Here is a 114611-nt window from a genome sequence, read left to right on the forward strand (position 1 = left end):
AGATATTTTTTTTATAATTTACAAGAATATTTACCATTCGGTCCTTTAACACTCCTGCTCATACGTTGATTGACCAACGATATTGAAAGGCGCCCTCGCGAATGGATTTTCGAATTGCCAGACCAAATGATTTCTTGAGTTGAACACACCATTTGGCCTCGTCCGTCCATAAAATATAATCGGGAAATGAGGCATTTCGCCGACATTGTGCAAGAAGCCCTGCGCATATTTTATTGATGTTTAATCTTTGCAAAAAAGCGTTGTGATTATCAAGTAAAAAGAATAATTAAATATCTTCACAAAAATGAACGCGTGGTACTTCATCTCGCTCCAGCAATTGCACGCGTTGGTAATGACAACCCGTCGCGATCTGCCAAGTCGCATCACGTCAAGAAACACACCGAGTCTTCTCAATGCGTCCTATGCAAGGGTAAGCACCACGTGATGGTGTGTGAAGAATTCAAGAAAAAATCCGCGGTCGACCGCAAGGCCGTCGCCGAAACTCACAAGCTGTGCTTCAACTGCCTCGGCTCTCATACATTCGCGAAGTGCCAGTCGACGAGGACGTGTTCCACGTGCAAGTCTCGTCACCACTCAATGTTACACGACGCGTACGTTTCACCGATATCTCACGAGGTCAGCTTACTGACGACAGTGCGCCGCGACAACGACCACAAGGCTATCTTGCTCGCAACTGCGCGAGTTTCCATCGCGGATCGTCACGGCAATCGGCATACCGCACGCGGGCTCATCGATCAAGGTTCGGAAATTTCTCTGATCTCCGAGGCTCTGGTCCAGCGCCTACGCTTGCCACGCTCTCGATCCGCAATCGAAGTCCTCGGCATCAGCGGCAAAAGCTCCGGGCCCAGCAGGGGAAAGGTGACGCTCAAGCTCGTTAACCACAGGGACCGACTTCAAAGTCGGAGCCTTTATTCTGCCACGTCTTTCGCTTTACCAAGGCTCTCACGCAAGGATCAGAATGGAGTGGCCACAGCTAAAGGAGTTCCAATTGGCTGATCCGGATTACGCAGCGAACGACTCGATTGAGCTACCTTTTGGAGCGGAGGTATGCTCAATCATTCTCCAGGATGGTCTCCGCAAGGGAGGCCCCCAAGCGCCTATCGCTCAAAAGACACTGCTCGGCTGGATCTTATCGGGAGGTTGCGACCAAGTAACCAACTCAGCACAGCGCCACTCGCTTCAGTGCACCGCAGATCATGAGCCAGCCGACCTTATGCACCGCTCAACCGTTACGACACGACTGCTACGTCGACGATGTCGTAACCGGAGCGCATGAAAAGGACGACGCTATCGCTCTCCAAGTAGAGCTCCGCAACCTCTGCATGGCGGGCGGGTTCTCTCTCCGAAAGTGGGCCGCCAACTGCCAAGAGCTTCTTCGCGACATTCCGTCTGAGTACAGTCTCACCAGAGACTCGCGATCGTGGGAATTAGAGAACCACTCAACGCTGGGGTTGCGTTGGTATCCAACCAGGGACGAATTCGCCTTCTCTGTTCCTCCTCGCACCGTCGTCGCGTTCACCAAGAGAAGTCTGCTGTCGGAGACCGCTCGACTCTTCGATCCGCTCGGATGGCTGGCTCCAGTAACCATTCAAGCTAAAATTCTTATACAGTCGGCCTGGCTGCAGCAGTTAGAGTGGAACACACCATTGCCGTCAACCATCGCTGGAAAGTGGAAGCGGCTCTGGGAAGAACTTCCACTGCTTGAGAAGCTCAGAGTCGGCCGCTGGCTCGGCACCGGCGACACGAGCTCTCAACTCGAATTGCACGGCTTCGCAGACGCGTCCGAAAGAGGTTACGCCGCTGTGAAGTATCTCCGCATCACCGCAAACAACCAAACAAAGACTCTATTGTTGACAGCCAAAAGCAAGGTCGCGCCGATCAAACCTGTTTCTCTTCCGCGACTCGAGCTCTGCGCCGCCGCCGTACTGTCAAGTGTACTCGTGCACACGCGCTCTGTGCTAAAACTAGTTGCAACGCCAGTGATCTTGTGGTCAGATTTCCAAGGTCACGCTCCACTGGATTCGAGGTCACGTCTCCCGCTGGATTCCACAAGGCCGAGCGGTGGTCAAGCGATGGCTGCATCAGTGCGTGACATGCACACGGTGGAGGGCTGCCACTCCGCAACCAAAGATGGGAAACCTTCCTCCAGGAAGAGTGACTCCCGCACGACCATTTCTTCACGTGGGCATCGACTACGCCGGGCCTATCTTCATCAGGACGAGCAAAGGGCGTGGGCACAGCGCTCACAAAGCGTTTATCGCAGTCTTTATTTGTTTTAGCTCCAAGGCCGTTCATCTTGAGGCTGTTTCAACTTACACCACCGACGCCTTCCTGGCTGCTCTCCGTCGATTCACATCTCGCCGAGGACTGTGCACGGACATCTATTCCGATTGCGGCACCAATTTCTCGGGCGCCGACCGGCAACTTCGAGAGATGCTCCGAGCCTCTTCGTCAGAAGGCCGAAAAATCGCACACGTTGCCACATCAGAGGGGATCCATTGGCACTTTAATCCTCCTTCGGCACCACATTTTGGTGGACTCTGGGAGGCAGCCGTGAAATCTGCCAAGTATCACCTGCGCCGAACCATCGGCGAAACCAGGCTCACCTTCGAGGAAATGAGCACCCTACTCGCACAAGTGGAGGCATGCCTGAACTCCCGGCCCATGCATGCTCTCTCAGACGACTCCGACGACCTCACGGCTCTGACACCCCAGGTCACCTGCTCATCGGGGCACCACTGCTGGCCATCCCTGAGCCTTCCTTGTCGAACAAGAAGGAAAATTTGCTTTCTAGGTGGCAACTTATCCAACGAATGTGAGACCACTTCTGGCAGAGATGGTCACGCGAGTACTTACACACTCTGGCTACCAGACCGAAATGGACCAAGGACGCTTTGCCACCACGCCTTGGATCGCTATGCATCAAGCCGAGCTCTCACCACCAAATAAATGGCCTCTGGCGCGGATCACGCAGCTACATCCTGGAGACGACGGCGTAGTGCGAGTGGTCACAGTCAAAACCGCCTCATCCGAATTAACTCGTCCTTTGGTCAAATTAGTTTTATTGCCAGAAGAGGCTGCCGCGTTTATCTCTCACGCTAATGCATCAAATGTAAAGGAGAGCTTGAATTGATCTCGTGTACTTTCGTAAATCATTGCTTCAATGTTATTTGTCATATAACTCTCGTTTACAGTTCAAGCTCTTCCACGGAATCATTGCATTGTATCGCTTGTCTTATGTATGCGTTTACTGTTTTTTTTTTATTGTAATCTCAATGCGCTCGAGGTAACTTCTATACATATATCGTCACGGAGATGACGAGGCGGGCGGGAATGTTTAAGATCGGTAATTCGAAAGAAAAGCAAGAATTCTTTCAGTCGATCGACAGTAATTGTCATTGAACGCACGCATAAAGTGAGCTCGTGATTTCATCTCGAGCATGATCTAAATCCTCGATAAAAAGCAGCGATTTGGCGTTCTTTGTTCTTTTTAAAAACAAGTCGTTACACGCAAACAAGTTGTCGTTACCGGCAACGGACAATCGAAAGTTCTAGAACGATTCAATTCGCGCACGCGAGCGCCGCGCTCCGACGAATACGTCACGCGCTGTCACCAATTCCACACACGGATTTTCTGTCGCGCATGACTGTTACGTTGAACGTCGTTAGAAAAGAATCCAAAGCGCCAATCAATTTTGTACACCTAATGCCACGTAATAATTGCGATTGTGGCAAAATTTTATTGGATTTTTTCCCAAGAAGAAAGCCCAGGCCGAAAGCAATAAATGCTTCGATCTCGCCGTCCTCCTTCTTAGAGTCCTTAGTTCTTAGAGTCTAAAAGTTCTTAGAGTTCTTAGAGTCATAATCTCGCTTCGTAAAATCGCCGTGCTAACCGCTTAGTGAAATCGCGATAAAACGAATCTTTCGAGAAGTGCCGAGAAAATCGCCGAGATTTTCCATTACCGCGATTCCAAAATATCATTTGGAAAAGGTGACCGCATTTAATATTCTGTTAATCTGATATTTAATTAATTATATTTTTTGACTTTGTAACTGAGCATATTAAAGAAAATTCTTTTGTTAAATTACAAAGAAATGGAGTTTTCTTTACTGTCGTGCATCATATCAACCTTGTGCCGTTTTCTCACTCGAATCTTTCCGCGCGGTGCGCTCTCGAACAATCATCGATATCCTTGCCTACCATATGACAATGCTTAATCTATCTATGTCTATGCGTGCCATCTCACTGTACACGCTGTCTTCTTCCGATTAATCAGTAGAATATTTATTTTACAACTATTGGAAGTTTTCTTCGCTAATTTGAAGCCTGGATCTACAATGGATTTTTAAGCATTAAATCATAAGAAATGAATGAATCATAGCGAATTATTCTTCTGGCATTCGACTGGTCAATTTCTTATAACTTAAGGCTTAAAACACCTATTGTAGATCGGGACTTATATTTTTAGATCTAGATGTATGATTCTATCCCAGCAGATAATCATAGAACATTGCAAAACTTGATTGTGTTCCGCTGAACAGCCAGTCAGAGATTTTTTTAATTTAAAAATTTGTAAAAAATTCTATATTTTCGAGAATATCGAAATCGAGACGAGATTTATTTTCGATCTTGATAACGAGATCGAAATAAGAATTAATTTTTCAATGTTTTTGCAAAACGAGACAGTATTTTTAAAAATCATCTTGTCTCGTCTTGGTGCATCACTAATGATGAGGGTTGACCAATCAGAACAATTCCGTTACGTTGTTTCGTAGCTGGGTTTCATATGATAAAAAATATATTTACGGAAACGGAGCGAAAGAAGTTTGGTTTCGACTATCATAGAATTTGTATGTGTTAGAAGAGTCACTCTTTGTCGTTATCCTTTGTATGTTGGATGATTGTGGTTGCTTTTTAATTAAGATAGCTGGATAAGAGTATTCAATTGTAACCTAAAATAGTTAAAACGAGAAAAAAAGTAGCCCTACTGAAAAAAATCACGTCAAATACATGATGAAATCATATATTTAAAACACGTTAATCATATAACAGTAAATAATATTATTTTAAAAAATCACGTACTGATTTGGAACAATTCATTATGATTTACATGTTTTAATTACATGATTTCATCATTATGACATGTTTTTTTTCGGTAGTACTCTCCTTCGGAAGGGGGACTAAGGAAAACAGTTAGGCTAGGAAATCGAATTCTGTGGAAGGTTTATTAGAGTTTTTGCGAGATACGTTCATGAAAAGGCACATGTCTATTACGGAGGCGGAGTTTGATTCTCTGCTTCAAAAGATCTCTGGAGATCCTGATTCTGTGAGATTGTCTAAGCAGAAAAACGTGATTAGAGATTGCTCTTTAGGGAGATTGGTAATACTCTGAAAAAGAAAAGTGAAGGTGTTGATCCGGGAGCATCGACATCCTCGACATTCTAGAGAGATATATGTTTTTGATGGAAAGGAATTTGTATGTCTCTCTTCGGACCAGGATCATCTAGATGTTGCTGGTCGCTCAGTTAGATTTGAGAAAGATCATCATAATATATATAAAATTGTTATTCGGGATTGGATAGGAAAGCTTGTTCAAAAAGTACAGGCAAAAACTTGGTTAAGATCATAATGGTTGCGTTCTCAACAGTTGAATGAGCGTTCACTGTTATTGATCTTTAAGTCAAAAATTAAAAATAAAAAGAAATGTTTCTATTTTTAAGAGATTCAGGTACTATTTGTACCTGAATCTCTTTTTATTTTTAATTTTTCAAGGGACAATTAATTATACATTATAATTGTGAACATTACATTATTCGTTTTCATGTTACCAGCGTCTGTTTTAGAGAGCGAAATAGATAATTTATTATGTTTTTGTTTTTTCCGATTGTAACGATTATGTATGTTTTTAACATTGAAAATGATCCGATCACGATCAAAACGTCTGCTAGCTTTCTATATTAAATTTTTAACTTAAAACATTTCTGTTTTTTTATTACATTCTATATTATCATGTTTAATTTTATATAATAACTTTTGGCTTATAGCCCTCTTTTTTCTTTGTTTTATAATTTTTAATAATCTCATCGTTCTTAGAATTAGGCTATCCGTAGAACTTGTCAAATAATGTTTTAATTATTTTAGCTTTAGACATATTAAAAAGTTTTGTCGAAGCGAGCAAAAATGTATGATATGTGCTGACGTTAGTCATGGTACGTGTGATAGAGAAGTAAGATGCAGGAATTGTGGTGGTCCACATAAATCTGTTTACAGAGGCTGTTCAGTTTATGAACAAAATAGAACCATTAAGGTAATTATGAAACATAACTGTTGTGGTTTGAATCATAAGGTTTTTAGAATTTTGGAAGGCTCTAAGAATGCGATTTCTATGTCGTATGATAGATATATTAGACCAGAGTTGGCCTAAGATTACGAATAGGTTGTCAGTTCCCATATTTTGTGGGCGTATACAGAATAATAAGTTGATTGATCACATTAATAGGCCTCCCTGTCGGAAATTCTCAATAGAAATCAATAAATCCATATACGAAATTTATCCGAATTTAAGAGAAATTATTGGCATATATTTGGATGTATCCGCATCGAAAAATTTTTACTACAAAATCTTACACGTTTCTATTGGCAACTGTAAATTGAATATATCTGCGTATACTGACCGATAATTTTGTCGAATTTATCATAATCAATCAAATGTATGTGTTTTCCATACATTTATGAATGCAAAATTTATGCGTATTTACATGCACTTACACGCAACATTTAATGTTCCATTGTATCTGCATTTTACGACAAAAAATTAATCAAGTTCTGTTCACATATACAGAATACTGGTACACATTTGTATTTGCGAATATAGAATATATCGATCTGTGTTTGCGTTGTGTGGTCGTCACCAGGTAATGGAATCTATCCGCAGTTTACGATTGTGTGTGTTTCTATCCGTACAAATTTGCGTTATATTGTAATTTATACGCATTTGCAAACAACGATATATATAAGCGAAACTGCTACGCCCAACAGGTATTCGTCATACGTTCTTATACACATTGTCGTGCACAAAATTTATCCGCAATTGCACGCTTTTAAATGTACAAGATTGTATTTGGGGATACATAACTTATCGGTTTCTATTTGCGTTTGAGCAAATGTCAGTGAATATAATCTATCCGCAGTTTATGATTGTGATTCTATCCTATCCATTGTGATTCTATACGAATTTGCGTTATATCATAATTTAGCAGTTGGCACACGTACGTGACTGCGGTGCTTTTTCCGAGTGATTTATGGGCTCATTGCCCCTAAAAATTTCCATTAGAAATAATCAAAAACAGATAGAAACAAATAGAACTTCTAATGAATTTTAACGGACTATTTGAAAAGAATATTCAATTCTTATACTTTTCTGAGAGCAACTATTATATCTGCAAATACAGATAGAAAATGTAATTGTATTTAATGAAGATCTGTTAACGTATTAACATCTACAAATTTTTGCACTAGAAAAACTTGCCTGTTTCTATCTGCGTATTGAATGTAATTTGTATACATCGGATGCTAATATCTCTGCAATTCCGATATCCGTAATTACAGATAGATACTGTTAGCATTCAATGCACAATCCAGACAGAAACAGACAGGAATCTTTTAATCGTAGTTGCAGACAAATTTCTATAGGTTAACATTGCACATAGATGCAGATAGGGGCGGTATCCGTAATTGCAGATAGATATCATCAGTATTCGATGCATACAGATTGCATCCAATACACACAGATAGAAATAGGTAAGTTTTTTTTATGCAAAAGCTTATAGATGCTAATACGTTGATATATCTTTATTAGATACAATTACAACCTATAGGAATCCGCTGTGCGTAGTAGTGGCGCTGCCAAGAGAGGGACATGCTCGTAAAAAAAAACGTCATGAAGTCCTATAAAATATCCTACACAAAAATCAAACTATTCATATTCTAGCTTTTTAACTGTTTTATACAGATCTATTAGGAATTTTCGCAAAGTTTACTCTGATGAAAATTCCTAATAGATCCATTTTAAAGAAATGTATCCGTTTTTAATAGGCTGAATATGTATTTTTGAAATCGTAATTCCTCATAAATGCGGATATTCATTATATACGTATATGGTTGTAAATGCAGATATGTTTTGTATCGACTCGTATATGCATTTGCGGATCTGAATGACTTATGATTTATGAGGAATTACGATTTCAAAAGCACACATTCAATCTACTAAAAATGGATGTTTTTTTTATACGGATCTATTAGGAATTTCCAACAGGGCTATGACTAATAAGAAACCAGTCATCATTAAAAATATTCCGTTCAGGAACAAAGTTAGATTAGAATTCTAAAACTTCATCCTATGATAGAAGTAATGTGTCCATGCCTAGGATTGCTGTTAATCATAACTTGTATATAGTCTTAATACTAGAGAAGGTGAGATCCGGAAGGACAATAGAGGCTATTAGAAGATAGCATGGTTTTGAGTACTCCTTAGAGGATGGCGTGAGTGTGACACTAAGAAACGCTTTCGGACAGCTTGTGAGGGAAATTTAGAACTCATGGAGAAAATAATGAAAGATTTAGAGATCTTATTCAGCTAATTGAACACATGAAAGATGTGAAGTCTTCTCATGAATTTCCAAGGGAAGACTCGGTTCAATCAAGTCAAGAGGATGGAGTTGACTGATTTCTTGAGAAGGGATTGGTTTAGATCGCTTAGAAGTTTGGAATATAATCCGTTGGATCGATCTAAATATGGATCTAGGGGACACAAAAAAAACAGAAAAAAGGTAAAAGGGAGAGAGTAAAAGAGAAGAAAAGAAAAATTAAATAGTCAATGTTAAAAGATAAAGGCTCGAATTATGTAATTGGCTGAAGTTGGTTGTTTGGAAGAGACATTAGAAATAAGAGATCCAAGTTGGTTCATATTATCAATAACTATGATATTATAGTATTTACGGAAACTCTTAGTTTCTGCTTACTTATTCAGGTTTACTGGTTTTAAACTTCAAATCGAGTTTAAGTATCAGTGGCAATGTTGTTATCCTGATTAATAATGACTTGGAAACATCTTTGATTAATAACATTTATTGCAGAACAGATAACACTGATGTTATTGGTATTGGTAGGATTGAAAACGTTAAGCCTTGTCTTAACATTGTGGCTGTATAGGAGATCCTATGGTATTGACTACCAGGCTGTCTGGATATTTTTGAATTCGATGCAGCAGATGATGAGTCTTTGATTGTTGATAATTTCAACGCTCACAATATAGCATGGAATTGTTCTGACACGAATAGAAATGATAATATTCTTAACGCTACAGATGATTGGGGTTTCGTATATCTGAATCGGACACTTTGTCTAGAATAAGCAGTTTATTTGTCAGGTATGTCTTAATTGAATAAAATATAATATTGTAATAATGTAATGAACGTATATATATATATATATATATATATATATATATATATATAATATTAGGTGTACAAAAAAGTTTCCGCCGTTTGACAAAAGACGGTGCCACTAGCAAGCTATGGTTAAAATTGTCTGATGTAAAACATTATATCGTAAGGTTGAACATCTGTCAACAACATAACCTTGAAATACTAGCGATTTTGTATCAGCATCATATATTTTTTTTGTGCGAAAATGCCGAGTTTTGAGCCGAATAAGCGTCATTTGCGGGAACTTTTGATTTACTTCTTTAATTTGAAGAAATCTTTAGCTGAAACTCATCGATTGCTTGTAGAAGCATATGGTGAGGCTGCCTTAAGTGAGAGAAGTTGTCGTGAATGATTTCAAAAATTTAAGAACGGTGAATTTGACGTCGAAGACAAAGAACGTAGCGGAAGGCCGAAAGTGTACGAAGACGCGGAATTGGAAGCATTATTGAATGAAGATTCGTGCCAAACGCAAAAAGAACTTGCACTTACATTTTGACTTACATCAATAAAACATTATGTATCGTTCTTTCACAATAAATGCTTAATTTTTGATAAAAAACGGCGGAAACTTATTTGTACACCTAATAGAACAAACTTCTACATTCAATCCTGCAAATTACGTTAATATCTAAATGACAACATTGAATTGGAATCACTTCTCAGTTAACTGCATTTGTTTATTTTTCATTGTTATTTTATGTATCAAAATTTTCTTTTACTGTTATAAATAATTTAACATAAATAATATTCATTAAGTATAATAAAATATTCATTAAGTATAATATATTTGTTTCAGATGTATAGTGCAGTTTTGTCCTTTTTTGTCGTTTTATTACAGATACATAATCCATAACACAATGCTACAAGAAAAATCTTTCAGAAGTGCGATAATACATTTCCTGAAGATTTTTTTGTGCTTAACATAATACCATAATTGACAGAATTTACCATGTACGTCAGGATTTTGAGTAAATTAAGATGAATTGGAGCAAACATGTTTTTGGCTATTTGTACTATTTTTTGTGGCAAAAGAATTCAAGTAATCAGGAGTGATTTAACACATAGAGAACTGATGCATTGTATGAATTGTCTTATATTCGGTATAAATTTGCTGACATCAAAATGGGACACGTTACAAATGCAGCAATATGATCGCATGCAATAAAGTTAATAAAGTTTTAAAAATAAACGGTCAGCAATAGTTGTATGTTATGCTGTCGGCAAGATGACTGCAACATAACAGCAATGAACAATTAATTAATTATTCTATCTTGAGCATTTTGAAGAAAATATGACGGTAACAAAACATATGTAATGATATCAATCCATTGTGTATATCATCAAGCTATAAAGTTTTTTAATCGATGTCATCGTAGTTTGTTGCTGAAAAAATGTTTTTACGAAATCACTCACCCGCGTGCATTATGCTGAGTTTATTTAGAGACCAGTACTTTTCGACAGAGAGCCACGATGGAGATACATTAACTCGTAAATAAGAATCACATAAGAAAGAATATAAAAGGAGCATAACATTTCGCATGTAAAGTGATTTTCAAAGTTGAGCTTTAATACGAAAATACCGATGCTATGATGAAATTCTAATTCCATCATGACAGCAACGTAAAGGCATCTTGAATTCATGCCACAAATGAGTTCAATTAAGATACTATCATGTTGCTGTTGACTGTTGCAATAATAAATATCGACAAATTAGAGAGCAAGATGCTTCCTCATTATGTGAAATATTGTCCTCATATAAATTCTAAATTTGATTATGGCAAAATCTGTAATATCTTGATGGCATCACTTCGTTATTCATATAGCATATACACTAAGAAAAAAATGCTATTGATTCAATTAAAGTCTATATATTAAAGGACTATTACGGACTGTCACTAACTTAAGTGATTAATTCATTGATTTTTATTGACATAAATTATTATTTCAATAATCAAGCCCTTTATGTCAATAAAAATATGAATTAATCACTTATGTTAGTGACAGCCCTTAATATAGACTTTAATTGAATCAACAGCAATTTTTTTCTCAGTATAATGATCATTCTTTGTTGCCGTAATGTTGCTGTAAACATGATGTTAGCTGCGGACAGCGTGTTGATGATAACAAATTGCTTTCAAATTGCTGTCTTTAGAACTAGAATTCTATTCAGTTCAACGTGACAGACATAATGCTGTCTCACCTTATCTCGAGTTTATCAAAATTAATTGCTGCAATGATTTTCGGAAACATATCAGCAACTTCGATGCATTTGGCTATCTGAAAAGTACTGGTCTCTAAATAAACTCAGCAACATCTCAAATAGCAAGTTGCCTGCAGGTTGATGTCAATTTGTTTGGAACTGTTTTTTCTTAAGTTGCCTTCAATATTTAAGAAAACTGCTTTTTGATTTTGCCTATTAGATTGCCGACTTTTATTACCACTAAGGGTGAGTTCGAGGAGATGCTATTCGAGCTATTTAGCGCTACAAACTGTTCATGGAGCTGCAGATAGCGCTAATAAACACGATCATGGTAAGATGTTATGTCACTGCGCGCTATCAACGCTATTCCTTCGAGGTAGTGTATTGGTAGCGTTAGCGTTTACAAATCCGTGAACGACTAGCGTAACGTTGCTAGCGTTTAACATTCAAAGTTAGATTAATGTTTGAGGGGATTCTGTTCTCGAGTAGTACCAAACTTTTCTCTCTTTAGAATTTCGTAGAGTAATTATACGTACGAAACATGTGAATTTCAAATTTTAGTAGTGAATGCAATCTCAATTTCAATTTCTGCAATTGATGGCTTGCCACTAAGCTGGAGTGAACGTAATTCTTGTGTATTATCTTTAACTTTTCAAAGTTTCTGCAGAGTTCAACTTGTGCATTTAATTTCATTACAAATATGAAAGTCAGAGATATCTTGTTCTGGCGATTTTTAATTCCCGTGTATGGAAAAAAGTTACTATGATATAGCAGGATATTTCGTTGCGGATGCTTAAGATCTTTATTAGATGTAGATACGCTTCTTCTCAAATTGATGACGAATGCTCAAGGATTCTTCCTTTTATTTGATTAATTTACTCAGTGTAACTATTAATTTTTTTATCTAGTTTACGTTGTTCACTCCGACCTAGCAGCAAGCGATCATAGAAATTGCAATTGAAATTGCGTTCTGTACGTACGGAACTTTATAAAACATTGACAACCGTTCGATAATGATTTTTTAAGAATTTATATGTTTTTAAACTTTATAAGAACGCTTACAGAACATTATTGAGTTTTATACACTTTCAGAACGCTTATAAAATACAGTATATATCGTTTCATGAAAGTTTTGTAATGCTAAAGTAATGCTTTTCAAAGGATGCTTAGCAAACGCTGATGCGCCTGCGTACAGAGAGTTTACTGTCAGATTTTTCAAACATTTAGCAAACGCTTTTTTCAATACCGTGAGACAAGCATTTTTCTTCCGTTCAACAAACGCTGTCCTAATGTGACAAATTATTGAATCTCAGTAAAAATTCTGTAAGGTTTTTACGTAAACAGCTAAAGACGCCCAAAAAACGTTTTCCTTCATAACACAAGCGTTTTTTCTCCGTTTAGCAAACATTCTTCTACATATCCAATTTTCAAGCAGTGCACAACATCGTCACTAGAGGGACACAATGAAATTCAATTTCTCGCATTTAAAAAAAATCACATCAAATAGGATGAAAGGCGCGGTATAATGAGACTTCTCAATGAAAAATTTTGTACCTATTTTTTTTTTATAAAATGTTTGCATTCAACAGACTCAATACTTAAACTGAACATTTATGTAAACGTCAAAACATTCATAAAACTTCTTATTTTCAGAGAATGCCTTCCAAACGCTGCAGCGTTGCAATTTCCGTTTTACGAATATCCTACTGGCCGTTTCTAAATTCTCAACAAATTCCTGCAAACGCTCATGTAAACGTTAAACAAACATTTATGAAACTTTTTATTTTCGTCAGGGTATTTACTACGAAAAATTAAAAATTTATGTTACATATACTTTATAAAATCCTAAAAATTTAAATTACAAAGAAAAGTTTGGTCGATGATTAAAAACAGAATCCCCTACATTAACTTAACCTCGACGAATATTAAATCTCTTTGATTAAATGCTACCAACATTATGCTAGGATCGTTCATAGAATTTTCTAACGCTATCGCGCTATTGGCTCCACGAACAATGTTAGTAGCATTTGCGTCTATAGCGTGAATAGTGTCTTCCCGAACGTATCCTAACTCTTATGAGCAACTTTTTTTTTGTTTTACGAGGGAGGAGAAAATCTTCACTAGCCCTGACCCGAGGGGGACCCCAAAAGGTCACCCCTCGGGGAGGGAAGACGCCCAGCGGTCCGAATCACTGGGTGTGCCGGATTCGATCGCCCCGTGATCGCGAAGGATACACTGGAGCGGCTGCCTACCGACTAAAAACTCCCCCCTTTTTCGTACTACCGCACAGACAAAAGGAGGGTACCCCAGAACCGCATACTTGCATATCTTCAGGGCACCCCCCCAATCCACAGAGGCTAAAGGCTCTCTACGCCAAATACGGACTTATAATAATAACAATAACAACAAGGCGCAGTGCAGCACTGCCTTCCGCATGTGTGCACAAATTGGGTGTCAAATATACCAAATATGTACAAGAAAAATCTTAACCTAAACTTATACTTAATCGCTCACACGCATTTATATACATATATACATAACTATTTACATACCTCGCACGGACGTGCAAGCTGCGCTGAGCCACTACGGCTCCTCATCGGAGCTGTGCAGGTTCAGGGGTGGGACCAGCGCTCTCACCGGTGGGCCAAGCCCACGCTCGCGAGCACGCTCGTCTTCTTCCTTCCGCCGCACCACAACCTCACAAAGATCCGCAAACGCAGACCACGCCTCTGGAGAGCGCACAATAACCCCCACCACTGCCTGGAAGGTCCTTTCGACCCCCACATATTCCAGCAGCCCACTCCTCTGCTCCGCCCAGAACAAAAGAGTGTGGGCCGCCGTGTCCATCGCCGCTCTGCAAAAGAGGCAGATCAGTGAGTCCCGCCGTCCTATCTTAAATAGATAGGACTCAAAAACCCCGTGCCCGGTCAGCACCTGTGTCACGCGGTAAGTGAGGGCACCATGCGCCCTCCCCACCCATGCCCCCAGGTCCTCCACGAAGACGCTCCGCACAATTGCGCCGGGACCGCTCGCAGGCAGCTCCATGAGGCGCTCCTGCCATCTCGAGACAGAGCGACAACGCTCGGTCTCACAAATCATGAGGCTCACCCGAGGTGCAATGACCCCGTCCCGCGATATGATTCCTCGCCGACGAAGATAAGACCTTCTTAACTTGTTCGCCATTAGGTCGAAAGGAACCATCCCCGAGAGTATCGCCGCCGCATCGTGTGAGATGGTTCGATACCTCCGAATGATCCTAAGAGCGAGCTGCCGCTGCAGCCTGCGCACATCCCTCAGGATCCCTTGGTCGTCAGCCACCGTCTGCGCCCAAATAGGCGCACCATACAGGACGACCGACATTACTACTGTCGCGTACAGCTGCCGCCGTCGCTCGCCAGGGCCGCCGATGTCAGCAGACGCGCCAGAGCCATCGCCATTGCCCAGGCCTTGGGCAGAAGAAGGCGGAAGTGGCTCCGGAAGGTCCACCGCGAATCCAGAATCAAGCCCAGGTATTTCACGATGGGCCCAATCGGAACCACCGCCCCCCCGATCCGGATAGCAGCGTCCAACGGCGCCGCCCCCCCCCCCCCCGAAAAGGCCATGGCCTCGGTCTTAGCAATCGAGACCCTTAGCCCCAGACGCTCTATAGAGCGGACCAAGAAGGTGGCCCCCACCTCCGCCCTAACACGCGCCTCCTCAAATGTCTCGGCACGTGCCACCAGCAGAGTGTCGTCCGCGTAACACGTCACTGAGCATCCAACCGGCAGCCGGAGTCTCAGGATTGAGTCGTATCCAATGTTCCACAGGGTCGGCCCCAACACCGAGCCCTGCGGAACCCCGCACGAGATTGGCGCACGCACCACTCGATCCATCCTGTCTACGTATGACAGATCGCGGTCAGACAGATAACTGGAAATGATACGTCTGAGGTACACCGGAACCCCCTTCTCCTCCAAGGCATCCCCGATAACCGACCACGGAAGAGAGTTGAACGCATTGGCTATATCCAAAGATACAGCCACCATCACATCCCCCTCCCGCAGGCCGTCATCAACGCGCTCCCTCAGTCTCCATATCGCATCGATCGTGGAGCGATGTTGGCGGAAGCCAAACTGGCCATCCGCGATACCCCCCGACGCATAAAGAATTTAAGAATGCATGCAGTCTTTGGACTATAACCCTCTCAAAAAGTTTCCCCGTCTCGCTTAACAGACAGATAGGCCTGTACGAGGACGGGGAAAAGTCCGGTTTTCCTGGTTTCTTCACGAGAACCAGCCTGGCTCCCCTCCAACCACGCGGGAAGTGCCCCCCCTGAGACAACCGGTGAAGCATCTAGCCCATGTCGGAGCAAGACACTTCATAGTGTCCCTGATTAGAAACCGCGACACCGTCCGGGCCAGGAGCCTTTCCGGACTTAACCCCGAGTCCAGCCTCCAGAACCTCCTCGACCGTTACCGCCAAATTGTCCCGCCAGACAAATATGGCAGCTCCATACCCAATGGTGGACAATTCGTCGGAAAGAGGGTCCCAACTATATTCGCCACACTCTCAGGTGGAAGCACCTCCACGATCGATGCTCCGCCCGCACGCAACTTTTTGAGTACGACCCGATAGGGCCACGGGTCCCCATCAAGGTCGCTCATCAGCTCGGCCCACAACTGGCCTTGGAGCGAGTAATCGCCTTCCTAAGGTTGCGTCTAGCCTCTCGCAAGGATTCCCAGGGCTCTCGCAGGGACTCCCTAGAGGCCCCTCTCCTCCCACACGCACGCGTGAGACGTCGTCTGCACAAGTTGCAGATACGGCGTAAATCTGCTATTTCCTCATTCCACCAGTACGTGATGGATCTCTTCAGCAGTCCCCTCCTAGGCATGGAAACATCCGAGATGTCACGGAGTATTCGGTCCATCTCCCTAGCTCCCAAAGCAGCGTCACTCGGAATGCCGCTCCAGGCCAAGAAATTCGCCGCAGCCTCCATGAGGTCCCGGTCGACCTTACCGGTAACCCACTTGGGAAAGGCCTTAAGGGCAGTTCTCCCGGTGGCGGACCCAGCCAGAGAAGCACTCACTTCGAACATAATGTATTTATGGTCCGAGAGCGACTCCACCTCCGATCCAACGCGCCAAGAGGTGATCCTCCTAGACGCAGAAGACGACGCCAGCGTCAAGTCGACGCATGACACACCGCGCGGATGCACGTATGTCGGCTCCGAGATCCTATTCAGAATTTGCAAGTCTAGGAGACCCAGCCAATCCAAAATGAGTTTCCCCCTTTTATTTGGCTGTCCGGGATCCCAAGCGGGTGCGCGCGCATTAAAATGCCCTAATATAATAATCGGGCGTCCACTCGCTTTCCGCACTCTCACCTCCAACTCATGTAAGTCACGCATGAATTCCGCATCACTGAGTCTGGGGGGGAAGTAGCATGACACTACAATCATATCCCCCCAGTCCACCGCCGCGAACCGCGTGCCTCTCCAACGGGGAAAGCACGGCACCCTCGAGCGACTCCACTACCAAGTGACAGCGGCCGAGGGAGGAGTGTCCGTGGAGGCTACCCAGCGATCGTCGCAGGGAACACGATTTGGCTCCGATACCGCAACCAGTCCCAGTTCGAACTCCTCGCAGACCCTAGCGATTAGGTCCTGCGAGGGTCTCGACCGATTAGTATTAATCTGGGCCAGCCTAACCATTGGTTGTGTCCATGGCCACCTCTCCCTCCGCGAGAACCGGGGCCCCCCGATCGGCCCCAACGGATGCACTCACCATGCTATTCACGCGTGAGTCCTCATCTTTCCTATTTGCCGGAACCTGTCCGCGGCCGTTAAAGGGCACGCATTCCGGCGCACCAGCGCGATGACCCGCCGCGAGTCCCCTGGACGCACAAACAGGACAACGCGGAGGCAGCCGGCAGCCAGCGGCCCTATGCCCGTCGTTTCCGCCGCATTGGAAACACCAGGCGGAGCGGTCCACCGCGCACTGGCAACTCGCCCTAGTGTGACCCACCGCGAAGCACCGGAAACATTGGAGTCTCCTCTTCGCCAAGGGCACTACACCAGCCGCGGACCATCCAAGTCTAATACGCCCGATCCTCAGAAGTTTATTCGCGCACGCAAGAGGGCACTGCACCCACACCATATTCAGCCCCCCACGACCTGGCCTAAAGGGACCAGTCCTAATATCCGTGGGAGCGACTTCCCCAACAGTAGCGACAGCCTTCACCACTTCCTCCTCGGAGACCGATTGATCGACATCGACCAGTCTTATCTCCACTCGGCGAACAGGACGCACGACGCTCACTTTGTCCTTGAACTCGCTCTCAGCCAGTACAGCCTTAAGGCGATCCATCAGCGCCTGTGCCTTGGCTCCCGCCTCCTCGTCTCCAGGAATCTCAATAAGGAGACCTCCCGCTTGAGCCCTCCGGATCCTCGTGTTGGCTATGTTCAGTTCCTCGAGGGAAATCTTCCCTCTCGCCAACCTTACCACTTCCGCGTACGACGGTGCAGAATTATCCCCCGTCTCCGCGCACTTCACTAAGACCGCCGCGGTCTTGGGAGCACGAAAGCGAGTCTCCTTCGCGGCAGGGCGATGCAGTATACCCTTCGAGCCCTGTGTAGGGCGAGGTATACCCTCTTATGAGCAACTTAACATCAACAGTTGCCCCCTTATAAATCGATCATATATGTTGTTAGAAATCACAAGGCAACATGATAAAAACAGTTTCCGCCTAAAGTCTTACTTCTATAAGTTGCTATTAATCTAGCGGCATTTTAACGGAACGAGTGTTGTCGAGCTTTCTATGTGAACAAAATGTGATCGAAGTCGTCGTTAAGCGTAACAAAAGTGACAACATTTCAAAGTATCAGAAGATTTCACTTACTCAGAAAATATTTCAAAAAAGTATGCTTTTATCTTAGAGCCCTTGGGGCTCACTTCAAACAATTATTTTCTTAGACCAGAACAATTGAGAAATCTTTTAATACTATATTTTTTATTCTATTTTACATCGACTTTTTTAAATCGAAAAATTTAACTTAATGCATCCTTCTGTTTGCGATGCCGCATACTATTCAATGACGTTCTATTTATATTCAATTGATATATAATAAATATCTGGACTAAGTAATGTATGTCTACAATGTGTGTGGATAAAATTGTAAACATATGGAATGTTACAAAAAAATCTAAAATTCGAACAGTTATAACTTGATAAAAAGTATTGTACGATTATTAATCGAAGTTCGATTGAAAACTCTTGAATTATATACTGAGAGGAATGTTTTTTACCAATAATCAAAGTTTTGTTACTGACATAAAAACTATTTGGTGATATATGATTAGTCAAACCACGATTAGTTACCACGACAATATTAATTTGTTGAATTTATAAAATGAACTAATGATTTAATGGTACAAAAATGTTTTATATGATGTTTATAGATCTTTTGTAGAAATAGAACATTTTGTTACCAGAACGAAACGAATAATATATATCTCTCACTTTCTACAAAGTGAAATTACATTTGGCGTTTTTGAATTTCCTTAGCTTAGCAAAAATATATATAGATTTAGAGTAATTGAGATTACTAATCGCTCTGAAAAAATAGTTACCATTATTGAGTTATCATTGATTGATCATGGTGTGGCGAGGACCGAGAAGTTCACGAGATTAGTTTCTAATCGTCTCGGCTTTATACAGACGTTGAATTTCTCTTATGAGAAGACACGTCATCTCTAATAGCTCCACGAAACATTTCTTATTCTATTATAATGTATTATTTTGTTGAAATTACTAAAAGAATACTTATTTTGTAATGGCAACTAAATAATTTTCACAATGTTATTTACAAAACATAAGTAGCCAAATAAATTGTTAAATAAAAACATTTTGTTCATCTAACAAAAAAAATATTGTATTTTGTTATTTTAACTAAATAATCCAATGATAATCGCGGCCATTTGTAAATAATTCTTTTTTTTTGTTACCATTACTATATCTTTTTTCTCAGTGTACTTATAGGAATTGCTCAGTTTATTTAAAAACTATTTATATTGTTACATATCAATAAAATCCCCTTATTCTTTATAGAATAATATATTCGTCATAGGTATACAATTTATACTTTACTTTATCTTATCGTTAGATTTCCCTATTTTATCCTTATTTCGAAACTGGAAATTCCGTTTCTCTTTTATATTCAGTTTCTTTATTTGAACATTCAAACTCTAACAGATAGATCACGTTATGTACTTTTATGCGTCATAAAAATTATCTATAGAATATTCTAGAAAGAATATCTAAGAATATCACACGATCTTTCTCAAAGAAGCCCTGCTATAAAATAACAAATATAAAAGCGTATTATACATTAACATTAATAATAACGTATATTATATTAGCGTTTAACGATTAAGTAATTAGCAGTAAAATAGAAACCTTCCTGAATGCGAGAACGAATATCTTTTTCTTTTTTTCCCTTTTTCTTTTTCTAATAAAGTTAAATTAATCTTAAATATATGAATGTAGTGAATTCGCCTCACATAAAGGATATTAAGGAAAACCGAATTTTTATAACAAATTGTTAAAATTCAACTATTACTTATTAAGAATAAACTTGTAGAGTGGGGAGTAGGGCTTACGCGAAGCCTTGCTGCCTTATCTCAAAGAAAGCGCGAGTATAGGTTCTACCAAATTTTGGGAAGTGTCGATTAGTTCTGAAAGGACACTCCCATACTCATTTTCAGTATATAAAGGGAGCTGTCGAAGACAGACTTATTCGCAAACTCTTAAACTTACTCTCAAACTCTTAAACTCACTCTCAGACTCAGACTCTTAGACTTAGACTTAGACTTAGACTCACTTTCAGACTCGCACTGCTTCGATCAATCAGCCAGTCAGTCAGTTACAATCAAGGTGAGAACTATCCTCGCGCTTCATCAGAACCTCGTTTTCGCATTTATCTTTTTTTTAATAAACGATAATATCAAATCGAATCTATCGACGGAACGTCTAAATCTCTAATCTCTAATTCTTCATACAAATATACATATATATATGAATATCTGAGGAGTCGTTGCGACTGTCGCTGCCAATAGCGTGGCCCCCGTTTACGACAATTCTCCGGAACATTATAATTCTTTTTTGCATTACTTCCATGCCTACCAAAGGCGGACGAAGACAAAGGGAAAAGAGATTGAGGTTCCAAGTTAAATCGGCCCTTATTTCGAACCAAGATCCTTTCCCCTATTTCCAAAAACTTGCGCAATTGCTAGACCAAGACAAACCGGTAGACTCACCCCGCGAACCTGTCTATACTCTAAATAAATTAGAGGTCAACCTCACGTTTCCTAGTTACAAAACCATTCCAAAGCACGATCCACGTAGATTCGCCTATAAACTTCGCGATCTTTTTGGCACCGGATTCAAGGTTACCCTTCCTTTAAATTACCCAATACTTCCCAGTGAATCGCATCCTTAACTACACAACTTAATCTCCGAATGTTTAAATACATTGACTCAAAAACGGAGAAAAAATCTCAATAACGACATTGAGACGTAACAATATTTACTGCAAAAAAAATGTTAAGTGTGGCCAAAAACGTCATTTTTGCCCATTTTATTCCATTTTACTCAAAATTCTAACATGCTAGCCAACGGCATCGTGTTCAGAGCGAAGAAATTTTCGGGAAATGTACTGTCACATTTTGGAGAGAAAAAAAAAGTAATTTTTTTGTCTCAAGGAGCACATGTTAATTTTATATACTTCTTAAATGTTTGTAGAACATTAGATACGTTTATAAAACGTATATGAAACATATATGAAACATATATGAAACGTATATGAACCAATAAGTGCTACTTAGGGTGTAATAGATCTTCTATTCTCTCTAATGAATGAGAAAAATGATTTGATTATGTTTTGATATCAATCTACATAATTAAATACATTTTGATTAAATCAAACAGAATTTCAAGTTATTATGACAATTTTGAGATTTTTCAAATAGAATATTTGGTATTCTATTGTATGGTTATGTTAATTAATTTTTTATATTATATTAATATATGGTATTATAAAGCTTTTATTAAATATTTTTCAGTTTGATGTGATGGAAGGAGTAAATATTATCAAAATTCTAATTAATCTTAACTTCAGCTCATTCTATCAGTTCATTTATTGTGCCAGGTCGACGCAGGTCAGGCGAACATACACTATATATATATTGTATATTTCAACTTTTATGTAGTGCATGTATCCTGTACAGTAGAACGAAAAGAAATTTTATCCTTTTTTATTATTCGGTGAACTATAAAGAAGAATTATACATCATGCGTAACTTAAAACGCACTTGATATTTGCCATGACGAGAGAACATTTTCTCTTCTGATTCGTCAATGTAATTTATAATAGAGTAGTGTAGAAGTTTTAGAAGATTATTAAAATAAATTAATTTGAAATTCTCTATGTTATATATTGATTTGTAAGTACCCAATAACACATTCCTGATGGGTGCATTCTAATTCACGCATGGTGTGCATGATGTTTCATTTATCCTTGTTTATCATTAGTGAACAACAATGTATAATAATTAATGCATTATGCATGAAACGGAGTGCATCCATAGTTAACATGAAAACATTATTTGATCAACATAAAATTCTGCAGACTTAGTGAGAAGAATTAATTCGATTACTATAAAATACAAGTCCCAGCAAACATCAAATATAAATACAATATAATTACGTGGAAGTAACAAATAATGTAACAGATGTTATTACTCTTTGTTTATATTATAACTATATAACTTTATATATATAATACAACTTTATATATATAATACAACCGAGTTATGAAATTATTACATTGTTTCATTATTCATATGTTATAATAAACGACGAACAGTAATATAACGGCATTCATTGCATGTTATATAACAATTGTTTCGTTGATATTAATATTATATTATATAATTTAAATTATGATTCTAACGTTGCGGTCTCTATCCGCGACGTCGCAAAGCTCTGTGCCAATCGAGCTTCAAGTTGTCGAGCGTGGCAAAGCGCAATACACGTGACTATTTATACTTGAATCAGAGAATTTAAGGACAAATGAGTATTACTTATGCTATAGAAGAATATTACTAGTGAATTCAGTCGCTTACATTACAAATTATATCAGTGCATACTAAAAGCTGTTCCATGGAATTAATTAAATGTAAAAGTGATAATTTTTGAGTTTTGCCTTTACATCTTCGATGTTGATTAAGTTCATTCGAATGTATTTTTGCACGAAATGAACGAATTTGGTAAATAAAGTATCGCTTTGTCCCGTAATGGAAATATTAATCATTACAGTGAAGACTATTCAGGAAATCTGTCACATCGATGACATAGAGATAGTCATGAGAATATCTAAATGAGGCTATAATAAGATGTAAAATTGTAAATGATCCTTGATGGAAATAAATCGCTGAAAATGGCTGCAATCGCTAAAATCTTTATCAGTTGACCCATTTCAATATAATTCAGTTGAAATAATCAATTGATAAAGATTTTAGCGATTTTAATAATTTTCAGCGATTTATTTCCACCAAGAGCATTTCCAAGCGATTTTATTTCTATCAGTGACATTAATATATTCATAATATATATATAATGTATTCAAAACAATTATAACAAAAATATAACACATTGAAAAGTTACACAACAAAAATATAACTATTATATAACAATCCATAACATTTACATAGCAAGTACTATATAACTGTTACATAGTCTCTGTTATTCATCTGAGTGTGAAATTATAATTAACGAGAATGAAACATGTTGCATTCTAGTTACATAACCTGTTATATTCGGATTTATTAAATGTTATATTAATGGTATACAACTGCGTTTGCTAGGATAAATTTAACGGAAAGCTGACATATATATTTCAATTGACAAAATTGGCGATTATTTGATCAACAAGAAATTTTGATTTATTTATCGGAAAAAATGTATTCATCCAACACAGAATTTTGTTGTATTTAAGGGGATGCTGGAGTATCCTGTTTTGTCATTAATTATTAAAGACTCTTTTCTCTTAATTGTTTTTATGGATTGAAAAATTCTCCACAATTGAAGTATCGACAACAACACAATTCGCCAGCTACATTTGAATACGAAAAACGAAAGAAAAAAAATTAAAAGACTTACAGTTTTGTTATCGGCTTCTGTAATCAACACGTCACAATATGTGTTGCATATAAGAGTTTCAGATCTTGCACGTTCATAAAAAGTAGCTGGCGAATTGCAGAAAATCTAAACGAACAATCCTATGTTTTTAGAAACGAGGTAAGGGTTTTAGTATAAGAGAAAAGAGTATCCGAAAATTTCGTTTGTATATTATGAATGAAATTGACGTGAAGCCATGAAACCAAGCAGTATTTTAGTTCCGCGATATTCCGATAGAGGCGCTGTCATGAAAAGTGCGTCGCTGAACCATAAAAATGATCTGAATTATCGATCTACTCAGGCCCATATCAATAAACATTCTTACGTGCCCTGATCAAAATTTTTTCTTTTGAGAGGAAAAATAATAATAAAATAAATATATTAATTATTTCAATTTTGTTGAAATAATTTCTTCCTAAACAAGAAACATACTATATTATTTACATATGAATACAAATGAAGATAATTATTTTAATTGCACTGTTTTGTCTTTTACATACATTTTATTTAGTAAATTATTGATGCATATATATAAAATAACATTGTGCGGGAATGCACCGCGCGGAAAGATTCGAGTGAGAAAACGGCACAAGATATGATACGCGACAGTAAAGAGAACTCCGTTTCTTTGTAATTTAACAAAAGAATTTTCTTTAATATGCACAGTTACAAATTCAGAAAATATAATTAATTCAATATTAGATTAACAGAACATTGAATGCGGTCACCTTTTCCAAATTGTAGTTGGAATCGCGGTGATGGAAAATCTCGGCGATTTTCTCGGCACTTCTTGAAAAGATTCGTTTTATAGCGGTTTTCACTAAGTGGTTAGCACGGCGGTTTTACAAAGCGATATAGTAGCGAGACTAGGATTCTAAGAACTTTGAGAAGTCTAAAACTCTAAGAAGTAAGCAATCTAAGCGGTCTAAGCAATCTAACCCGGAGGAACGGCGAGATCGAGGCATTTATTGCTTTCGGTCTGGGCTTTCTTCTTAGGAGAAATCCAATGAAATTTTGCCACAATCGTAATTATTACGTAGCATTGGTTGTACAAAATTGATTGGCGCTTTCGATTCTTTTCTAACGACGTTCAACGTAACAGCGCGACAGAAAATCCGTACGTGGGATTGGTGACAGCGCGTGACGTATTCGTCGGAGCGCGGCGCTCGCGTGCTCGAATTGAATTGTTCTAGAACTTTCGATTGTTCGTTGCCGGTGCCTGTTTGCGTGTACCGAATTGTTTTGAAAAGACTAAAGAACGACGAATCCCTGACTTTGACGAGACTTAATGTCAGGCTCGAGATGAAATCACGAGCTCGCCTTGTGCGTGCGTTCAATAACAATTACTGTCGGTCGATCGAAAGAATTCTTACCTTTTCCCGAATTAACGATCTCAAACAACATATATATATATATATATATATATATATATGTGTGTGTGTGTGTGTGTATGTATGTATGTGTATGTGTATATGTATATATACACATATATGTGTGTGTGTGTGTGTGTGTGTGTGTGTGTGTGTGTGTGTGTGTGTGTGTGTGTGTGTGTGTGTGTGTATGTATAATAGCATACATACACATGCGTGTGCGTATGTATGCGTGCGTGCGTGCGTGCGTGCGTGCGTGCGTGCGTGCGTGCGTGCGTGCATTTACATTTCAAAATCTGGTTCCGCCTCGTCTTCGAACGATTTCTTACAAACGCTCACACATATTGATGAAAGATCTAATTACGGTTTGAGGTATTTTCCACCATATTCGATGCAATGCTTCTAGTTCTTGAAGATTCGCTGATGATCTTTCCAAATTGCGTACCCTTCTTCCCATCATATCCTATATATGTTCGATAGGATTTAAATCCGCGCTCATCAATGGATGTGATAGTACTTATATGTTGTTTTCTTCGAGGAAGTTAAGGACTATCCTAGCGGTATGTGATCGAGTATAGTCTTGAGCATAATCATTAGAATAAAGTTGCGTCCTACTCGACGACACATCGGAATGACGTGAAGACGCAAAATTTCTTCCACATATCGTATAGCTGTCATTCCAGGAGGTGGTAAGGTGACAAGGTTCGTGCGTCTATATGTTGATATTCCAGCCCATATCATAATGGAATCATTACCAAACGCTTGGATAGGCTCAATACAATTTTGTTCATAACAATTCCCACGACGACGCCAAACACGAATTCTTGCATCAGAATTAAAGAGGCAAAACCGTAATTCAGTGAATAGTACATTGTTCCACTGTCTCATAATCCAATTTTGACGAATGCAAGCATATTCTAATATAAACATGTGGCATGTTGATGAGCCACAGATAACATTGGCGCTCGTGCACAAGCCTGCGATCTCAAGCCTCTTTGTGTAACGCCTCATGATCGTTTGAACGGTGATTCGTCATTGCGGAAGAATTTCGCTTACGATTTGTCGCGCAATCATTGTTAAATTTCACATTACCACATTGACGATGTTGCAGTCATTTTTGCTTCAACATTGAATAACTCGATGAAAAAAAATCATACGGAGCTTCGTAAAAAAGCAAATTAAAGGTAAAGATTCGCTCTTTCGAATGATGTAAATCGCATTTGTGTACAATTTTTAATCCACTCCGTAGAACTCCGCAAATTTCGTGAAAAATTTTGAGATTTGATATATCTTCATTTATGTTTGTGTAACTTCATAAAATCTCCATGAGACCGTTTTTTAAAGCAGCGATTTGAAAAGTAGAGATTTCAACCTGTAAAATGCTTTTTTAAACATCCCGATACGACGATTTTTGACAAAGTTATTCTAGCTTGAAATTTGCCCATTTTTGCAGAGTGAAACAGGTGTTGTATTAATTTTGTTGGCCAGTGTTTTTATTTTTCCGACTTACGTGATCATATGTTTTATATACATATTTTTTATAAAAGTTATATGTATATTTTATAATTTTTTAAAAAGAATTCGAGAAACAAATTATTCGCGATTTGACAATGATAAAATTTGAATTATGTAGAATAGTGGAAATGGTCACTTATTATTCTCTTGTCTTGTCTAACAAACAAGAAGTCATCTCTACTAAACAAAATGAGAATCCGCCAGATGACAATATTCTGTCAACGTTCCCATTACAAAACTGGCAGCATTTCTGTGATTCAGAAAACTTATTGCATTCAAATGACTGCTAATGGACAATTTGTAAGTACTATTAGTAGCGTGTTCTAAGTAGCTTAACAAATTTAACCTCTCCACCGGCATTCGGAAATTTTCAATCATGGTACTTTGAGCTGTTGAATTTCACAGCATATTTTTTTTATTATTTCGAGCTATATAAAAATCTTAAAAAATTCTTGTACACTTGTGAAATCTTTAACAAGTTTTTAATATAATAGAGACAGACTGTATTTAAAGCCAGTGGCGCACGCTTGTTGTCTTGCTGGATTGCTAGCTATAATAGATTAGATTTTTCCATCGTATTGCTACGATGCTGGCATTGTCAATACCGCAGTCAATACGTGGCAAGATTCTAATCCAGCTAGCAATCCAGCAGAAAAACAAGCATTGAGTACTGCTGGCTTTACTTATTCTTTTACGTATTAAAATTTGAGTAAGAGTTTCGAAAATCAAAATATCGACTATGCCCTAAAAGTCCCATGTGGCCGGAGGTTTAACTATTATTATATTTAATATCGACGGTTTATCTCTATTTTCGTAGGACATGTACAAGTTATATAATTCTAAATTATTGTTTTAAAAAATTGAATTGTTTAAGTAATATTAATGTTACTTATACAATTTAATTTTTTAAAACAATTAATAGAATTAATTTAAGTAAGCACCAAATATTAAATCTTTGTTCAATTTTTTATATTTTTTGTATAAGGAAAAAATGTTAATTGAACATGAAGGACGAAACTTGAGCGACTTCATTTGTCGCATCTTGTCAATACTGTTTTCCGTTGAGTTAGCAGTAAGAGTTTCATAGCTGGGATGAAAACACAATGAGAAGCTGGAGGGCACTTAGTGGCCCGTACAATATTTGATAAATTACATAATTATTTTTCTGTGGTTTGATTTACTCATTATTGTTATTAATTTAAATTATTATTCACACAACAAATATTTTTTAAAATATACCAGGTGTGTATGAAATGCAGATTTGAGACAACAGATGGTGCACCAATGCAGTGTGTAATATAAAGATTTGACGTATATGCCATTTTGTTGTGCCATCAACAAGTGTCAAACGCGCATAATAAATTGAAAAAGTGTTTGCATAGTATTGTTTTGTTGTGTTCAATTATCATATGTTGAAATTTATGCCAAATAAAGAGCATTCGCGTAGCATTAATTTTTTGTTTTCATTTGAAGAAAACTGCTGCTGAATCATACCGATTACTTCGAGAAACTTATGATGAACATGCTCGCAAGATACGTGTGAACAATGGTTTCGGCGTTTCAAAAGTGGTGATTTCGATGTTGCAGACAAGGAATACGGAAAACTGTCAAAAAGGTACGAAGATGTAGAATTGCAAACATTGTTGGACGAAGACGATTTACAAATACAAAAACAACTCGCAGAGCAATTAAGCGTTAGTCAACAAGCTGTTTTTTTCCAATCGCCTACGAGAGATGGGAAAGATTCAGAAGGTCGGCAGATGGATGAATGGAACCACATGAGTTGAACGAGAGGCAGATGGAGAGGCGCAAAAAAACACATGTGAAATTTTGCTCGAACGATTTTGCTTTCGAACAAAAGAAAGTCGTTCTTGCATCGTATCATTACTGGGGATGAAAAGTGAATATATTTTGAGAATCCCAAGCGCAAAAAATCATGGGTAGATCTAGGCGCACTATCCACATCGACCGCAAGACCGAATCGCTTTGACAGGAAGACGATGCTCTGTGTTTGGTGGGACCAGAAGGATGTGGTCTATTATGAGCTGTTAAAGCCTGCTGAAACGGTTAACCAAACACTACAACAATTGATCGATTTGAACAATTGACCGTTCGCTACTCGAAAAGACCAGAATATCGAAAAAGGCAACACAAAATCATTTTTCTCCATGACAATGTTTCATCACATATGGTAAAACCGGTTCGCAACACGTTGGAAGTACTCAGCTGGTGCTAGCTCATGCAGCTTACTCACCAGACTTGGCTCCTTCCGATTACCACTTGTTTGCATCGATGGGTCACGCACTTGTTGAGCTTTGGTTCGTATGAAGATGTGAAAAAATGGCTCGATGAATGGTTCGCGGTAAAAGGGGAAGATTTTTACTGGCGTGGTATCCACAAATTATCCAAAAGATGGAAAAAATGTGTAACTAGCAATGGAGCATACTTTGAATAAACCACTTTTTATCATTCATCCAAATTTTCCGAAACGTGTTTTTTTTTTAAATCCGCATTTCATACTTATACACCTGGTATTTTAAAAAGTATTTATTCTTACTGTAGAAAAGTAATTACATATTATTATGTAGTGATTTTCTATTCACAGCTATCGTGAAACGGCGCTACAAGATTTGTGATGACCGAGACATTGAAACAAAAGTTATTGATTGATTCAAGTTTCCTCATTGCATTCTTCAGTTCCATACAAGTACATATATATTATATATATATATATATATATATATATATATATATATATATATAATATACAATATATATGGATATCTGAGAGGCTGTTGTGACTGTCACCAATAGCGTGGCTCCCGTTTATTAACACTTTCTCGGAGAATTCATAATTTTTTTATATCCAGAGCTGTTACGATTGTCGCTGCCAATAGCGTGGCCCCCATCTTACGGCGGTTTTCCGGAACATTATTAATTCTTTTGCATTACCTCCATGCCTATTAAAGGCGGACGAAGATAAAGAGAAAAGAAATTAAAGTTCCAAATTAAATCGGCCCTTATTTCAAACCAAGACCCTTTCCCTATTTTCAAAATCTAGCGCAATTGCTAGATCAAAACAAACCAGTAGACTCTCCCCGCGAACGCGTCTACACTCTAAAGAAATTGGAGGTCAATCTCACGTTTTCTTACAAAAACATTTTAAAAGGCGATCCACGTAAATTCGCCTATAAACTTCGTAATCTTTTTGGCACCGGATTCAAGATTACCCTTCCTATAAATTATCCGGTACTTCCCAGTGAACCGCATTCTTAACCGATTCTTAATCGCACAACTTGATCTCCGACCCCGAGTAATTGTTTAAATACATTGACTAAAAAAAAACGGAGAAAATCTCAATAGCAACATTACGTAACAGAATTCATGTAACGAATCAGATTTCTCTGCTTGTTTAGACCTTGACTTTGCTTTTTTTATGAAACCATCTCAGATCTCAACCTTTTTTTATAGGAAGGTTCCTTATCAAGGATTTTTACATTGTTCGAATCAAAATTATGGTTACATTCAATACGGTAGTTCGTGATGACAGTTGGAGAACCGTTTTATTTATGTTTATTTTATGTTCTTACAATCTAGTTTTTAACTTTCTCTTCGTTTGTTCCACACAACTGGCCTCGCAATATATCTTCACAAAATATTTTATAAATCACACCTTGATTTGATAAAACGTCCAATTGATTTTCATCCCTTCTTATATACTTATTTAAAGTATTAAGAATTTGAATAAGCTAACTTAGAATTCATTTTTAAGGTGATAGATCTAAAACTTTCAGAAACTGCCTTAACATAAAGTATGGTGAAATATTTATCCGTAGATATCTCTTTATTAGGAAAATAGAAAATATGGGTATGAGGGTTTTTATAGGGAAGACCGGGGCTAATAGACTCATTTTTCAGTTTCGAATTTTTATAGACGAAATTAAAAGACTTATCGAAAAAATGAATTCTATACCAGTTACTACATACATTTGACTACCTAGTAATATTTTAATAATAAGGGGAAACTGATAACTAATATGAAAAAATACATTTCTCTAATGCATTCCATCTGATTCTAGTTTCTCTGAACTAGCCCCGGGACCGGAGTAATTCGACTAAGATTATTGAAATAAAGATTAATGTATTTTAAGCTACATCTTTGACTACATATTAATAAAACTTTTATAAAAATATATTTTAAACACAAACATTCGCTTCGCAGGGCAAACAATACTTCTTTTTGCAAAATTTGTTCATTTCGTGCAAAAACACGTCGAATAAGCCTAGTTTTCGAGATTGAACATGAGAGAAATAAACTTATAACATTTACTACAGAGGAAAATCTCTTTAAAGGAATAAAATTTTGAGTAAGTACTATAAGAGTCGTCGTAAATGAGTCATGCAGTGGTTCAATGCTGTGGTTAGTCTACATCCATTCATTTTTCAAAAACATTAACAATGTATGATAACAAAGACACATAAACAAAAAAAAATCTTGGACTTTATTAAGTAAGAACTACACTTACTATCTAAGTAGAAATCAAATATCTGATACCCGGTATCTGAGAGATTGACTTTCATTTCATGAACATAATCAGCTCTATTCAAAATCACTGTAACATTACCTTTATCAGCCTTCATGATAAGCAATTCATTATGATTTTCGATGAACTTACATGTGACTTTTAATCAAATAGAAAGCTGCCTATCACTAGGGCTAACAGAGGGGAGTTCTTTAGCAAATTTACTAAGGATGGAGTTATTTCTGGTGAACTTTGATGTTATCTGAATGGCCAGATATATTATTTTCAATATTTTTTATAAATTCAACTAAGGTTTTATCGATATTGTTCTTGCTAATAGGCATACCGAACCCTTCGCCTAGTTGTAACAATAATTGAATCTCCTGTGGTATCTCAATGTCGCTAAGATTGATGAACCATCATTATTGAGTCAAACGAAGATATTTCATTGAAAATGTTAGAAGAAATACTAACAGTTTTATGTTCAGCCACGTCATCAGGAACAGAAGGGCAACAATAATGTCAGAATTTGATGAAATCTGATTTGAAACAAAGCAAGAGTAAGATATAAATTTAATCTGAAAATTTCTGATTCTTATTTAGCTTTGAGCCATTCAATTTTTTTAATTCGAAAAATTTGCTTAAAAAATAAACATTATTAATATGATCGAAAAAGACAAAAAAAACTACACTGAACAAGTTCTAAAGAGTCGCAAATCAAGTTAATAGTATTTATTTTTTTTTTATTTATTAATTTTAATCCTTGCCTTGCAGCTTAGGATGGCTTTCTACATTTGTTTTACATTTATTCTTAATTTAATAACATTTGACCCATATCATCCTTCTATATACATTCTTCATACCTTCTTTATACACAGCTCTATACTCGCTCTATATATATATATATATATACATATAGATATTTATAATAAATTATATTAATATTAAATATTAATAATATATTTATAATAAAATATTTATAATAAATCCTTGAAGTACATAAGCTATTCATTCAAAAACAAAACAGTGTATATCGCACATTTCAAACTTTCCTACATATATAATACTTACATATATTATAACTACTTGTCTTTTGGTATTTTATAATTGCCTATACATATTGCTTGGAACTGCCCTTAAAATTATACTTAGACAAAACTTTGCTTTCTGATCTACTTGATGTAGCAATCTGGGATAAGTCTTCACTCTTGTTTACTTTTCCCTCCCTTCTGCTTCTTTTCTTGCCTTATCTATTTTTTTCATTATCTTTATCCCTTTATCTTCTACTCTTATGAATTCTTCCATCAGCATCTCACTCTTTGTCTCCTTACACTCCTTGAGTATATGGCTCATACTCTTTTCTGCAGCATGGCAAATTCTACATCTCTTTTCTTCATCCTCTCTCCAATACTGGCCTCCTTTTGTCTCATTCCCACATCTGAATCTTGTTATTAAACTTCTATCTTTCATCTTTTTGCCTTCCAAGTATTTTGATAACCTTTCGGATCATATATTTTTATAATTGCTATTATACCTTGACTCATTTATCTTTACTTGTTTGAAGAAATACTTTCTTCTTTCCCTCTTCTTTCCCTCTTCTTTCTAGTCTCTTCATGACATCTTCTGCTGTACCTTGATCTCTTATCCCTCTTATTCTTTTTATTTATTCCTTACTCATTCCTGCTCTTTCCAGCACTTCTCGTCTCTTCTTTTCCCAGTCACCTCCTTTTCCAACTCCTTTACACATTCTTTTATTACTTATATTTTTTCCTCGAACTCCCTATTCTTTCCTCATATTTTACTGCTCTTCTAATTGCTTTAATTTTGATTTCATCTATCTTTGTTTCTTCTACCAGTACATAATTAGGTGTTCTCCAATCCAGTTTTAAAATCCATTTCACGTATTTTCTTTTTATCCCGTCTAGTCTATTATCGTCCTACCAGCCCCACACCTCCGCTCCATCCATACAGGGCCACCAAAGAATTGAACATCTTCATTCTCCTTTCGAAGTTGTCTTTGAATATTCTTTCTCCAATGCTCCACGTTCTTTCTTCATTGCCACTGTTGCCTTCTTTATCCTTTTTTTTATATGTTTCTTAGTTCCTTCATTTTTCTGTAGAGTGTACTTAGATACTTGATTTCTCTGACTTCTTCTATTTCCTCTTCTCTCCATTCCCACCCTCTCTTTTTTGTCCTGCCTTTTCCTTTCTCAAATACCATTATTTTTTACTTCTCCAGGCTCAGTTTCAGTCCTTTTTTTTTGTATAAACCTTTCAAATCTCTTCAGCATCTCTCTCATATCAGCTTCTCTATCTGCCAGTAGAATCACATCATCCGCATACATTATTGTCCATACATTATTTCTCTTTTCCTATTACTACTCCTCCTGTCTAATCTTTTGCCATCTCTTCCTCCAATTCTGACATATATGTTAAACAATGTCGGGCTTAGCGGACATCCTTGTCTAAGGCCTTTTTCAGTCCAAAACTCCTCCGACTTCCTATTACCTACTTTCACTATATTTCTTGTTTCTTTATACATCTCCATAACTCGGTGAGAGTTCTCTGAAATTGTTCTCTGAGATTGTTCTCTACCTGCATCTTTCTCATCATTTCATTTAGCAGCTTCCTTTCCAATGCAACTTTCAGATCCGCGAAGAAGGCAAACATCTTTCCTCCTTTTTTGCTTAATTTCCTGTTAACCACGTAGACTGCATCCATCGTTCCTCTTCCCTTTCTGAATTCAAACTGTTCTTCAGCTTTTTCTCCGCTTCTTTTTCAAGTCTTCTATTTATATTTATATTTATATTTATTAGGTTAGTTGCATAAATCTTATATGCTGTGTCCATTAATGTAATTCCTCTATAGGTTTTTAATTTCTTTTTTTCTCCTCTTTTGTAGATAGGATAGATTAAGCTTTTGTTCCAATCTGATGGTTCCAATCCTTCCCCTTTCCATACTCTGTTAATCATGTTACTGGTCCTCTTTCACTACTTATCCTTACATTTAAATCTCCTCCTATTATCAAATACTCTTCCTCTTCTTCTTGAATATGTTCCATCAACTTTTCCATTGTTTTTTCTACCTCTTGACTATACATTGTTATTATTCTGCATTTATTTCCATTATAGTCCATTTTACATTCCATCGCTTCGTTTATTTCCCTAACTTCTATATTCTTTATTTTCTTGCTTACTGCAGTGATTATTCCTTTTGCTCTTCCTTTTTTATGCTCCTTCTTTGTCGATACATAGTTCCATCCATAATCTTTCGATAATCAATTTTTAATTTTCTCCTACTTTTCTTCATCTATCCATGTCTCCACTAATCCCACGATGTCAAATTCTTCCCACATTTCCTCATATTTATTAGACAATCCCGCAATGTTCCAAAAACAGATTCTTAATCCTCTTTTCGCCTCTTCCCAGCCATCCTTTTCCTTTTCTCATTCTCTTCTTCCTCCTCTGTCTTCTTCTATTCTTCTCTCTCTCTCTCTCTCTCTCTCTCTCTCTCTCTCTCTCATTCCAACGTAGCCACTTATCTTTCACAAAAATCTTACCATAACTTACCTTCACATTGTTTCCTTTCTCTTTCTCTTATTTAGCTTTTTCCTTCAACTGCTTTTGCATTTCTCTCTCCTTTCTTGTTAGGTTATTATCTATAATATCCCTGCACTTAACTCTTTCTTTCTTATCATAACCTCTCTTTTTTCTTCCCAGCTCTCTAGTTCAGCTATTATGGTGTACTTATTCTCCCTGTTCTGTACCTTAAACGTCTTTCTTACTTTCACCTCTATCCTCAAATTTTCTTTAACGAATTCTATGATCTGCTGTTCCATCTTGTTTCCGTCCCATTTATTTATGCCTCTGATTACTATGTTGTTTCTCCACTTTCCTCTATCATTCTTTTCGCTCTCCCCTAGTTTTTCTATTTTTCTTTCCAGTTTCCTCCTTTCTATGATGCATTCTTCTTTATCTTTTCTTCTTCTTTCTTCTAAATTTTCCTTCTTTCTATTCCTTCCTCATTTATTCGATTTGTCCTATCATGTTTTCATTCATCTTTTCCATCCGTTTGCAAATATTTTCCTCCATCTCCTTCATAAATTTTATTAGGTTCCTCTTTTCCTGTCACGTATCTCTGCATGTTTTCTTCCTTAAGTTTGTTTTTACTGCCTTTACTGTCGGTCTTCCTATCATTGATGCCACCTAATGGCTGCTGCCATGGACTCTTCGCTCTTCTTCCTTTCCCAGATTGCTCTGTCTTGCGCCTAACCTAGCGGCTTTCCCAAACTTGCTCAGGTCTTTTATTCCTTCAAATTCTTCTTTCTTTACCCGCCTTCTTTTTCCGACCTTTTCCCACTTTCTTTCTTTCTGATCTACTTATTATTTTTCTTTCTTTTTCTGTTTTGACTGTTTTCTGTTAATATTCCCTCTGTCACATACACACGTCACCACGCTCTCTATTCCTAACCGGAAATCAAGTTAATAGTATTAAAAATGTTAATTCTAATAAAATTCAGATATCCGTAAGCATCTTTAAGTTCCAATCGCAATACAGCTTTTGCAAAGTATTTAATCGCTTATAATGAGATTATTGTAAAGAAAGAAAATGTTCTACGTCAATAATGTCTGTAAATGATAAGGGACCAAGTCATGTTTAAGACAATGTATTTGATAAACTTAATGCGCATTCTGATGTTAACACTAAGCTTGACCGAATTGCACAGTTTTTTGCATAAATTGCAAGAATTCAAGCCATAATAATTTCTAATATGAGAGAAAGTATTATTGCCTCACCCAAAATTTCATAAGTATAATTTTATAGAGGCTGTTCACATGTTTTTAGAGAATGGTTATCCTCTATATTTCATATTCGCTACGATTAATAACAGATTCCTTTGTTACATTCGTAAATATAAAAATTCACATATTTCCTATTTTCCTAATAAAAAGAGATATCTACGAACAAATATTTCACCATACTTTAAGTTAAGGCAGTTTCTGAAAGTTTTAGACTTATCGCCTTAAAAATGAATTCTAAGTTAGCTTATTCAATTCTTAATACTTTAAATAAGTGTATAAAAAAGGGTAAAGATCAATTGGACGTTTTATCAAATCAAGGTATGGTTTATAAAATATTTTGTGAGAAGAGAGATTGCGAGGCCAGTTATGTGGGTCAAACGAAGAGAAAGTTAAAGACTAGATTGTAAGAACATAAAATAGACATAAATAAAAATATGGTTCTCCAACCATCATCACGAACCACCGTATTGAATGCAATCACAATTTTGATTGGAGCAATGTAAAAATCCTTGATAAGGGACCTTCTTATAAAAAAAAGGTTGATATCTGAGATGGTTTCATAAAAAAAAGTAAAGCCAAAGTCTAAACAAGCAGAGTAAATCTGATTCGTTACATGAATTCTGTTATGTAATGTTGCTATTTTCTCTGTTTTTTTTTAAGTCAATGTATTTAAACAATTTACTCGGGGATCGGAGATTAAGTTGTGCGGTTAAGAATCGATTAAGAATGAGATTCATTGGGAAGTACCGGATAATTTATAGGAAGGGTAATCTTGAATCCGGTGCCAAAAAGATCACGAAGTTTATAGGCGAATCTACGCGGATCACTTTTTAGAATGTTTTTGTAATTAGGAAACGTGAAATTGACTTCCAATTTCTTTAAAGTATACCCTCCTAAAAAAAGAGAAAAGGAATTTTCGGTTTTGAAATAAAGATAAAATAGGAACGAAATATCAAGATTAAGATGAAATACTAACCTAGAGATAAGACAAAAATAAGGTATAAATCGTATATCTACAATAAAGAATGAGAGGATTTTATCGGGATGTAACAATCCTATCTTTCCTTCATACAACCTTTTTCTCTTTCTTAGTCATTTCTCCCCTTTTTTTCTTCTTGTTTTCCTTTCCTATTTTCAACCCCCTACTTTCTTAACGATTCCTTTACTCTGTGTATCACAACCAGACTAAGACGTTTCTTCACAATACAGCTTCTTAATTTTTATAATCTTTTGCCAACGTGGAATTATCCTTGACTGAAGAAATTTTGTATTAATACATTTTTGGAGGTCTTTTTATCATTAGACATCGCAACATTGTAAATCTAAGGTAACTTTGGCTACAAGTTTTGATTTATATATATAGTAATCTACAGACGGATTTTCGTCGCTCTATATTCAGTATCTTTGTACTTAATGCTCTGGATTTTCTTTCCTTTAAATATTGTATTGGTGTAATTTTTATTTTTACTATTTTTATAGATTTTAATGTGAATTTTTTATTTTACGATGCTTGTGAATTTTTTGCGTATTTTGACACCTCCCAAAGCGTATTCCATTGAAGAAAATAATAAAAGATCCCGAAGAACTAACCAAACTAAGTTTAAATATTGACGAAATAGATAAATATTTAGAAAGTAACAAGAGATATTCACTACTAAACATTTTATATATCCCATAGGACCAATCATATTAGTTATATTAACAACTGGCGTGATCGGTGTAGTTTTCTGGACAACAAAAAATAAACTAATGTATAAACCAAAAAAATAACAGTCAAGAAAGACGAAGTACAGGAGTAGAATTGCGCACCAATGAACAATCGATAGAACTCGGCCATTGCACCGCTGATCAATAATCAGAAACGCCGAGGAAGCGCTGATTCGGCAAGGACGATCGAGGAGAGCAAAAGACATAAGGCGAAGATACGAAGTGGAGCGGGTCATTTTTGTCAAACAGTGAACGCGTCATGTCACTCTGTTCGTTTATCTGAGTAAAATATTGTAAGGATGATAATTAAGTGTTTTATTCAAAAAAATTCTTAAATTTTACAAAGTATTCTTATTACTGAAATACCTAACTCATTCTCGCTGGATATCGAACCCGGTACGGCACAACAATACATATAAAACTTCTATGTATAAAACAATCTTGATTTAAACTATAAGATAACATGAACAATCATTGTTATATTTAGAATTAGATTTAGATACTTAATACAAAAGATTAGTTAGAAAATTTGTACGTATATGTGCAATATTAATGTAGTAGTATATAAAGATATGTTGATGTATCGCATTTTATCGGTAAAACGAACGATTTCATGGGAGTTGGGGCTTCATTTTAGGATTCCCTTGAGAAAAATTTTTTGTCGTTCTCAGCATAAACTTCACCTCACAGATACGTATTAATGCGTATACTTTAATCCTGGAAAAGGATTTTCGAATCTGTAAAAAAAGAAAAAAATAAGTCCTTGCGTAATACGTAATACGTAATTTCGTTTTAGGAGAAATATTTTTTTCTACGCTTTGAATCGTAATTCCACAAACTCAGTATTGTGGAGATCTTATATTAGGTGTTGGAATTAATTCGTAGCGTTTTTTAATGAAAAAATGTTATTTATTTCACATGAGCATTAAAAAATACATTAATGAAAGTACTTCCCATCACTTGTAAAACGCTACGAATTAATTCCAACACCTAATATCTCTACGACTGCATGTGAATTTAAATTACGCGCGCTCTCTATTCTCTCCCCTTTCGAACGGTACGGACGCTAGAGTTAAGGTGGCAACCCCACGAGAGAAAGTACAGTCTGAGCAAGGAGCTGAGAGGAAACGGACGGAAGCGAGGATATTCTTTTTTTTTTTTTAAGTTAAATGCAAAAGGGTCACGTTCTAACCTACGCCTCGATTCCCACAGTTAGGGTCACCAGGGATCCTACATAATTTGAGGGTTCGTTAGGGATCGAGCTAGATTTTTGCTGTGGCGAAGAAACGAGGTACGAGGAACGACACTCTGCACGAGAACGACGAATGACGCTCTGCACGAGGTACGAGGAACGATGTTCTGCACGAGAATGGCGAATGACGCTCTGCACGAAAACGACGAACGACGCTCTACGGAGGACGACAAACGACGCCTTGCACGAGGTACGACGACGACGCTTCACACGAGGTGTGACGAGAACGACGCTTCACACAAAGTGTGACGAGGAACGACGCTCTATATGAGGATGACAAACGACGCCTCGCACGAGGAAAATGACACCGAATAGTGAACAACGACGACGACGTTACGTGGGAATAATGAAGAAGACGAAAAGAGAAAGACACAACGAAAGACGAAAGAAGAAAGACGAGACGAAAGTCAAAGAAAATAAGACGCAAAGAATAAGACAAAGACAAAGAAACGAGACGGAAGGGAGAAAGAGGATACGGGAAGTCTGCCATCTTGGCGAGAAGTTGATAGAGGAACATTCGAGAAAAGGTTGTCGTGCGTGAGTATCGGTCATTTTGCTTGTAGGGAAAATTGAAGACGATTGGACATTAGTGATAAACAATGGAGACGCTAGGAAAGATTAAGCCAATCGCCGACAAGATACGAACATCATCGCGCTCGGCCGTATACACGCTGTATAAATTTATATTCAAAAAGGACGGAGATCGCACTAGTCGCAACCAACTACTAATTTCTGTGGTTTTGATTTTGACGATGCTTCAATTGAATTTCATGCAAAGTTGGAATACTGTGCAACTTCTCGATTGGTGATCTGATATCTATATGCAATATCCTTGGCTTGAGCTATGTCGTCACCAAAGAAGAACTGCGACAGAGAATTACGCGAGCGCTCGTGAACGTTGGTGCCATGTGCGCATGACGACGATGTAGAAACCGAGGAAGAGTCGGAAGAGAAGCCCGATGAGTTACAGTAAGGAGGTGCTGAACGAGTTGATGAAGAATCAGCGGAAATCAGCGAGCAGGTAACAAAATAAATATTCCGTCATTGGCACTAGTAGCACTGACTCCGAGGCCGGCGAACGAGATTTGCCAAGAAGACGACAAAAGAGTATGAAGATTACCTTCGATTTCAAAGACATTGAAGATACTATCCGTCCATTCGATGGGAGCGACCATTATACGATTAAAAGATGAATTTCGGATTTTGAGGAGTTAACCACTGTTCAGTGGAATGACATACAAAAAATGGTTTTTGGCCGCAAGTCGCTAAAGAGTGTCATTAAAACGTTTATGCGGAGATTGAGTACTGTGCAAACATGAAATAAATTGAAAGCAGCTCTGAAGGAAGAATTTAGTTTGCGAGTGAACAGTGCAAACATCCACCGAAAGTTGGCTAAAAAGAAGTTAAAGAAGGATTCAAGAATACTACCTAACTATGAGGGAATTAGCGTCGCAAGAAGGTATAGACGTCAAATCAACGATACAGTACATCATCAATGGTATCCTGGATGGCAGTAGCAAGGTGATGTTGGAACTCAAAATTATAACGAGCTCAGGTCCTGCCTCTGTGTATATGAAAAGATACAAGAACGAGAAACTACGGCCATGAAGAATAATCCGAAGAAAGAAGTAGCAAACAAGGCAAACAAGAACGACACCAAATCGGTGAAGGAGGAAAAGAAGACAACAAAACCAGGGGAACGTTGCTACAACTGTGGCGAAAGCGGACATAGGTCGGACAAATGTAAATTTAGAGATAAGGGAAAAAAATGCTTTCATTGTAATAACTTTAGGCATGAAGCCAAAAAATTGTCCCGATAAAAATAACACTACGCAGGTAATGTCAAATATTCTTGTTAAAGCGGTCGACGTGAATCAGATGTTCAAGCAGGTTATAATCGAAAATAAGAGTCTGTGTGCATTATTAGACACCGGTAGCCACCTCTCTTTAATGCATGAGGATGTTTTCAAAACTTTTAAAATGTTGAAGTTGCATGAATCAGAAATCCTTTTAGCAGGCATCGCACAGGGTCGAGTAAAGACGCTCGGTTATTTCCAATCAACGGTTACAATAGATAATGTCGATTTTCCGTTAGCATTCCATGTAGTTCCGTCCGAAGCCCTTAATGTTGATGTGATTTTAGGCACTGACCTAATAATTCAAGCCGAAGTAAGGATTGATAAAGATGGTATCGCGATTTCCAAGCCTAATATTTTCATTTTTCTCTCACAAATAGAATTACAGTCAGAAAAAGACGAAACAAACAATTTGTACAGATACAATAATTGACAAAGAAGTTAAAAATGTTGCGGAAGATATGATACGAGAATATAAGCCGAATAAATCTAAGACGACTGATATCGAATTGAGCATAATCCTGAAGGAGACGCCTATATTCCAAGCTCCACGACGATTATCCCTGAAAGAAAAAGAGATCTGGTAAACGAATGGGTAAGCGAAGGAATCATCGAGCCGTGTTCGTCTGAATATGGGAGCTGTAGTACTCGTAAAAAAGAAGAACAGTTCTCATCGGTTGTGTGTCGATTATAGAAAACTAAACCGAGTAATGATTAAGTATCCACTTCCAGTAATCAAGGATCAAATTGATCGATTATCAGGGGCTCGCATATTCAGCACGATAGACCTTAAAAACGGATTTTTATACGTGAGCATAGCGAAACAAAGTTGAAAATATACTGCGTTCACAACTTATCAGATCAATATCAATTCTTAAAAGTACCTTTTGGGTTGTGCAATTCGCCACCCGTTTTTCAACGATTTATAAATCAAATTTTCCAACCTTTGGTTAACGAGGGAATTTTGTTATTATATCTAGATGATTTAATAATAATTGCGCCTGATGTAGAAGAGGGCATCAGACGATTGCGCCAAATTCTTCGAGTCGCAAGCGACTATGATCTCGACATAAATAAAGGTAAATGGGTTGAGTACCTTGGGTATATAATAGAGAACAGTACAATTCACCCTTCTCCCGAGAAGATTCAGGCAGTTTCGAATTTTCCAGAGCCACGTACATAAAAATGTTCAGAGCTTTCTCGGTCTATCAGGATATTTCAGAAAATTCATAGAATCCTACGCGATTAAGGCAAAGCCTCTGAGTGATTTGCTAAGAAAGGAAAATTCGTTCCGATTTAATGTAAAGGAAAAAGAATCATTTAAGCAGCTGAAATCAGATTTAAGTAATAGCCCGGTGTTAAGGATATTTAATCCTAAATTCGAAACACATTGATGCGTGTAAGGAGGTTTAGAAGCAATCTTGTTGCAGAAGAACCCGGAAGATAACAAATTATATCCGGTATATTATATGAATCACAAGACAGAAACAGAATCCGGATATACTAGCTACGAGCTCGAAGCTCGTAATAAGAGCGTTAGAAAAATTCAGACACTATCTTTTGGGATCATGACATGAGATCATGTCATTGTCAAAATCACTGATTGTATAGCTTTCAAACGAACTCTAAGTAAAGTCAAGTTATCCGCTAAGATTGCGAAATAGGCCTTGATGGTCGAGGAATTAATCGTTGAACATAGAGCTAGTCTTAGGATGAAATACGTAGATGCACTTAGCCGTTACCCGGTTATGGCAATTAGTAGAGAAGATAATATTATATTAAAGATCATGAAGGCGCAGAAAAGCGATCCGGAGCTACGGGCCATCTTAGAGGTTTTAAAAGAGAAACCATACGACGATTACGATGCGTAACGATGTAGTATAATAAATTCAAAGACAGTCGTGAACTGCTTGTCATACCACAGGACATGCAGAGCAAAATCATTCTGATAGCTCATGATCGAGGTCACTTTTTTGTAAAACATACTGAAGAACCTGTTAAGCAAGAATACTCTATTCCGATGTTAGCCAAGAAAACTGAAAATGTAATAGCGAATTGTGTCCTGTGCATTTTGGGGAATAAGAAGGCAAGTAAACAAGAGGGTTTCCTCAACCCATTAACTAAGGTGATTTGCCTCTACACATACAGGGTGGCCCATTTTAATCGATCCACCCAAATATCTCCAAAAGTATGCACTGTATCAAAAAATTGTTCAAACAAAAGTTGTTCAGGACAACGGGGGCCATCTTTGTGCAATATTAGTTTTGACCTTGAACTCAATTTTCAAGGTTATTTAAAGGTCAACCTAACTTTTTTAAATGGAAACCCCTATTTTTAATACCGGATTCGGAAAGAGCGGGAAATTTTACGTCCGAAATGATATTTTGTAATTTAATAGATTGACCTTCAGAAGGTCAAATATTAAAAAATCGTCCAGACGTTGTTTTCTTTGAGCATCAGAGGATTTATAGGGGAATAAATGTTTGAGTGGACTTGGAAGTCAACGACCTTGACCATCTTGACCGCGGCAAACTTTCAAGGTCATTCGAAGGTCAATATAAATTTTTTATCAACTGTATGCAGAATCTACTGGACACTATTGGCAATGTCTTCATACATACAATATGGTGAAAATTATCCTACTGGCCATTACTGGACACAACCGAACAGTACTGGACACTACTGGACTTCACTGCATACTACTGACTAATACTGGACACTATCGGCCACTACTGGACACAACCGAACAGTACTGGACACTACTGGACTTCACTGCATACTACTGACTAATACTGGACACTATCGGCCACTACTGGACACAACCGAACAGTACTGGACACTACTGGACTTCACTGGCCACTACTGGACTGTACTGGACACTACTGACCATTACTGGATACTTTTGGCTACTACTGATCACTACTGGATTTTACTCGATTCTACCTGGATACATATTGGTCGCTACTGCCCGCTATTGGACTACTACTAACTTCGCTACTAAGTACTAACCAGAACTAAGTTATAACCAGATAGCCTACGACTCTACAAATCGTGTGCCTTTAAATTTTAAATTTAATAACTTTCACTATCCAATGCAATTTTTTTTAGACGATTCCAATATTTGTTCAATGTTATTTTTTCAGTTTCATTCTTGTCGAGATTTGTTTGTTTTAATTTTATGGAAATTGAAATAGAGATTACAACATTACTATTTTGATTAAAATTGTTCATTATGGCTGATTATCCTCCTAATCATATCGTTGATATGACTATGATTTTAGGAGAATGTCAAAACAATTATCGTGCAGCGGCACGGCTGTACGCTGAACGCTTTCCTTTAAGGAGATTCCCTAATCACACGACAATACGCCGATTAACTGAAAGAGCCCGCGGTGGACATCTTTCTCGTCAACGCAGACACCGCGAATACGACGAGAATGATCCTCATGTTGTAACTGTCCTTGCAGCTATTCATCTCGATCCTCACACTAGCAGTCGCATAATTGAAAGGGAAATTGGTATACCACGAACAACGGCTTTACGAATTCTGAAAAAGCTGAAGTATCACGCTTACCACATCACCTTAGTTCAGGAATTAAGACCAAATCACGTTCAAATGCGTATTGAGTTTTGCCGGTGGGCTTTAAGAATGACAGAAAATAATCCTGACTTTTTTAGGTACGTAATGTTTTCTGATGAGGCTACATTTAACAGTCAAGGTCAGCTTAACAGGCACAATTGTCACTACTGGTCTGAAGTAAATCCCCACTGGCATAGGACTGTTGACCATCAACATCGATGGAGCATTATGGTTTGGTGTGGCATAATTAATGGATACCTTATTGGACCTTATGTTTTTGAGGAAAATGTCGATAGATTTACCTACTTAGAATTACTTAGGGAACGACTACCAGAGCTCTTGGAGAATGTAGATTTGGTGACACGTCAGAGAATGTGGTTACAACAAGATGGTGCTGCACCCCATTTTGCGCGAATAGTACGTGATTTTCTGAATAATAATTATAAAGACAGGTGGATTGGACGAGGAAGTCCAGTTAACTGGCCTCCGTGTTCACCAGACATGACACCTCCGGATTTCTATTTATGGGGCTTCTTAAAAGATGCTGTTTTTAAACAACGACCAACAACCAGAGAAGACATGATAGGCCGTATTCGTCGCGCTTGCGCAGTAATCCCAAGGGATACTTTGCTAAGGGCAGTGCAACATTTTCAAAGGCGTGTAAATTTGTGTCTTGAAGTTGATGGAGGCAATTTTGAACATTTGCTTCAATAAAGTGAAAGTCAGAGGCAAGGGGACTTACAGTAATGAAGCACCCCAATCGTGAGAGGCAAGGGGACTCACGGTAAACAAGCACCCCAAAGAAAACAGAACTTACTACGTCCACATCGTTGTTTTTGGGTAATGCTAAAAGTAAGATGTTCATCAAAAAATTTATATTGAATGACCTTGAAAGTTTGCCGCGGTCAAGATGGTCAAGGTCGTTGACTTCCAAGTCCACTCAAACATTTATTCCCCTATAAATCCTCTGATGCTCAAAGAAAACAACGTCTGGACGATTTTTTAATATTTGACCTTCTGAAGGTCAATCTATTAAATTACAAAATATCATTTCGGACGTAAAATTTCCCGCTCTTTCCGAATCCGGTATTAAAAATAGGGGTTTCCATTTAAAAAAGTTAGGTTGACCTTTAAATAACCTTGAAAATTGAGTTCAAGGTCAAAACTAATATTGCACAAAGATGGCCCCCGTTGTCCTGAACAATTTTTGTTTGAACAATTTTTTGATACAGTGCATACTTTTGGAGATATTTGGGTGGATCGATTAAAATGGGCCACCCTGTATATCATCTGGGCCATTTAGGACCATTGGACTTGACTAGCAAAAAGTATAATCACATATTAGCTGTAATAGATAGCTTTACTAAGTTTTGCTGGTTGTACCCTACCAAATTCACGCGTCTAAGGAGGTGATTGCAAAACTGCAAAGCCAAATATTTGGAAATCCAGCTGACATCATAACCGACAGAGGCACCGCGTTCTCTTCCCTAGAATTTCAAAATTATTGCGAAGAAGAAAGTAACAAACATTCCATGGTCACAATTGATATATCGCGAGCAAATGGACAAGTAGAAAGGCTTAATCGAATGATTATCCCTATTTTAACTAAATTTGCGATGAATGATCCTACGAAATGGTATAAATATGTACCTATAGTTCAACAGACTGTAAATTCCACTTTTCATAGAAGTATAAACATGACCCCGTTCGAACTGTTGACTGGAGTTAAAATGAAACAAAAAAACGACTGTTAAAGGTGCAGTAGAAGAAGAATTCCTATTACAGTTCGAGCAGGATCGTGATCAATTACGAAAACAGGCTAAAGAGCAAATCCGTAAAGTTCAGAACGAGAATCGTAAAACATATAATTTGAGAAGACGCGAGTCAACTAAATATAAAATTAACGACTTAGTTGCGATTAAGAGAGTGCAAGTAGGATCTGACAAAAAACTTTGCGCCAAGTACCATGGCCCCTATAAAGTTGTGCGAGTTAAATCGAACAATTCTTACGATGTTGAGCCCGAGATACCTGGCGAGGGCTCTAAGAAAACAAGTTCATGCGCTGAATACATGAAGCCATGGTCTTCTGTGCTGTAGTCATCTGGGACAGTCCTTTTCAGGCCGAGTTGGGGATCTTATATCTCTACAACTGCATGTGAATTATGCGCGCTCTCTAGAGCTATTCTCTCCCCTTTCGAGCGGTGCGAACGCTAGAGTTAAGGCGGCGACCCCATGAGAGGAAGCACAGTCTGGGCAAGGTGTAGGGAACTACGTTCTCAATACCTCACTAGCGCAGCGAGTGTAGAAAGCCTAGGGATTTTGTAGGTTGCGAGTTGCCTACAAGCAGCGTCAGAGAAAAATAAGAAGCCAGATAGATTATGGCGCTCATCCTGTACGGTCATATTCATTCGAATTCGAGTAAAATCTTCATTACTTAATTCATCACTATTAGTTACAAGAAAAGCGTCGATCTTTACACCTTATATTATATCATGTCATATGACAAGCGTGGGCTTGTCTTGAGAATTTGACTCGTCAGTTGAGTCACTTATTCCCACATTGGTGACCTCGACGTGATCGAGAGGAAGACGTGATCGAGAGGAAGACGTGATTGACCGACAACCGTCGTTCAAACGACATCGAAACTGGGTTTCGAACCGAGCAGCAGTGCACATCGCCGACATCGCCATTATGACCTATGAAGGACGACATCGCCACCATTGTGACCTGTGAAGGACATCGCCGCCATTGTGTCCAGCGAAGCGCGTCGTCGCCACCATTGTAGTCAGGCAAGTTGCGAGCGCAGTGCGTTAGTTTTTAGCGCGCGTAATCTGGCAGAACAGGAAAGTAGATCCTCCGCGTTTTCTTCGCGAGGTCAACCATGAACATTAATTATTTAAGGCCGTTAGGAAATACTGATTGTTCGCGAGCTTTGATACGATACATGTACAGTCATGCCTCCTCCTACCTACGAGGAATTGGTGGAGCTGGTGGCGCAGCTGCAAGCGGCGCCTCAGCAGAGCAATATCGCGCGCATGGATTCATATAGGGTTCCGAAAATTCCACCGTTCTTAATCAAAGATCCGGTGATATGGTTCATTCAAGTCGAGGCCACGTTCAAGGCCGCACGAATCATAGATCAGGAGACTAAGGCGCATCACGTGATTATGTCTTTGGACGCCGAAGCCATCGCGTGCTGCAAAGATCTCATCGCAGAGCCCAATGAGAACGAACCATACATCAAATTAAAACAGTGTATTATTGAAAATTTTTCAGCGTCAGCAGAAAGTCAACTGCGTCAACTAATAAAAGGCTAAATGCTTACGTCAGGGAAACCGTCGCAGATCCTCAATCGACTCCGCAATTTGAATACTGACAAGCGATGTGACGACGCCGTTTTAAAAACCGTATTTTTTGAACACTTATCGCTGCACATTAGAAGCATTCTTGCGACTTCCGAATGCATGGATTTGGACAAGCTAGCCAAAATGGCAGACAAAATAGGTGAGACCGTGGCTCTGCGCAGTGTGCCGTCACATTGTTGTCAGAATCGAAGCCGCCCGAATAAAAAGCTGAGATGGACCGTCTGACCGCCGAGATGGCCGCCCTCGCGGCTAAGGTCGAGCGGTCCGGCAGATCTCAGGCGAGAGACGAGACAAACAAAAATCGTAAGCGTTCCAAAAACAGAAGCTCTCGTGTCTGCTGGCCGCATCATACTTTCGGGGCCCAGGCGCGAGTTTGTAAGGGAACCGACAAATCCCCGTGTGATTGGCTAAAGTCCAAGCCTTTAACGGACGGGAAGGCGGGGGAATAGAGTCGTCTGCCACCGAGGAGACAGGTATGGCGGGCGTTGATTCTTCTGTCCGTCTCCACATCCGCGATCGAGTCACCGGAGAGCTATTCCTTATGGATACGGGGGCGGAAATTTCGCTGCTTCCCAGCAGATACGCGAAGAACAAAATTCCGACCAATTTCAAGCTTTACGCGGTAAACAATACGCGTATAGACACGTATGGGGAGTCATTCCGAACGCTACATTTAGAGATACGCCCGCTCACATGGAAATTTCTGCGTAGCATCAATTCCGTACCCGATTATTGGGGCCGACCTGATTGCACATTACGGTCTCCTTCCGGATCTTAAAGGTCGCAGACTCATCGATTCACAAAACAATGTATACGTGTCGGGTATTGTCAAATCGGTACCACAACTTACCATCAGCACGGTCAATCCCAGTACGAAATTCGCGAGCATCTTATCTAAATTTCCGGAGGTCACCGGTTTAGAACAGGTAACTCCGAATTGCACAGCGATGTTCGTCATCATATCATTACCACGGGCCCGCCGGTTGCGCCGAGCGCCCCAGGCGGTTAAGTCCGGTAAAATTAAAAGCAGCAAAGGCTGAATTTCAACGGCTAGTCGAAGCCGGTATATGCCAACCGTCCAGTAGTCCATGGACAAGTCCCATTCACATGGTACAGAAAAAAGACAGATCATGGAGGATCTGTGGCGATTACCGTCTTAACGCGATCACCGTGCCAAATAAATTTTCCGTACCACATTTGCACGACTGCTCCTCCAACCTGTGTGAGTCATTTTCTCTAAGCTAGATCTGCATCAGGCATACAACCAAATTCCAGTGGCAGGAAGATATTCCGAAAACAGCTCGTTATGCCCTTCGAGCTATTCGAATATAAATTTATGACATACGGTCTTAGAAACGCGAGTCAAACATTCCAGCATCAAATCTTCCGCACATTAAGTGACCTGGAATTTGTGTTTGCATTCATCGACGACATTCTCATAGCATCGACGTCTCTTGAAGAGCACAAAGCTCACCTACGCATAGTGTTACAGCGATTAAAAAAGTTTTGTTTACGACTCAATGTAGAGAAATGCGAGTTCGGCAAGCAAGAATTAGAATTCTTCGGCTTTATGATTAACAGCGAAGGTTGTAAACCAACACTCGATAAGGTTCAGGTCATTCGCGAGTTTCCAAAGCCTAACACTATAGTTGAATTGCGTCGTTTTCTTGGGCTTGTCAACTTTTATCGTAAACTACTACATAATGCAGCTACCGTTCAGGCATCACTAAATGAGTACTCACGCAAAAATGACAAACGGCCAATCATATGGACGCCGGCGGCTGAGGAAGCGTTTAATAAGTGCAAGGAGAGCCTAGCCAACGCGACTATACTCTCTCACCCCTCCGATGCAGCCGAGATGCCGCCTCGTTTGTGACGCGTCAGATTTCGCCATCGATCGGGGCCGTCCTCGAACAACGCTTGGACGACTCGTGAAAACCGCTCGCGTTCTTTTCGCGTAAATTAAGTTAGGCTCAACAGAACTACAGCACGTACGATCGGGAGCTTACGACGATTGCCGAAGTAGTTAAATACTTTCGTTATTTCCTCGAAGCACGGAATTTCAAGATTGCGACCGACAAGCCTTTCATCTACGCGTTCATGCAACATTCCGAAAAGGCATCACCCCGGCAACAGAGACAACTGTTCATCTCGCAGTTCACCACGCGTATCGAATACCTATCGGGCAATGATAACATCGTGGCGGATTCTCTTTCCCTCATTGAAGCCATCCGTTTACCTGCCGAGATTAAACTAAATGAGCTCGCACAACAACAAGAACAAAACGAGGAACTACGGTCCATCCGCGAATCTCCTGAATTTCCGTTTACTATGAAGCGAATTCAATGGGGACCGACGCATACTACACTTTATTGTGAAATGACCGGCGAGGCAATCCGCCCCTATATACCGGCATCTTTACGAGATCGCGTCTTTCACATGTTCCATGACGCGGCTCATCCGGGCCCTAAAGTCATTGATCGTTTAATCCATCAACGGTATTTGTGACCTAACATGCATCGCGACATTGCGAAGTGGTGCAAAAATTGTCTAGATTGTCAACAGTCAAAAATAACCCGACACGTTCAACTAAATCCTGAAAAATTTGTCGCGCCCTACGGGCATTTCGAACATGTTCACATGAATTTAATAGGTCCCTTGCCTGAGTCGGACGAATACAAATATTGTGTGACAATTATTGATAGATTTTCGCGATTTTGGCCAGTAGCAATACCTCTCAAAGCACCGAAGCCAGTGGCACGCGCGTTTTACGACAACTGGGTAACAAACTTTGGAGCACTTAAAACGTTAACTGCGGATCAAGATAACCAGTTCGAAGCACAACTTTTCACTGCACTTCTTCAGGTGATCAGTTGTCAACGGATTCAGCGTATCACCCCGCTTCGAACGGTATGATCGAGCGGTGGCATAGAAGCTTAAAAGCTGCAATAATGTGTCATGCTAATGAAGGTTGGTCACGAGTACTTTCGACCGTACTATTAGGTCTGCGTATTCATGTCCGCCTCGACACCGGCGCATCGGTTGCGAAATTCGTTTACGAAACGACGCTGCGCGTCCCCGGAGAATTTGTACTGCCGGACGACTTCACTCCTAATCCTAAAATGTTCATCGAAGAATTCCACGAGCATATGCGCAAAGCCAATCTCGGTAGAGCATAAGCATAAGAAACGCGCATTTGTATTCAAAGATTTATACTCATGTTCCCATGTGTTTCAACGGGTGAGCGGTATCAAGAGAGCGTTAAAGCGTCCCTACACCGGCCCTCACAAAATCGTAAATCGTATGTCGGATCGAGTATTCGACATTGTTAATGGTAAACAGCACAGTGTGTCGGTCGAAAATTTAAAACCAGCATATGGCATACGCGATGTAGTAGCGACTTATGTATTGCAACCCCAGAAGCAGGGCAAACAACCAATTCGTTCAGCAACGAGCAGCCAGCTTTAAGAACGTATGCGCGCCCGAAGAAAAAAAGTTACCTTCGCCATATAATTATAATAAATCCTCCAACAAAATGTAATTAGCTTAAGACAAACATCAAAGACACGCAATGATATGTTTTATATAATATGTTTTATATGATACGTTTTATATGTTTTATATAAAACGGTAGACTTAAGTGCTGGCATTATAAATGTACCTGTCACTAAAGCAGTATTTTGTTAACCTAGTAAATAAGCATAGTGTTTAGATTCGTTGTCACTCGGAAGGGGGGAGGGGAGTATGTAGGGAACTACATTCTCAATACCTCACTAGCGCAGCGAGTGTAAAAAGCCTAGAGATTTTGTAAGTTGCGAATTGCCTACAAGCAGCGTTAGAGAAAAATGAGAAGCCAGATAGATTATGGCGCTCATCCTGTACGGTCATATTCATTCGAGTTCGAGTAATAAAATTCATCATTATTAGTTACAAGAAAAGTGTCAATCATTACACCTGATTTTTCTATAGATACATGTAATATATTGATTTGCGTTTATCGTACGTAATAACGAACATTTGATTTTTTAATAGACTTTTGAAAGCATGATATATGTATACGAGAAATTAATACATGATTTTGAATATCGATATCCAATTTATTCAACTTTGTTAATATCATGTCACATGACAAGCGTGGGCTTGTCTTGAGAATTTGACTCGTCAATTGAGTCACTTATTTCCACAAAGGAGCTGAGAGGAAACGGACGGAGGCGAGGATATTCTTTTTTTTGAGTTAAAAGGTGCAAAAGAGTTACGTTCCAACCTACGCCTCAATACCCACACCAGTTAAGGTTACCAGGGATCCTACAGTATTGTTCGTTCAAATTCTAAATCCCTTTACGCTTATTTTTAATCTACAAGCTGTAAAACTTTTATATCAAACCAATGTGTTAACTTCAGACAGTTGTACACAGTTGTACGTGCTACAAAGTTAAATTTAAAATTTTTTTTCAATTTTCTCGTGAAATCGTGTTTACGGGATTTTTTTTGTGTTCTTTAATTTTATAAAAAAATTTTGCAATCCATGAAGCCAATTCGGAGATTTCTCCTAAAATGTAATCATGGTAAAACAGGACGAAATCAAATATTTTTTTATAATCGATTCTGGATTTAAATTCTTTTTAGTATGGAAGTAAAGTATAAACTACAATGAAACATTGTGAATTGTATATTTCGCGAATATAATTTACGCATCAACATCCGCGAAGGTACATATAAGTACTTCGCGTGTATCACATTTATTTTTAGAGCCTTATTAAAAAAATATTACTATTTTATTTCATTTCAATAAGACATATATGTACATCAAATGTTTCTTTTTCAGCTTTGTCGTACTTTATTTTTATTCACAAAATAAATAAGATTTAATAAATTAACTTTCTTTTTTAATCCCATATCTATCAATATACTCAAGAATAAAATCGATTATCGAAATATCTTTTCCCATTATATAATGTGATTTTTTACACAGTTTCAATGATCTATTCATATCCGTGTCATGTAAAACACAATGTATTTTATCTAAATAAAAATCTATCTTACTTGCATAAAGTAAGCCATTTGTTTCATATTTTAATATATTTGTGTCGACCTGTTCAATTAAACGATTTAAATACCGTGCTATATTTACTATCCCCAAAATTTTATGCATTCCTGGCAACACCATAATGGGATCAAGTCCAATAGTTTTCCAAATTATAGTTAAAGACAAATCCACATTTGCATTTTTGCTGAAATGAAGCAAACCAAAGCTAGCAAGCTCATCAGGTAAGTTTGCCACTGTAGAGTGAACGTATGTTGATAAAGAAATATGAAAGAACGGTGATATAAATTGCAAAAATGGTTCAATAAAGTAAATTGGATATTTTGGATCGCAAAAAATAACAAGTTCCTGTTTAAAGAACTTGGGCTTTTTTGACAGCTTTTCCGCCACCTGCTTGATCTTTGGTTCTTGATTTGACTGTGTTTTTACCAGCTTTTCTTCTTGCTGCGTTCTCCATTGTGAACGTATCATTCGGCTAGTTCTGTAAACAGAAATAATAATCTGAATTAATCGGATGCTAGAAAAAATTTTCAGATTTAACTACAATATTAACATACATATAATTGATATAATATCATTCAACTAGAATTGTTAAATTTTATGTTTTATAATTTAGTTTATAAACATTTTCTTTACCTAATTTTACTTCCAAAAAGATAGTTTAACATATAAATATCTTAATAATGCTTAAGTAGTGATACTATGGGGATTCTAACCCATGGAATTAGAGGGGTGGCGCAGGGCGTACCCGTAAGCACGGGAGAGGGGAAGGCATGGGGATATTAGTAGGAAAGGAGGGGAAAGGCGCGGGAAGGTCCCGACGCCACCGCTGTCGTCGCCTCCGCCGCCGCCACTTTCTATAAGATGAAAAAAAATATAAATAAAAATATATAACAATATATAAAAATAATAATATATAAAAATATATCATAAATACATCATTTTTATACTCTTAATAATAATATATAAAAATACATCATAATACATCATTTTTATGCTCTTCTTTTCATACGTTTTGAACAATATATAACGTAAAATATATAAATATATAAATATTCTTTCAAATTTTATCAAATTTACAATTTCAGTCTTTCGGTTCCGGATCAGGTTCGTACGATCGAAGGCCGAAAGTTCCGCCGAAAGGAAGAAATCATCTTCCTTCCACATATCAATACTCATCTCCCAGTCTCAACAGTTTTCTGCACGTATTATCTGCGATTAAAGATATTCATGAATCCTCTTACCCTGACATAGTTTTTGTGACTATGTGTTTCCTGAAAAAAAGTATTGTACAAAGTGAATTATAACAAGATAATTAGAAAATACTCTATCTATAATTTATAACTTATAAGCTACAGGCAGGCCCTTCCCCTCTTTCCAAGAATTTCGAATGTGTTGTGACACGTTTTATCATGTCTTTCTGCGTATTTTCTTTATCACAGAGTTTATATATACGTTTATACGTATGTTCATACATACATTTGTACATACGTTCATACATACGTTGATACGTACGTTTACATGTACATACGTTTATATGTACGTTCATGCATGTATTACAAAGGAAGGCATGTATTACAAAAAAAATACATAATAAATACGTTAACGTATTTTTATTTAAAAAATTCTTTTGCAATCACCAGTTGTATACTTTCAATTTTGTAACACGCAGTTCTTAACATCCGCATCGCATAGTATTAGCTACATTCCATAGTTAAAGACTCCATGTCTTCGTAAACTGCATCCAAGGTCTCGATGTACATGCGTTCTCGCTCATCATCCAGAAGCAAGTTCCACAGCCACGTTCATTTCTCGCGTCTCTTAACGTACACGATAGCATCATCTGCAAATACAGCCGCCGTGATCGGCGTTTCGCCTCTTTGTACCGTCCCATCCTCCTATCGTAATCCATGGTGATAAGCAATCAATAAAAGGAAACGCAAGACCTGTCGGATCTTGTCAAAAACTCCCATGGCACGGGACTCGTAAAAATGTAATGCTTGAGAACGGTCTCGTGTTTCAGCATCACCACTTCCTTCACGATAAATTGCTTCTTAACGATGAATCCTTGCAGATCCACGAACGTTGGCACGGGAATGTTGTCAAAAAGACTGCGATCAATTGCGACGTATCGTAGATTTTATATTGTGTTGAACATGCACTTAGGTGATTTTGAGCACAACGTTGGTCAATGGATTATACTGGACCACGCGATCGTGTATGATGAGACAATAGGCTGTTGTACTTGCGGACACGTTTTCCTTACATTCAAAGTCTAATTGCACGTCCACAGTGCCACTCTTGACCGATTCGTTCTGTCGAGAACAATCGATGATCACGAACGAGCCATTACGTAAAAAAGTTGTAAAGATGAGATTCAGCTCGAGATATTCGTATTCCTTGCAGAAACGCGCATACAAGTATGCGCATATAAGAATCACACATATGTTTTTATCAAAATTCAGATTCAAGTCTCATCGTACGAATAACATTCTGAATTCAGATAGAGTTTCGCATTGATTAATTTGCAGTCGTCGAATCGACTTATATCCTCGGACATGACATTTTTTCGACCTGTTTGCATAGCAAAAATGAATGCGGCTTCTCGAGCTGAATAGCCGTCTTGATAGCTCACGAATGCTTGGTTGTGCTCTGCAAGAAACTCGTACAGATTCCACGAGCGAAAAGCCGTGCTCAGATATCATCCGCTCTCCAAAGCGCCCAGCATCGACAGCTTATTTATCTCGCTCAATAACACAAGGCCGCGGACCGTATCTCGCTCTGTACAAATATGAACGCAGACTGTATCTCGACCCGTACGCGGACAGGGCGTAGCTGCAAAGAAAAAAAAACGCCAAAGAGACGATAAAAATGCCGTAACTATCAATGTGCAATTGAACGAGTTCGCGAGACGTATGCATGTACCATACTTTAAAGGCGTTTTCATGCGTAACACGTTATCGAGCACAGAAACGAAAGCAGTATCGTGAATCTGAACGATGCGACAGAGCCTGGTAGCTCAGTAGCTGGCATGTGCAAAGAGGAACAATCGTGTCGTGTACTTTGATAATTTCGGTAATCTTCGACTGCCCAAGGAAATGGGGCGATATTTCGAAAACGGTGTTACGACGATAGAGTACAATCGCACGTCCTATCAGACATACGATCAGAGCTTCTGCGGACAGATGTGTCTGCGGTTTCTACAAACGGTAGATGCGTATGAATTTAAAAAGCTCGACCAGGCGCTGTGAAATCTTAGTATTAGTTGAACGCTTTTCCGTCATGTCGTTGACGTTTACGCTGGGCAGGAAGAGCATCGTCTTCGCGGCGAACTACTTTTCGCCATAGATTTGAGTGACGACGATTACAAGCTCGGTCTGGCGATTTTTGAAACTTATCATACGATACCGAACGTGAATGAATCGAACAATAAATTTTATTTCGTCAAAGATGAAGCGGAAATTATAATTTCCAAGGGTTCGTATGAAGTGCGAGACATAAATGAATTTTTGAAACGTGCGATTTTATGGAAACGTTCGCACCGAGACAACTTGAAACCATTGACGTAGTGCGTGACAATAACAACAACAATAATACCGATGACAATAATGGTGAGGGTGGAGAAGAGCCGATCACACTCCATGCAAAGTACAATACGATGAGATGTGAGATTAGATGTATATAGAAAATAAACTTTGGCAAGCCTAACAGCATTGGATCGTTGCTGGGATTTCGTCGAAGCGTATACTGCGGCCGCGAATCGGACATGTCGATCAACATAATAAACGTAAACGTTATCCGCGTAGAGTGTAATGTGACCGCGGGCGCGTACAGCAACGGCAAAAGCGCGCATACGATACACGAATTTTCGCCGAGCGTGCCGCCAGGATATAAAATGTCGGAGAGATCGGCACAGATCATTTACCTGCGGATCACATCGCACGGAGCACTACGGATCTAACGATACGCATCGTCGACCAGAACGGATGATTGCTCGATTTTCAAGGAGAAGAGATCACCGTTAGATTGCACGTACGATGGCGACAGTGATAACGAGAGCGGGAGATGCTCGTGCTGAACGGAACAGAGCACACGCAGAGAGATAACGCATTCTTTACGTCACAGCTAAATAACACACGTTCATACAGCTGTAGCTCAGAAAGAAGCTCAACGCGTTGAACGTTACATTTTTGAAGTCTTTGGGATTCGCGGTGCGCAACATTTGAGATGACTGATATCCAACATTAAAGACGAGCCGATCTTCGATGATATCATCAAGATTGAGACTCACATGTACAACTCGTTCGCCAACACAACGTTTGAGTACAGCGACGAGATAAGAATATCCATACAGCAACAGGATCTGTACACACTGCTGTACGAAAACTTTCGACACGTCGAGGGAAAACTGATGAAGAACAAAGTGATCCAAGGTGCTAACGTGGCATTGAAAAATAATTGTGTCGCGTTCATATTCGATGAGATTCGATATGAATTTGGTATGGAGATTGACCATAACAGAAACATGGGCATAACTAACACACTTAAAAACAATGTAACAGTGTCATCCGACAAAAGCGTGATTCTGCGGAATGCCGGCTGGGCAGATTACTGCGGACGAATACTTTAATTTCTGTGTACCGCTCTACGTATTGCTGGGATTTTGCGAAGATTACAAACGCGTAGTGATCAACGCTCATCACGAGTTGATTTTAATACAAATGCGCAACGACAATAATAATTGTCTGACGGCGACAGAACCAACGCTCGAATTATTCAAAGTACAGTAGCGAATGCCGCACGTGTTATTGAGCGAGATAAATAAGCTGTCGATGCTGCGCGCTTTGGAGAGCGGACGATATCTGAGCACGACTTTTCGCTCATGGGATCTGTATGAGTTTCCACTCTTGCAGAGCACAACCAAGCATTCGTGGGCTATCAAGACGGCTATTCAGCTCGAGAAGCCGCACTACGTCATTTTTGCTATACAAACAGGTCGAAAAAATGTTATATCCGAGGATATAAGTCGACAATTGCAAATTAATCAATGAGAAACTCTAGCTGAATTCGGAATGTTATCCGTACGATGAGACTTGAATCTGGATTTTGATAAAAACTGATGTGCGATTCTGTACGACTTGTATGCGTTTCTGCAAGGGATACGAGTATATCTCGAGCTCTCACCTTTATAACTTTTTAACGTAATGGCTCGTTCGTGATCATCGATTGCTCTCGACAGAACGAATAGGTCAAGAGTGGCACTGTGGACGTGCGATTAATCTTTGAATGTAAGGAAAACGTGCCCGCAAGTACAACAGCCTATTGTCTCATCATACACGCGTAGTCCAATATAATCCATTGACCAACGTTGTGCGCAAAATCACCTAAATGCACCTTCGGCACAATATAAAATCTACGATACATCGCAATTGACCGCAGTCTTCTCAACATGCCCGTGTCAACATTCGTGGATCTGCAAGGATTCATCGTTAACAAGCAATTTATCATGAAGGAAGTGGCGATGCTGAAACAGGGTACCGTTCTTAAGCATTACATTTTTACGAGTCCCGTGCCATGGAAGTTTTTAACAAGATCCAATAGGTTTTGCGCTTCCTTTTGTTGATTGCTTATCACCATGAATTGCGATAGGAGGATGGGATGATCCAAAGAGGCAAAACGTGATCACGGCTGCTGTATTTGCAGATGATGCTATCATGTACATTAAAAGACGCGAGAAACGAACGTGGCTGTGGAACTTGCTTCTGGACGAGCGAGAACGCATGTACATCGAGACCTTGGATACAGTTTACGAAGACATGGAGTCTTTACTTACTTTGGATGTAACTAATATTATGCGATGCGGACAACATGTTAAGAACTGCGCGTTACAAAATATATTGAAAGTATACAACTGGTGGTTGCAAAAGAATTTTTTAAATAAAAATACATTAACGTATTTATTATGTATTTCTTTTCTCTTCCTTTATAATACATGTATGAACGTATGCATGAACGTACGTATAAACGTATGTATAAACTCGTGATAAAGAAAATACGCAGAAAGACGTGATAAAACGTGTCGCGACATGTTCGAAGTTCTTGGAAAGAGGGGGAGGGCCTCCCCTCTTCGATTCCAGAAATATTATCATATACGTCACAATTTACGCGGATGCAATCAGTCTTGCGATACCTGATTGTACGAATGATTGAAAAAATGTACTTCGCCAAAGAGAGCAGCGCATCGTACGACCTGAAGAAGGAATATAACATGTAAGTTTCAACGTTCTATATACAAAAGAAACATTTTTTAACATTATGTATGTACGAAGCATCTTTACTGAGCAGACATTACGATCTGACGAATACAAATTTTTGAAAATTGGAATCAATGTTGGTCCATCAAGTTACGTGGTGATCATCCTGGGAGATCATCGCGGACATGGTTATCACTGTCTTTTGAAACGTAGAAGAGCCTCTACGAGTAGCGATGGAATATTTACAAGATGTTTTGAAACGAATACAAAGACAATTTTATAAGCGTTGGACCACTAACGATGACTGAAACGACGCTACGCTGTATGTTTGACTTTGACGGATGTATCGATGTAACGTTTGAACGATTAGCCCGACTCGTCGATACGCGATTCTCCTCATCGTGTCCGAGAACGCTATACGCGATAGCGACATTTTCAATGGCAATCAGCTCGTCGATTGCGAACTATTGACTTTAGTTTTTAATACGTACAAAAAACCAGTGTCATAAGATGTGAATAAAAAAATTTTCGTTCGCATTACTACATATGTATTTTCTTTTACTCCCCATCCTTTGCCTCGACGCGCTAGTAAAAAACCATATTGAAAAAACTGCATCATAAAAAAGAGAAACTTATACTCTATTGATTCATTTCTTCCGTCCTTTCTTCGATGTCACGTTAAGCGCTCCGACATCGTCGCGCGCTCTATATTTCTTTAACATGCGAGCCCTTATTACCTTCGCATTTTTTGTGACATCTAGAGTTCTATAATTCTATAGTCTGCAAACATTTATGATCTTAAGTGTTTCATATGCAGCGCAAATGTATCCTAGATAGCCTCGCTATGACAAAGGATGCTTCTCAGCGTCAATCTTAGCTGAATTTCATCTGCGCGAAGTTCATGTCGTTTCGAATTATATTTTTCGAATTATAGTGAAGATTTGCACCGTGAGTAATTCTTATAAACGTGCAAGTATATTATATCATTTAGATGGTAGAATACTTTTGTACGTTTATGTGATTAAGTGAAAGTGAAAGTGATAGTGTGATTTTTTAAAAAAACTTTTATCGAACACTTTTGCCGAAAATAACAACTATGAGCAACCTGAGAGATCTGTTTGAAATACGCTATGAGTATCCCGTTGAGGGAATAAGTAGTTTTTTGCTTTTTTATACTAGATTTTTTTTAGCGAATTTATTTTTCTAATGTTTTTTTTATTTTTTATTTTTCCAGTACATCATCGTCGAGAGACAAGACCTGAAAGTCGTACGGCTCCAGTTACGGAATGAGGTGGAGATTCTAGTAATTCCCCTGGTAAGTTCAGTATAAATTATAAATTATAAATTATAGCTTATAAATTATAAATTGTAGATAGAATATTTTCTAATTATCTTGTTGTAATTCACTTTGTACGATACTTTTTATCAGGAAACACATCATAACTATGTAAAGATAAAAGGGTTCATGAACATCTTTAATGCGCAGATAATATGCGCAGAAAGTCGTTGGGATCGAAAAGAGAGTATTGATATGTGGGAGGAAGGTGATTTCTTCCTGGCGGAACTCTTCGGCCTCCGACCGTAAGAACCGATCCGAAATCGGAAGACTGAAATTGTAAATTTGATAAAATTTTATCGATAAAATTTAAAGAAATGCTTATATATTTATATTTATATATTTATATATTTTATGTTATTATACATTATTATTTTTATAAATTGTTATATATTTTTTATTTATATTTTTTTTCATCTTACAGAAGGCGGCGGCGGCGGCGGTGGTGGCGACGACAGCGGTGGCGCTGGGACCTTCCCGCGCCCCATGAGTTAGAATCTCCATAGTAGTACTACTTGCTTAAAATGTATTTACTTCTCTAATCGACATAATGGATTGTTATGAACCATTTCCATATCCACTTTCGGTCCAACAAGATCGCGTATATTGTTTAAACCATATTTAATCATTGTTGGCCTAAAATAAAAAATTAAGTACATTACATTTTTATATTGAATTATGAATCGTTAAATCATATTCACACATACCTTTCTAATGACAAACCCCACGCAATGACATTTACATCAGGAGGTAGATTCATTGGCAATAACATTTCAGGTCTAAACATACCGCTATTACCAATCTCTATCCATTTCTCTAATCCATTATGAAAACAGAATATTTCCATACTCGGCTCAGTGTACGGATTATACGCAGGTTTGAATTGAAGTTGAGTAATACCAAGTTTACTAAAGAATTCATATAAAGTGCCAATAAGATTACCCAATGTAAGGTTGTAATCGGCAACGACACCTTCAACTTGATGAAATTCAGCAAGATGTGTCGCATCTAAAGTTTCATTGCGAAATACTCTATCAATACTGAAGTACTTGATCGGCTTAAAATTTCCCTGCAAAATATTTTTTAAATTTTGTCTCATCCTTAAAAAAGTAACTTATATATATATATATATATATATCTACTTCTCCGTCGATTACTTACTTTCTCCATAAGTTTATATAACATTCGTGCACTATTGGATGTTGTATGAGTGCGCAGCAAATTTTTTTGTGCCTCTTCCAACTTCCAATCATATCTATAACCTTGAGATCCATATGCTCCTTTACTGTGAACAGTCCTTACTCTTTCCAAATATTCCATAGGGAACTTTGTGCTAAGACAAGGTTCTAAAAGATAAAACTAATTTTTTTGTCAATGTCTTTTAAGCATTCATAGATTAATGTAAAATAAGGTACCAGAGATGAAAAAAGTATCGTGAGCATCACGAGCAGGATGTTGCTGCGGCTGGAAAAGAGCGTCAAAATTCCAAAAAGAACTTTCTATGTAATTATTTGATGGCATTTCAGTAAATCTAAAATAGAACAATTATTGTGATAAATAAAAGATCAATATTAAAATATATAAAATATATAAAACATTAAAATATATAAAATATATAAAATTTTCGAGATTTTAAAAATAGTAAAAATCTTGTAAAGAAAAATTGATGTTGTTTACCCCATTTCCAAGAAGATTTTCCTGAATTCATGACGAACTTTTAACAATGGATGTAAATGTCCTATTTGAAGTGACGCACCTAGAGCGTCAAAATTGTATGGTTTAAATTTTTTATCTTTCCAAACACCATTTACCAATAAATCTGACGTCAAGTCTGTTTCTAGCTTTTCTATTTTCGTAGAAAAATTTGGCCCCTTTTCAAGATGCATAATTTTTATCATCCTGCCATTATGAAAAGAAAAATTTTAAAAATAAAATGTTATGTATAATAATTTTATTTTATCCTTTACTTGTTTTATTTTGCTTACACCTCCTGCAATAACTTTCTCTTCTTATATTCTGCTTTAACATTTTCCGGGACATTTGTGAGGTTCTTCAAATGTATCTGAATGATATCTATAATGGACGATGCTTTCTTTCGTACAGTAGGAATGTTTCCACTTTTATCAAGCTCGATCCATCCTAGAACCATCGCCTTGGAAAAACCTACTTTAGCATAAGGGCTAGATTTGATAAGTTTGGCCTGAGATATCCCTTCATCAGGGATAGCATTGTAAACGATCGCTTCGTGACTGCCATGTTCTATTACGTATTTTCCTTCGTCGGTAATTTCCCATTTTTTTTGGGAAATCGGTTTTACCGTGATCAACTGTAAATAGGTTAAAGATTGCGGTAATTGTATAATTTAGCTCCAAAATCAATAAAATTAGGCTTATTCGACACATTTTTGCATAAAACGGAAGAATCTGGCAGAAACAAATAATACTCTGCTCTGCGAACCGAGATATTAAGGAGATACTGGAGTTATCAATGGAATGTCATTTCGTATTTCTCAAATCATTTTGTTTTTCTTATACAAAATAAAAAATCCTTCAGAATAAAAAAAAACGCAAATATCTTTGAAAAAGTACAAATCGGTATGAAAATCCCCAAATAATTGTAAATTACAGTTTTCTATTACCATTCGCTTTCTTCACACACATATACATATACGCATGCATCATAAATGAATGCAGGATATCCAAACAAAAAGTACTTTCCTATATTTGAATAATTTATAAGAATATCATGAGACCTTCAAATTATGATTTTGAAGCTTACGAGAGAAATGTCTTGAGAAGGACGATGTGAGTGTCATAAACTCGCATTCATATGATATATATATTGGGTCATCTATATATATATATATATATATATATATACAGAGTGTCTGGAAATAATCGCCAAATATTTCATGGGCAGAGAGGATTAAACTGAGTCGAAAAGTCCTGTATCATTTTGTGAGTTTCCCCAATAGTTAACGAGATATTAATTCTTAAAGATAGCCGAATACGCACGCCCGCCCGGCCTACTACTGCGAAGTGTACACGCGCCCCGCGCCGTGCATACCGCCGCGAGCCTCCATAGCTCGGACTACGCGCTTGCCAGACTATCCCCGCTCTTCACTGTCCGCGCGCTAAGCGATTGGTTTACTTAATGATTTTGCTTAATGTACGTAATGTTTTAATTAATGTATGTAATATTTTCTTGACTTTGCTTAACGTATGTAATATTTTATTTGGAATTTCAATCAAGGGATTCAATCAGGAATGCTGTCGTCAGTGAGCGTTTCAGCACGAAAAGGTACCTTTGTATTACTATAGCTGTAGTCAGTCTCGCTACAAATGCTTTGAAGCATTTAGTGGACCAATTAGAAGAAAGAATTTTACCAACTGATCAATTAAAAAACGCTTCAAAACGTTTGTAGCATCGCGTTGATCATACCCTATGTGAGGAAGTCAGAAGACAGTTCCTCCTGTCGGGCTGTGTGGCTTCGCGAGATGGATGTTTAGGAATATGAATGACTTCGAGGCCTCGGATCAAGTTCCGGCACCGATGAAGCGCCTGACATTTTTTCTCGGCCTTACACCTCTTACAGCTCTTACACCTTTAAGCTTAAGTTAAACGACTATTCAGGTTAGGAAATATATTATGGATGCGTTCCATTTCACGCATCATTTATCTTTGTTTTCACCGAATATTAAACAAGGATAAATGATGCATCATGCGCATTATGCGTGAGACGAATTCAGCCTATGACAAAGGCTGCGTTCCATTTAATGTTCACAATGCTCGTGGAATCATTTCATCTTTGTTTATCGTAAATGTTAAACATGGACAAACGATGCTCGCGAGCGGTGTCACTTGTCGCTCATATTCAGTAGAGTGGGTAAAAAGAGAATGGCGCCAATGTATGAGCCTAATGCTGATTGGCTCCGCCATTAAATGTCCTTACTGTTAGTTAGAAAGAAGATGTTAAAAAAAGAAGAGGATAAGACGAGGAATTGCGTCATAGATATTGAACACAAAATGACGACTTTCGACTAATTGGCGACTCTTTTTATACTCACTCTAAAACCGATATTCATAGTTCGTTCTTATATTCAAGACTGTAAGTATTCAATACTCTTAAGTACAGTCTTAAGATGTCTTCTAGATTCATCGAAAAATAAGATGGTACTTGAGTAAAATCTCAAGTTAAAACTTATCGAAGACGATCTTATTTCAAAACGTCTTGAACAGTCTTGATTCATAAACATATCTTGTTCAAAATAAGCATAAACTTAAGATTACCTTCTAGTTACAAATTTATAGTCATTATAAGACATCTTATTTGACATGTATATATAATAAATAAGACAGTCTTCGCCAAGACGTGTTCGAGGTGGACTTAAGCAAAAATTAAAAATGTTAAGAAGACTTCGTTCACCTCAAATTTAAAAATATATTAAATAGATGCGTTTTCGCATAAAAATAAATATTTGATAATAAAGAAATGTCGCTCTGTCCCGTGAACCAAGATATTACATATCAAAGTTGACGACTATTGAGGTTAGGAAATCTGTCATATTTAAATGTATCGATATGATCACGTATGCAAGTTCTTGTAGGCAGACAAAATATTTCTCTACTATAGATTCTTATTTGATTGTACTGAAAAATGATATATTCAATTAAATAAAGATTTTTGGCTCGCTGTTCAAAAATTTGTTGGTAATGCAAATTTATGGCCAAAATTTATACAGGAAATGTTTTGACTGAGATTTAATCGATCATAAACGAATATGATTCTTGTAAATTTTGCCTATATAAATGCATCAGAAGATTTTTTATGACATTTTATGTTTTACATTAAAATAAGCATATAGAAAAAGTCGGAAACGCGAGAGATTCATGATAGATTTACTTATATTTGAATCGTTAGATAATATTATTAATTTTAATTAACAAAAATTTAATAATACATTATAAAACATTTGTAATTTTTTTCAAAATTTATAGGAATTTGGACAATAGCGAAGTCGTTTATAGTTACAGCATTTTAAAGAAATGCTGGATTTGAACTTTAATTTATATTAAAAAAATTAAAAAGATATTAATTTTAAATAACTTAAGCTTATCTGCTTTAACACAAATCTGCTTTAAAAATACAAATTTACTGTTTTAAAAATACAAATTATTTTCTTATATTATTTTTAAAGCAGTGAATTTGTGTTTTAAAAACAATGAATCACTGCTGTGACAAATTTCCTAACTTAAATAGTCGGCAACTTTAATGACATATTTCGGTTCGCGGAGCAACGCGACACCTTTTTCTTGTCAAATATTTATTTTTACGTGAAAACACATTGATTCAGTGTATTTTTATCAAAATTGGAGGTGAACGCGATCTTCTTAACATTAATTATCACTTGCAGTATTCCAGGAAAAATACAGACAAGACGGACAAGATAGATCTGTAAAATCCGTTCTTCAACACTGATGGAAAAATTTTATTGAAATTAATCTTGTTTTGGAACAGCATTTCAGAAAAAATTCAGTTTAATTTCAGCGATTTTTTGTTGAAAAATTTATTTTTAGCAAAATTTTAGTAAAATTTCAGAGAAATTTTAAGAAAAGTTTCCGAAAAGTTTCTACAGAAGTTCAGAGAAATTTCGATTCAATTTCAGCGATTTTTCAGTGTGTCAGCTGAAAAATTAACTTTCAGTGAAATTTCAATAATTTTTCAATCAACAATTTTGCTAAAATGTTCCAAACATGGAATAATTTCAGCGAAATTTTTTCACTAGGGAACGCACTTCAAGTTAAAATCCATAATCACAGTCTAATCATATAAAAAATAATATAATAATACATTTCGTAAATTTATATTTTTCAAATGCAATGTTTCTATTGGAGAATCCAACCGAAATATTACGGAAACAGCTGAATATTAAATAAGTTCAACCTTAAGACCTTGACTTTTCGTCAAGATGACTTTAAATCAAACAAGAATTTCTTAAAGAAAAACTTCTTCTCGAAGGTCTTATTTCGTGACTATGAATTGTTACGATCTCAAAACGATCTTGATTGAATAAGACAGTCTTGACCAAGATGACCTTAAGCGCTGCCTTGAATTTTGAATGAATTCGAGAACGAGTCACGTGATTTTATATATAGCTAATCTCGAATAATGCTCATATAAATGGGTTAGTAGCGATAAATTTTTGATGATAATTATATTAATTGTGTTGTGTAAAGTGCTGTAAAGTCCAAAATGTCATATCAAAAACGGTATTACGATTGAATCTGTCAAGTTGATGCGACTGTATACAACAAAATAAATCGAAACTATGGCAAAATAGACTAATAGCATCTATATGCTTAATGAATGTACAAATTTAAAAAAAAACATTGAAAAAAGAGATTTTGGGTTGATCCTTTATTCGAAAGACGTGAACATGGATTAAAAAAAAAATTATTAAAAAATTATCAACGAATAACCCGTCATATGCTTCCATACATACAAAAAGTTCCGGGACTATTTTTTAAAACAGAGAAAAAACGAGATAATCAAAAGATATTTATTAGTTTTCTACATATAGGCCTTCTCTTTCCACACAAATTTTTGAACGTTCGTAGAGGTGTCGGAAGGCGCGTTTAAACTGCTCAGCTGGTATGGAGTTCATAATACGCGTCACATTGCGTTGAATGTCTGGAACATCGTCAAAACAGCCCCCTTTCATAGCGTTCTTTAGCTTGGGAAACAAGAAAAAGTCTGCCGGGGCGAGGTCCGGAGAATAGGGGGGATGGGTGATGACAGTCACCTTCCGTTTGGCTAGAAACTGCGCTACCAAAATCGCGGTGTGCGCGGGCGCATTGTCATGAAGCAAGAACCAGTCTCCGGATTTGTACTGGTTGGGCCGCACGCGCCGTATCCGTGCCAATAATCGTTCCAGGACACTTTTGTAGAAGACCGCATCCACTTTTTGCCCTGGAGGCACAAATTCTCTATGGATGATGCCCTGAGTGTCAAAAAACGTGATCAACATGGTCTTGATTTTCGATTTCACCGCGCGAATTTTGGTTTCACCACTCGAACACTTTACTACGACTAAGACATTCATTTCCATACGCGGTTTGTAACAATTCGAGGGTTTCACTTGGAGTTTTCTTCAATTTAAAACAAAATTTGATGGCGGCTCTCTGCTCCATAATTAAAATTGTGACGCGACAAAAAATCACAGCTTTACTCTATCAGCCAAAACTCGGTACTGAATCGAGATAGCTGTTTGAAATTTTAACAGTAGCTAGCCAGAAGTCGGCGGAAAGTAGTTCGCGCGTTGGAGCAGAGATAGCGCCACTTCCCGATTTTAGCGCGCGGTAGTCCCGGAACTGTTTGAATGCACTGTGTATATACTTCATCGAAATACTTTTTTCGTCGTATGATCATTTCACATGATCATGCCACAAGTATGTATGTACAACAATCATCTGAAAATTTCATGAAATTATCGCAAATAATAACAAATAGTACAATAATTAAATAATAATAATAAATAATAATTTAATAATATAATAATTAAATTGGTAATGTATTGAGCAATCATAAAGAAAAGTCAGTATAAATAAAATTGGAAATAAAAGTAATCAGAGTTAAATGAAATAAAATCGTACGCAACAAATTTTTTATTGATAAAAAATTTTTATTTATTTATTTATTTATTTATAATATTATGATAATTATTTAGAATATGGGCATCATGAAACTTGATAAAAATATATTTATTCGACACAAAATGAAAGAATCCGGCAGAAAAAAAGATATGCTTCACGAAGCGAATTATTAAATGATAGAGTTGGGCTACGTTCGGAAACATTATCCAAGTGCTCCCATGTAATAGGAAAAAATTCGTAGCATTTTTCCCACTAGATGGCATTAAACGCTCAGCAGTCGATAACTAATCACATCGACAACACTAGACCTGCGTTTAAAAAATGACATTTCAACCTTTGTTTTGAAAAGATTGAAATCGGTGAAGTGGATCAAAAGTTATTTTATTTTGAAAATGGAAATAAATAAGGAAAAAACTCGCTACATTTTGCAGTATTACTATGATAAAAGCAAGAAGGCTTGTGAAAAAATTTTTGCTATTTACAGTGAAGATACTCTATCAAAATCAACAGCACGGAAATGATTCGCTCGTTTTCGTACTGGAAATTTCGATGAAAGATGAACCTCGCTCCAATCACTGAAAAGTCCGATGAAATCTTGGAAAAAGTCGAGCGTAATAAGCATGTCAGCACTGTGGAAATTGCCAGGGAACTAGGCATCAACCACAAAACAGTTTTAAATCATTTACACAAAACTGGATACAAAAAGAAGCTCGATGTTTGGGTTCCTCACGAGTTGAGTGTTAAGAACATGATGGACCGAATTAACATTTGCGATACGTTACTGAAACGGAATGAAATTAAACATTTCTGAAGAGAATGATAACTGATGAAAAATGGATCACGTACGAACTCACAAATGATCATGGATAAAGGAAGAAGAGAAGACACAAGTAAAGAAAATTCGTTTTCCTAACCTGAATAGTCGCTTCGTAAGGTAGACTGTCGCATTTTTCTACTATATTCTCTCATTTCGAATGGAACATATCGAATGAGTATATTTTGTATCAAGTTTTGCAATAACATTTCATATTCGAAGCTGCTACATACTTTTTGCTATATTCCAAAACGTCCTCTCCGAGAAAAATTTTATTCGAAATACTGTAGTATATGTTATATGTCCTATATATTTCGAATCAAATTTTCCTCGGAAAGGATGTTTTGGAATATAGCTGCTTATTGTTAGTAAATATAGCTAAATAAATACTATAGACATATAAGATAAATCCAGCATTAGCTATATATATTATACCTGGATTTAGCAGAAATCGGTGCGAGAGATAAAATATCGGGGCAACCTATCCTTTTCCTGACAGTAAACTTACTTTAGTAATACTCAAGAATTTTACCTTCCTCTCTGATTTTGACGAAATTTAGATTCATGCAATGCGTTTTTTAACTAAATGAACAAATCTGGCAAAAAAAGTGACGCTCTGTCCCATAGACCGAGATATTAATCACTGAAGTTAACGACTATTCAGGTTAGGAAATCTGCCACATCGATAGCATAGACATGAGAACATATAAGTGACGCTAGAATAAATATTTTCAACTTTAATTTCATCAAAATTGGTGAGGATGGTAGAATTCTTGAATACTACCCTTACTTTTATATCTTATTTTATTTTTTTCAGTGATATAAATGTCAAGATGCGCAGAAAAGGATAAGTCGTCCCGATATTTTGCCTCTCGCACCGTTTTGCTTAACCCAGCATATATTATAGAAAAGTTTATAGATGGGTCTATCTTATATGTCTATGGTATATACCTTTATTATACTTAAGCCTGCAGTATACGATGTGTTGTTTTCCTGCTGAATTGCTAGCTGAATTAGAATCTTATCACTGTATTGGCTGCGATGCTGCACTGACAGCATCCTAATAATTCTGATTGATTGATTCCCACTCTATTACTTTTCCGAGATTCCGTTTTCTGAAATTCCGACTGTCATGAGACAGCACCCTTAGGGCCTCTTAGAGTAAGGTTGTGAATCGAGCATCTATGCTGCGGCTAATAAACTTAAGAATGTCTATAAGTCTAATTAGTAAGTCTGGATCTACAATAGGTGATTTAAGCCATAAAAAATTGACTAATTACCCAGGATTTACAATAGATTTTTAAGCCTTAAGCGTGGAGGATTGAGAACAGGAAACCAAACTAGAAAAGTCTGATCAAAATTAGGTTTTCTGAATTGATATTGATGGTGCTCGGTAAACGGCGTTCGAATCGCAAAACTCCTCTCATATATGTTTATGCATACACAACCGAACACACATAATCTAAGAATTGAGACGTTATTGTTTGACAGTAACAATAAGTAAACATTGTTTTATTCTTCCAACTATGTAATTCGTTATTTCTTTTATTACTTGCACTTCCCGATTTACAATCGGGAAACGAATTCATTACAGCATCATTATAATTATATGAATTGTGGCCTCAAGGAATCTTTCCATTAATTTGACGGCCATATGAATTGAAATTTTCTTCTTATTATTATTTTTGGTTAGGTCATTTAAGTCAAGAAACAACATTCTAAATTTGCCGGTTTCAACCTAAACTTTGTAAAACTAATATGATATATTGCGAGGACAGTGTCGTGGAACGCAAGCAACGTCTAGATTGAACTAATTCAGATGATCATTTTTGATCACGCTTTTTGACGGTCTCATCCATATTCGTGTCTCCTGTTCTCTATTTTCCATGGCCTTAAGGCTGCCGCACACAAAATTCCGTAACAATGACTGTAAGACGTAAACTTAAGCCGATCAGGATATTGCTTTAGGTTTACGTAATCTAACGGAAATGAAAATAACAATAAACTTATCTATAATCTCACAGTAAGATGAATTTCAATCGTTGAAACTTGCCTTGGATAAGTTTACTGCTATTTCCGTTAGATTATGTAGATCTAAAGCAGTAGCCTAATTGGCTCATCGGCTTAAATTCGCGTCTTAAGATTATTGTTACAGAAATTTTGTCTGCGGCGACCTTTAAGCCATAAGGAATGGACAAACCATAATCAGTTATTCTCCTTTGACTATATTTGGTCAATTTCTTACGGTTTAAGGTTTAAACCACCTATTGTAGATCTGGACTTATAGTCGAATGCGAGGAGAATAATCGTGATTCATCGATTTCTTATGGCTTAAAGTGCTCACAAAAATCTGCACATTACGAGCCGATTCTTGTGCGTTACTAAAGACATAAGACTATCCTAAAGCCATTGTATTCCCGACTAATCATAATTTTTGTTTAACAATTATTATACTTTTTTCCTTTTTTAGAAATTCGAAAATCCTTTTCCAGGATTAAAGTATATGCATTAATGCGTGTTTGTGAGATGGAGTTTATGTTGAGAACGACAAAAAATTTTTCTTAAGATTTAAATTTCGAAATTTTTTGTCGTTCTTGGAAAAAAATTCCACTTCACAGATACGTATTAATTGTATATATTTTACTTGTGGAAAAAGATTTTCGAATCTATAAAAAAGGAAAAAAATAATTGTTAACAAAAGATATGACATTAATATTGGAAAATCTTTTTTGTTAGGCCTTTGATCATAATTTTGCAAAATCAGAATTGTTTATGCATGTCGTACGCTTCCGGAAAAGATCATTTGGTACGTACGACTTACAAAATTTCTGCACTAAGGGAATTATAACCTGAGATGACAGCTGTGTGGTGAAATAAAGTAAACTTTTAATTTTTTTCTCGAGTTTCTCGTCAAATTTAGTGACTGATGTTTTTTTTTGTGCGTATTTTTATTGTATAAAAAGATTTGGTGATCTAATTCGGAGCTATTGACAATTTGCAATTGTATCGGTAATTCTTGTTGATTTAGGATCCCCTTAAGTCATTCATAGGATTATAAGTCAGCCTTTCTGTTACGACCTTTACTGGACCTACAATAGATTTTTAAGCCTTAAGCCTTAAAGAATGGACGAATCACAATTATTCTTCTCGCATTCGACTGTAGTTGGTCAATTTCTTACGGCTTAAAACTTAAAACACCTATTGTAGATCCGGACTAAAGACATAAAACTTAAGTTATAAGATACTGTCTCAAGATTATGGGCTTTCTACAATAAGCTATTATTTAGGAGGACTTCCGGAGCGAGTGAGTGTGGACGCATGAGGGTGCGCTCCCATGGGAGAACTGCAGAACGTTCATGATTGGTCATGGCTTCATTCCGCCGTTTTCTGTTGCGCAAATTTATTTCTTTTGTGGATTCTGTCGATGTTGCGTGTATGCGTGTGCATACATATACTTATAAAAACTAACCTCGTTAAGCTAATTTAAAATGGAGAAATCTGTCTCTTACAAGAGCGCATAGTTAATCACATGCTGAGGCGTGTTCGGATTCCTACCTACGGGAATTCTCCGGATGTCATTCTTGTTTAACATTTGATAAATTACAAGAATGGAGTGATACCTCGATGGCAGTCAGATGGGAATCTGAATATAACCTGAATATAACCTGAATATACCCTGAAGGTAATTAATTATGACAGAAGAGCGAAAATGTAAATAAAAATTTAAATGAATACACAAAACAAAGTCGGAACAGTATGTATAATTTCCGATCCGCAGGAATTCATTTTCTTATCCCATTGAGCGGAACTTGCGGATGCACAATCAATGCAAATCAATGACAAATGCTATTCTGGTATCTAATAAAGATCTAATAAAAGTGATCTACAGGAAGACTCTTGCGATTAGTCAAACTAATTGCGCAATCCGCAATTTTCGCTCCATGGGACATAGGAAAACATACTTTAGCGGAACGGAATCGGCGGAGTAAACCATGACCAATCATGAACGTTCCGCAGTTCCGCATAATCGCAGTTTCGCATCCCGCATGGGAGCGCACCCTGAGTGACGATTGAAATTTTGTGAGGCAGAAAGCAAGAGGAGAATAGTGAGAGAGTAGAGGCGGAGGAGTGAATGACAGAGTAGAGGTGCAGTGATTGGAGGGAGTGAGAGGTATGAGTGGTATGAGTGGTAGAGAGAGAGAGAGAGAGAAAGAGAGAGAGAGAGAGAGAGAGAGAGAGAGAGAGAGATTAGAAAGGCTGAGTGGAAGTGAGGTTAGAAAGAACGTAAGAGATTTGAGAGGAGTGAGAGGGGGAACGAGAAGGGAACGGTGAGTGCAGGAACGAGAAAGCAAGGGCGGGAGTGAGCGTTAGTGTAGAGGAAACGTAGAGAATAAAGCATACGCGTGGGACTGAGAATACGCAGTAGGTAGAGAGGTGAGCGAGCGAGGTGAGAGAGCAGGCACGAAGCAAGCGAAGAAACATAGAGAAGGGAAATAAGAAGGAAATATGACGTCTAGTGAGAGCGATTAGAGAAGTAATAACGAGAAAAAAGATATGATGAAAAAGGATATAGAGGGAGATTGGAAAATGTGAATAACGGGGAAGGTAAAAAGAAGAGAGATGGGGGAGGGAAAAAGCAGAAGGAAAGCGAGATAGGAAAGAAGCAAATATTTAGAAAAAGTAAAAAGACAGAACGCCTATAAAGAATGCAACGGGAGAAGAGGGACAAATTTCGGATATATTAAAGGGATGGATGGAGGAAATAAAGAAGAGGTAGAATAGAATGGAGGATCTCTGAGGGGAGGATAATCTGGGGGAGATTAAGAAGGAACTAAAAGACATAAGAGTGAGAGAGGAAGAATGGAGAAGGGAGAATGAGAAACTGGGAAAAAGAATTGAGATATTGGAGGAAAAATGGGAGAAGGGAGATAGGTAGGGAGAGGAGAGGGAATAGAGACGATAGAGGAGAGAGTAAAGATACTGAAGGAGAGAGGGAGAGATACAGGGTTAAGGAGGATAGAGGGGATGGGAGGAGAGAGAAGAGAATGGAAGGAAAAGTAAGAGCAATGGAGAAAGAGGAGATGAAATAGTGATGGTTAAATTAGGATCAGAGGACAAAAAAAGGAAATAATGGAAAGAAAGAAGGGTTTAAAAGGACAGAAGATTTTGGGATAGTGAATGATCTAACGTGAAAAGAGAGAAGATTGATGGAGAAAATTAGGGATATAACGAAGAAAGAAGAGAAAGGAGCGAAGATATAATTTGCGAAAATTTGGAGGAAAAATGAAAGAGGATGGGTAGAAAACAGAGAGGAATAAGAACAATAATAGGGGGGGATTTTAATGCAAGGACACGAGAATTGAGGAGAAGACAGGAAAGAGAGGAAGAGTGCGAACAATTAGAGGGTAGGAACTCAAGAAACGGGAAAGTCAATAAGGAAGGAAAATGGTTAATTGATAGGCTGGAAGAAATAAGATGATTTATTTTTAATGGAAGTGGCAAGGGAGACGAGAAAGCGGATTGGACATACATGGGAGCAAGAGGAAGGACAGTGATAGACTGCATAATAAGAGACGAAGAAGTCTGGGAAAGAATGGAGAAAATAGAGTGGACTCGGATCATTTTCCGATAATGGTAGAGATTAAGAAAAGAGAATTAGGAGAGGAAGATAGGAGAGAAAGCGGTAAAAAAAAAGACGAATGGTCGGAACAAGGGAGAGAAGAATTTAGACATAGAGTAGAGGGTATTAGATGGAGAAGGGGAGAAGGAAGGAAGACAATGGAAGCACTTAAGGATTCAAGCAATTTTAGAAGGACAAAAAGGGAGAGATAAAGAGGGACTGATGGGATTCAGAATATAAGGAGTTCAAAAGAAGACTGAGAAGGGAATTAAGGGAATGGAAAAGGAAGGGAAGAGAAGGAATAAGATATAGAGAATTGAAGAGGAAATATAGATTATGTGATGGAAAGAAAAAGGAAGAGAATGAAAGATAGATAGAGATAGCAAAAGGGGCGAGGACGGAAGCGAAGGGTATGGGAAGTGGTTAATAGAGAGAGAAAACAGAGGAAAGGGATAGAAGAAAGAATACAAATAAAAGAATGGTTAAAATATTTCAAGGATATGTTAGGAGGAGTGAAGAGTAAGAAGAGGAATAAGGAAGACGGAGAGCTGGATATAACGAGGGAAGAGGTAAAGAGAGCAATAGGGAAATTGAAGGATGGTAAGGCGGTAGGGATAGACGAAATGCCAGGAGAGATATGGAGGTATGAAAGAAAGAAAATAGAGAACTAGGCATGTGTAATAAGGATGAGAGAGGGGAAGAGTGAATTGAGGAGTGGGATGAGGGAATAATAGTTCCTATATAAAGAAGAAAGGAGAGGGAAAGAAGGTGGAGGATTATAGAGAGATAACATTGACATTAACGCTATATAAAGTTTATACAATGATTATAGGGAAAAGATTAGAGAGGGAAATGGAAAAAGAAAAGATGTTCCTCAGAACCAGGCAGGTTTCAGAAGAGGCATGGGGACAATAGATAATGTTTACAATGTGAATTATTTGGTCAATAGACGGCTAAGTAGAGAAAAGCTGATAGCATTCTTTGTTGATCTGAAGGCAGCATTCGATTCGATAGACAGAGAGATGTTAGTGAGTCTAAGGGAGAGAAGGATAAGAGAGGGATTAGTGAGAAGATGTGAAGATTTATTTCCAAAAAGGAAACAAAAAGTAGAATCAGGATAGGAGGAGAGATAAGCGGAGTATTCTGGACAAGTAAGAAAGTCAGGCAAGGATGTCCTATGAGTCCAAGATTGTTCAATATGTTGATAGCGGATTTGGAAGAATATTTGAGGAAAGGAGGATGGGGAAGGGTAAAATTAAAGGAAGAGAAAGTATATTCATTAACCTATGCAGATGATATAGTAACAATGGCGGAAAGGGAAGATAATATGTCAACAAGATTAGAGAATTATGTAAGAATGAAAGGATTGGTGATAAATATCAAAAAATCAAAGATCATGAGGTTCAGCAAGGGAGGAGGAAGAAGAAAGGAAAGTAAGCTGGAGATAGGAGGTGAACAATAGAAGAGGTGAAAGAATATACCTGGGATGTGTTTCAAAAAAATGGTAGACAAGAAGGTAAAAGAAAAGGTCAAGAGAGAGGCAGCAATAATGGGACAAGTATAGGAAATAGGGAAAAGAAGATTTGAAGGAGACTGGGAAAAAAAGGTATGGCTGTTCGATGCGTTGGTATGGACAGTGATGGGATGTGGGCAGAAATTTGGGAATAGAAAAAAAGAAAGGGGGTAGAAAAAATGCAAGAAATGTATAAGGTGGGTGGCTAGGAATAGAGAGTTTGGAATACCGGGTTACTTGGTGAGGGAGGAGTTACAAAGAGATAAGCTAAGGATCAAGACTGGAAGAAGAGCATGGAATTTTGAAAAGAGGATGAAGAAAGCGAAAGGAAGTGAATTAACTAGAGAATGTTGGAAAGAGATGAGAGAAAGAATGGGAGGAAAAGGATTATCAAGATAAGAGAAGGAAAGGCAGGAATTTTTCAGAAAAAGGAGAAGGGATGCAAGGGAATAGGGACAAAGAGAAGAAAGATAAGAAAAATTAGAAGTTAAAGATTTAATAAATGGAAGAATGAAAAAGGAAGGAATTCCAGGATATCTGAAGAAAAGCTGGGCAGAAAATAGATGGAAGAGAATAGTTAAGTATAGACCTTGGGGGTGTGTGATAAGAGAGGGAATGTATTGGTGAAAAAAGGAGGATAGGAAATGCGTAAATAAGAATGTGTAAATATGAAAGAGTCATGGGAGCCAGTACGGGAGGAGGAAGATTGGGAGCAGAAAGGAGGTGGTAGGAGAAGATGGAAGAGATATTGGGAAAAGGAAGAGGAGAATATATTAGAATGTTAGAAAGATATAGGGAGGGAGGAGGAGATAAGGAGAGAGAGAAGGAGAGGGGGAGGGAGGAGGGAAGAGGGAGAGTAAGAAAGAATAAGGATTGCCAGATAATAAATAGAAAAGTAGATAGAAAAAAAGTAAATAATAAGAATCGCACTTGCGAAACGGAGATCCGGGTGTGTGTAATCGGAATTAGGTTAAGAGTAATTGTAAATTAGGTTTAAGATTAGCTGTAAGAAGAGACTGGATATAAAAGTGTTGGAATTGTATCCCTGAGAGGAATCAATAAAATTACTACTACTACAATATTACTATTCTACTACTACAATAAATTATTACTTAAATTTTAAGTCATAAGAAATTAATCAATCACAGTCGAATGTATTAGGTGTACAACTTTGTTTTCGCCGTTTTTTTTTCTGAAATTCGAGACTTTATTGTAAAAAACTTATATATAATATTTATGATACAAAGTATTGTCCATCGCTGGCCACTACTTTCTCCCATCTTTCGGGCAGCGTACGAATCCCGCGTCGAAAAAACTGGTCATCTTTTGAGGCAAATCGATCCACGAATCGATCCAATTTTTTTACTTCTTCATAAAACCGGAAGTGCTGGTCAGCCCAGTCATGTGCCATTGATCGAAACAAGTGATAGTCAGAGGGAGCAACGTCTGGAGAATACGACGGGTAGGGTAGGACTTTCCATTTCAACGTTTCCAAGTATGCCTTGACCACTTTCGCAACTTGGGGTCGAGCATTGTCATGCTGCTTTATCGTGTCTCTGTCTTGTATTGCAGCCGTTTGTCTTTCAATACTCGGCTCAAACACATCAATTGCGTTCGATACTGATCGCCTGTGATTGTTTCAGTCGGTTTTAACAGCTCATAATACACTACGCCGAGCTGGTCCCAAATACAGAGCATGACCTTGGAGCCGTGAATATTCGGTTTGGCCGTCGACGTGGAAGCATGGCCAGGAACTCCCCATGATTTTCTGCGCTTGGGGTTATCGTAATAAACCCATTTTTCGTCCCCAGTCACAATGCAGAAATCCTTTCCGTCTTTGCCTTTCAAGCAGCTGTTCACAAGCAAACAAACGTTCAACATCTTTCGGCTTCAACTCGTACGGCACCCAATTTCCTTGCTTCTGAATCATTCCCATAACTTTGAGGCGTTTTGAAATGGCTTGTTGAGTCACTCCCAATGATCGTGCCAATTCTTCTTGACACAAATCTTGATCAAGTAATGCCTCCAATTCTGCATCTTCGAAAACCTTCTCTCTTCCACCGCTATGCTGGTCTTCGACGTCAAAATCATCATTCTTGAAGCGTTGAAACCACTCACGACACGTTCTTTCACTAAGCGACCTCACCCTAAGTATTTGAGAGCATTCGATGAGCCTCAGCCGCAGATTTCTTCATATTGAAGCAGGAAATTAAAACCTCCCGCAAATGACGAGAATTTGGCTCGTAAACTGACATTTTCAATCCAGAATAATTTTATGATGTAGACACAAATCAACTAATGTTTCTATGGAGTTATGTTGACAGATGCCCAAGTTTATTGTATGACGTCTATGATCTATTTATTTCGACCACCACTAACCGCTAAAGCCATCTATAGAAAAACGACAGAAGCAAAGTTGTACACCTAATAAAAAGAATTATCGATTATGATTGATCAATTTCTTATAACTTAAGATTTAAGCTTAGGCAATAACTTATTATAGAAAGCCCACTAGTTAGCTTTCTGCTAAGACTCGGATAATTAAGGCGAACGTAGTTCAGATGAACAATATGTTTTTAAACCTTAAACGAATCATAGTCAATTATTCTTTTCGCATTCAACTATAATTAGTCAATTTCTTACGATTTAAGGCTTGAAACACCTATTGTAGATCCGACTTAAGATACTTTAATTCCTAAAAATAATTTTCTGTTTTAACTATACAAAAGGTCTGTTCGCATTGCCTGAAATTCCCAAACATTTTTTATACAAGGTATTTGAAAAATAATGATAAATCTTTCGCATAAGGGCAGAAAGAATGGACTAAACTGAGAAGAAAAGTCCTGTATCATTTTGCAATTTCGGTAATTAACAAGATATTAATTGCCGAAAATTGGTCTTTAATAATTTTTTACTCGAATACTATTAATTTTATAAAAAAACTGCAAAAGACAACAATTGTTAATTTTCTTTTTATAGAGCTCTAAGAATTTTTTTAGAATTTTTTTCAGAATTTTTTATATTAGTATTTAGTATTTTTTTATATTGATAAAATGAGAAAATGCAGTACTAAAAAATTGATAAAAAATACTGAAAAAAAAACGTAAAGTTCTATGAAGAAAAAATAAACAATTTTTGTCTTTTGCAGTTTTTCTGTAAAGTTGATAATATTTGAGTAAAAATTATTGAAGACCAATTTTTCTCTCTCGTCAATTTTTAGCAATTATCTTGTTAACTATTACGAAAATTGCAAAAATGGTACTTTTCTTCTCAATTTAATCCATTCTGCTCCTATGCAAAAGATTTATCATTATTTTCCAAATACCCTGTATATAAGCAGCTCAGTAGTCTACAAAAATCTGTAGTAAATTATAGATTAATATTAGAACTAGATTAATATATTAGTTCAAGGAATAATTATTTTGAAATAAAAATCTCAAAAAAGAAGCCGTGATCAATACGCATAAAGGATCACATTAGCAAAATGCCATGCTATTGTTTAAATTTGCATAACTTAAAATGTGTACAGTCAAATAAAATGTTAAATAGCAAACAACACATTCAAATATATATATATATATTATATTTATATGATAATACGTTAAAATTTAAGAAAAATGAGGAAGTAAGTGTAATGCTGACATGTACCTCAGAAACGTTTCAAAACTTGATAGTAAAAATGCGTTATAATAAATATATGTTTAAAAGGTATTTTAAACATGATTTTTTTCTAAAGCTGTTTAAAACATATATAAAATATTAAAAACATATTTTAAACAAAAAAAAACTGAATGTTTTTTTTTAAACACGTTTTTTTATTAACCCTGCTTCCCTCACTCCGCCCAGCGCTGCCTCGTTCTTTAATTTTCCAATGATTTTAAACAAACTTTTTCGGCAGCAAAAAAATTCGAGAATTTTTCAACAGCACAAACATTCAATTCTTCCTTGAAAAATTGATGCTAGACAGAACTCTTAAAAACTAGAGCCAGTGACTTTTTGAAAAAAAAATTGTTATCTCGGCTCCTAATAATCGGAGGGTAATCTTTTTTTAAATTCATAGAAAAATATCAGATTTCGAATGCTTCACGCGGTTATTTGATATAATGCATATCAACGAAATTATTTCCATTTTTTTGAAGATATCCACTTTTTGTGTTTTATAACAGTTTAACTGCAAAAAATCGTTTTGTTATTAAGTGTACGTGATATGCAACTCTTGAAGAAAAAAAATCACCCCTGTAAATTGCTATGCGACTGCTCAAAGATGAAGAAGTTTTCCGTAGACAGGTTTTTAGTGAACAAATGGCTTTTTGCAAAAACTAATGAACATTTCAGGGCTAGATTTGTTTGTCATTATGAGGGTTACATTTTATAAGAATTTCGAAGCTTTATGTTTAAATCTGAATGAACAGAGAGCGAAAAAAAAAATAAACATTTTTTCATCAAAAAGTGTTTTTTTTTTTTCTACTGAACTAATGGATCGATTTTAATGTTCCACGTCTCATTTTGTAGTTATTTCGAATATTACATTTTTTTATATCAATTTTTTTCATACAATCAATATCTTTCGTTTTATAAGCGAAAAACGTTTTTGCAACTATTCGATTTTTTTTCGCATATTTTCTTCACAAGTCTCGAGTCTCAAACATATGCATTTTTTTTCTGATGGCCTTTCGAGACTTTCATGAAGAGAAATGCTTGTTTATAATTTCTTTTTGGGTAAAATTCTATAATACTTCTACTGATTACTTACTTCTACTATTCTTGCCACTCGAGTTTATGAAGGAGAGGTATACTATATAACACGCATGAAAAATCGTAAACAATTAAATATCTCGTAAACTGTTATGTTTTAACATGATTTATACTATTCCGAATTAAGGAGAGGGGTACACTATTACTACACTTTATTAAAACTTATATGTTATTTAGGATGCTCCCCGCCCCTTATTGATGCCTAGGATCGCCGAGTGGCCGAGATTGCATTTTCGGTCGCTTGAAATAAGCGACTAGTGTAAGAAGGAGCTCGCTGTCTCGTTCACTCTCGGCACGCCGCAGGTGAGCACACGGACACGGGCTCGTGCTTGTTATGTGCTACAGTGCCGCACCACGATAAATAGCCGAACTTATAGGCGTGGAAAAGTGACGTTTTGACGACGAAATTTATGTTGCGTGCCCTTTCGTTATTATTAAGTGTAATAAAAAGAAATCCATTATTTTTCCAATTGGCTTTCCAAGATGGCTTTAGTAATCTGTATCTCGCGAACGCGAGATATTTAAATCTTAAGTATATGAATTTAAACAAATTACATTACAGTTTTGTAGTTTTGGCAACCTGCAAGTAACTCCACTTTGACCGTTCGCGAAATCTAGTATGGATAAAGAAGATTGTTGATGAAAATTCCAAAGAGAACGAAACGTTCAAGATCTTTCAAAATATCAAATAAAGATAACACCAACTCTTCGTATGGATTAACAAATTTATTTGTAAAAATTTATTACGCACCTGCGTTCGTGCTGACTCTTATTAAGCTAGATTAGTTTGTTTTTTGTTATTTTAAGAAAAGAGAGTTCTTGTTTAATATATTGGGTCATCTAAAAAGTATCCGCGGTACTTTGTCACTAGATATATGATCATCAACACACATCTAGTGACAAAAAACCGCGGATACTTTTTAGATGACCCAATATTTATAAGAAAATAATTTGTTTTTAAAATAATGAATTTGTGTTTGTAAAGTATATTTGTATAATTAAAGCAGAAAATTATTTTTAAAAATTGATTGATATTGAACACGTGATTATAGAGCATGCTCATATTGATATATATTTACGCTGTTTTTAACTAAAACACAGCACATGCTAAAACACAGAACATTACACTATATTTCACTGTGTAAAATACTTGTTGAAACGCAATTTAGTTTTATAGTATAACACCAGAATGCATTGTAGTCTTCCATTCTTATTCTTATGATTATAATTTAGCGTATAAATAATAGATGATATTTAGACTTCAGTTTAAATAAAAGTTTATGATTTTTATTTAGACTTGACTTATAATTTTTTTCAGAATTGGCAATTCAATTTTATTGTAAAATAAGTACGGCTATCAAATAACTTTTTGAAAACTAAATTAACATTGCCAACTAGCAGTTGCTTTCCATTTATATACAAGTGAATAAGTGAGCTGAGTATACTTAAATTAATAACGTCATTATTTGCTTACTTTGATATAAAGTAATCGTATGACAACATAGGTTCATAATCTCATTTTTAAAGTAAGTTTACAAGATTCATTAAAGCACACGGCCTCTTCTACAGATTATAATCTTTACAGCACAAAATTGCAGCAACACTGCTACAACATTGCATGTTACAGCAATATTGCTGCAAATTCTATGCTGTATGGGAAGCAAAGACTCACCCAAATAGCAAGTTTTCCGCATGTTGCTATAATATAAATTTGATACAAATTGCGTCGCCTGAGTTGCCATTTTTTTTTAGAAAAGTGACTTCTGATTTTGCTTATGATATTGGGGGCAATATATGTATACTATAATGGTTATACACAACCGGAGGGAAACAATTTCCCTCTTCTTTTTTATAAGTTTTATAGATTAGGACAATCGCACGGCAACATAATGGAAACTAATTCTACATAAAACAAATTTGCTAGCAATTTGACAATAATATGAAAGAAAATGTTGTAGTAAAAAGAGTTAATCTCTAACAATGCTTTCCTATTTAAAATCGCGCGCGACTCAAAAGAGAATTTTAAGATATCTTTAAGAGTTCTTTAAGAAACATCTTTAAGATATTTCGTAAAGAACTCTAAAAGATATCTTAAGTGACTTGTGAGCTGATTTTAGACATTTTACTCATTTGGTTAACAAGTGTAAGTTATTATGAATAAAATTACAATGTACAGAACAAAATACATATTAAAATATTAGGAGATTTCATTTATTCGGTAAATATTTAAAAAAAAAAACCTTTTATCTAGAGCCCTTGGGGCTCATTTCAAAAAATTATTTTATTAGAATACAGCTGAACAATTTTCTAATATTGCGTCTTTTATTCTATTCTATGTTGTTTTTTAAAATCGAGAAATTTAACTTGATGCATCCTTTTGGTGGCGGTACCGCATATTGCTCGACGACATTTCCATTCGATTGACAAAAATGTGGACAAAATATTGTATTATACAAAAACTATTTTCAACAGATTATAACAACATTTGGGAACAAGTTTGTTATAGCATTTCCGCTCGTTTACACAAACAACCGTTGTCCTCTAGGGACAAGTTTCATCAACGCCAGTTAGCTTAATCGGCTGTTGACTGACTAATCGCGTTTGCTGTTTAGTAGAATCGACCAATTGCAGTTGATAGTTAACCACGGTTAAGCTTGATCGGCGGTGATGAAACTGGCCCTAGGTTGACCTAAACAAAATTATTATTGCCCTGGTAACAGCAACATGATTGCAATTGAAGAGAAACTTGTGCTAAGCACCTATTTCTTGTCTTATGCCAAGGAACATTTTGTTATCTGGTCAGTTAAATCTCAGAATGCAAAACGAACACATATTCAACTGAGTTACACGCCACAAATGAAAATTATGTGAGAATCGTAAATGGAAAGCAACTATTGACATATTTTACACGCTTGTACTTAGCTTTTTACAGTGTAGAGCAGTGTAACACCTGTGTCAGTTGAAACATTTTGTGTAAGACACAGTGGCCAGTATTCATAGTCGGTTCTTATTTTCAAGACCGTTGTTAGTTCTGTCTTGAGGAGTCACGAACCAATCAGAAGGCCATTAACGTTTTAAGACATTACTTAAGATGATTTTGAAATAAGAATTGATTATGAATACCGGCCATAGGCTTACATCATGCACGGATATTAACTAGTAACTTTCTATTGAATAATCTTAATTTTAGCGATGTATTGAAACATATACATATGTGTATTTAATTATGATGTATACTGTATCAATTTAGTACATCATTCTTTAAATACATTGTTGAAATTAAAATAATTTAATAGAAAATTAGTAATTCGTATGTGTATCAAGTACACAATGTAAACTAGGCCATAGTCAGTTCTTATATTCAAAATGGTCTCAAGTTCAACCTTGAGTTGTCATGAATCAATCAGAGGCCAGTGTTCATAGTTGATTCTTATATTTAAGGTTGGCTTAAATACAGTCTTAAGATGTCATAAGCCAATATTAGTCAGAGAACCCTATTAGTTTCTTAAGACATTACTTAAGACAATCTTGAAATAAGAACGGACTATGAATATCAGTCCAGAGGACCGCATTAGCGTCTTATTATTTAAAATGATTTTGAAATAAGATGGCCGGTATTCATAGTCGGTTCTTATTTTAAGATCGTCTTAAGTAGTTTTAAGTCGCTAATGCGGTCTTCTGATTGGTTCATAACATCTTAAGACTGTACTTAAGACTGTCTTAAATATAAGTACCGACTATGAATACCAGTCTATGAATACTGGACAGTGTTACATTGGCCTAGTTTACACTGGCCAGTTTAGTAAACTAAGCCTGTGTACATTGTTGGAAAATACCCTTAGTCAGTATGACAGATTTCATAACCTCAATAATCATCAAATTTAACGCTCAATATCTCGGTTCGCGGAGCAGAGCGATGTTTATTTCTGCCAGATTCTTTCGATTCATAGAAAAATGCGTCAAGTAAACCTAATTTTATTGATTTTTGAGCTGCGCAAGCTAAACTGTATAATTACAAAAATCGTAAACTCGATAACACGTTCGGAGAAACAATTTCACAAGTGAAATATTTTAACAAATATTACTGATAAGCGTATCTCGCATTAATTTAAATCGCATGTACAAAAACAATTGAGAATGTGAGAATGTAGGAGTTTAGATAACATGTAGCGATCAAGAAATTGCAGTTGTTGAAGCAGACTTACATCATGGACCGTCTCGAGACTTTTGATCGCGCCTATGATCTTTTGATGATCCTCTTGAAGTATATCTGCCAAATATAACGAATTTGTTTCGCTATGTGTATCCAGATATTCTAAAATTCGATCCGTCAAATGGCTTGCCATCTTGCACCGCTAACGTGTCTTATCTTTCTTCTTCTTGACTGCGTTTCAGGAATTAGGGCCAGTTTATAATAGGCATAATCGCATGTATTGTACATGCACTCATCGACAAGGCCGGTATTAAAGTCGGATCTTATATTCTTAGTTCAAGACCGTCTTAAGTATGGTCTTAAGAAATCACAAACCAATCAAAGAGCTGTATTAGCGTCTTAAGACATTACTTAAGACGGTCTTGAACTAAGAATCGACTATAAATATCGGCCTAAGGGGTTCCGCACAATAAAAGGAACAGAAAACAGAGAATAAGAATTTCAACCTATCAGAAATCATGTATTGCGGAATACACAGTTTCTGATAAGTTGAAATTCTTACTCTCTATTCTTTTATTGCACGGAGCCTCTAAAAGGTTGCAACACTTTTTTTTAATGGGTTTTGGGTTTTGAAGGGTTTTGGAATGCAGTCTGCTCACCGATTTGTTCTTATGCTGGATTCACACTGGATCCGACGTGCGTCATACGACGCTCTGCAATCAATCAGAAAACATTTTTCTTCGTATCTATCGATACAAAATAAAATTCTGCTTTCTGATTCGTTGTAGAATATTGTACGATCCACGTTGGATCCAGTGTGAATCCAACATTACTTATGGATCCGTAAGTAAAGACTAATCACTCGGTGAGTAGGCTATATTCCGAAAACTATAGAACAAAATCTATTACACTTTATAAGCCGGTATCATAGTCGATTCTTATTTTAAGACCGCCTTAAGTAATGCCTTAAGACGCTAATTCAGCTCTCTGATTGGTTCGTGACTTCTTAAGATCGTAAGATGGACTTGAATATAAGATCTGACTATGAATACCAGTCTTAGTTGGCGTGTATATGTACTACACAGGGGACACAGGCGGTTCACGCTTAAGCGGGGAGCACAGACTTTTACATAAAACATGAGGCATAAGAAAATCAATCAATCAGAATCCTTTATTTTATGGAAAGGAAGGAAATAAAGCATTTTGATTGGTTCTCAAGGAGTACAGACTTTTGCATAGTGTATAACACATGAGGCATAAGAAAATGAACCAATTGATTAGTTGAATTTCTTATATCTTATATGTTATGCATAATGTAAGAATCTGTGTTTCCGGCTTTATGGAGTTTCTACAAGCCATTAATCAGAAATCAGAAATCAGAAACTAAAAATTGACGACTGTGATGTTAATTATTAGCTTCTGACTTCTAATTTATAACTAATAGCTTATTGTAAAAGGCCCATTATATGCATTCTACAATAAATCATTAGTCATAAATCAAAAGTTAGAAGCTGGAAATTGATCATTCACAGTTATCAATTTTCAACTTCTAACTTCTGATTTATTCTTATTGTAGAATGGTCATTAGAGTATAGCGGGGAATACAGATTCTTGCATAACGCATAATACGTAATGCATAAGAAAATGTACCAATCGAAGTTTTCCTTTTCCTTCCTTTTCATAAAATAAAGAACTTTGATTGGTTTAATTTCTTATGCCTCATATGTTATTCGTTATGCAAGAATCTGTGTTCCTCGCTTTAATCCACACAAACTTGCGTGGCCACATGAAACATATGAATAAAGAAAATTATCCAATCGCATTTCTTTTATTAAGACGCACATAAAATGTGATTGGACAATTTTCATTATGCATGCGTTTATGCGACTATGCAAGTTTGTATAAATATACCCTTATAGCGTTATTGCTTATTACACTGGACGCGATAAGTAATGAGCGACAAGTAATATCCAATGAGAGCTTTGCTTTGCGTCGTTATGTAAGAAAAAAGAGCTTTTATCGCTCATCATGTCCAGTACAGTACAATTTACAGTAGGCTTATCAACGCGCTCACGGTTGGTCCGATTCACTCCCTGAATGTTTGCATAAGCAAAGTGACGTCAAATGGAATTTTTGAATTTATACACTCACGGTGACCATGATTTAGGTTAGTGTAATCAAAATTGACGAATACCAAGCATCAATTTTAATCACGTAACCTGTTTTGACACTGAAAAATGAGCATCGAGCATCAGCATGAAAAAGCAGCCTAAGTGTTCACTTTATTTGAGTGGGAAAAAAGGACTAATATGGATTGTGGAATAAATGCATCCATGTAATATAATTATTTATTAAAAATAATTAAATGTAAATGTGTGTCGATAATAATAATATTATAATTAATCATATTAATTGTTTCAATAATTAAATATAATTGATTAGATCGAGGTAAACATCGTTGATTACTGCCGGACTCACATCACATTGAACTGATTTGGCAACAAAAATTTATACACAACATCGAGCATTTTTATTAGTTCTTTTCGAAATGATAAATACTAGCCATTTGACATATGATCCATATACATCAATTATTGACAAGTATGATACACAGGTTATAAATCTCGTGATCGTATCCATATCAACAGGCGGTCCGAAATAAAATCATTGATAGCGCGATGACGATCATTAACATCGTGAGAATTGTGAGCACTATGGGTGTGAATCGGACCGCAACCACAGTGTAATGGCTCCGGTACACCAGATGTTAATCGCGCGCGACATCCAATGACAATATACTTTAGAATGAGAATATCGATAAAATTGTACACTCATGATGAACATCGCGCTAGTGTGTGCCGGAGGCATAACACTGGCCTAATTTCCATCGAGGGTTTAATCCGGATCATAATGTAAGAGCCAACCAACTACAGTCGAGCATACTCCTGACGTTCGACTATAACAGGGGAATACTTGACTGTAGTTGGTTGATTCTTACATTCTGATCCGGATTAAATCCTCGGTGGAAACCGCCACTGGTTGCATTCAGCGGATTCGATAGTTGCGTGAACGCTTGCTGCTATTGATGTATTCTTCCAGATCTAAAATGCTGATTGGATGAGAAGAGTACACCAATAACAGCGAGCGCTCATTCACTATTGAATCCATTGAACGCCATTCGGTGTTTGCTGAAGGGCTGTGTCAGATTTCCTAACTTCAATACTCGTCAACTTTAACGCTCAATAACTCGGTTTGTTGAACAATCTTGGAGTTTTTTCCGTCAGATTTTTTCATTTTGTGCAAAAACGCGTCGAATAAGCCTAATTTCATTAAATCGGTTTAGAGGCAGTTCTTCTGAATAATTACCAAAAAGAGAATATTATTTGTAGGACTTATTAATATTATATATATATATATATATATATATATATATATATATATATTGTATATATATATATATATATATTTATAATTCTAACTTTTGCTTCATAAAATATAAAATAAATATTTTATATTTTTTTAATAGATACATTTTTTGAATAGATAAATATATAGGTATGTATGTTCTTTTTAAACACTAAAATAAAATATTTGAATATTCAATTGATTTGTTATATCTTTTTAATTTGTCAGCAGATTATTATACACATTGCGAAAAAGAATATGAGTACAGAGAGAAGTTTAAAAAAGCAATTATTACCACGATACTAAGAAAAAGACTTGTCTTCTTACGAATTTGATTCCAGTTCATCATTTGATAGTGAAAGAGAAATTTTGTTAATACTTTGCTCAGAAAAAGAGGCCAATCGAATCCAAAATTATATTGAATAAACCGTTCATCATTTCAGCAACAAAGAATTTCAGGCAAATTTTAAAATCATGCGTGAAACTTGTCAAAGTTTACTCTATCATCGGTCCAAAGAGAGAAAATTCTACTGGAACTGGAAGATTAGTGATTCCAGTTGAGAAGCAATTATTAGCAGTAATATGACTCTTAGCGACATCAGATTCTAATAGATATGTATGTTAGCATTTTATTAATTTGTATTATTATATTATATTATTTGTATTATTGTACATCAATTTTCATCGAAAATAAATTTTTACTTTTGAACAACTCTTTGATAAAAAATTTCACTGTAAATTTTCAAAAAGCATCTGAATTAAATGGGATCAAAAATTAGGGATCCATCGGTACCTTCTATGACTTTATAGGAAATATAAGATTGTAACATCTTATTGTTAGATATTGATGATTTTATGAAAGATAAAATTTCGCTGCAGTATAGCGGTAAACTACAAGACTTACAAAACTCATGTATAATGTGAAAAATATGCGTTTCTGCGCATGACGAGTAAACTCTATCTCAGTCACGGATAGGTACGTTGAGAAATGCCCTGAGTAATCCTTAAAAAGCTTTGTGAGCGTTTGTGGATAAAGGTAACTTTTCCATTTTCGATTTTCTGAACGGGGTCAAAAACACTTTAACCGGTCAGAGACACCCTATGGATAATGTTTATGAACGCCCAAATGGAAAGCATCCAATATTTCAATCATGAAACTTTTTCCTATGAAAAGTGAAAAATTTCTACTTTTAGTAAAAATTTTTATTTTTCACTTTTTATCCTAGGAAGAAAGTTTCATGATTGATACCCTGCTTTTTGTGATTGTGTTTATAGACATAATATCACTAGACTGAGCATTCGAGGAGTGGAGGTAATCCTCATGTAGAAAAGGACGCACTTATTCGGTCTAGAGTACTTATAATCATGGTATAAGAATATAAGGTATTTCATTGCGCATAATGACCGGCAGACTAAATTAGAACAACCAATCAAATATTTATCCTAAATCAGAATAATCAAATGCTTATCTTAAATTTAGGACAAATTTTTTGGTCTGTTCCTGTACTAGATTGTATTAGAGTCTCTTTCTCGCTTTCGACAAACTATACCTATTTTACTTTAAGTTCCAAAAGTGTACACTGGTTTAGCCACAAAAACAAACCTTTTGATTGGTCAGAGCCACCATGTTAAAGATGATTGCGTTTCTTTGAGAATGAAATCCCTTATATTCTTACCATGCCTATAATATTGGGTCATCTAAAAAGTATCCGCGGTTTTTTGTCACTAGATGTGTGTTGATGGTCGTATATCTAGTGACAAAGTACCGCGGATACTTTTTAGATGACCCAATATAATAATAGCGTATTCGATTTACTGACTCGACCCGATTCCGAGTCAATGATCTGTTCTGTTTAGCTGCAAAAGAAGAGCTAATTCATAATCAGACCTTGTACTTAAGGCTTCCTTAAATTTATCTTTAGATGCTCAATAGCCAATGAAATAATCTGATGAGTATGAAGATAAATTTAAGGAAGCCTTAAATATAAGGCCTGACTATGAATACGGTCATAAATTGTGCAAGAAATGCAGCTAAAAAGAACAGATTTTTAACTCGGAGTCGGGTCGAGTAAATCGAATACGCTATTATTATATTGGGTCATCTAAAAAGTATCCGCGGTACTTTGTCACTAGATATACGACCATCAACACACATCTAGTGTCAAAAAACCGCGGATACTTTTTAGATGACCCAATATTATAGGCATGGTAAGAATATAAGGGATTTCATTCTCAAAGAGACGCAATCATCTTTAACATGGTGGCTCTGACCAATCAAAAGGTTTGTTTTTGTGGCTAAACCAGTGTACACTTTACTCGAATAATACTTAATTCACACTGGATGCAGCAAGTGTCAAGTAGCGGAGCAGCAATCATTCAGTCCAGTGAATTAAGCATAAAAGTATGACCAATAAAATAAAGCGATCGGTAATTGGTCCGCCAAATTAAGGCAAAAGCGGAAGTTGCATATCCGTATGTACTGTCAGTGTACATCATTTATACTGAATGAGTTTTGTGTGTGTCAGAGATGAGTTGTTTGTTTGCTGGTCATTTTATTTGTGAGTCATTCAAATTGAGAAGAAGGAGAGGTGAATAGCGAATGGATTGGAGTGGAATTACATATTCTTTTAATGAAATAAGAATTTCTTGTGTAATTATTATAACTTAATCTATTGGGTTGACCATCAACACCATCTAGTGACAAAAAACCGCGGATACTTTTTAGATGACCCAATATTTGACACATTATAGAACTATAATACAATGCCTGACTGTGTAGCAGATTAGTGCACAAATATTGCGAAAAAAGGTTTTAAGATGTGTCATTTTTCTCGAGGCCCAAAAAGACGAAAAATTTGGGCTGAAACATAGGACAACAAGATTAGACCATATTATTCCAGGTACATTTTAATGCAGAAATATGGCCTGAATTGAAGACGCAACGGCAAACGTATGCTGAAAAAAGATACTATTCCAACTGTGTTTGGTGAACTTGTACTTCAGAATATACAGGAAGATGTATATAGGATATAGGATTGATTTATTATTTGGTATTATTATGCAATTCTATCATCACTGATAATATTTTGGATGTAAATTGACAAAATGTATTATATAAATAATATTAGGTGTTGGAATTAATTCGTAGCGTTTTACAAGTGATGGGAAGTACTTTCATTAATGTATTTTTTAATGCTCATGTGAAATAAATAACATTCTTTCATTAAAAAACGCTACGAATTAATTCCAACACCTAATATATTAATAATAAAGTACTATAATAAAATACTATAATAAACATATCTAATAAAAAATTAAATATACTCCCAAAAATCTAGTTAATATTCCTAAAATCTTACTTTTAAGCTTATTTATTTTCATACTATTTATTTTTAAATAAATTTAACTTTCATTCTATTTATGTTTACCTCTGTTGTTACTCTTCTTTAATTTATTCATTATAAAATTTCACTTTAAATCCGAAGCGTCACTACGGTCTAAGTATTAAAATGTTGAACTAATATATATTAGGTGTTGGAATTAATTCGTAGCGTTTTACAAGTGATGGGAAGTACTTTCATTAATGTATTTTTTAATGCTCATGTGAAATAAATAACATTCTTTCATTAAAAACGCTACGAATTAATTCCAACACCTAATATATTTTTTAAACGAATGAATTAATTTCAGAAATGATAATTACGTGTCGATATGGTTGTCGATATTAACGCAATTGATCTGAAATGTTAATAATCCCCCCAAAATTCCCCAAATTAATCTTAAAAAACCGTAGACCGTAGTGGCGCTTCGGATTTAAAGTAATGTTAATTAACATAAACGGTCTTGTTTTCCTATCTTATTCATTATAAAATTATTGGCTCTTTCCTTCTGCGTTCAGCAGAATATTTATTTTGCAATTGTTGGAAATTTTCTTTGCGCTGATTGAATTATATTTTTAGATCTAGAGGAATAATCTTATCTCAGCAGATTCATAAAACAACATTGTTGCATTCTGCTGAACGCATTTATTGTTATATGTATGTAATACAATTTCAGTTTTACACTTTAGGTTGTGCTCCAAAATTTACTACCACTACTGAAAATCTATAGTTTACGTTATATATAGATTTTTAGTACTAGCAAATTTTTGAACATAGAGTCAGTCATCAATTTCAGTTAAGCCAGTTTCATCAACTTCAGTTAAGCTTATCCGTTGATTCAAAGACATGGAGAATGGACAAGATTCATGTGTCAAAATCGTCGCTAAAAATAAGAGAGAGGGACCGTGGAAGACGGCCATCTCTGTCTTTTTCCATTCAATGATATAAGAGATGGGAGAGAGAATGAGAGAGAAATTGGCCATCTTCCACATTCTCATTCCCTCTTTCTCATTATTGTTGACCATATTTGAATATTACTTAGATAGGGATTGCGCAGTCCATTCTCTATGTATTTGCGTTGATTAATTTTATCATCAGAATAATCAACAGCAAGACTTAAAAATCTGCCTTTCTAACTTATTGTTGTTAGTAATAATAAAGAAAAAGTATTGTGTGGAGATAATAAATAAAACATTGAAATGTAAATATATTTTTTACAAATATATACTTTCGAAATTAGATTAGAGATAATGAGTTTTCAGTTTAGCAATTGGCAATACTCAAAGTTAATCGGTGGATAAAGTAACTGACGTTGGTGAAACTGACTCATAGCTTCAGTTTTACATTTCACATTTGAAAACGCGCGCGCGTTTCGACACGGTTTCGGTTTTGCTTTATTTACACTCTATTGGCCGTACTCTTAGCTCGGGTCCTCAACTCTAATACCGCAGATTGGTGAAAAGCCGCTTGCGCGCTAAAATTGATCCCCATCGCCCGTTTTTCACCAATTAGCGTTCAATGTCAGAGCACTGTTGTCCGTATAAGGATCCGGGCTTATTGATCGCGTTCAACAGACTCAATTGTGTGGAACAGATCCGTGAGCGCTCACTACTATTGGTATATTCTTATATATCATACAATAGATGGCTCAAACCTGAAATAAGGAAAACATTAAATGGAGAAGCAATTTTTAAACTATTTTTATTTGGATTCTGCATAGTATTATTACGATAAACGTTCACTTCGCACAATTTTAAATTATCCAAGGATCTTGATGCGTTCTCGCCCAAAGCAGAATCTGCCCATGCATTTCGATATTGGTCTTCTTTGGGAAATCTGACCAATGTGTATCCTCGGATTTATTAAAACATCTGGATGCACAACAAATATGGTATCACCAATATATATAAAATCTAAATCTACGACAAGAGAATTACATTATTAATGAAACAGGTACCTCTAATTTCCGTACTACTTATTTTTAATAATGGACAAGTTCAAGACGGCAAAGCATTTAAGAATACTTACCGAACGATTGAATATGATTGGTTGGATCTATAATAACAACCAATTATGTTCATTTGCTTGGCGAGTAGGCTAGCCGTTTTGTCAACTTGAACGTGCCCAATGAAGTGTTTATTAATTCAAAGTTTATTCGTGATAATATATACATTACTTTTTCTCACAATTTTACATAAATGTAATAAATTAACTTACCAAAAATAGTCAAAACAATAGCTGTTCTAACATGTAATACGCATATTCTATCAGAATAGGTTGAGGTTATAGTACATTTTCATGGAGCACAAATGTGCGATCCATATTCCAGTCAGAATCATCCACAGTCACGTGACGAGTTGAGGAATCTCTCTTTTTAAGGACTCTAATCCGCTCTGTAATAGTTGAGTCTGCTGAATTGCAACTATTAGGGGCTCCGCACAATAAAAGGAATAGGGAACAGAGAATAGAGAATAAGAATTTCAACTTATCAGAAATCATGTATTGTGGAATACTGTCACGTCCGCAATAATTTCATTTTTATCCGATGACTTTTCCGAACAAACTTACTAACAGCCCCGAGGTATACGCGGGCATCTCTTGGAAAACGTTCCTAAGGGTGCAATTATATGGAGGGCGGTACAATAACTAATAGTAACTAATTAGGCAACTAGGAAACCGCATACCACGTACTGCCTATTTCTTTCACTGATATTACATGGAGCCATACTACTATATTGCTAACGCAGCCTCTTTTTGAGAGTGTGCCAAGATAGAAAATCGACTTCTCGCTTCCACAATTCGTGTACTTTGAATGCACATGCGAGGAACGTATGCACGCGCACTCATGGCACGTATTGTAGAGATTAGATATTATAAAGTATAATTAAAAGAAATACGAAGTCTAAAATATATAATTGTTAAAATCACATTTGATTTCTTAGTAATTTCTCTTTAACATTTACATCCAAAATAAGTGTTAAATGTCTTCTAATTGTAAATTACTGGTTCGACGGCAATACTGTAACTTTTGACAGAGATGTTAGATCGAGTAACGACGTTTCCCATGATTGAAAAAAAAAACATCTTTCCGTCGAATATGGCCAACCCTGTATTAATTATTAATAAATATAATTACAATTTATTTCAAAAATATAGAAATAGTAATATTGAAAAAAAAATATTTATTGTACTGTTTTTATTTGAATGTTAATATCTCTGTATATATAAAATTAATTTTATACCATTGTAATTTTATTTTATTATATATATTAGGTGTACAACTTTACTTCCGCCGTTTTTTTTTTCTGAAATTCGAGGCTTTATTGTAAAAAACTGATTATACATTTATGATTCAAAGTATTATCCATCGCAGGCCACTACTTTCTTCCATCTTTCAGGCAGCGTACGAATCCCGCGTCGAAAAAACTGGTCATCTTTTGAGGCAAATCGATCCACGAATCGATCCAATTTTTTACTTCTTCATAAAACCGGAAGTGCTGGTCAGCCAGGCCGTGTGCCATTAATCGAAACAAATGATTGTCAGAGGGAGCAATATCTGGAGAATATGGCGGGTGGAGTAGAACTTCCCATTTCAACGTTTCCAAGTATGTCTTGATCACTTTCGCAACATGGGATCGAGCATTGTCATGCTGCAAAATCACTTTATCGTGTCTCTTGTTGTATTGCGGCCGTTTGTCTTTCAATGCTCGGCTCAAACGCATCAATTGCGTTCGATACTGATCGCCTGTGATTGTTTCAGTTGATTTTAACAGCTCACAATATACTACGCCGAGCTGATCCCACCAAATACAGAGCATGATTTTGGAGCCGTGAATATTCGGTTTGGCTGTCGACGTGGAAGCATGGCCGGGAACTCCCCATGATTTTCTGCGCTTGGAGTTATGAACCCAGTTAGTAATGAACCCATTTTTTGTCCCCAGTCACAATGCGATGCAGAAATCCCTTCTTTGTCTTTCAAACAGCAGTTCACAAGCAAACAAACGCCGTTCAACATCTCTTGCCGTTCAACTCGTACGGGTACTCATACCCAATTTCCTTGCTTCTGAATCATTCCCATGACTTTGAGGCGTTTTGAGATGGCTTGTTGTTTCACTCCCAATGATCGTGCCAATTCTTTTTGATTTTGACACGAGTCTTGATCAAGTAATGCCTCCAATTCTGCATCTTCGAAAACCTATGTCGGTCTTCGACGTCAAAATCATCGTTCTTGAAGCGTTGAAACCACTCACTACACGTTCTTTCACTAATAGCCTCACCATAAGTATTTGAGAGCATTCGATGAGCCTCAGCCGCAGATTTCTTCATATTGAAGCAGAAAATTAAAACCTCCCAAATGACGAGAATTTGGCTCGTAAACTGACATTTTCAATCCAGAATAATTTTATGATGCAGACACAAATCGATTAATGTTTCTATGGGGTTATGTTGACAGATGCCCAAGTTTATTGTATGACGTCTATGATCTATTTATTTCGACCACCATTTACCGTTAAAGCCATCTATAGGAAAACGGCGAAAGCAAAGTTGTACATCTAATATATATTTATTGTGTATGTATATCACATTTGTACGTAATAATTATATATTTAAAATATCATTAGTTGATAAAAATATTGCAACAATTTTACACAATCCTAATTATAATTAATACTACTGATAATGGAATAAAATAAGTTTTGTGTATTTTTGATGAATATAATCGTCTTAATCGCAACGTAATAATTCGCTTTCGAAGTCTTCTGTTGTCATGTTGTAAAGATTTGATTTGTTTGCTTTTCTTTTGATCCATTTCTTTAATAAAATTGATTAATCTTCTCGTTTTTCTCGGTGTACTAACGCCACTATTAATTTCTGAAATATTATATATCTTGACTCTGTAAACAAACATTTTTTTCGAGGAAGAGAAATGTTCTCTTTAGAAGCTAAAAATATAAAATATTTATCACAAAAATAATACTTATTTTCTTTTATAATCAGTGTATGTATTTCTATTTCTACATAATTTATATTTATTAGGTGTTGGAATTAATTCGTAGCGTTTTACAAGAGATGGGAAGTACTTTCATTAATGTATTTTTTAATGCTCATGTGAAATAAATAACATTCTTTCATTAAAAAACGCTACGAATTAATTCCAACACCTAATAATTTACGAATAATAAATGGAAACTTCGGATATTGGCTGAACTTCATCATCAAAATCCGTTTCATTAGATACAATTGGAGATGTAATATTCACTTCAAATAAATTTGACATACTAGTACTTTCTATTATTGGCACTGAAAGAATAAAATATTTATCACAAAAATAATATTTATGTTATTTCCTCTTACAATCAGTATACATATTTTTATTTCTACATATGGGAGTACAAATTAGTTCGGTCCGTTTTCCAAAAGATGGCTCCGGCTATTATGAACGGTTCATAGTGACAGCTGATTTTGGCGTTTTCGAAGAGGTTAGACATCTGCTAATAATATTTAATTTGAATATTATATCGCTTTATATCGCTTTGAGTTTCATACAAAAACCTTGATTTTTACTGTGTTTGAAATGTCGAATTTTGTGTTAACCAAGCATTTGCGGGAGATTCTAATTTTCTGCTTTAATTGGAAGAAAAATACAGTGAAGCCCAGAAGTCGAATGCTTGTCGAAGTTTATGGTGACACTGCTCCAACTAATAAATCATGTAGGGAATGGTTTCGATGTTTCAAGGATGATCAGATTTCAGCGTTAGTAGAGCGAAGACAAGCCTCGCTCTAGACAGCCAAAAAAATTCGAAGAATTAGATGCATTACTCGAAGAAGATCAGAGTCAAACGCAAGAAGAGCTTGCATCATTGGGAGTAACTCAACAAGCCGTTTTTACACGATTGAGAGCTATGGGAATAATACAAAAACAAGGAAATTGGGTGCCTTATGAACTGAAACCGAGAGACGTTGAAAAGCGATTTTTCACTTGCGAACAGTTTCAAAGATAACAAAGAAAAGGTTTTGCATCGGATTGTGACTGGAGATGAGAAGTGGATATTCTACGATAACCCCAAGAAGAAAAAATACTACACTAAGCCCGGTCAATCGTTGCCATCTCCCTCAACATCAACACCAAAGCTGAATATTCATGGTTCGAAGATCATGCTCTGTATCTGATCAGACCAAAAGGGTGTTGTTTACTATGAGCTGCTGAAACCTGGCGATTCCATTACGGGCGATCGGTATCGGCTACAATTGATTCGTTTGAGCCGTGCATTGCGAGAAAAACGGCCGGAATACGAGCAAAGACATGATAAAGTTATTTTTTTTCATGACAATGCTCGGCCTCATGTCGCAAAAGTCGTAAAAAAATATTTGGAAACGCTCAAATGGGATGTTTTACCGCATACACTCGCCATATTCTCCGGACATTGCTCCTTCTGATTACTGGATGTTCCGAAGGATGCAGCACGATTTGGCAAGTCACAGGTTCACTTCTTCAAAATTGGATCGCCTCCAAAGACGAGTCACTTTTTCGAGATGGAATTCGAAAATTGCCTGAGAGATGGGAAAAAAGTAGTAGCCAGCGATGGACAATACTTTAATTAATCTGTTCATTCATTTTGTTTTGAAATAAATTTTTGAACACGGAAAAAAACGGACCGAACTAATTTGTACTCCCAATAATTTATATGTAACTTACATGAATGATAAATCGAAGCTTCCAATATTTAATGAACAGCGTTAGCATAACTCAAATTATATCAAAATTGGAGAGGTTCACTTCAGATTTCGATGTATTTAGTACTTTTATTGTTGACACATTTGATAATTCAACTGAGTGATTTGGTACAGCTATTTCTACAGTGGATATAGTCCCAGGAGGTAATCTCTTTAATGCAACTAAATTATCAGGTAATTCAAAGTGATGTGAGCAAATATAAATATGGGTGCACTTTTTTCATGCAATCCACAAGCGTCGATCCATTTTTTACATATTTCTGGTACTTTCGGAAATCTAAAAAGAATAATTTAATTTTTATTAACCATTGTAAGCAATCGGACATGTACTTTCATCATTTGTAATTAAACTTACTTATGTAAAGTTATCTTTTTATCCTCTGTGCTTTTTCTTTTACATAAATAACAAGATCGCGGCATTATTTCCTTTTTTTAATTAGTATTTTTATATAGGTCAAATAACAAACTTAACTTCACTATTGAACACGTCAGACACAAACGTGATAAAATATGATTAAATAAGTTGGGAACACGCGCATGCGCATTGCGAAAGTACACGAATTGTGGAAGTGAGAAGCGATCATCTGCACCGTGATGTTTTCGGCAGTTCTTAATTGCCGTTAGCAATATAGTAGTATTACATATATGAATGGAGCGCGGTTTGCTAGTGAGAAATTCACATTAGTATAAATTTTTTTAAATATATGAACTTATTTTTATGCACACTTTATCGATACTCTTATTTTTTTAACAGATTTACTTAATAATTGCGTTTAAATCAATTAATTCCATTAAAAAGTGCATAACGTGCAGTGTACGGTAATGAAAGTTTATTACTAGCTCGTGTCGCAAATCACGCTCCATGTATTGGGTCATCTAAAAAGTATCCGCGGTTTTTTGTCACTAGATGGTGTTGATGGTCAACACCGCGTACTGCGCTCCATGTAATCGCACCCTGATGCTTCTGTCCACACCTACCAACGGCGGCATGGTCAATGGAAGGGAGTCTTAGGGACGCCCATAAAAGAAAGATCAGAAGAGCGGCAGGGAGCGATATATAGAGTGGACGCGCGCGAGATTCAGTTTCCTTCCATTGTTTTGCTATTTTTGCCGCTCTAAACGCCGCGTGTGAATTATTATTCTAAGTCCGAACACAACTCTCTTTTGCTAATTCAATTCCTGATTCTATTAATAATTGCAAGTTCTAATTTCTAGTTCGCAATCTAATTTAAATTAGACTACTCTCGCGTTAGTTATCACCCCGTAATATAAATGTACTGATATGAATTGTTTTAAAATATATACTTAATTAATCTTAATCCAAGTGCTTAGTGGTTATCCCCACCTTCTCGCTAATTATTAACATTAATGATATAATCATTCGTTGCAAAACACTAACGAAAAGCGATCGCGCATGACTATTAGTGCGACCGAAATCAACAACCGGACTCGCCCAAGGAGCAACAGAGGCCTTGGTCCAACCACCTCCCCTCTTTCTTACTGGCAATTGAGAACACTGCAGAGCATCCAGCTGAGCATCTTAAGATAACAAAGCTACTATTTTACTTTTCGCTAATTGAAACCTCATCATGAATGAACCATAGAACATGTGCCCTGTATTCTCACGTTCGCGCCTCCCTATCGACGCTCGACTCCTAGTAGTCAATCCTTACGTCGCGTAGGTCCGTGGTTGTTGCGTATCCGCTCTATTTTATCAGCATAAGGAGAGCGGAACGGTTAAATGCACTGAATGTTATATCTCGTTACCCATTCACGAAAAGGAGAATTATTCCGGGATTTTGCGACATTACGTCCACCTCGGTTACTCTGAGCGATTTGAGACTTGCCACGCGTGCTCTCTAATACTCATTATCCTTCGTGTGGTCACAGGTTGCTCCGAGTGCCTGGAATCTTGAAAAAATTCCTAGTATATTTGGGAGGAATGAGAGAGCAACTGTGGAACGACTTAGAGTCGACCATAATCGCTACTCGTATCTAGCCGATTGGCAATCTGGACAAAATCAATCGCAGCCGCTTCAGTACCCGGAATCGCGAATTCCGTACCCATCACAGCCTCAGGTTGGATCGAATCCGAGGACTGATCGAATCCTGGAACATAACAATACATAGTTTTTGATAGGTTGTTTTTGATAGGTTCTTATTCTCTGTTCTCTGTCCCCTGTTCCTTTTATTGTGCGGAGCCTCTTATAGATATTCTAATGGCGCGATCCCATGATACATATGCGGAATTGGCGGAACGTTCTTGATTGGTTTAATCTGTTTTATGTTCGTTCCGTCGATTTTTATGCACATGCAATGTACGGAATGGTACGGAATTATCGGAATTGTGAGAATTTTATTAAACTGCCGTTTTATTTAAAATGCCGTTAATCGAATAAGTTGTTTTGCAGATTGTATTTCTTGAATTTTGACAAATGAATATACACGCATATGCACGCATGTGTGATTTTTTCCTCATGAGTTTCCTTATGTCCCATGGCACAGTGAGATAGATTGTCGAAAAATTGGCCAAAAATCAACTTTCTAATTTGGATAAAGTAAACATACAGCACTCATTTAGACAAGTTATTGGATGTATTCTCAACGTTTTAGAACTTTTCAAATACTTGCTTGTTGGAAGGAATAATAACTTGAAAGGTTACATAAAATCTGTAATAGATATATACGAACAATAGCATTTATACATCGCCAATCAATTATATCATTCGAGTTTTTTTATTTTATCATTCTTTAACAAAAGTATACAAATCATGAAAATAGGAGATATTATATTTGAATATTGATTCTGAGAGTATTAAAACTGTTATACTAGCAAACAACTTATTATCTTCTTCAAAGTTACTGGCTATCGATGATACGTTGTTCTATAATGTTCTTCCTCGAATCGATCAATTTAACATGTCAATTTATTTGCGCTTTAATGTAGATATGCCTTTTTCGATTTGATAAGAAATATCATTTATGAACGTGCAAGCGCGAGAACATCAATTTTAAGAGCACTTAAGAGGATAAATTGCCAAAATAGTCTAAAACATTCAAAGTTCGATTATATGTATACTTATAATTAGAAATCATATATACGTTATATTTACTGTCGTGCGAAACTATTGGGTCATCTAAAAAGTATCCGCGGTACTTTGTCACTAGCTATATGACCATCAGCACACATCTAGTGACAAAAAACCGCGGATATTTTTTAGATGACCCAATATATAATAATATTGATGGTCATATATCTAGTGACAAAGTACCGCGGATACTTTTTAGATGACCTAATATAATAATTTGATTTCATCACTACGTGCATTTACGCAAGAGGAACGCAGCAAACTGTGTATATGAAGAAAAGTCCGTATTCGACTTTGCATAAATTTGTTTCGGTTATTTTATCCCACTTGATATTTTTGGCTTGAATCTTTGGACATAATATATTATGAATTTTGCGATATACTTATTAGGAGACAGCTTTTGAAAGTTTATTTATTCATACATAATTTTTTGATATATATATCTGACACTTAAAACTTATATATGATCCATTTAGGTTTAGATTTATTGCACATCAAATTATCATTGCTAATTATCTTTCGCAATTTCAAAATGTCTTTTACGAAGCGGGAAATTATAGAAGCATTAAAAGTACGTAACACAGATGTAGAGATGGGATAGTAAATTATATTTTGAATAAACTGAACCTGCAGCTTAATACCATTGTAAACATTGGTCAATTAAATAAGTTAAAAATTGCAATTAAAACTGCGCAGTAAAACAAATAAAAAATAGGAAGATATTAAAAGAACGCAAAGTAAATTTGAATGGAAATATGGTAAATGGTTAGATTCTTTTTTCAACATTCCTAATTTAAAGACTGTTCACATTGATGATGTTAAATCTCTCCCTGCAGCTGCGCCTAGACCAGGCCATCTATGTCTTAAATTCCATTTGTCATCTGATAGGACAAAACGAGAGTGTGCGAATATCAGTGCACAACATGCAAATGATCCAAATAAAATTTTAATGGCATGTCGCTATGTAGTCAGAAAATCTGGAGAAATATATATGGCTACAGTTTTAAAGCAAGTGCAAGGATCAATGATAGAGGAATCAGAGCCTGAATGTAAACCAACAATACAAACCCGTAAAACAGTCTCAACAGAAGAAGAAAAATTTCAATAAATTTGATCAGGATAAAACCAAAGATTTTAACGATCCACAAATCGTAACACGATCACAAATACATAATATTATAAATAGTCGAGATAAAATATTTATGCACAAAGAAAATTATTTATATTTTATGAGCGCAGACGGCGAACCTTGCGATAATGGATCCAAGAGTCTTCAAAAACAAAAATTAATTCCACAAATGTCTAAGGGTCAGATAGGGAGGTGACACTTATTAAAAAGGGAAATAAAACTCATTTTATTTTGATTTGCAAAAATGAAATAAACGATAGAGTAACAAAGTTGGATCAATTATCAATTCCACTTTACGAAACACTAAATAATACCTCAATAGAGGTATTAAGCGTAGAAAAAACAACAGAAATTGATGATTTTAAATGGAGCACAATTTTTTATTATATTCGCAAGTCATTAATAGGATTTCCAATTAAACTAGTTATCTGCTATGGACTACCAGAAATATGCAAATATCAGAAATAGGAAGACGAAATTCTATTATAAAGAATCACATTCCTTAGTAGTTGGTGGCCATAAGGACATAACTAAATCGCATTAAACAAAACTTCTATTGGAATAATTTGAAATCCGACATACAAGATTACATTAATCGTTGTCTACAATGCCAAATAAAAAAATTGGTTCGCATCAAAACAAAACAACCTACGTTGATAACAGATACTCCATATTCTGCATTCGAAAAGATATCAATGGACATAGTCGGACCATTACCAACAACTTCTCAACAAAATTCTTATATATTAACTATCCAAGATCATTTAACGAAATTCTTGCCATCTCTTTAAAATCCTCTACAACCATAAGTGTTGCTGACGCCTTCCTAGAATTTTTTATCTGTACGTTTAGAACTCCTAAATCAATACGGACAGAGGCAGTAATTTTAGCAACATGATGAAAAGATTTGCAAAAAAATTTAAAATTAAACAATTCAAAACGACCGCTTTCTACCCACAAGCCAATGGAGCTTTAGAACGGTCTCACTTAGTTTTAGTAGAATTTTTGAAGCAGTTTGTAGACAGATTCACAGAATGAGATAAATTAGTACACCACTTTTTTTAGTAGATACACTTTTTCATATAATACAAGCACACACGAGGCTACCGAATACATTCCATATGAGTTAGTATTTGATAAATTAGCTAGCCTTTCATCCAATGAAATCGTTAATAATATAGAAAAATTAAAAACATCCGACGCTTATTTAACACAGCTCATGACGTATACATAATATACAAAAATTAGTACGAGAAAATAATAACTTTCAAAATAAAATCCAAAGGGTATTATAATCGAAAGATCAATCCTCAACATTTTCAAGTCAACGATGAAGTTTTCTTATTGTGTGAACCTAAGAAGGGCAAACTCGGTAATCAATACACAGGACCTCACACAATATTGGATATATTATCCAATAGTAATATAAAACTTCTTGTAAAAGGAAAACAAAAAATTGTTCATCCTAATAAATTAAAGGTGTCTCATATTCATTTAGAAAAGGAATGAGATGGAAAAGATTTGAATTGTAACAATCCAAATTTTTACATATATATATATATATATACATATCTAAAACAAGTTATATAAGTACACACGCAATTAGTAATAAGTACTGTATTTTGTATATAATGTATTTATGTATTGTATTTTGCAAATAATTTTATGTATAATTATTTCTTTTCCCTTTTTAAAATGTATTTTTAGGAAAAAGCGAAAGGAATCTATTGTTATTTGCCGTGCTCATGTGGATCTCTACATCCTTCAAGTTACACGGAATCATCAGATATGATTGCGGGTCACCACATCTGAATGTCACAACTTTATCTTTCTTAGCTGTTAAAAGCTGCAATATTCCTCTAACTCAACCGCAAATTGAAAAAACGTATATCCAATTACTTCAATTATCAAAATTCGAGTCCATAGATGTAATTCAATGCAATGTCTATTAATCGATTTATATACTATTGTGGGATGCACTCTCACATTTCAATGGTAACAAATGCACAAGCAGAGTATATCCTGGAAATAACTGCAGACGAATGTAGAAAGATGCATTTAACTGAAGTATTTTCCATTAGTACCAATAATTTCATATATTCATTGAAAATAAATCAGAGCACAACACGACCAACTACTTTCGCCGGATCTACGAGCTTAAAACGATGTTCAGGCGCACAATATTCTGATGAATATTCTGATGAATATTCTGATGAATATTCCATACGGCACTTGGGATAACGTACAAGGAACAACGATCATCACACAAACTTCTTACCAAACTACTATACATCTGGAAACAAATCAAGTTCATCTAAGATCGGGCACAATCTGCCCATATACTGACACCACTTATATGGAGGACATACCTTCTGGAAAACCTTATAAAAAGCCTCAATGGACCATTGTCAATTTAATCACTACTAAGGATAGTTCTTTACGAAGGATATGCTAATAGAATGCTTCATACCTACGAAAATCCGCAAATCGTATATTCACTATAAATACAAGATGTAACATTTGCACTCATCAGGACAGGAGAAGAACTTCTATGTGAATATACATTAATAAAAAGACAGAACACCCAAAACTGTTAATTTTCGAAACTAAAAAGGAAGAATCTTTTACTACAAAACGGCGAATATCTGCTGAAAATCTAGACATATTTACCTATATCAACTTTAAATTTGTATATGTGGAAAAACATATACGCTCTCAGATGAATACTTTGTATAGAGATGTTCTCAAACATTGTAATCTGGAGCAACAAATTTTAAAAGGCGCACTTAGCCTCGCTATAAATTCACCAGACGAATTCGCATACCAGATTATGAAAGGACTCGAATTCATGACCGTCGTTTCTGGAGAAGTAGTGCATATCATTGAATGCACTCCAGTAGATGTAAAAATTCAACATGTTAAAGAATGTTACTCAGAACTGCCAGTTCAGAAAGATAATGAGACATACTTTCTATTCCCACGAACGCATATATTAATTAAAACAGGCACGCAAATCTCCTGCAATCGTATCATACCTCCAATGTTCTTTTTAAATAATAGATGGTATCGTATGACACCAACTCCTGGATCGCTAACAGCAAGCGGCAGTGACAAGATCTCGAAAACCTGCGGGATCATATAATATTCCCAGCCGAAAAAAACGGAATTCTAAATACTATGGCACGAGGAGCTAAAGGCGAACCCACAGTTTCCCAAGAAATCTCTCTTTCGCATCTTTTAGATGAGAGTTCAATTCAGAAAATTACAAAGAATACATGGAAAAAAATCTGGGGAAATTTTATTTCCTTCGGCAACGCTGGAATAATCGGAATCTATTTCCATGTATTATAGACACTATAATACATGTACATGGATACGCTATACATACAATCTACAATCTGGTTGGTCATTACATCTGATCGAGGCCCTTTGAGACTCAGTTACAAATTTAATTATACATCTCTCCCAAAAACTCAAGAGGAAGCAGCGGAAAAATTAACTACATCAGAAGAAAATCCAAATCTGCCCAATAACATCACGAATTGAAAAGAAAGTACTGAGATCTCTATTGAACAAGAAAACGTTAGAATATATCCACAATTGTAAGCATTTCTTTTCTATAATTGGCATACTCTATATACACTTATGTTTATTTTATATATTGGGTCATCTAAAAAGTATCCGCGGTATTTTGTCACTAGATATATGACCATCAACACCATCTAGTGAAAAAACCGCGGATACTTTTTAGATGACCCAATATAATCACGCGTGGCGCACATTAAGTGCATCACGCATGACTTAAAGAGAGAGAGAGAGAGAGAGAGAGAGAGAGAGAGAGAGAGAGATGTTACATCCCGATAAAATCCTCTCATTCTTTATTGTAGATATACGATTTATACCTTATTTTTATCTTATCCCTAGGTTAATATTTCATCCCTATTTTATCTTTATTTCAAAACCGAAAATTCCTTTTCTCTTTTATAGGAGGGTATATTTAGTTTCTTTATTTAAACATTCAAACCAACAGATAGATCACGTTATATACTTTTATGCGTCATACAAATTATCTACAGATTATTCTAAAGAATGCCTAAGAATATCACACGATCTTTCTCAAAGAAGCCCTCCTATAAAATAACAAATATAAAAACGTATATTAACATTATTATAAATAAAAGAGTACATTAACATTAGTAATAGTATATATTATTAGGTATTGGAATTAATTCGTAGCGTTTTTTTAATGAAAGAATGTTATTTATTTCACATGAGCATTAAAAAATACATTAATGAAAGTACTTCCCATCACTTTCTACTACTTTTGACCATCTTTCGGGCAGTGAATGAATACCGCGTCGGAAGAACTGTTCATCTTTAGATGAAATCCAGGAATCGAACCATTTTGTACAATCTTCGTAAGATGTGAACTTCTGCTCGCACAAGCTATGAGCTAATGATCGAAACAAGTGGTAGTCGCTAGGTGCAATATCAGGAGAATACGGCGGGTGCGGTAGCACTTCCCATTTAAGTGTTTCCAGGTATGTTTTTACCGGTTTTGCAACGTGTGGGCGAGCATTGTCGTGCAGCAAGATGACTTTATCGTGTCTTTCGAAGTATTCCGACCGTTTTTGCTTCAATGCACGGCTCAAGCGCATCAGTTGCCGTCGGTAGAGATCTCCAGTAACGGTTTCATGCGGTTTTAGCAGTTCGTAGTATATGACACCCTTCTGATCCCACCAAATACAGAGCAGGAGCTTTGAGCCATGGATATTGGGCTTTGCCACTGATGTTGATGGTTCGCCGGGCTTAACCCATGACTTTCTGCGCTTTGGATTGTCATAATGGATCCACTTTTCGTCACCGGTAACAATCCGATGCAAAAAATCTTTTCTTTTCTGCCGTTGAAGCAGCAGTTCGCACGTGAGAAAACGTCTCTCAATATCCCTTGGTTTCAATTCATATGGGACCCAATGTCCTTCCTTCTGGATCATGCCCAAACTTTTAAGACGTTTTCCTATTGTTGAGAAGTCAACTTCCAATGACGTAGATAATTCTTTAAGTGTTTGACATGAGTTTTCATTGAGCAGTGCCTGCAAATCGTTATCTTCAAATTTTTTCGGCTGACCAGGTCGCTCCTTGTCATCCAAGTCGAAATCACCAGCTTTAAAACGTGCAAACCACTTCCTACACGTTTGCTCAACCAGAGCATGTTCACTATACACATCCACTAAAATACGATGAGCTTCAGCTGCACTTTTGTTCATATTAAAGTAATGAAGCAAAACTCCCCGCAAAAACACTTTATCTGGCACAAATTTTGACATATTCAATGAATTATACAGTATTGTTATTTATGATTTCAAGAAAGGTTATGTACGGCAAATGACGTCCTATGATAGATGTTTACAATGTATACAGAACTATAGGTAACAACGAAATAGTGTACTGCTTGTGCCATCTCTTGTAAAACGCTACGAATTAATTCCAACACCTAATATTAGGTGTAGTAAAAATAATGGATTTCTTTTTACTACACCTAATATATTAGCGTTTAATAATTAAGTAATTAGCAGTAAAATAGAAATCTTCCTGAATGCGAGAACGAATATCTTTTTCTTCCTTTTTCTATTTCTAATAAAATTAAATTAAACATATGAATGTAGTGAATTCGTCTCGCATAAAGGATATTAAGGAAAACCGAATTTTTATTACAAATTATTAAAACTCAATTATTACTTATTAAGGGGGTATAACACCTTTTATTGCCAAAATCGACCTCATTTTCAAGATTTTTTTTTTACATACAAAGAAGTGCGCAATTCAAAATCGGGTCTTTGGGCTTTTTTATTTACATATTAAAGACACTGAACATATTTTTTGTTTTTGAAAAATCATCATGGTTTATAAAATAAACGCCGTCAAAAGAGGCCGCTAGCGTCGCGTATGTCTTGCTGGTGTACACGATTGTGGCTGACTGGAGTGACCTAAAGCAAAAATACAAATTGATTCTTAATCTGTGATAGTTTGGCTAAGGTAGACCGGTGGATTTTAAAAAATATCAATTTTTGAGAAAATGGCGCGACTTTGAAAAAAAAAACGAATTTTCGCCTAAAAATCTGACATAAAATCGATTGCCAAAAAAAATCTAGTGATTCTTTTTAAAAAAGGCTAGGTAGTACCATAAAGGCACCCATGCTGAGTATAAAGATATTTGATTTTTGTCGATCGGATAAAAATTGCGGGCATTGTGATGTACACCAGCTTGAAAAATAGTGTTTTTCAGAAAACGCGTTTTAAGTTTTGGTACGAGAAATCTTGCAATTATTAGCTTATTACCTTAATCGGCAATGCCTGGCCCGTAAATTGTCCTTCCAAATTAAGGTCTTCATCATCTTTGGCCTTTTTATTGGACATGTCAAGTCTCCGAGCTGCTTTAGCTTCCGCAGTCATGGCGCGCTCGGCTGCGCGGATCCGCCGGTTCATCGGTTTTTATGCAAAAGTTGTAGCAGGTGGTACCAATCGTTAAGTTAAGAACTTGCATAATTTCCAATTTTTAGGCCATCGTTGAAATTGCAAACAATAATATTTGCAGCAATATCAACGATCGCCTTGCTGCTGTGGACTCCTTTCGGCGCTATAGACCACAGCACAGAGTTGAAGCTCTCGTTGTTATTTTGAGTATACCCGCCAAGACAGCGGGATAATAAATCGTCAGAACTTAATTCTTCGTAGATAGGCTTGACTGCTTTGAAAACTTCATCCTGAAATACTTGACAAACACAAGAGAAAGGCAGCGAGCTCGGTGAGCGCCCCGAGGCCCTCTCCCCGCGCTAGAGGAAACACACAAGCATAGCTGTTTTCGACGTGAAATAAATTCAAGATCGCTTAGGCGTAATGGGATCGTATTAATGCGGTCAATGGGATCGCGGTTAATGGGATCATATTCTAGACATCTTAAAGTATCACTTAAGCCAATAAAAAATTTTTTTTATTTTTTGAAGCCGCAAAGGTGTTATACCCCCTTAAGAATAAACTTGTAGAGTGGGGAGTAGGGCTTACGCGGAGCCTTGCTGCCTTATCTCAAGGAAAGCGCGAGTATAGGTTCTACCAAATTTTGAGGAGTATTGATTGGTCCTGAAAGGACAACTGTGGGACTCCCACATTCATTTTCAAAGTATAAAAGGAGCTATCAAAAACAGAAACAGTCAGTTACAGTTGCAGTTACAGTTACAGTTATAGGTCAGTTATAAATTATAGTTATAAATTCAGATACACATTCAGTCATTACATACGTTCAGTCTTACTTACAGTTATACGTTCAGTCATACTTATAGTCATTCAGTCATTCATTCGCAAACCATAAGTAGAAATCTATCCAGCATAGTCGGATCAAGGTGAGAACTATTCTCGCTCTTCATCAGAACTTCCATATTTTTCTTTTTCGTATTGTTTTGCTTGTTTTAATAAATGGAAATATTGACTCGAATCGGACGGAACCTAAATCTCTGATCTTCGGTTACTTATAAGTACATATATATATATATGGGTATCCGAGGGGCTGTTACGATTGTCGCTGCCAATAGCGTGGCCCCCGTCTTACGACGATTCTCCGGAACATTATTATTGTAATTCTTTTTGCATTACCTGCATGCCTACTAAAGGCGGACGAAGACAAAGAGAAAAGAGATTAAGGTTCCAAATTAAATCGGCTCTTATTTCAAACCAAGATCCTTTCCCCTATTTTCAAAAACTAGCACAATTGCTACATCAAAACAAACCGGTAGACTCACCCCGCGAACCCGTCTACACTCTAAAGAAATTGGAGGTCAACCTCATGTTTCCTAATTACAAAAACATTCTAAAAGGCGATCCACGTAGATTCGCCTATAAACTTCGCGGTAATCTTTTTGGCACCGGATTCAAGATTACCCTTCCTATAAATTATCCGGTACTTCCCAGTGAACCACATTCTTAATCTCCGATCTCCGAATAAATTGTTTAAATACATTAACTCAAAAAACAGAGAAAATCTCAATAGCAACATTCGTCATAACAACGTAACACGGCTCTCGCCAATGATACTTATGTTTGGCCCGATTTCTTTACCACACGATGTTGTAAGTGAAAGAGTTAATCATATATCTTTCTCATTAACGTATAACAGCAAAAATGATTTTAAAACGTAATAGTTGATGAGATATAGTTTACGATTTTCCGTGTATTTTATGTACCGCGTTCATAGAGACGATCCGCAAAAAGATCACTCAGCGTGGTCTCGGGCATTAGGTGCGAGATCAGAATGTTGAGAATCCTATATTCGATCCTGCTTTTTCCTTTTTTTCATAATTTTTTTTAAATAAATAACGTTATTAATACACATATTATTCCAAATATATTTTTATAAAATTATGAAAATTATATATGTACTTGCTCGAAACTAGTTACACATTTCGAGCCAATTTCTGAAGTGCTGCCTATTTTTCCTTTACAACCGCTCAACGGTCGACAGCTGAACTGCTGGATCGCGCGCGGACGTGCATCTCAGAAGCGTCATAGTATAAAAAACATGCTGCGACCATACCTTCCAACATGAAAATTATCATGATAACATTTTAGCATGAAAATTATTATGAAAATATTTTTCTTCCTACATAATTGTTATTTTCTTAATAATAGTGATTGAACATCATATTACTAAGTAAATACATTTTAATATTATGTACTTTTAAAATATTACTTTATTATTTTTATGATACATTCGGTTTTCTTTCAAAGAACTACTGACCACGGTTATGTGCCACAAAATATAATATCTTTTAATATAGAATACTGATAATATCAATTTAAGGCTAATCGACACAGAACGAGATGCGTAATTTTAAACTGGAATGATGATTTACCTCCAATAACTCCGCCATGTCTTCTTTATTCTTTTATGAATAAAGAAGGCATGTTGAATAAAGAAAACATCACAGAAGACTAAGGAAAGTAAAGGATTGATAATTTTCTGGAAGGTACGGACAGCATATTTCTTAGTGCAACGCTCCTGAGATATACATCCGCGCGTGATCCGGTGTGGTTCGGTCATCGAGCATTGAGCGGCGGTGGGGGGGGAGGGGGGGAGAAAAGGCGACGTTTCAAAAATCGGTCCAAAATTTAACATGTACTCCAATAATTATAGGAAGAATACCGAATCAATAGATAAATAAAAAATTATTTGTATATTGCATATAAAGGCACATATAAAGCTTTTTGATTTGTTAATTATAAAATTAAATTGACATCATCCTTTTAAATATATTCATCGCACTTTTGCGATTTGATTGATTATCAGAATTTTCATACATTCAGATGATAGTTATAAAAAAAACATTTCACAGAAAGTACTGATCGACATCAAACGTAACATTATTACAGGAACATGATTTCTTTTTGGATTTTTTCTAAAGGTAAACAGATCTCATTTACATAAAAATACTAATTTTCTATCTACTGGACGCATACGTCGAATTATTTTTTGCAATTGTCTGTTTAAAACTTTTAGAAATACACATATAATTTTAATAATTAAATAAAAATATATTTAGCCTGTAATGTGTTTATTAACCATGTCACTTATAAAAAAAAAAATTACGAAAAAAGAAAAAAGGAATCGATCGTGGGATCTTTAACATTCCGATCTCGCACCTTACGTGCGAGACCATGCCGAGATCTTGCAAATCACTTCTATGACCGTGATATGTAACGCTCATGGAAAATCATGGAAATATCAATATCTCGTAAATTATCATGTTTTGAAATTATTTTTGCTATTATACATAAATTAGAGGATTACTATAATTTATCAAAACTTATATGTTATTTATAATGATCCTTCTCCTTTTAATTATACACGTTGAGCGGCCAAAATTTCCCAGAAAGCATTTTGGTTACTAGAAACAGAAGCGACCATAGAGAGAGAGAGAAAAGGGAGGGAGGGAAAGGGGGAGGGAGAGAGGGGAAGGAGAGAGAGAGAGAGAGAGAGAGAGAGAGAGAGAGAGAGAGAGAGGCTCTGAAGAATATACTCGCTGTTTCGTTCGACAAGCCCAGTTTGGCATGCTGCGGAACCTCACCGATTACAATCGGAATTTCTATCCTTTTTTGTTTTTTCTCTGTCTCACTCTGTCGTACTTCTGTTTCAATAATTCGTTCTGCAATTCAAGAATGAGATTTCTATCGATTCTGATTTGGCATCATCGCCGATGCAGCAAGGACGCATGATTCCTTTTCTAAACAACGATCCTGATATATATTTTTATGTATACAAAAATATATTATTATTATAGCGTTTCCAGCCGATAATATATTGCTGGTTTATACAATGATTCAATCCATTTCTGTAGTTAAATAGCGGTACTTTGCTTGTGCGCGATAAGAGGAACGGCACTTCTTACTAAGTCGACATTTCGACATCCAAGTCGAATAAAAAATGTGCTGTATACAATAATTTCAGACCTTGCACGTTTAAAATAAGTAGCTGGCGATTTACAGAAAATCTCAAAGAACAATACTATGCTTGCAAAAACGAGTTATGAGCTTTAATATAAGAGCAATGAGTATTCGAAAATTTCATTTATATGCTACGTCTGCTATGAAATTGCCGCTTGTCGTTCCGACATCCGAGCAGAATCGAAGCTCAACCGAAGCACACATCGCGTTCCGAGCCCTGATATATGTGTATGTATAAATAATTCAGTAAATAAAGTTTAAACATGTGTTGTATATATGTACACACACACACACACACACGCGCGCGCGTGTGTATGTATGCTATTATATATACATATATTATATATATATATATATATATATATATATATATATATATGTTATTTTATATATATGCATCAATAATTTACTAAATAAAATGTATGTAAAAGACAGAACAGTGCAATTAAAATAATTATCTTCATTTATATAAAACCCCTACTTCGTTTCTAAAAACATAGGATTGTTCTTTCAAGTTTTCTACAATTCGCCAGCTACTTTTTATGCAAGATCTAAAACTCTTATATGCAGCATATATGGTGATGTGTTGACTACAGAAGCCGATAACAAAACTGTAAGTCTTCAATTTTCTTTCGTTTTTCGTATTCAAATGTAGCAGGCGAATTGCATTGTTGTCGATACTTTAATTGTGGAGAAGGATTTTTCAATCCATAAACACAATTAAGAGAAAAAAAAGAATCTTTAATAATTAATGGTAAAACAGGACAGCATCCCCTTAAGATTCATGTTATCCTCTATTGCTTGCTCTATTTCCCTCGTTTTATATGTTCTTACATCTCTTCGGATCGCCTCCCTTATTTTTTTGTTGAATATATCTTATAGAATCTCTATCAGTGTTCCTTCTTTCTTCAATGAATCTCTCTGTAATCGGGATAATTTTAGCTGTCTCTGTTTTTGAATACGCATGTTCGCTTATTGCAGATTTAACGTTGTTGATGATCTTTGAATTTAGTGTATTTAGTTCCAAACGGATGAGCTCGCATATGGGGATTAATTTCCCCTGCCAAATAGTTCTGGTTCCACTCTTCGGTTTTCAAACTCTCCTTGCATGGTTGTAAATATCTTAATATCAACTTCTTTCTTTCGAGTCTTCTATCAATTCAAAAACATACTCTTACCAGACGATGTTACTGATATCGAAATGAATTAAGACGGAGACGTTGGTACATATATTTTTGTTCGAATTGAGGATATAACCTATTTCATTTTTTATTGTGCTGTCTGGGTTTGTCCAAGTTTTTTCTGTGGTTTTTTTTTAAAGAAAGTATTTATGCAATACATTCCCTCGCT

General features: G+C 36.5%; 5 protein-coding genes, 5 long non-coding RNA genes and 4 pseudogenes across 14 annotated transcripts; 6 read left to right on the top strand and 8 right to left on the bottom strand.

The window, feature by feature from the left end:
- Positions 1 to 537, bottom strand: part of LOC147909699 (uncharacterized) — a 1037-nt pseudogene extending 500 nt beyond the window's left edge.
- A 680-nt stretch (positions 538 to 1217) lies between these two features.
- On the top strand, positions 1218 to 3154 carry LOC147909700 (uncharacterized). Its single transcript, XM_087406153.1, has 3 exons — positions 1218 to 2251; positions 2301 to 2736; positions 2816 to 3154. The coding sequence occupies exons 1-3, from the start codon at positions 1218 to 1220 to the stop codon at positions 3152 to 3154; spliced, it is 1809 nt and encodes a 602-aa protein (XP_087262279.1).
- A 13195-nt stretch (positions 3155 to 16349) lies between these two features.
- LOC147909701 (uncharacterized) lies at positions 16350 to 17144 on the bottom strand. The gene has a single exon (XM_087406154.1). It carries the CDS (start codon positions 17142 to 17144, stop codon positions 16350 to 16352), a length of 795 nt encoding a protein of 264 aa, XP_087262280.1.
- Positions 17145 to 32222: 15078 nt separating this feature from the next.
- On the bottom strand, positions 32223 to 33673 carry LOC147909702 (uncharacterized; annotated as a pseudogene).
- On the bottom strand, positions 33136 to 38014 carry LOC147909703 (uncharacterized; annotated as a pseudogene).
- A 123-nt stretch (positions 38015 to 38137) lies between these two features.
- On the bottom strand, positions 38138 to 50094 carry LOC147909704 (uncharacterized). Its single transcript, XM_087406198.1, has 2 exons — positions 48741 to 50094; positions 38138 to 38574 (listed from the first exon to the last, which is right to left on the bottom strand). Exons 1-2 carry the CDS (start codon positions 49020 to 49022, stop codon positions 38449 to 38451), a joined length of 408 nt encoding a protein of 135 aa, XP_087262324.1. The 5' UTR covers positions 49023 to 50094; the 3' UTR covers positions 38138 to 38448.
- Positions 49991 to 51358, top strand: LOC147909705 (uncharacterized). The gene is made up of 3 exons (XM_087406155.1): positions 49991 to 50388; positions 50596 to 50800; positions 51026 to 51358. The coding sequence occupies exons 1-3, from the start codon at positions 49991 to 49993 to the stop codon at positions 51356 to 51358; spliced, it is 936 nt and encodes a 311-aa protein (XP_087262281.1).
- Positions 51359 to 51966: 608 nt separating this feature from the next.
- alpha-PheRS (phenylalanine--tRNA ligase alpha subunit) lies at positions 51967 to 85298 on the bottom strand. 4 transcript variants are annotated; one of them, XR_846471.2, is made up of 10 exons: positions 85085 to 85297; positions 62510 to 62850; positions 62202 to 62423; positions 61940 to 62055; positions 61686 to 61870; positions 61232 to 61593; positions 60947 to 61160; positions 54015 to 60795; positions 53571 to 53791; positions 53256 to 53415 (listed from the first exon to the last, which is right to left on the bottom strand). XR_846471.2 is itself a non-coding variant. In XM_087406197.1 (9 exons), the coding sequence occupies exons 2-9, from the start codon at positions 70048 to 70050 to the stop codon at positions 52764 to 52766; spliced, it is 2088 nt and encodes a 695-aa protein (XP_087262323.1). In that variant the 5' UTR covers positions 70051 to 70106; positions 85085 to 85225; the 3' UTR covers positions 51967 to 52763. The 4 variants fall into 4 exon arrangements, 2 of the variants coding, with proteins under 2 accessions (XP_087262323.1, XP_011058742.1); XM_087406197.1 differs by lacking the exons at positions 53571 to 53791; positions 54015 to 60795 and adding an exon at positions 69943 to 70106 and having other exon boundaries at positions 51967 to 53415; positions 61059 to 61160; positions 85085 to 85225; XM_011060440.2 differs by lacking the exons at positions 53571 to 53791; positions 54015 to 60795 and having other exon boundaries at positions 51967 to 53415; positions 61059 to 61160; positions 85085 to 85298.
- Positions 63587 to 67359, top strand: LOC147909706 (uncharacterized). Its single transcript, XR_015545107.1, has 3 exons — positions 63587 to 63692; positions 63777 to 63824; positions 63949 to 67359. It is a non-coding gene; the product is annotated as an uncharacterized LOC147909706 (long non-coding RNA).
- On the top strand, positions 74623 to 76174 carry LOC147909707 (uncharacterized; annotated as a pseudogene).
- Positions 85299 to 88201: 2903 nt separating the features above from the next.
- Positions 88202 to 89054, top strand: LOC147909708 (uncharacterized). The gene is made up of 3 exons (XR_015545267.1): positions 88202 to 88282; positions 88559 to 88587; positions 88669 to 89054. It is a non-coding gene; the product is annotated as an uncharacterized LOC147909708 (long non-coding RNA).
- Positions 89055 to 91501: 2447 nt separating this feature from the next.
- On the bottom strand, positions 91502 to 106053 carry LOC105148616 (uncharacterized). 2 transcript variants are annotated; one of them, XR_846469.2, is made up of 5 exons: positions 105806 to 106053; positions 100320 to 100661; positions 94035 to 94210; positions 93567 to 93736; positions 91502 to 93471 (listed from the first exon to the last, which is right to left on the bottom strand). It is a non-coding gene; the product is annotated as an uncharacterized LOC105148616 (long non-coding RNA). The 2 variants fall into 2 exon arrangements; XR_015545149.1 differs by lacking the exons at positions 91502 to 93471; positions 93567 to 93736; positions 94035 to 94210 and adding exons at positions 96657 to 97118; positions 98515 to 98829 and having other exon boundaries at positions 98908 to 100661.
- On the top strand, positions 101616 to 104879 carry LOC147909709 (uncharacterized). The gene is made up of 2 exons (XR_015545148.1): positions 101616 to 102406; positions 102478 to 104879. It is a non-coding gene; the product is annotated as an uncharacterized LOC147909709 (long non-coding RNA).
- A 2546-nt stretch (positions 106054 to 108599) lies between the features above and the next one.
- On the bottom strand, positions 108600 to 111310 carry LOC147909710 (uncharacterized). Its single transcript, XR_015545257.1, has 2 exons — positions 109110 to 111310; positions 108600 to 108757 (listed from the first exon to the last, which is right to left on the bottom strand). It is a non-coding gene; the product is annotated as an uncharacterized LOC147909710 (long non-coding RNA).
- Positions 111311 to 114611: the final 3301 nt, after the last annotated feature.

The sequence above is a fragment of the Acromyrmex echinatior genome, chromosome 5, assembly GCF_024713525.1.
Source record: "Acromyrmex echinatior isolate Ae372 chromosome 5, ASM2471352v2, whole genome shotgun sequence".
Taxonomy (NCBI): Eukaryota; Metazoa; Arthropoda; class Insecta; order Hymenoptera; family Formicidae; genus Acromyrmex; species Acromyrmex echinatior.

Excerpts from the sequence above, each read along its gene's own strand:
- LOC147909700 (XM_087406153.1), top strand. The coding sequence starts at position 1,218 with ATGAGCCAGCCGACCTTATGCACCGCTCAACCGTTACGACACGACTGC. Across the intron at positions 2,252-2,300 it reads CATCAGGACGAGCAAAGGGC|CTCCAAGGCCGTTCATCTTG; the intron begins GTGGGCACAGCG and ends TATTTGTTTTAG. Across the intron at positions 2,737-2,815 it reads TCACGGCTCTGACACCCCAG|GTGGCAACTTATCCAACGAA; the intron begins GTCACCTGCTCA and ends TTTGCTTTCTAG.
- LOC147909701 (XM_087406154.1), bottom strand. The coding sequence starts at position 17,144 with ATGATTGTAGTGTCATGCTACTTCCCCCCCAGACTCAGTGATGCGGAA.
- LOC147909704 (XM_087406198.1), bottom strand. The coding sequence starts at position 49,022 with ATGATCTGTCTTTTTTCTGTACCATGTGAATGGGACTTGTCCATGGAC. Across the intron at positions 38,575-48,740 it reads TGGGATTGACCGTGCTGATG|ATTCGAAAATCCTTTTCCAG; the intron begins GTAAGTTGTGGT and ends CTTTTTTTACAG.
- LOC147909705 (XM_087406155.1), top strand. The coding sequence starts at position 49,991 with ATGCAACATTCCGAAAAGGCATCACCCCGGCAACAGAGACAACTGTTC. Across the intron at positions 50,389-50,595 it reads GATCGTTTAATCCATCAACG|ATTTTCGCGATTTTGGCCAG; the intron begins GTATTTGTGACC and ends AATTATTGATAG. Across the intron at positions 50,801-51,025 it reads GTATCACCCCGCTTCGAACG|AATTCCACGAGCATATGCGC; the intron begins GTATGATCGAGC and ends TGTTCATCGAAG.
- alpha-PheRS (XM_011060440.2), bottom strand. The coding sequence starts at position 85,225 with ATGGCAAGCCATTTGACGGATCGAATTTTAGAATATCTGGATACACAT. Across the intron at positions 62,851-85,084 it reads GTCTCGAGACGGTCCATGAT|TTGATCACGGTAAAACCGAT; the intron begins GTAAGTCTGCTT and ends ACCTATTTACAG. Across the intron at positions 61,594-61,685 it reads TATATAAACTTATGGAGAAA|GGAAATTTTAAGCCGATCAA; the intron begins GTAAGTAATCGA and ends AATATTTTGCAG.